Genomic DNA, 144,179 nt, shown 5'->3' with positions numbered 1-144,179 from the left:
GTATGAAGACTGCATGACTGATTGGGAGTGGTGGCTCATGCCTGTAATCCCAGCACTTTGGGAGGCCAACGTGGGCAGATCATGAGGTCAAGAGATCGAGACCATCCTGGCCAACATAGTGAAACCCCGTCTCTACTAAAAATACAAAAATTAGCTGGGCACGGTGGTGCATGGCTTTAGTTACTTGGGAGGCTGAGGCAAGAGAATCAATTGAACCTGGAAGGTAAAGGTTGCAGTGAGCTGAGATCACACCACTGCACTCCAGCCTGGTGACAGAGTGAGACTCTGTCTCAAAAAAAAAAAAAAAAAGACTCCATGATAAATGTGTATCTACAAAAGGGCACAAAGGAATGAGTAGCTAATCCCCAAAGCCATATGGAGCAGTCAGTATAAGCTTCAGGAAAAGAAACTGAAGTAAAAAACTAACCTGAATCTGAAAAAAATGAGTAGGTATTTTCCAAGCATGTTTCAGGGGAAAAGTTGCAGGATGCAGAAGTCCTCCCAAGTACAAAAAGAGAATGAACTCTGGACAACTGGCAATTTATGGCACACAGGAATCAGTAAATGTAGGGATGAGAGGCACACAGAAACGTGGGCAAAAACAGGAATTTTGACTTTATTCCATAAATCATGGAAAGCCACCAATGGGTTTTAAGTAATAAAATACTAAGACCGGGTTTGCATTTTAGAAAGATCAATTTGATTTCAGTGAGGAGGTCCAAAAATGAGAGCAGCAAGGCCAGATAGAAGGTCCTACTGCAACTAGCTATGGTTAGAGATGCAGACTAAAACTAAGGTGAAATCATTTAGAAGAAATAACGTGGATATAAGAGCCATTGGTTTGGCCTCTCCACATCATTTTTTTTAATTTTATTTTCATTTATTTATTTTTTTTTTTTTTGAGACAGAGTCTCGCTCTGTCACCAAGGCTGGAGTGCAGTGTCGTGATCTTGGCTCACCGCAAGTTCTGCCTCCTGGGTTCACACTATTCTCCTGCCTCAGCCTCCTGAGTAGCTGGGACTACAGGCACGCGCCACCACGACCAGCTAATTTTTTCTATTTTTTAGTAGAGATGGGGTTTCACCGTGTTAGCCAGGATGGTCTCGATCTCCTGACCTCGTGATCCACCCACCTCGGCCTCCCAATGTGCTGGGATTACAGTCTTGAGCCACCATGCCCAGCTGGCCTCTCCACATCTTTACTGTTATACTGATAACATGGGGATGAAAATAAATATTATTTGTATTTAAACTATTATTGTTATGTGAAAATTAAACAAATAACATACTATGATAACATCTGAGGTTCAAGAAATATTAAGTCCTGAAAATAGGAAAGATGAAAGGAAGGAAACAGGGAGTGGGGAGGAAAGTAGGAGAAAGGAGAGAATATAGGAATGAGAGAGGAGGAAAATAATAAGAAAGAAGTAGAAAGCTAGGTACAGTGGCTCATGACTGTAATCCCAGCGCTTTGGGAGGCCGAGTCAGGCAGATCACAAGGTCAGGAGTTCAAGACCAGCCTGGCCAATATGGTGAAACCTTGTCTCCACTAAAAATACAAAAATTAGCTGGGTGTGGTGGCAGGCACCTATAGTCCCAGCTACTCGGGAGGCTGAGGCAGGAGAATCACTTGACCCTGGGAGGCAGAGGTTGCAGTGAGCTGAGATCACACCACTGCACTCCAGCCTGGGTGACAGAGAAAGATGCTGTCTCAAGAAAAAAAAAAAAAAAGAAAAAGAAAGAAGTAGAAAAAGATATAGTATTTCTTAATCAGCAGAAGCTACTCTTATTTTTCAATACTCTACCTTTCTAATGTGTCACTGACAAGGAAAGGTCTTGAATAATTGACTGAAGTCAGAATAGGTAAGGCACTCTACCTGTGGATACGTGAGAGGCCTTAAAAAGTTCATGGAAAATGTATATTATGAAAAAAACTATGCAAAGGTTTCAATATTGGCAGCAAAATAAACTCATACTAATTTATTATAGCATGTTTGAACAGGATCTAGTTTGAGACAGTAAGAAGGAGTAGACATTAGTTTGAAAAGAGCCCCTAGCAGAGCAATGTAAATTCTGCTAAAATTGAAGCAAGAACAGACATTAGATTATGATGAAGCTTGAGTGAAAGAATGGTGAAATCACTGATGCTTTACAAGAAGCTTGAGGGGACAATGCACCAAAGAAATCAGTAGTTCACAAGCGGACAGCTTTTTTAAAGAAGAAACGAGATGATGTGGAAGATGAAGTCCACAGGGACAGATCATCCATATCAATTTTCAAGGAAAAAAATTAATCTTGTTTGTGCCCTAATTGAAGAGGACTGATAATCAACAGCACAAACAATAGCCAACATCGTAGACATCTTAATTGGTTCAGCTTACACAGTTCTGACTAAAAAATTAAAGTTGAACCAACTTTCCACTGCATGGGTGCCAAAAGTGTTGTGCTCAGATCAGCTGCAGACAAGAGGAGAGCTCTCAATGGAAATTTTAAAGAACTAGGGTCAAGATCCTGAAGGATTTCTTTGAAGAATTGTAACAGAAGATAAAACATGGCTTTCCCAGTATGATCCTGAGGGCAAAACACAATCAAAGCAATGGCTACCAAAGGTGGAAGTGGTCCAGTCAAAGCAAAAGGGGATCACTCAAGAGCAAAGGTCACGGCAACAGTTTTTTGGGGACATTCCAGGCATTTTGCTTGTTGACTTTGTGGAAGGTCAAAGAACAATAATATCTGCATATCATGAGAGTGTTTTGAATAAGTTAGCCAAAGTTTTAGGGCAAAATACCTGGGAAAGCTTTAGCAGACAGTCCTCTAACACCACAATGTTTCTGCTCATTCCTGTCATCGAGCAAAGGCAATTTTGTGAGAGTCTCAATGGGAAATTGTCAGGCATCCACCTTACAGCTCTGATTTGGCTCCTTCTGACTTCTTTTTGTTTCCCAATCTCAACAAATGTGGAAAGGGCACCCATTTTTCTTAAGTTAATAATGTATAAGAGACTGCATTGACATTGTTAAGTTCCCAGGACCATCAGTTCTTTAGGGATGAAAACCGAAGATCACATTTTCAATGTTTATCTTTTAACTTCATTTTTCCACAAACTTTTTGAAGTTTCTCCATACAAATGTCTCCATACAAATGAGCACTTGCAAAATAAGCAGAGAGTCTCATTCAATGGACAGAAAGTTCTGTGCCATCTAAAAATTATCTTAAGCAAGTTCAATGTGTAGCAACAGACTGTATTGATAAATATCAGTTAGGTTGACTTCTGCAATGACCATGATGGAGTAACAAGAACTAGACTTTCTCTCCCTCCTGAAACAACCAAAAAAATGGCCAAAATGTATGCCACAAAAGTTTGCAAGACCCTGTAAAGTCAGTCTCAAACAAGGTGAGCCTATCAACTGCCCTAATTTATGCCTGGAGAAAGTTTTCCAGCCCACTACTCCAGGAGAAGAGCCCAAGAGGAGCCCATTGTTCTCCCTGAGCTGAGGGGACAGAGCTGAGAGTCCACAGAAACCATGTTGACATGAGCTCTCAGGACAAGGTTTCCGAGAAGAAGGGGCTGCACAGAAAGAGAACTCCAGAGCTCTGCAAAGGGTCCCCCTAAAGTACATAGCTAAGTAATTGTTAGGACAGGCCTAGAGAAAAGTACCTATGGTTGGGGAAACAACACACAGATAAGATGAAAAGTAACAGTACACATGCTCACCAAGGTCCAGTAATAGTGCTTATTTTATCAGCCAACCCAGAAACACCTCAAGATTCCCAGGGATACCCAGAAGGATCTTGCCTCACTAGTTGGGAGTGATTAGCTCTAAAATGAGAACTGGTCTGATCCCACCTAATGAATTTTTAAAGCAAGACCAAAAAGAGTCAAACTCTTTCCAACTAAACTTAAATACATACCAATACAAAGATCAAGAATATTTATATATACTTCCAGCACTCAATAAGATAAAAGTCACCGTATCTGACATCCAGACACAGTTTAGCAGAGACGCAACAGTAACAACAAAAGACAGAAGAACGTGGCTCATAATAAGGAGAAAAATCACTGAGTCAGAACTGATCCAGAGTAAATCAAGGTGCCAGAGTTATCAGTTAAGAACATTAAAATGCTTATTGAAACAGTATTCTATATGTTCTAAAATAGAGACATGCAAGATACACTAAAGGAGGCTGGGCGCAGTGGCTCACGCCTGTAATCTCAGCATTTTGCGAGGCCGAGGCAGGTGGATCACGAAGTCAGGAGTTCAGGACCAGCCTGACCAATATGGTGAAATCCCATCTCTACTAAAAATACAAAAATTAGCGGGACATAGTAGCATGCGGCTGTAGTCCCAGCTACATGGTAGGCTGATAGCACATTAGTCATTAAAGAAGAAAAGATAGACACCTCTCAAAATAAAATATAGAGAGAAAATAAATTTTTAAAAAACATGAACAGAGCAATAGTAGACAGTACATTTCAAGTAACTGAATTTACGTGTAATCTCAGTTCCCAAAGGAGAGGAGAGGGAAGATGTGAAAACATTTGGGACTTTGAGTCAGGCAAAGCTTTCTTTGATATGACCCCACAGCATGATTTATATAATAATATATTGATAAGAAGAACTCATCAAATTTAAAAAAAAGAATCTGCTCTTCAAAAGAATCTATTAAGAGACTGAAAAGACAAGCTGCAGGCTGGGAGAAAATATTTGCAACTCATATATCTGATAAAAGACTTGCATCAAAAATATATTTTAAAAGCTCAAAATTTAATAATGAAAAACAAACAACCCCATTTAAAACTTGGGTGAAAGACTGGAACAGACATTTCAAAGTAGACATTTGTTTGGTAAATAAGCACATATGCTCAACATAATTAATGCTTAGGGCAATGCAAATTAAAACCAAAATGAGACGCCACTATCTATTTTTAAATAGCTAAGATTAGCATGACTGATAATAGCCAAGCACTGGCTTGGATGTGGAGAAGCTGAAACTCTCATACACTGCTGATGGGAATACAAAAAAGTGTAACCTTTGAAAAACAGTTCAAGAGTCCCTTAAAAAGTTAAACATACTTCTGCCGTAAGACTCAGCCATTGCACTCCTGGGTATTTACCCAAGAGAGATAAAAGTAGGTGTTCATATAATGATATCAACACAAATGTTCATAGCACATGTATTCATAATAGCCCAAACTAGAAACAGTCTAAATATCAATCAATACATTAATGAATTAACTTGCTTTATCCGAATTAATTATGGATACATACTATAACATGAATGAATCTCAAAATAATTATACTAAGTGAAACAAGGCAGACTCTAGAGGTAAAACATGCAGAGAAAAAAACATAAAATGTCAGACAAAAAAGTGCATAGTGTAAAATTGTATTTATATACATTTTTTGACTGTATAAATTACTGTCCAGTGACAGAAAGCAGTTTGGTGGTTTTTAAGGGCCAGGAATGAGGGGCCAGAGAAATGTATTATAAAGAGGCATCAGGAAACTGGAGGTGAAGTATATTTCCATCACCTCGATTGTGTGCTGATGGTTTCTAAACTTTCAATATTTTTAGTTTATTATATGTTATACAAAATAAAGCTTGTAATAAAAATCAAAAGATTGAGCCATCCTTATTTTCTCTATAAAAGAGCAGAATTCTCCTTTTAGAGATTTGGAAAGATTATTAAAAGATAAGTTACAAAATACAGTACCTGATACGTATAAAATATTAAATAAATATTAGCCATGCTTAATTATTTTGTTTTAAGTCTATATGAGTCAAGTTTTAGTAGAAATATGGGCTAGAAAAAAAAAAAAGAAAGCGGGACTCTGTGATCCGACTTGGGCTTATAGAACAGACTGTACTAGTTTGTTCTCATGCTGCTAATAAAGTCCTACCCAAGACCGGGTAATTTATAAAGGAAAGAGGTTTAATGAACTCACAATTCCACATGGCTGGGGAGGCCTCACAGTCACGGCAGAAGGCAAAAAAGAAGCAAAGGCACATCTTAAATGGTAGCAGAGAAGAAAGCTTGTGTAGGAAAACTCCCATTTTAAAAGCATCAGATCTCGTGAGACTTATTCGCTACCAGGAGAACAGTAGGGGGAACCCGCCCCTATGATTCAATTATCTCCACCTGACTCCATCCTTGACATGCGGGGATAATTACAATCAAGGTGAGATTCGGCCGGAGACACAGCCGAATCATATCAATGACTAATGAGAGTTATGTCCAGAACCTAATGAAAACCTGTCTGAGGCCACATTCCCTGTAAAGCAGATTTGAGATAGAGATTTGTGTAGAGAACATTTAACTGGGTAAAATCCTAGGAACCAACAACTGTGGCAAAAAAGCTGAATTGGATAAAGGGAGTTGAGATGTGAGGCAGTCACAACAAATACCTCAGCTAATCTCAAGGGGGAGCTGAGAAGCTGGGGTGACCCTTCAGAGTTGCCCTAAATTGAGGCAGGAGTATGGAGTTTTAATACCTTTCACTGGCCATTCTTCAGATACGAGTTGTCCCCAAGGATGGACATCAGCTTGACAAGTTATTAATTAGATCTCCTGAGAATAAATTCTGGAGAGAATCAGCTGAGAGGCATGAATTGCCAACACTCCCAATAGCTGGGCAAACTTCAGTTTTGAGGGAGGATTTGGGTCACACACAAAAGTCTCCACAAATAATTATTCATGGGAAATTCTATGTAGGCAGAGCTATTTCATGGCCAGTTAATCAAAACTACATAATCTATTTGGTTAAGCAAAAGAAATTAAAAAGATAAAATAAAATCTATATATTAACTCTCAAAAGTTTTTAATGCATTTGCCTTGCATTTCTTGTGTTTTGCCTTCCATTTCAAATGTTTTGCCTTGCATTTGTTTATTTGCTTTTAAGAACCTTTAGAGAACAATAATTACCAATATAATATGGAGTAGCACAGCATAGACGAGGGAAGCTAACTCTCTCCCTTTTCCCAGAACCTGGAACAGCTAAAGATCCTAAGCATTGTCAGCTTTGGTATCTGACATAGTTTGGATGTTAGTCCCCTTCAAATCTCACGTTAAAATGTGATCCCCAATGTTGGAGACAGATGCCTCCTGAATGGCTTGGTGCTGTCCTCTTGGTAATGAATGAGTTCTTACCCTGTGAGTTCATGCGATATCTGGATGTTTAAAAGAGACTGACACCTCCTCCCTGTCTCTCTTGCTTCCTCTCTCACCATGTGATATGCTGGTTTCCCTTCACCTTCCACCATGATTGGAAGGTTCCTGAGGCCCTCCCTGGAAGCAGGTGCCAGTACTATGCTTCATGTACAGCCTTCAGAACAAGGAGCCAAATAAACCTCATTTCTTTATAAATTACCCAGCCTCAGGTATTTCTTTATAACAATGCAAATGGGCTAACAGAGTATCATTCATGGACAGTGAGTGTATTAGTCAATTTTCATGCTGCTGATAAAGACATACCCAAGACTGGGTAATTTATAAAGAAAAAGAGGTTTAATGAATTCACATATCTGCACCGCTACCTGTATAAATATGGAAATATCTTCACCGCTACCTGTACAAACATGGAAATATCTACACTGCTACCTGTATAAACATGGAAATATCTACACCGCTATCTGTATAAACATGGAAATAACTACACCGCTATCTCTATAAATATAGAAATATCTACACCGCTGTCTCTATAAACATGGAAATATCTACCACGCTATCTGTAGAAACATGGAAATATCTACACCGCTATCTCTATAAACATGAAAATATCTACACCACTATCTGTATAAACATGGAAACATCCACACCGCTATCTGTATAGACATGAAAATATCTACACCGCTATCTGTATAAACATGGAAATATCTACACCGCTATCGGTATAAACATCCGTACTTGCTCTTAATTTATACCCAAGGCTGGGATGTTTCATATGATAAAAAGACCAAATACAGAATTAGTCTATATTTGGTCTGGCAATTGATCTCTGCAATAATCAAACCTCAAAGACAATCAAACCTGAAATCTAAGCTACATATTAAATAGCTTGGTTTTTAGGTTGCACGTTGCTGTGTATGCTGGCTTCATAGAAAATGCAAGTAGCAATGGCCATTTTTTAATAGTCATTAGCCTTGAAGCTCTCCTAGTTTTGAATCACATAGAAATAGAAATCAAATCTCACTAGATTTTTTTTTTTGAAACAGGGTCTGTCTTCTTTGCCCAGGCTGAAGAGCAGGGAATGATCTTGGCTCACACCTCTGCCTCTCGGACTCAAGTCATCCTCCCACCTCAGCCTTGGAGTAGCTGGGACCACAGGCATGTGCCACCATATCCAGCTAATATTTTTATTTTTGTACAAATGGGGTTTGTCATCTTTATTTTTGTACAAATGGGGTTTGTAGAACATGGAAATATCTACACCGCTCTCTGTATGAACATGGAAATATCTACACCGCTATCTGTATGAACATGGAAATATCTACACCACTATCTGTATAAACATGCAAATATCTACACCGGCATCTGGATGAACATGGAAATATCTACGCCGCTATCTCCATGAACATGGAAATATCTACACAGCTATCTGCATATACATGGAAATATCTACAGAGATTTCTCAATAAATATGGAAATAACTACAGCGCTATCTCTATAAACTTCGAAATATCTACACCGCCATCTGTATGAACATGGAAATATCTACACCGCCATCTGTACGAACATTGACATATCTACAACGCCATCTGTATTAAGATGGAAATATCTACACCGCTATATGTATAAACATGGAAATATCTGCACCACTATCAGTAAAAACATGGAATTATCCGCACCGCTATCTGTATAAACATGGAAATACCTACACCGCTATCTGCATAAACATGGAAATATCCACACCGCTATCTGTGTAAACATGGAAATGTCCACACCGCTGTCTGTGTAAACATGAATATATCTACACCGCCATCTGTGTAAACATGAAAATATCTACACCGCCATCTCTATAAACATGGAAATATCTACACCGCCATCTGTATGAACATGGAAATATCTACAACGCCATCTCTATAAACGTGGAAATATCTACACCGCTATCTGTATGAACTTGGAAATATCTACACTGCTATCTGTATAAAATTGGAATTATCTACACCACTGTCTCTATAAACATGGAAATATCTACACCGCTATCTGTATAAACATGGAAATATCTACACCGCTATCTATAGAAACATGGAAATATCTTCACCGCTATCTGTATAAACATGGAAATATCTACAATGCTGTCTCTATAAACTTGGAAATAACTACACCACTATCTCTATAAACATGGAAATATCTAGACCGCCATCTCTATAAACATGGAAATATCTACACCACCATCTGTATAAACATGGAATTATCTATACCGCTATCTGCATAAACATGGAAATATCTACACAGCCATCTCTATGAACATGCAAATATCTACACAGCTATCTGTTTATCAATGGAAATATCTGCAATGCTATCTCTATAAACATGGAAAAACAACACTGCTATCTGTATAAACATGGAAATATCTACACCGCCACCTGTATGAACATGGAAATATCTACACTGCCATCCGTACGAACATGGAAATATCTACACCGCCATCTGTATGAACATGTAAATATCTACAATGCCATCTGTATAAACATGGAAATATCTACACCGCTATCTGTATGAACATGGAAATATCTACACCGCTATCTGTATGAACATGGAAATATCCACACCGCTGTCTGTGTAAACATGGAAATGTCTACACCACTATCTGTGTAAACATGGAAATATCTACACCGCCATCTGTGTAAACATGAAAATATCTACACCGCTATCTGTATGAACTTGGAAATATCTACACTGCTATCTGTATAAAATTGGAATTATCTACATCACTATCTCTATAAACATGGAAATATCTACACCACTATCTGTATAAACATGGAAATATCTTCACCGCTATCTGTATAAACATGGAAATATCTACAACGCTGTCACTATAAACTTGGAAATAACTACACCACTATCTCCTTAAACATGGAAATACCTAGACCGCCATCTCTATAAAGATGGAAATACCTACTCCACCATCTGTATAAACATGGAAATATCTATACCGCTATCTGCATAAAGTTGTAAATATCTACACCGCCATCTCTATAAGCATGGAAATATCTACACCGCCATCTGTACGAACATGGAAATATCTGCACAGTCATCTGTATGAACATGTAAATATCTACACGGCCATCTGTATGAACATGGAAATATCTACACCGCTAACAGCATGAACATGGAAATATCTACACCGCTATCTGTATAAACATGGAAATACCTACACCGTTATCTATCTGAACATGGAAATATCTACACCGCTATCTGTACGAACATGGAAATATCAACACAGCTATCTGTATATCAATGGAAATATCTACACTGCTATCACTATAAACATGGAAATAACTACACTGCTATCTGTATAAATATGGAAATATCTACACCGCCATCTCTATGAACATGGAAATATCTACACCGCCATTTTTATGTACATGGAAATATCTACACCGCCATCTGTATGAACATGGAAATATCTACACCGCCATTTGTATGAACATGGAAATATCTACACCTCCATCTGTATGAACATGGAAATATCTTCACCCCCATCTGTATGAACATGTATATATCCACACCGGCATCTGGATGAACATGGAAATATCTACACCGCTATCTGCATGAACATGGAAATATCTACACAGCTATCTGCATATACATGGAAATATCTACACAGATTTCTCTATAAATATGGAAATAACTACAGCGCTATCACTATAAACTTCGGAATATCTACACCGCCATCTGTATGAACATGGAAATATCTACACCGCCATCTGTATGAACACGGACATATCTACACCGCCATCTGTAATAAGATGGAAATATCTACACCGCTATCTGTATAAACATGGAAATATGTGCACCACTATCTGTATAAACATGGAAATATCCGCACCACTATCTGTATAAACATGGAAATATCTACACCGCTATCTGCATAAACATGGAAATATCCACACCACTATCTGTGTAAACATGGAAATGTCTACACCGCTATCTGTGTAAACATGAAAATATCTACACCGCCATCTGTGTAGACATGAAAATATCTACACCGCCATCTCTCTAAACATGGAAATATCTACACCGCCATCTGTATGAACATGGAAATATTTACAGCGAGATCTCTATAAACGTGGAAATATCTACGCCGCTATCTGTATGAACTTGGAAATATCTACACTGCTATCTGTATAAAACTGGAATTATCTACACCTATATGTCTATAAACATGGAAATACCTACACCGCTATCTGTATAAACATGGAAATATCTACACCGCTATCTGTATATACATGGAAATATCTTCATCGCTATCTCTATAAACATGGAAATACCTACAACGCTGTCTCTATAAACTTGGAAATAACTACACCACTATCTCTATAAACATGGAAATATCTAGACCGCCATCTCTATAAACATGGAAATATCTACACCAATATCTGTATAAACATGGAAATATCTATACAGCTATCTGCATAAACATGGAAATATCAACACCGCCATCTCTATGAACATGGAAATATCTACACCGCCATCTGTACGAACATGGAAATATCTACACCGCCATCTGTATGAACATGTAAATTTCTACACTTCCATCTGTGTGAACACGGAAATATCTACACCGCTAACTGTACAAACATGGAAATATCTGCAACGCTATCTCTTCGAACATGGAAATATCTACACCGTTATCTGTATGAACATGGAAATATCTACACCGTTCTCTGTATGAACATGGAAATATCTACAACGCTATCTGTATGAACATGGAAATATCTACACCGATATCTGTATGAACATGCAAATCTCTTCAAAGCTATCTGTATATCAATGGAAATATCTACACTGCTATCTCTATAAACATGGAAATAACTAAACTGCTATCTGTATAAACAAGGAAATATCTACACCGCCATCTCTATGAACATGGAAATATCTACACCGCCATTTGTATGAACATGGAAATATCTACACCGCCATCTCTATGAACATCGAAATATCTTCACCGTCATTTGTATGAACATGGAAATATCTACACCGCCATCTGTATGAACATGGAAATATGTTCACCGCCATCTGTATGAACATGGATATATCTACACCGCCATCTGGATAAACATGGAAATATCTACACCGCTATCTGCATGAATATGGAAATATCTACACAGCTATCTGCATATACATGGAAATATCTACAGAGATTTCTCTATAAATATGGAAATAACTACAGCGCTATCTCTGTAAACTTCGAAAAATCTACACCGCCATCTGTATGAACATGGAAATATCTACACCGCCATCTGTACGAACATTGACATATCTACAACGCCATCTGTATTAAGATGGAAATACCTACACCGCTATCTGTATAAACATGGAAATATCTGCACCACTATCTGTAAAAACATGGAATTATCCGCACCGCTATCTGTATAAACATGGAAATACCTACACCGCTATCTGCATAAACATGGAAATATCCACACCGCTATCTGTGTAAACATGGAAATGTCCACACCGCTATCTGTGTAAACTTGAAAATATCTACACCGCCATCTGTGTAAACATGAAAATATCTACACCGCCATCTCTATAAACATGGAAATATCTACACCGCCATCTGTATGAACATGGAAATATCTACAACGCCATCTCTATAAACGTGGAAATATCTACACCGCTATCTGAATGAACTTGGAAATATCTACACTGCTATCTGTATAAAATTGGAATTATCTACACCACTATCTCTATAAACATGGAAATATCTACACCGCTATCTGTATAAACATGGAAATATCTACACCGCTATCTATATAAACATGGAAATATCTTCACCGCTATCTGTATAAACATGGAAATATCTACAACGCTGTCTCTATAAACTTGGAAATAACTACACCACTATCTCTATAAACATGGAAATATCTAGACCGCCATCTCTATAAACCTGGAAATATCTACACCACCATCTGTATAAACATGGAATTATCTATAACGCTATCTGCATAAACATGGAAATATATACACAGACATCTCTGTGAACATGCAAATATCTACACAGCTATCTGTTTATCAATGGAAATATCTGCAAAGCTATCTCTATAAACATGGAAAAACAACACTGCTATCTGTATAAACATGGAAATATCTACACCGCCACCTGTATGAACATGGAAATATCTACACTGCCATCCGTACAAACATGGAAATATCTACACCGCCATCTGTATGAACATGTAAATATCTACAATGCCATCTGTATGAACATGGAAATATCTACACCGCTGACTGTATGAGCATGGATATATCTACAACGCTATCTGTATGAACATGGAAATATCTACACCGCTATCTGTATGAAAATGGAAATATCTACACCGCTATCCGTATGAACATGCAAATATCTACACCGTCATCTGGATGCACATGGAAATATCTACACCGCTATCTGCATGATCATGGAAATATCTACACAGCTATCTGCATATACATGGAAATATCTACACAGATTTCTCTATAAATATGGAAATAACTACAACGCTATTTCTATAAACTTCGAAATGTCTACACCGCCATCTGTATGAACATGGAAATATCTACACCGCCAATTGTACGAACATGGACATATCTACACCGCCATCTGTATTAAGATGGAAATATCTACACCGCTATCATTATAAACATGGAAATATCTGCACCACTATCTGTATAAACATGGAAATACCCGCACCGCTATCTGTATAAACATGGAAATATCTACCCCGCTATCTGCATAAACATGGAAATATCCGCACCGCTATCTGTATAAACATGGAAATATCTACACCGCTATCTGCATAAACATGGAAATATCCACACCGCTATCTGTGTAAACATGGAAATGTCTACACCGCTATCTGTGTAAACATGGAAATATCTACACCGCCATCTGTGTAAACATGAAAATATCTGCACCGCCATCTCTATAAACTTTGAAATATCTACACCGCCATCTGCATGAACATGGAAATATCTTCACCGCCATCTCTATAAACGTGGAAATATCTGCACTGCTATCTGTATGAACTTGGAAATATCTACACTGCTATCTGTATAAAATTGAAATTATCTACAACACTATCTCTATAAACATGGAAATATCTACACTGCTATCTGTATAAACATGGAAATATCTACACCGCTATCTGTATAAACATGGAAATATCTTCACCGCTATCTGTATAAACATGGAAACATCTACAATGCTGTCTCTACAAACTTGGAAATAACTACACCACTATCTCTATAAACATGGAAATATCTAGACCGCCATCTCTATAAACATGGAAATATCTACACCACCATCTGTATAAACATGGAAATATCTATACCGCTATCTGCATAAGCATGGAAATATCTACACCGCCATATCTATGAACATGGAAAAATCTACACCGCCATCTTTACGAACATGTAAATATCTACACCGCCATCTGTATGAACATGTAAATATCTACACCGCCATTTGTAGGAACATGGAAATATCTACACCGCTAACTGTATGAACATGGGAATATCTACACCGCTATCTGTATGAACATGGAAATATCTACACCGTTATCTGTATGAAGATGGAAATATCTACACCGCTATCTGTATGAACATGGAAATATCTACACCGCTACCTCTACGAACATGGAATTATCTACACCGCTATCTGTATGAACATGCAAATATCTACCCAGCTATCTGTATATCAATGGAAATATCTACACTGCTATCTCTATAAACATGGAAATAACTACACTGCTATCTGTATAAACATGGAAATATCTACACCGCCACCTGTATGTCCATGGAAATAACTACACTGCCATCCGTACGAACATGGAAATATCTACACCTCCATCTGTATGAACATGTAAATATCTACACCGCCGTCTGTATGAACATGGAAATATCTACAACGCTAACTGTATGGACATGGAAATATCTACACCGCTGTTGGTATGAACATGGAAATATCTACACTGCTATCTGCATGAACATGGAAATATCTACACTGCTATCTGTATGAACATGGAAATATCTACACCACCATCACCATAAACGTGAAAATATCTACACAGCTATCGGTATGAACTTGGAAATATCTACACTACTATCTGTATAAAATTGAAATTATCTACACCACTATTTCTATAAACATGGAAATATCTACATTGTTATCTGTATAAACATGGAAATATCTACACCGCTATCTGTATAAACATGGAAATATCTTCACCGCTATCTGTATAAACATGGAAATATCTACAACGCTGTCTTTATAAACTTGGAAATAACTACACCGCTATCTCTATAAACATGGAAATATCTACACCGCTAACTGTATGAACATGGAAATATCTACACCGCTATCTGTATGAACATGGAAATATCTACACCGCTATCTGTATGAACATGGAAATATCTACACCGCTATCTGTATGAACATGGAAATATCTACACCGCTATCTGTATGAACATGGAAATATTTACACCGCTATCTGTATGAACATGGAAATATCTACACCGCCATCTCTATAAACGTGAAAATATCTACACCGCTATCGGTATGAACTTGGAAATATCTACACTGCTATCTGTATAAAATTGAAATTATCTACACCACTATCTCTATAAACATGGAAATATCTTCACCGTTATCTGTATAAACATGGAAATATGTACACCGCTATCTGTATAAACATGGAAATATTTTCACCGCTATCTGTATAAACATGGAAATATATACAACGCTGTCTCTATAAACTGGAACATAACTACACCACTATCTCTATAAACATGGAAATATCTACACCGCTAAGTTTATGAACATGGAAATATCTACACCGCTATCTGTATGAACATGGAAATATCTACACCGCTATCTGTATGAACATGGAAATATCTACACCGCTATCTGTATGAACATGGAAATATCTACACCGCTATCTGTATGAACATGGAAATATCTACACCGCTATCTGTATAAACATGGATATATCTACACAGCTATCTGTATATCAATGGAAATATCTACACTGCTATCTCTATAAACATGGAAATAACTACACTGCTATCTTTATAAACATGGAAATATCTACACCGCCATCTCTACGACCATGGAAATATCTACACCGCCATTTGTGTGTACATGAAATTATCTACACCGCCATCTCTATGAACATGGAAATAACTACACCGCCATTTGTAAAAACATGGAAATATCTTCACCGACATCAGTAAGAACATGGATATATCTACACCGGCATCTGGATGAACATGGAAATATCTACACCGCTATCTGCATGAACATGGAAATATCTACACAGCTATCTGTATATCAATGGAAATATCTACACTGCTATCTCTATAAACATAGAAATAACTACACTGCTATCTGTATAAACATGGAAATATCTACACCGCCACCTGTATGATCATGGAAATAACTACTCTGCCATCCGTATGAACATGGAAATACCTACACCGCCATCTGTATGAACATGTAAATATCTACACCGCCATCTGTATGAACATGGAAATATCTACAACGCTAACTGTATGGACATGGAAATATCTACACCGCTATTGGTATGAACATGGAAATATCTACACCGCTATCTGCATGAACATGGAAATATCTACACCGCTATCTGTATGAACATGGAAATATCTACAACACTATCTGTATGAACATGGAAATATCTACACCGCTATCTGTATGAACATGGAAATATCAACACCGCTATCTGTATGAACATGGAAATATCTACACCGCTATCTCTATGAACATGCAGATATCTACAACGCTATCTCTATGAACATGCAAATATCTACACAGCTATCTGTATATCAATGGAAATATCTACACTGCTATCTCTATAAACATGGAAATAACTACACTGCTATCTCTATAAATATGGAAAAATCTACACTGCCATCTCTATGAACATTCAAATATCTACACCGCCAGTTGTATGAACATGGAAATATCTACACCGCCATCTCTATGAACATGGAAATATCTACACCGCCATTTGTATGAACATGGAAATATCTACACCACCATCTGTATGAACATGGAAATATCTTCACCGCCATCTGTATGAACATGGATATATGTACACAGGCATCTGGATGAACATGGAAATATCTACACCGCTATCTGCATGAACATGGTAATATCTACACAGCTATCTGAATATACATGGAAATATCTACACAGATTTCTCTATAAATATGGAAATAACAACAGCGCTATCTCTATAAACTTCGAAATATCTACACCTCCATCTGTATGAACATGGAAATATCTACACTGCCATCTGTACAAACATGGACATATCTACACCGCCATCTGTATTAAGATGGAAATATCTAGACCGCTATCTGTATAAACATGGAAATATCTACCTATCTGTATAAACATGGAAATATCCGCACCACTATCTGTATAAACATGGAAATATCTACACTGCTATGTGCGTAAACATGGAAATATCCACACCGCTATCTGTGTAAACATGGAAATGTCTACACCGCTATCTATGTAAACATGGAAATATCTACAACGCCATCTGTGTAAACATGAAAATATCTACACCGCCATCCCTATAAACATGGAAATATCTACACTGTCCTCCGTATGAACATGGAAATATCTACACCACCATCTTTATAAACGTGGAAATATCTACACCACTATCTGTATGAACTTGGAAATATCTACATTGCTCTCTGTATGAAATTGAAATTATCTACAACACTATCTCTATGAACATGGAAATATCTACACTGCTATCTGTATAAACATGGAAATATCTACACCGCTATCTGTATAAACATGGAAATATCTTCACCGCTATCTGTATAAACATGGAAATATCTACAACGCTGTCTCTATAAACTTGGAAATAACTACACCACTATCTCTGTAAACATGGAAATATCTAGACCGCCATCTCTATAAACATGGAAGTATCTACACCACCATCTGTATAAACATGGAAGTATCTATACTGCTATCTGCATAAACATGGAAATATCTACACCGCCATCTCTATGAACATGGAAATATCAACACCGCCAACTGTACGAACATGGAAATATCTATACCGCCATCTGTATGAACATGTAAATATCTACACCGCCATCTGTATGAACATGGAAATATCTACACCGCTAACTGTATGAAGATGGAAATATCTACACTGCTATCTGTTTGAACATGGAAATATCTACACTGTTATGTGTATGAACATGGAAATATCTACACCGCTATCTGTTTGAACATGGATATATCTACACCGCTATCTGTACGAACATGGAAATATCTACACCGCTATCTGTATGAACATGCAAATATCTAGACAGCTATCTGTATATCAATGGAAATATCTACACAGCTGTCTCTATAAACATGGAAATAACTACACTGCTATCTGTATAAACATGGAAATATCTACACCGCCACCTGTATGAACAAGGAAATATCTACACTGCCATCCATACGAACATGGAAATATCTACACCGCCATCTGTATGAACATGTAAATATCTACACCGCCATCTGTATGAACATGGAAATATCTACACCGCTATCTGTATGAACATGCAAATATCTACACAGCTATCTGTATATCAATGGAAATATCTACACTGCCATCTCTATGAACAAGGAAATATCTACACTGCCTTCTGTATGAACATGTAAATATTTACACCGCCATCTGTATGAACATGGAAATATCTACACCGCTAACTGTATGAACATGGAAATATCTACACCGCTATCTGTATGAACATGGAAATATCTACACCGCCATCTCTATGAACATGGAAATATCTACACCGCCATCTGTAAGAACTTGGAAATATTTACACCGCCATCTGTATGAACATGTAAATATCTACACCGCCATCTGTTTGAACATGGAAATATCTACAACGCTAACTGTATTAACATGGAGATATCTACACCGCTAACTGTATGAACATGGAAATATATACACCGCTATCTGTATGAACATGGAAATATCTACACCGTTATCTGTATGAACATGGAAATATCAACACCGCTATCTATATGAACATGGAAATATCTACACCGCTATCTGTACGAACATGGAAATATCTACACCGCTATCTGTATGACCATGCCATTATCTACACAGCTATCTGTATATCAATGGAAATATCTACACTGCTATCTCTATAAACATGGAAATAACTACACGGTTATCTGTATAAATATGGATATATCTACACCGCCATCTCTATGAACATGGAAATATATTCACCGCCATCTGTATGAACATGGAAATATCTACACCACTAACTGTATGAACATGGAAATATCTACACCGCTATCTGTATGAACATGGAAATATCTTCGCCATCTGTATGAACATGGTAATATCTACACCGCTAAATATATGAACATGGAAATGTCTACACCGCTTTTGGTATGAACATGGAAATATCAACACCGCTATCTGTATAAACACGGAAATAACTACACCGCCATCTGTATGAACATGTAAATATCTACACCGCTATCTGTATGAACATGGAAATATCTACACCGCTATCTCTATGAACATGGAAATATCTACACAGCTATCTGTATATCAATGGAAGTATCTACACTACTATCTCTATAAACATGGAAATATCTACACAGCTATCTGTATAAACATGGAAATATCTAGACCGCCACCTATATGATCATGGAAGTATCTACACTGCCATCCGTACGAACATGGAAATATCTACACCGCCATTTGTATGAACATGGAAATATCTACATCGCCATCTCTATGAACATGGAAATATCTACACCGCCATTTGTCTGAACATGGAAATATCTACACCACCATCTATATGAACATGGAAATATCTTCACCGCCATCTATATGAACATGGTTATATGTACACCGGCATCTGGATGAACATGGAAATATCTACACCGCTATCTGCATGAACATGGATCTATCTACACAGCTATCTGAATATACATGGAAATATCTACACAGATTTCTCTATGAATATGGAAATAACTACAGCGCTATCTCTATAAACTTCGAAATATCTACACCGCCATCTGTATGAACATGGAAATATCTACACCGCCATCTGTACAAACATGGACATATCTACACCGCCATCTGTATTAAGATGGAAATATCTACACCGCTATCTGTATAAACATGGAAATATCTGCCCAACTATCTGTATAAACATGGAAATATCCGCACCGCTATCTGTATAAACATGGAAATATCTACACTGCTATCTGCATAAACATGGAAATATCCACACCGCTCTCTGTGTAAACATGGAAATGTCTACACCGCTATCTGTGTAAACATGTAAATATCTACACCGCCATCTGTGTAAACATGAAAATATCTACACCGCCATCCCTATAAACATGGAAATATCTACACCGTCCTCTGTATGAACATGGAAATATCTGCACCGCCATCTCTATAAACGTGGAAATATCTACACCTCTATCTGTACGAACTTGGAAATATCTACACTGCTCTCTGTATAAAATTGAAATTATCTACACCACTATCTCTATAAACATGGAAATATCTACACTGCTATCTGTATAAACATGGAAATATCTACACCGCTATCTGTATAAACATGGAAATATCTTCACCGCTATCTGTATAAACATGGAAATATCTACAACGCGGTCTCTATAAACTTGGAAATAACTACACCACTATCTCTGTAAACATGGAAATATCTAGGCCGCCATCTCTATAAACAAGGTAATATTTACACCACCATCTGTATAAACATGGAAATATATATTCCGCTATCTGCATAAACATGGAAATATCTACACCGCCACCTGTATGAACATGGAAATATCTACACTGCCGTCCGTACGAACATGGAAATATCTACACCGCCATCTGTATGAACATGGAAATATCTACACCGCTAACTGTATGAAAATGGAAATGTCTACACCGCTATCTGTATGAACATGGAAATCTCTACTCCGCTATGTGTATGAACATGGAAATATCTACACCGCCATCAGTATGAACATGTAAATATCTACACCGCCATCTGTATGAACATGGAAATATCTACACCGCTAACTGTATGAACATGGAAATATCTACACCGCTATCTGTATGAACATGGAAATATCTACACCGCTATCTGCATGAACATGGAAATATCTTCACCGCTATCTGTATGAACATGGAAATATCTACACCGCTATCTGTATGAACATGCAAATATCTACACAGCTATCTGTATATCAATGCAAATATCTACACCGCTATCTCTATTAACATGGAAATAACTACACTGCCATCCATACAAATATGGAAATATCTTCACCGCCATCTGTATGAACATGGAAATATGTACACCGCTAAATGTATGAACATGGAAATGCCTACACCGCTATTGGTATGAACATGGAAATATCTACACCGCTATCTGTATGAACATGGAAATATCTACACCGCCATCTCTATGAACATGGAAATATCTACACCGCCATCTCTATAAACGTGGAAATATCTACACCGCTATCTGTATGAACTTGTAAATATCTACACTGCTCTCTGTATGAAAATGAAATTATCTACAACACTATCTCTATAAACATGGAAATATCTACACTGCTATCTGTATAAACATGGAAATATCTACACTGCTATCTGTATAAACATGGAAATATCTTCACCGCTATCTGTATAAACATGGAAATATCTACAACACTGTCTCTATAAACTTGGAAATAACTACACCACTATCTCTGTAAACATGGAAATATCTACACCGCCATCTGTATAAACATGGAAATATCTTCACCACCATCTGTATAAACATGGAAATATCTATACCGCTATCTGCATAAACATGGAAATATCTACAACGCCATCTCTATGAACATGGAAATATCTACACCGCCATTGGTATGAACATGGAAATACCTACATAACCATCTGTATGAACATGGAAATATCTTCACCGCCATCTGTATGAACACGGAAATATCTACAACACTAACAGTATGAACATGGAAATGTCTACACCGCTATTGGTATGAACCTGGAAATATCTAGACTGCTATCTGTATGAAAATGGAAATATCTACACCGCTATCTGTATGAACATGGAAATCTCTACACCGCTATCTGTATGAACATAGAAATATCTACACCGCTATCTGTATGAACATAGAAATATCTACACCGCTAACTGTATGAACATGGAAATATCTTCACCGCTATCTATATGAACATGCAAATATCTACACCGCTATCTCTATGAACATGGAAATATCTACACCGCTATCTGTATGAACATGTAAATATCTACACAGCTATCTGTATATCAATGGAAATATCCACACTGGTATCTCTATAAACATGGAAATAACTACACTGCTATCTGTATAAACATGGAAATATCTACACGGCCATCTCTATGAACATGGAAATATCTACACCGCCATTTGTATGAACCTGGAAATATCTACACCGCCATCTCTATGAACATGGAAATATCTACACCGCCATTTGTATGAACATGGAAATACATACACCACCATCTGTATGAACATGGAAATATCTTCACCGCCATCTGTATGAACATGGATATATGTACACCGGCATCTGGATGAACATGGAATTATCTACACCGCTATCTGCATGAACATGGAAACATCTACACAGCTATCTGCATATACATGGAAATATCTACACAGATTTCTCTATAAATATGGAAATAACTACAGCGCTATCTCTATAAACTTTGAAATATCTACACCGCCATCTGTATGAACATGGAAATATCTACAACGCCATCTGCAGAAACATGGACATATCTACACCGCCATCTGCATTAAGATGGAAATATCTACACCGCTATCTATATGAACATGGAAATATCTACACTGCTATCTGTATGAACATGGAAATATCTACACCGCTATCTGTATGAACATGGAAATATCTACACCGCTATCTGTATGAACATGAAAATATCTACACCGCTATCTGTATGAACATGGAAATCTCTACACCGCCATCTGTATGAACATGGAAATATCTACACCGCCATCTGTATAAACATGGAAATATCTACACTGCTATCTGCATAAACATGGAAATATCTACACCGCTATCTGTGTAAACATGGAAATGTCTACACCGCTATCTGTGTAAATAGGGAAATATCTACACCGCCATCTGTGTAAACATGAAAATATCTACACCAAAATCCCTATAAACATGGAAATATCTACACCGCCATCTGTATGAACATGGAAATATCTTCACCGCCATCTCTATAAACGTGGAAATATCTACACCGCTATCTGTATGAACTTGGAAATATCTACACTGCTCTCTGTATGAAAATGAAATTATCTACAACACTATCTCTATAAACATGGAAATATCTACACTGCTATCTGTATAAACATGGAAATATCTACACCGCTATCTGTGTAAACATGGAAATATCTTCACCGCTATCTGTATAAACATGGAAATATCTACGACACTGTCTCTATAAACTTGGAAATAACTACACCACTATCTCTGTAAACATGGAAATATCTAGACCGCCATCTCTATAAACGTGGAAATATCTTCACCACCATCTGTTTAAACATGGAAATATCTCTACCGCTATCTGCATAAACATGGAAATATCTACAACGCCATCTCTATGAACATGGAAATATCTACACCGCCATTTGTATGAACTTGGAAATACCTACACCACCATCTCTATGAACATGGAAATATATTCACCGCCATCTGTATGAACATGGAAATATCTACAACGCTAACTGTATGAACATGGAAATGTCTACACTGCTATTGGTATGAACCTGGAAATATCTAGACTGCTATCTGTATGAACATGGAAATATCTAAACCGCCATCTGTATGAACATGGAAATATCTACACCGCTAACTGTATGAACATGGAAATATCTACACCGCTATCTATATGAACATGCAAATATCTACACCGCTATCTCTATGAACATGGAAATATCTACACCGATATCTGTATGAACATGTAAATATCTACACAGCTATCTGTATATCAATGGAAATATCCACACTGGTATCTCTATAAACATGGAAATAACTACACTGCTATCTGTATAAACATGGAAATATCTACACGGCCATCTCTATGAACATGGAAATATCTACACCGCCATTTGTATGAACATGGAAATACTGACAACACCATCTGTATGAACATGGAAATATCTTCACCGCCATCTGTATGAACATGGATATATGTACACCGGCATCTGGATGAACATGGAAATATCTACACCGCTATCTGCATGAACATGGAAATATCTACACAGCTATCTGCATATACATGGAAATATCTACACAGATTTCTCTATAAATATGGAAATAACTACAGCGCTATCTCTATAAACTTCCAAATATCTACACCGCCATCTGTATGAACATGGAAATATCTACACCGCCATCTGTAGAAACATGGACATATCTACACCGCCATCTGTATTAAGATGGAAATATCTACACCGCTATCTATACAAACATGGAAATATCTACACCGCTATCTGTATGAACATGGAAATATCTACAACGCTATCTGTATGAACATGGAAATATCTACACCGCTATCTTTATGAACATGGAAATATCTACACCGCTATCTGTATGAACATGGAAATCTCTACACCGCTATCTGTATGAAGATGGAAATATCTACATCGCCATCTGTATAAACATGGAAATATCTTCACTGCTATCTGCATAAACATGGAAATATCTACACCGCTATCTGTGTAAACATGGAAATGTCTACACCGCTATCTGTGTAAATAGGGAAATATCTACACCGCCATCTGTGTGAACATGAAAATATCTACACCGCCATCCCTATAAACATGGAAATATCTACACCGCCATCTGTATGAACATGGAAATATCTACACCGCCATCTCTATAAACGTGGAAATATCTACACCGCTATCTGTATGAACTTGGAAATATCTACACTGCTCTCTGTATAAAATTGAAAATATCTACACCATTATCTCTATAAACATGGAAATATCTACACTGCTATCTGTATAAACATGGAAATATCTACACCGCTATCTGTATAAACATTGAAATATCTTCACCGCTATCTGTATAAACATGGAAATATCTACAACGCTGTCTCTATAAACTTGGAAATAACTACGCCACTATCTCTGTAAACATGGAAATATCTAGACCGCCATCTCTATATACATGGAAATATCTACACCACCATCTGTATAAACATGGAAATATCTATACCGCTATCTGCATAAACATGGAAATATCTACACCGCCATCTCTATGAACATGGAAATATCTACACCGCCATCTGTAAGAACATGGAAATATCTATACCGCCATCTGTATGAACATGTAAATATCTACACCGTCATCTGTATGAACATGGAAATATCTACACCGCTAACTGTATGAACATGGAAATATGCACACCACTGTCTGTATGAACAGGGAAATATCTACACCATTATCTGTATGAACATAGAAATATCTACACCGCTATCTGTATGAACATGGAAATAGCTACACCGCTATCTGTAAGAACATGGAAATATCTACACCGCTATCTGTATGAACATGCAAATATCTACACAGCTATCTGTATATCAATGGAAATATCTACACAGCTATCTCTATTAACATAGAAATAACTACACTGCTATCTGTATAAACATGGAAATATCTACACTGCCACCTGTATGAACATGGAAATATCTACACTGCCTTCCGTACAAACATGGAAATATCTACACCGCCATCTGTATGAACATGTAAATATTTTCACCGCCATCTGTATGAACATGGAAATATCTACACTGCTAAATGTATGAACATGGAAATGTCTACACCGCTATTGGTATGAACATGGAAATACCTACAACGCTATCTGTATGAACATGGAAATATCTACACCGCTATCTGTATGAACATGGAAATATCTACACCGCTATCTGTACGAACATGGAAATATCTACACCGCCATCTGTATCAACATGTATATATCTACACCGCCATCTGTATGAACATGGAAATATCTACACCGCTAACTGTATGAACCTTTAAATATCTACCCCGCTATCTGTATGAACATGGAAATATCTACACCGCTATCTGTATTAACATGGAAATATCTACACCGCTATCTGTATGAACATGGAAATATCTACAGTGCTATCTGTATGAACATGGAAATATCTACACCGCTATCTGTATGAACATGCTAATACCTACACAGCTATCTGTATATCAATGGAAATATCCAGACTGGTATCTCTATAAACATGGAAATAACTACACTGCTATCTGTATAAACATGGAAATATCTACACCGCCATCTCTATGAACATGGAAATATCTACACTGCCATTTGTATGAACCTGGAAATATCTACACCGCCATCTGTAAGAACTTGGAAATATTTACACCGCCATCTGTATGAACATGGAAATATCTACACCGCCATCTGTTTGAACATGGAAATATCTACAACGCTAACTGTATGAACATGGAGATATCTACACCGCTAACTGTATGAACATGGAAATATATACACCGCTATCTGTATGAACATGGAAATATCTACACCGTTATCTGTATGAACATGGAAATATCAACACCGCTATCTATATGAACATGGAAATATCTACACCGCTATCTGTACGAACATGGAAATATCTACACCGCTATCTGTATGACCATGCCATTATCTACACAGCTATCTGTATATCAATGGAAATATCTACACTGCTATCTCTATAAACATGGAAATAACTACACGGCTATCTGTATAAATATGGATATATCTACACCGCAATCTCTATGAACATGGAAATATATTCACCGCCATCTGTATGAACATGGAAATATCTACACCACTAACTGTATGAACATGGAAATATCTACACCGCTATCTGTATGAACATGGAAATATCTTCGCCATCTGTATGAACATGGTAATATCTACACCGCTAAACATATGAACATGGAAATGTCTACACCGCTTTTGGTATGAACATGGAAATATCAACACCGCTATCTGTATAAACACGGAAATAACTACACCGCCATCTGTATGAACATGTAAATATCTACACCGCCATCTGTATGAACATGGAAATGCCTAAACCGCTAACTGTATGAACATGGAAATATCTACACCGCTATCTGTATGAACATGGAAATATCTACACCGCTATCTGTATGAACATGTAAATATCTACACCGCTATCTGTATGAACATGGAAATATCTACACCGCTATCTCTATGAACATGGAAACATCTACACAGCTATCTGTATATCAATGGAAGTATCTACACTACTATCTCTATAAACATGGAAATATCTACACAGCTATCTGTATAAACATGGAAATATCTAGACCGCCACCTATATGATCATGGAAGTATCTACACTGCCATCCGTACGAACATGGAAATATCTACACCGCCATTTGTATGAACATGGAAATATCTACATCGCCATCTCTATGAACATGGAAATATCTACACCGCCATTTGTCTGAACATGGAAATATCTACACCACCATCTATATGAACATGGAAATATCTTCACCGCCATCTATATGAACATGGTTATATGTACACCGGCATCTGGATGAACATGGAAATATCTACACCGCTATCTGCATGAACATGGATCTATCTACACAGCTATCTGAATATACATGGAAATATCTACACAGATTTCTCTATGAATATGGAAATAACTACAGCGCTATCTCTATAAACTTCGAAATATCTACACCGCCATCTGTATGAACATGGAAATATCTACACCGCCATCTGTACAAACATAGACATATCTACACCGCCATCTGTATTAAGATGGAAATATCTACACCGCTATCTGTATAAACATGGAAATATCTGCCCAACTATCTGTATAAACATGGAAATATCCGCACCGCTATCTGTATAAACATGGAAATATCTACACTGCTATCTGCATAAACATGGAAATATCCACACCGCTCTCTGTGTAAACATGGAAATGTCTACACCGCTATCTGTGTAAACATGTAAATATCTACACCGCCATCTGTGTAAACATGAAAATATCTACACCGCCATCCCTATAAACATGGAAATATCTACACCGCCTTCTGTATGAACATGGAAATATCTACACCGCCATCTCTATAAAAGTGGAAATATCTACACCGCTATCTGTATGAACTTGGAAATATCTACACTGCTATCTGTATAAAATTGGAATTATCTACCCCACTATGTCTATAAACATGGAAATATCTACCCCGCTATCTGTATAAACATGGAAATATCTACACCGCTATCTGTATAAACATGGAAATAACTTCACCGCTATCTGTATAAACATGGAAATATCTACAATGCTGTCTCTATAAGCTTTGAAATAACTACACCACTATCTCTATAAACATGAAAATATCCAGACCGCCATCTGTATAAACATGGAAATATCTACACCACCATCTGTATAAACATGGAAATATCTATACCGCTATCTGCATAAACATGGAAATATCTACACCGCCATCTCTATGAACATGGAAATATCTACACCGCCATCTGTAAGAACTTGGAAATATTTACACCGCCATCTGTATGAACATGTAAATATCTAAACCGCCATCTGTATGAACATGGAAATATCTACACCGCTATCTGTATGAATATGGAAATATCTACACGGCTATCTGTATGAACATGGAAATATCTACCCCGCCATCTGTATGAACACGTAAATATCTACACCGCCATCTGTATGAACATGGGAATATCTACACCGCTAACTGTATGAACATGGAAATATCTACACCGCTATCTGTATGAACATGGAAATATCTACACCGCTATCTGTATGAACATGGAAATATCTACACCGCTATCTGTATGAACATGGAAATATCTACACCGCTATCACTATGAACTTGCAAATATCAACACCGCTATCTCTATGAACATGCAAATATCTACACAGCTATCTGTATATCAATGGAAATATCTACACTGCTATCTCTATAAACATGGAAATAACTACACTGCTATCTCTATAAATATGGAAATATCTACACCGCCATCTCTATGAACATGGAAATATCTACACCGCCATTTGTATGAACATGGAAATATCTACACCACCATCTGTATGAACATGGAAATATCTTCACCGCCATCTCTATGAACATGGATATATGTACACAGGCATCTGCATGAACATGGAAATATCTACACCGCTATCTGCATGAATATAGAAATAACTACACAGCTATCTGAATATACATGGAAATATCTACACAGATTTCTCTATAAATATGGAAATAACTAAAGCGCTATCTCTATAAACTTCGAAATATCTACACCGTCATCTGTATGAACATGGAAATATCTACACCGCCATCTGTACAAACATGGACATACCTACACCGCCATCTGTAATAAGATGGAAATATCTACACCGCTATCTGTATAAACATGGAAATATCTCCACCACTATCTGTATAAACAAGGAAATATCCGCACCGCTTTCTGTATAAACATGGAAATATCTACACTGCTATCTGCATAAACATGGAAATATCCACACCGATATCTGTGTAAACATGGAAATGTCTACACCGCTATCTGTGTAAACAGGTAAATATCTACACCGCCATCTGTGTAAACATGATAGTATCTACACCGCCATCCCTATAAACATGGAAATATCTACACCGCCATCTGTATGAACATGGAAATATCTACACAGCCATCTCTATAAACGTGGAAATATCTACACCGCTATCTGTATGAACTTGGAAATATCTACACTGCTCTCTGTATAAAATTGAAATTATCTACACCATTATCTCTATAAACATGGAAATATCTATACCGCTATCTGCATAAACATGGAAATATCTACGCCATCTCTATGAACATGGAAATATCTACACCGCCATCTGTAAGAACATGGAAATATCTATACCGTCATCTGTATGAACATGTAAATATCTACACCGCCATCTGTATGAACATGGAAATACCTACACCGCTAAGTGTATGAACATGGAAATATCTACACCGCTGTCTGTATGAACATGGAAATATCTACACCATTATCTGTACGAACATGGAAATATCTACACCGCTATCTGTATGAACATGCAATTATCTACACAGCTATCTGTATATCAATGTAAATATCTACACCGCTATCTCTATTAACATGGAAATAACTACACTGCTATCTGTATAAACATGGAAATATCTACACCGCCACCTATATGAACATGGAAATATCTACACTGCCATCCCTACAAACATGGAAATATCTACACCGCCATCTGTATGAACATGGAAATATCTTCACCGCCATCTGTATGAAAATGGAAATATCTACACCGCTAAATGTAGGAACATGGAAATATCTACACCGCTATCTGTAGGAACATGGAAATATCTACACCGCTATCTGTATGAACATGGAAATATCTACACCGCTATCTGTATGAACATGGAAATATCTACACCGCCATCTGTATCAACATGTAAATAACTACACCGCCATCTGTATGAACATGGAAATATCTACACCGCTAACTGTATGAACATTTAAATATCTACACCGCTATCTGCATGAACATGTAAATATCTACACCGCTATCTGTATGAACATGGAAATATGTACACCGCTATCTGTATGAACATGGCAATATCTACACCGCTATCTGTATGAACATGGAAATATGTACACCGCTATGTGTATGAACATGCAAATATCTACACATCTGTCTGTATATCAATGGAAATATCCAGAATGGTATCTCTATAAACATGGAAATAACTACACTGCTATCTGTATAACCATGGAAATATCTACACCGCCATCTCTATGAACATGGAAATATCTTCACCGCCATTTGTATGAACCTGGAAATATCTATACCGCCATCTCTATGAACATGGAAATATCTACACCGCCATTTGTATGAACATGGAAATACCTACACCGCCATCTGTATGAGCATGGAAATACCTTCACCGCCATTTGAATGAACATGGATATATGTACACGGGCATCTGGATGAACATGGAAATATCGACACCGTAATCTGCATGAACATGGAAATATCTACACAGCTATCTGAATAAACATGGAAATATCTACACAGATTTCTCTATAAATATGGAAATAACTACATCGCTATCTCTAAAAACTTCGAAATATCTACACCGCCATCTGTATGAACATGGAAATATCTACACCGCCATCTCTATAAACGTGGAAATATCTACACCGCTATCTGTATGAACTTGGAAATATCTACACTGCTCTCTGTATGAAATTGAAATTATCTACTACACTATCTCTATAAACATGGAAATATCTACACTGCTATCTGTATAAACATGGAAATATCTACACCGCTATCTGCATAAACATGGAAATATCTTCACCGCTATCTGTATAAACATGGAAATATCTACAACGCTGTCTCTATAAACTTGGAAATAACTACACCACTATCTCTGTAAACATGGAAATATCTAGACCGCCATCTCTATAAACATGGAAATATCTACACCACCATCTGTACGAACATGGAAATATCTATACCGCCATCTGTATGAACATGTAAATATCCACACCGCCATCTGTATGAACATGGAAATATCTACACCGCTAACTGTATGAACATGGAAATATCTACACTGCTATCTGTATGAACATGGAAATATCTACACCGTTATCTGTATGAACATGGAAATATCTACACCGCTATCTGTATGAACATGGAAATATCTACATCGCTATCTGTACGAACATGGAAATATCTACACCGCTATCTGTATGAACATGCAAATATCTACACAGCTATCTGTATATCAATGGAAATATCTACACAGCTGTCTCTATAAACATGGAAATAACTACACTGCTATCTGTATAAACATGGAAATATCTACACCGCCACCTGTATGAACATGGAAATATCTACACTGACATCTGTATGACCATGCAATTATCTACACAGCTATCTGTATATCAATGGAAATATCTACACTGCTATCTCTATAAAGATGGAAATAACTACACTGCTATCTGTATAAATATGGAAATATCTACACCGCCATCTCTATGAACATGGAAATATCTACACCGCCATCTGTATGAACATGGATATATCTACACCGCTAACTGTATGAACATGGAAATATCTACACCGCTCTCTGTATGAACATGGAAATATCTTCGTCATCTGTATGAACATGGAAATATCTACACCGCTAAATATATGAACATGGAAATCTCTACACCGGTATTTGTATGAACATGGAAATATCTACACCGCTATCTGTATGAACATGGAAATATCTACACCGCTATCTGTATGAACATGCAAATATCTACACCGCTATCTGTATGAACATGGAAATAACTACACCGCCACCTGTATGAACATGTAAATATCTACACCGCCATCTGTATGAACATTGAAATATCTAAACCGCTAACTGTATGAACAATGAAATATCTACACCGCTATCTGTATGAACATGGAAATATCTACACCACCATCTGTATGAACATGGAAATATCTTCACCGCCATCTATAAGAACATGGATATATGTACACCGGCATCTTGATGAACATGGAAATATCTACACCGCTATCTGCATGAACATGGATCTATCTACACAGCTATCTGAATATACATGGAAATATCTACACAGATTTCTCTACAAATATGGAAATAACTACAGCGCTATCTCTATAAACTTCGAAATATCTACACCGCCATCTGTATGAACCTGGAAATATCTACTCCGCCATCTATACAAACATGGGCATATATAAACCGCCATCTGTATTAAGATGGAAATATCTACACCGCTATCTGTATAAACATGGAAATATCTGCCCAACTATCTGTATAAACATGGAAATATCCGCACCGCTGTCTGAATAAACATGGAAATATCCGCACCGCTATCTGTATAAACATGGAAATATCCACACCGCTATCTGTGTAAACATGGAAATGTCTACACCGCTATCTGTGTAAACATGGAAATATCTACACCGCCATCTGTGTAAACATGAAAATATCTACACCGCCATCCCTATAAACATGGAAATATCTACACCGTCCTCTGTATGAACATGGAAATATCTGCACCGCCATCTCTATAAACGTGGAAATATCTACACCGCTATCTGTATGAACTTGGAAATATCTACACTGCTCTCTGTAGAAAATTGAAATTATCTACACCACTATCTCTATAAACATGGAAATATCTACACTGCTATCTGTATAAACATGGAAATATCTACACCACTATCTGTATAAACATGGAAATATCTTCACCGCTATCTGTACAAACATGGAAATATCTACAACGCTGTCTCTATAAACTTGGAAATAACTACACCACTATCTCTGTAAACATGGAAATATCTAGACCGCCTTCTCTATAAACATGGAAATATCTACACCACCATCTGTGTGAACATGGAAATATCTATACCGCTATCTGCATAAACATGGAAATATCTACACCGCCATCTCTATGAACATGGAAATATCTACACCGCCATCTATACGAACGTGGAATTATCTATACCGCCATCTGTATGAACATGTAAATATCTACACCGCCATCTCTATGAACATGGAAATATCTACACCGCTAACTGTATGAACATGGAAATGTCTACAACGCTATTGGTATGAACCTGGAAATATCTAGACCGCTATCTGTATGAACATGGAAATATCTACACCGCCATCTGTATGAACATGGAAATCTCTACACCGCTATCTGTATGAACATGGAAATACCTACACCGCCATCTGTATGAACATGTAAATATCTACACCGCTATATGTATGAACATGGAAATATCTACACCGCTAACTGTATGAACATGGAAATATCTACACCACTATCTGTATGAACATGGAAATATCTACACGGCTATCTGTATGAACATGGAAATATCTACACCGCTATCTGTATGAACATGGAAATATCTACACCGCTATCTGTATGAACATGGAAATATCTACACCGCTATCTGTATGAACATGGAAATATCTACACAGCTATCTGTATATCAATGGAAATATCCTCCCTGGTATCTCTATAAACATGGAAATAACTACACTGCTATCTGTATAAACATGGAAATATCTACACGGCCATCTCTGTGAACATGGAAATATCTACACCGCCATTTGTATGAACATGGAAATACCTACACGACCATCTGTATGAACATGGAAATATCTTCCCCGCCATCTGTATGAACATGGATATATGTACACCGGCATCTGAATGAACATGGAAATATCTACACCGCTATCTGTATGAACATGGAAATATCTACACAGCTATCTGCATATACATGGAAATATCTACACAGATTTCTCTATAAATATGGAAATAACTACAGCGCTATCTCTATAAACTTCGAAATATCTACACCGCCATCTGTATGAACATGGAAATATCTAAACCGCCATCTGTACGAACATGGACTTATCTACACCTCCATCTGTTTTAAGATGGAAATATCTACAACGATATCTGTATAAACATGGAAATATCTGCACGACTATCTGTATAAACATGGAAATAACCGCACCGCTATCTGTATAAACATGGAAATATCTATACCGCTATCTGCATAAACATGGAAATATCCACACCGCTATCTGTGTAAACTTAGAAATATCTACACCGCTATCTGTGCAAACATGGAAATATCTACACTGCCATCTGTGTAAGCATGAAAATATCTACACCGCCATCTCTATAAATATGGAAATATCTACACCGCCATCTGTATCAACATGGAAATATCTACACCGCCATCTCTATAAACGTGGAAATATCTACACTGCTATCTCTATTAACTTGGAAATATCTACACTGCTACATGTATAAAATTGGAATTATCTACCCCACTATGTCTATAAACATGTAAATATCTACCCCGCTATCTGTATAAACATGCAAATATCTACACCGCTATCTGTATAAACACGGAAATAACCTAACCGCTATCTGTATAAACATGGAAATATCTACAATGCTGTCTCTATAAGCTTTGAAATAACTACACCACTATCTCTATAAACATGAAAATATCCAGACCGCCATCTGTATAAACATGGAAATATCTACACCACCATCTGTATAAACATGGAAATATCTATACCGCTACCTGCATAAACATGGAAATATCTACACCGCCATCTCTATGAACATGGAAATATCTACACCGCCATCTGTTAGAACTTGGAAATATTTACACCGCCATCTGTATGAACATGTAAATATCTAAACCGCCATCTGTATGAACATGGAAATATCTACACCGCTAACTGTATGAACATGGAAATATCTACACCGCTATCTGTATGAACATGGAAATATCTACACCGCTATCTGTATGAACATGGAAATATCTACACCGCTATCTGTATGAACATGGAAATATCTACACCGCTATCTGTATGAACATGGAAATATCTACACCGCTATCTGTATGAACATGAAAATATCTACACCGCAATCTGTATGTACATGGAAATATCTACACCGCTCTCTGTATGAACATGGAAATATCTACACCGCTATCTGTTTGAACATGGAAACATCTACACTGCCATCCGTACGAACATGGAAATATCTCCACCGCCATCTGTATGAACATGAAAATATCTACACAGCCATCTGTATGAACATGGAAATACCTACACCGCTAACTGTATCAACATGGAAATATCTACACCACTATCTGTATGAAAATGGAAATATCTACATAGCTATCTGTATGAACATGGAAATATCTACACAGCTATCTGTATGAACATGGAAATATCTACACCGCTCTCTGTATGAACATGGAAATATCTACACCGCTATCTGTATGAACATGGAAATATCTACACCGCTATCTGTATATCAATGGAAATATCTACACTGCTATCTCAATAAACATGGAAATAACTACACTGCTATCTGTATCAACATGGAAATATCTACACCGCCATCTCTATGAACATGGAAATATCTACACAGCCATCTGTATGAACATGGAAATATCTTCACCGCCATCTCTATGAACATGGATGTATCTACACCGTCATCTGGATGAACATGGAAATAACTACACCGCAATCTGCGTGAACATGGAAATATCTACACAGCTATCTGCATATACATGGAAATATCTACACAGATTTCTATATAAATATAGAAATAACTACAGCGCTATCTCTATAAACTTCGAAATATCTACACCGCCATCTGTATGAACATGGAAATATCTACACCACCATCTGTATAAACATGGAAATATCTATACCGCCATCTGCATAAACATGGAAATATCTACACCACCATCTGTATAAACATGGAAATATCTATACCGCTAACTGTATGAACATGGAAATATCTACACCACTATTGGTATGAACATGGAAATATCTACCCCGCTATCTGTATGAACATGGAAATATCCACACCGCCATCTGTATGAACATGTAAATATCTACACTGCCATCTGTAAGAACATGGAAATATCTACACCGCTATCTGTATAAACATGGAAATATCTACACCGCTATCTGTATGAACATGCAAATATCTACACAGCTATCTGTATACCAATGGAAATATCTACACTGCTATCTCTATAAACATGGAAATAACTACACTGCTATCTGTATAAACATGGAAATATCTACACCGCCATCTCTATGCACATGGAAATATCCACACCGCCATTTGTATGAACATGGAAATATCTACACCGCCATCTCTATGAACATGGATATACCTACACCGCCATTTGTATGAACATGGAAATATCTACACTTCCATCTGCATGAACATGGAAATATCTACACCGCCATCTCTATAAACGTGGAAATATCTACACCGCTATCTGTATGAACTTGGAAATATCTACACTGCTCTCGGTATAAATTGAAATTATCTACACCACTATCTCTATAAAAATGGAAATATCTACACTGCTATCTGTATAAAGATGGAAATATCTACACCGCTATCTGTATAAACATGGAAATATCTTCACCGCTATCTGTATAAACATGGAAATATCTACAACGCTGTCTCTATAAACTTGGAAATAACTACACCACTATCTCTGTAAACATGGAAATATCTAGACCGCCATCTCTATAAACATGGAAATATCTACACCACCATCTGTATAAACATGGAAATATGTATACCGCTATCTGCATAAACATGGAAATATCTACACCGCCATCTCTATGAACATGGAAATATCTACACCGCCATCTGTACGAACATGGAAATATCTACATCGCCATCTGTATGAACATGTAAATATCTACACCGCCATCTGTATGAACATGGAAATATCTACACCGCTAACTGTATGAACATGGAAATATCTACACCGCTATCTGTATGAACATGGAAATATCTACACCGTTATCTCCATGAACATGGAAATATCTACACCACTAACTGTATGAACATGGAAATATCTACACCGCTATCTGTATGAACATGGAAATATCTACACCGTTATCTGTATGAACATGGAAATATCTACACCGCTATCTGTATGAACATGGAAATATCTACACAGCTATCTGTACGAACATGGAAATATCTACACCGCTATCTGTATGAACATGCAAATACCTAAACAGCTATCTGTATATCAATGGAAATATCCACACTGCTATCTCTATAAACATGGAAATAACTACACTGCCATCTGTATAAACATGGAAATATCTACACCGCCACCTATATGAACATGGAAGTATCTACACTGCCATCCGTACGAACATGGAAATATCTACACCGCCATCTGTGTGAACATGTAAATATCTACACCGCCATCTGTATGAACATGGAAATATCTACACCGCTAACTGTATGAACATGGAAATATCTACACCGCTATTGGTATGAACATGGAAATAACTACACCGCTATCTGTATGAACATGGAAATATCTACACCGCCATCTGTATGAACATGGAAATATCTACACCGCTAACTGTATCAACATGGAAATATCTACACCACTATCTGTATGAAAATGGAAATATCTACATAGCTATCTGTATGAACATGGAAATATCTACACAGCTATCTGTATGAACATGGAAATATCTACACCGCTCTCTGTATGAACATGGAAATATCTACACCGCTATCTGTATGAACATGGAAATATCTACACCGCTATCTGTATATCAATGGAAATATCTACACTGCTATCTCAATAAACATGGAAATAACTACACTGCTATCTGTATCAACATGGAAATATCTACACCGCCATCTCTATGAACATGGAAATATCTACACAGCCATCTGTATGAACATGGAAATATCTTCACCGCCATCTCTATGAACATGGATGTATCTACACCGTCATCTGGATGAACATGGAAATAACTACACCGCAATCTGCGTGAACATGGAAATATCTACACAGCTATCTGCATATACATGGAAATATCTACACAGATTTCTATATAAATATAGAAATAACTACAGCGCTATCTCTATAAACTTCGAAATATCTACACCGCCATCTGTATGAACATGGAAATATCTACACCACCATCTGTATAAACATGGAAATATCTATACCGCCATCTGCATAAACATGGAAATATCTACACCACCATCTGTATAAACATGGAAATATCTATACCGCTAACTGTATGAACATGGAAATATCTACACCACTATTGGTATGAACATGGAAATATCTACCCCGCTATCTGTATGAACATGGAAATATCCACACCGCCATCTGTATGAACATGTAAATATCTACAATGCCATCTGTAAGAACATGGAAATATCTACACCGCTATCTGTATAAACATGGAAATATCTACACCGCTATCTGTATGAACATGCAAATATCTACACAGCTATCTGTATACCAATGGAAATATCTACACTGCTATCTCTATAAACATGGAAATAACTACACTGCTATCTGTATAAACATGGAAATATCTACACCGCCATCTCTATGCACATGGAAATATCCACACCGCCATTTGTATGAACATGGAAATATCTACACCGCCATCTCTATGAACATGGATATACCTACACCGCCATTTGTATGAACATGGAAATATCTACACTTCCATCTGCATGAACATGGAAATATCTACACCGCCATGTCTATAAACGTGGAAATATCTACACCGCTATCTGTATGAACTTGGAAATATCTACACTGCTCTCGGTATAAATTGAAATTATCTACACCACTATCTCTATAAACATGGAAATATCTACACTGCTATCTGTATAAAGATGGAAATATCTACACCGCTATCTGTATAAACATGGAAATATCTTCACCGCTATCTGTATAAACATGGAAATATCTACAACGCTGTCTCTATAAACTTGGAAATAACTACACCACTATCTCTGTAAACATGGAAATATCTAGACCGCCATCTCTATAAACATGGAAATATCTACACCACCATCTGTATAAACATGGAAACATGTATACCGCTATCTGCATAAACATGGAAATATCTACACCGCCATCTCTATGAACATGGAAATATCTACACCGCCATCTGTACGAACATGGAAATATCTACATCGCCATCTGTATGAACATGTAAATATCTACACCGCCATCTGTATGAACATGGAAATATCTACACCGCTAACTGTATGAACATGGAAATATCTACACCGCTATCTGTATGAACATGGAAATATCTACACCGTTATCTCCATGAACATGGAAATATCTACACCACTAACTGTATGAACATGGAAATATCTACACCGCTATCTGTATGAACATGGAAATATCTACACCGTTATCTGTATGAACATGGAAATATCTACACCGCTATCTGTATGAACATGGAAATATCTACCCAGCTATCTGTACGAACATGGAAATATCTACACCGCTATCTGTATGAACATGCAAATACCTAAACAGCTATCTGTATATCAATGGAAATATCCACACTGCTATCTCTATAAACATGGAAATAACTACACTGCCATCTGTATAAACATGGAAATATCTAAACCGCCACCTATATGAACATGGAAGTATCTACACTGCCATCCGTACGAACATGGAAATATCTACACCGCCATCTGTGTGAACATGTAAATATCTACACCGCCATCTGTATGAACATGGAAATATCTACACCGCTAACTGTATGAACATGGAAATATCTACACCGCTATTGGTATGAACATGGAAATAACTACACCGCTATCTGTATGAACATGGAAATATCTACACCGCCATCTGTATGAACATGGAAATATCTACACCGCCATCTGTATTAACATGTAAATATCTACACCGCCATCTGTATGAACATGGAAATATCTACACCGCTAACTGTATGAACATGGAAATATCTACACCGCTATCTGTATGAACATGGAAATATCCACACGGCTATCTGTATATCAATGGAAATATCTACACTGCTATCTTTATAAACATGGAAATAACTACACTGCTATCTGTATAAACATGGAAAGATCTACACCGCCATCTCTATGAACATGGAAATATCTACACCGCCATTTGTATGAACATGGAAATATCTACACCGCCATCTCTATGAACATGGAAATATCTACACCGCCATTTGTTTGAACATGGAAATATCTACACCGCCTTCTCTATGAACATGGAAATATCTACACCGCCATTTGTATGAACATGGAAATATCTACACCGCCATCAGTGTAAACATGGAAATATCTACACCGCCATCTCTATAAACTTGGAAATATCTACACCGCTATCTGTATGAACTTGGAAATATCTACACTGCTCTCGGTATAAAATTGAAATTATCTACACCACTATCTCTATAAACATGGAAATATCTACACTGCTATCTGTATAAACATGGAAATATCTACACCGCTATCTGTATAAACATGGAAATATCTTCACCGCTATCTGTATAAACATGGAAATATCTACAACGCTATCTCTATAAACTTGGAAATAACTACACCACTGTCTCTATAAAGATGGAAAAATCTAGACTGCCATCTCTATAAACATGGAAATATCTACAACACCATCTGTATAAACATGGAAATATCTATACCGCTATCTGCATAAACATGGAAATATCTACACCGCCATCTCTATGAACATGGAAATATCTACACTGCCATCTGCATGAACATGGAAATATTTACACCGCCATCTGTACGAACATGTAAATATCTACACCGCCAGCTGTATGAACATGGAAATATCTACACCGCTATCTGTACAAACATGGAAATATCTACACCGCTCTCTGTACAAACATGGAAATATCTACACCGCTATCTGTATGAACATGGAAATATCTACACAGCTATCTGTATATCAATGTAAATATCTACACTGCTATCTCTATAAACATGGAAATATCTACACTGCTATCTGTATAAACAGGGAAATATCTACACCGCCATCTCTATGAACATGGAAATATCTACACCGCCATCTCTATGAACATGGAAATATCTACACCGCCATTTGTATGAACATGGAAATATCTACACCGCTAACTGTGTGAACATGGAAATATCTACACCGCCATCTGTATGAACATGGAAATATCTACACTGCTATCTGTATGAACATGGAAATATCTACACCGCTCTCTGTACGAACATGGAAATAACTACACCGCTATCTGTATGAACATGGAAATATCTACACCGCTATGTGTATGAACATGCAAATATCTACACAGCTATCTGTATATCAATGGAAATATCTAAACGGCTATCTCTATAAACATGGAAATATCTACACTGCTATCTGTAAAAACATGGAAATATGTACACCGCCATTTGTATGAACATGGAAATATCTACACCGCTAACTGTATGAATATGGAAATATCTACACCGCTATCTGAATAAACATGGAAATATCTACACCGCTATCTGTATGAAAATGCAAATATCTACACAGCTATCTGTATATCAATGGAAATGTCTACACTGCTATCTCTATAAACATGGTAATATCTACACTGCTATCTGTATAAACATGGAAATATCTACACCGTCATCTCCATGAACATGGAAATATCTACACCGACATTTGTATGAACATGGAAATATCCACACCGTTATCTGTGTAAACATGGAAATGTCTACACCGCTATCTGTGTAAACATGGAAATATCTACACCGCCATCTGTGTAAACATGAAAATATCTACACCGCCATCCCTATAAACGTGGAAATATCTACACTGCCATCTGTATGAACATGGAAATATCTACACCGCCATCTCTATAAACTTGGAAATATCTACAACGCTATCTGTATGAACTTGGAAATATCTACACTGCTCTCGGTATAAAATTGAAATTATCTACACCACTATCTCTATAAACATGGAAATATCTACACTGCTATCTGTATAAACATGGAAATATCTACACCGCTATCTGTATAAACATGGAAATATCTTCACCGCTATCTGTTTAAACATGGAAATATCTACAACGCTATCTCTATAAACTTGGAAATAACTACACCACTGTCTCTATAAAGATGGAAAAATCTAGACTGCCATCTCTATAAACATGGAAATATCTACAACACCATCTGTATAAACATGGAAATATCTATACCGCTATCTGCATAAACATGGAAATATCTACACCGCCATCTCTATGAACATGGAAATATCTACACTGCCATCTGCATGAACATGGAAATATTTACACCGCCATCTGTACGAACATGTAAATATCTACACCGCCAGCTGTATGAATATGGAAATATCTACACCGCTATCTGTACGAACATGGAAATATCTACACCGCTCTCTGTACAAACATGGAAATATCTACACCGCTATCTGTATGAACATGGAAATATCTACACAGCTATCTGTATATCAATGGAAATATCTACACTGCTATCTCTATAAACATGGAAATATCTACACTGCTATCTGTATAAACAGGGAAATATCTACACCGCCATCTCTATGAACATGGAAATATCTACACCGCCATCTCTATGAACATGGAAATATCTACACCGCCATTTGTATGAACATGGAAATATCTACACCGCTAACTGTGTGAACATGGAAATATCTACACCGCCATCTGTATGAACATGGAAATATCTACACTGTTATCAGTATGAACATGGAAATATCTACACCGCTCTCTGTACGAACATGGAAATAACTACACCGCTATCTGTATGAACATGGAAATATCTACACCGCTATGTGTATGAACATGCAAATATCTACACAGCTATCTGTATATCAATGGAAATATCTAAACGGCTATCTCTATAAACATGGAAATATCTACACTGCTATCTGTAAAAACATGGAAATATGTACACCGCCATTTGTATGAACATGGAAATATCTACACCGCTATCTGTATGAAAATGCAAATATCTACACAGCTATCTGTATATCAAAGGAAATGTCTACACTGCTATCTCTATAAACATGGTAATATCTACACTGCTATCTGTATAAACATGGAAATATCTACACCGTCATCTCCATGAACATGGAAATATCTACACCGACATTTGTATGAACATGGAAATATCCACACCGTTATCTGTGTAAACATGGAAATGTCTACACCGCTATCTGTGTAAACATGGAAATATCTACACCGCCATCTGTGTAAACATGAAAATATCTACACCGCCATCCCTATAAACGTGGAAATATCTACACTGCCATCTGTATGAACATGGAAATATCTACACCGCCATCTCTATAAACGCGGAAATATCTACACCGCTATCTGTATGAACTTGGAAATATCTACACTGCTTTCTGTATAAAATTGAAATTATCTACACCACTATCTCTATAAACATGGAAATATCTACACTGCTATCTGTATAAACATGGAAATATCTACACCGCTATCTGTATAAACATGGAAATATCTTCTCCGCTATCTGTATAAACATGGAAATATCTACAACGCTGTCTCTATAAACTTGGAAATAACTACACCACTATCTCTGTAAACATGGAAACATCTAGACCGCCATCTCTATAAACATGGAAATATCTACACCACCATCTGTATAAACATGGAAATATCTTCAGCGCTATCTGTATAAACATGGATATAATTACACCACTATCTCTATAAACATGTAAATATCTACAACGATATCTGTGTAAACATGGAATGGCGTACACCGCTGTCTGTGTAAACATGGAAATATCTACACCGCTTTCTGTGTAAACATGGAAATATCTACACCAACTTCTCTATAAACATAGAAATAGCTACAGCGCCATCTGTGTAAACATGGAAATATCCAAACCGCCATCTCTATAAACATATTAATATCTACACCACAATCTGAATGAATGTAGAAATATCTACACCGCCATCTCTATAAAGGTGGAATTATCTACACTGCTATCTGTATAAACATGGAAATATCTACACAGCTATCTGCATGTACATGGAAATATCTACACAGCTTTATCTATAAACATGGAAATAACTACACCGCTGTCTCTATAAACTTGGAAATATCTACAGCGCCATCTGCATGAACATGGAAATATCTACACCGCCATCTGTAGGAACATGGAAGTATCTACACCGAAATATGTATTAAGATGGAATATCTACACCGCTATCTGTATAAACATTGAAATATCTACACCGCTATCTGTATAAACATGGAGATATCCACACCGCTATCTGTGTAAACATGGAAATATCTACACCGCTGTCTGTATAAACATGGAAATATCTACACTGCCATCTCTATAAACATTAAAATATCTGCACCACCATCTGTATAAACATGGAAATATCTACACCTCCATCTCTATAAACATGGAAATGTCTACAACGCCCTCCTTATGAACACGGAAATATGTACACCGCCATCTCTATAAACGTGGAAATATCTACACCGCTATCTGTATGGACATGGAAATATCTACACTTCTCTCTGTATAAAATTGGAAACATCTACACCGCTATCTCTATAAAATTGGAAATATCTACACCGCTATCTCTGTAAACATGGAAATATCTGCAATGCTCTCTGTATAAACAAGAAAATATCTAGACCGCCATCTCTATAAACATGTAAATATCTACACAGATATCTGTATAAACATGGTAATATCTACACCGCTATCCGTATAAACATGGAAATATCTACACCGCTATCTCTATAAACTTGGAAATAACTACAACACTATCTCTGAAAACATGGAAATATCGAGACTGCCATCTCTAAAAACATAGAAATATGTACACCGTCATCTGTATAAACATGGAAATATCTATAGTGCTATCTGTATAAACATGGAAATATCTACATCGCTATCTGTATAAACATGGAAATATCTACACCGCCATCTCTAAGAACATGGAATTATCTTCACCTCCACGTGTATGAACATGGAAATATCTACACCGTCATCTGTATGAACATGGAAATATCTTCACCGCCATCTGTATGAACATGGATATATCTACACGGCATCTGGATGAACATGGAAATATCTACACAGCTATCTGCATATACACGGAAATATCTACACAGCTTTCTCTATAAACATGGAAATAACTACACCGCTATCTCTATAAACTTCAAAATATTTACACCACCATCTGTATGAACATGGAAATATCTACACCGCCATCTGTAGGACCATGGAAATATCTACACCACCATCTGTATTAAGATGGAAATATCTACACCGCTATGTGTATAAACATGGAAATATCCACACTGCTATCTGTGTAAACATGGAAATACCTTCATCGCTATCTGTATAAACATGGAAATAACTACACCGCTACCTCTATAAACATGTAAATATCTACAACGATATCTGTGTAAACATGGAAAGGTCTACACCGCTGTCTGTGTAAACATGGAAATATCTACACCGCTTTCTGTATAAACATGGAAATATCTACACCGCCTAATCAATAAACATAGAAATATCTACACCGCCATCTGTATAAACATGGAAATATCCACACGGCCATCTCTATAAACATATTAATATCTACACCGCCATCTGAATGAACGTAGAAATATCAACACCGCCATCTCTATAAAGGTGGAATTATCTACACTGCTATCTGTATGAACATGGAAATATCTACACAGCTATCTGCATATACATGGAAATATCTACACAGCTTTATCCATAAACATGGAAATAAGTACGCCGCTATCTCTATAAACTTGGAAATATCTACACCGCCATCTGTATGAACATGGAAATATCTACACCGCCATCTGTATAAACATGGAGATATCCACACCGCTATCTGTGTAAACATGGAAATATGTACACCGCTCTCTGTATAAACATGGAAATATCTATACCGCTATCTGTATAAACTTGGAAATATCTACACCGCTGTCTCTATAAACTTGGAAATAACTACAACACTATCTCTGCAAACATGGAAATATCTAGACTGCCATCTCTATAAACATAGAAATATCTAAACCGCGATCAGTATAAACATGGAAATATCTATACCGCTATCTGTATAAACATGGAAATATCTACACCGCTATCTCTATAAACATGGAAATATCTACACCGCTATCTCTATAAGCTTGGAAATATCTACTCCGCTATCTCTATAAACTTGGAAATCTCTACACCGCTATGTGTATCAACATGAAAATATCTACACCGCTAAATCTGTAAACATGGAAATATCTAAACCGCCCTCTGTATAAACATGAAAATATCTACACCGCCACCTCTATAAAAATGGAAACATCTACACCGCCATCTGTATGAATATGGAAATATCTACAATGCCAACCGTATGAAAATGGAAATATCTACCCCGCCATCTCTATGAACACGGAAATATCTACACCAACATGTGTATGAACATGGAAATATCTACACCGCCATCTGAAGGAACATGGAAATATCATCACCGCCATCTGTATGAACATGGAAATATCTTCACCGCCATCTGGATGAACATGGAAATATCTACACTGCCATCAGTATAAACATGGAAATAACTACACCGCTATCTGTATAATCATGGAAATGTCCACACCGCTATCTATGTAAACATGGAAATATCTTCACCGCTATCTGTGTAAACATGGAAATAACTACACTACTATCTCTATAAACATGTAAATATCTACAACGCTATCAGTGTAAACACGGAAAAGTCTACACCACTATCTGTGTAAACATGGAAATATCTACACCGCTTTCTGTATAAACACGGAAATATCTACACCGCCATCTCTATAAACATGGGAATATCTAAACCGACATCTATATGAACATGGAAATATCTACAACGATATCTGTATGACCATGGATATATCTACACCGCTATCTGAATGAACATGGAAATATCTACACCGCTACCTGTATGAACATGGATATATCTACACCGCCATGTCTACTAAGATGTAAATATCTACACCGCTATGTGTATAAACATGGAAATATCAACACTGCTATCTGTGTAAACATGGAAACATCTACACCGCTATCTCTATAAACATGTAAATATCTACTACGATATCTGTGTAAACATGGAAAGATCTACACCGCTGTCTGTGAAAACATGGAAATATCTACACCGCTTTCTGTATATACATGGAAATAACTACACCGCCTTCTCTATAAACATAGAAATATCTACACCGCCATCTGTATAAACATGGAAATATCCACACCGCCATCTCTATAAACATGTTAATATCTACACCACCATCTGTATGAACATAGAAATATATACACCGCCATCTCTATAAACATAGAATTATCTACACTGCTATCTGTATGAACATGGAAATATCTACACAGGTATCTACATATACATGGAAATATCTACACAGCTTTATCTATAAACATGGAAATAACTACACCGCTATCTCTATGAACTTGGAAATATCTACACCGCCATCTGAATGAACATGGAAATATCTACACCGCCATCTGTAGGAACATGGAAATATCTACACCGCCATCTGTATTAAGATGGAAATATCTATTCCGCTTTCTGCATAAACATGGAAATATCTACACCGCTATCTGTATAAACATGGAGATATCCACAGCGTTATCTATGAAAACATGGAAATATCTACACCGCCATCTCTATAAACATGGAAATATCTGCACCGCCATCTGTATAAACATGGAAATATCTACACCTCCATCTATATAAACATGGAAATGTCTACAACGCCATCTGGATGAACATGGAAATATCTACACTGCCATCTCTATAAAAGTGGAAATATCTACACCGCTATCTTTGTGGACATGGAAATATCTACTCAGCTATCTGTACAAAATTGGAAATATCTTCACCGCTATCTCTATAAACTTGGAAATATCTACACCGCTATCTCTATAAACTTGGAAATATCTACACCGCTATGTGTATCAACAAGGAAACATCTACACCGCTATCTCTGTAAACATGGAAATATCTAAACCGCCCTCTGTATAAACATGAAAATATCTACACCACCACCTCTATAAACATGGAAATATCTACACCAAAATCTGTATGAACATGGAAATATCTTCAGCTCCCTCTGGATGAACATGGAAATATCTACACCGCTATCTGTATGAACATGGAAATATCTACACCGCTATCTGTATGAACATGGAAATATGCACACCGCTATCTGTATGAACATGGAAATATCTACACCGCTATCTGTATGAACATGGAAATATCTACACCGGCATTTGTATGAACATGGAAATATCTACAATGCCATCTGTAGGAACATGGAAATATCTGCACTGCCAACTGTAGGAACATGGAAATATCTACAACGCCATCTGTATTAAGGTGGAAATATCTACACCGCTATCTGTATAAACATGGAAATATCTACACCACTATCTGTATAAACAAGGAAATATCTACACCGCTATCAGTATAAACATGGAAATATCCACACCGCTATCTGAATAAACATGGAAATATCTGCACCACTATATGTATAAACATAGAAATATCTACACCGCTATCTGTATAATCATGGAAATGTCCACACCGCTATTTGTGTAAACATGGAAATATCTTCAGCGCTATCTGTATAAACTTGGAAATAACTACACCACTATCTCTATAAACATGTAAATATCTACAACGCTATCTGTGTAAACATGGAAAGGTCTACACCGCTATCTGTGTAAACATGGAAATCTCTACACCGCTTTCTGTATAAACATGGAAATAACTACACCGCCATCTCTATAAACATGGAAATATCTACAACGCCATCTGTATGAACATGGAAATATCTACCCCGCCATCCATATGAACATGGAAATATCTTCACCGCCATCTCAATTAACATGGAAATATCTACACCGCCATCTCTATGAGCATGGAAATATCTACACCGCCATCTGTATGAACACGGAAATGTCTACAACCCTATCTGTGTAAACATGGAAATATCTACACCGCCATCTGTGTAAACATGAAAATATCTACACAGCCATCCCCATAAACATGGAAATGTCTACACCACCATCTGTATTAACATGGAAATATCTATACCTCTATCTGCATAAACATGGAAATATCTACACCGCTAACTGTATGAACATGGAAATATCTACACCGCTATCCTTATGAACATGGAAATATCTACATCGCTATCTGTATGAACATGGAAATATCTGCACCGATATCTGTATAAACATGGAAATATCTGCACTGCTATCTGTATAAACATGGAAATATCTACACCGCTATCTGTATAAACATGGAAATATCCACACCGCTATCTGTGTCAACATGGAAATATCGTCACCGCTATCTGTATAAACATGGAAATAACTACACCGCTATATCTACAAACATGTAAATAACTACAACGCTATCTGGGTAAACATGGAAATGTCTACAATGCTATCTGCGTAAACATGGAAATATCTACGCCGATATCTGTTTAAACATGGAGATATCTACACTGCCATCACTATAAATATGGAAATATCTACACCGCCATCTGTATAAACATGGAAATATCTACACCGCTATCTGTATGAACATGGAAATAACCACACTGCTATCTGTATATAATTGGAATTATCTACACCGCTATCTCAATGAACCTGGAAATATCTACACCGCTATCTGTACAAACATGGAAATATCTATAATGCTATCTGTATAAACATGGAAATATCTACAACGATACCTCTATAAACATGGAAATATCTACTCCGCTATCTCTATAAACTTCGAAATATCTACATCGCTATATGTATCAACATGGAAATATCTACACCGCTATCTGTGGAAACATGGAAATATCCAAGCTGCCCTCTGTATAAACATGGAAATATCTACACTGCCATCTCTATAAACATGGAAATATCTACACAACCATCTTCATGAACGTGGAAATATCTACACCGCCATCCATATGAATTGCAAATATCTACACCGCCATCTCTATGAACATGGAAATATCTACACCGCCATCTCTATGAACATGGAAATATCTACAAGGCTATCTGTAAAAACATGGAAATATCTACACCGCTATCTCTATAAACCTGAAAATATCTAAACCGCTGTCTGTGTGAACATGGAAATATCTACACCGCTATCTTTATAAGCGTGGAAATATCTTCACAGCTATCTGTATAAACATGGAAATATCTTCACCGCTATCTCTATAAACATGGAAATACCTACAACGGTATCTGTGTAAACATGGAAATGTCTACACCGCTATCTGTGTAAACATGGAAATTTCTACACCGCCATCTGTTTGAACATGGAAATATCCACAGCGCCGTCACTATAAAGATGGAAATACCTACACCGCTATCTGCATAAACATGGAAATATCTACACCGCTATCTGTATAAACATGGAAATATCTACACCGCTAAGTGTATAAGCATGGAAATATCTTCACAGCTATCTGTATAAACATGGAAATATCTACACGGCTAATTGTATAAACATGGAAATATGTACACCACTATCTGTATAAACATGGAAATATCTACACCGCTATCTGAATAAACATGGAAATATCTACACCGCTATCTGCATAAACATGGAAATATCAACACTGCTATCTGTAAAACAGCTAAGTGTCTACACCGCTATCTCTATAAACATGGAGATATCTACACTACTATCTGTATGAACATTGAAATATCTACACCGCTATCTGTAGAAACATGGAAATATCTAGAATGCTATCTCTATTATCATGGAAATGTCTACACCGCTGTCTCTATAAACATGGAAATATTTACACCGCTATGTTCATAAACATGGAAATATCTACACCGTTATCTCTATAAACATGGAAATATCTGCACTGCCATCTGTATAAACATGGAAATATCTACACCACCATCTCTATAAACATGGAAATATCTACTCCGCCATCTGTATAAACTTGGAAATATCTACACCGCCATCTCTATAAACATGGAAATATCTAAACCGCTATCTGTAAGAACATGGAAATATCTACACCGCTGTCTGTATAAAATGGAAATATTTACACCGCCATCTGAATAAAAATGAGAATATCTACACGGCCATCTGTATAAACATGGAAATATCTTCACCGCAATCTCTATAAACATGGAAATATCTACACCACCATCTGTATGAACATGGAAATATCTACACCACCATCTGTATGAACTTGGAAATATCTACCGCAAAATCTGTATGAACATGGAAATATCTACACCACCATCTGTATTATCATGGAAATATGTACACATACATCTGTATGAACATGCAAATATCTTCACCGCCATCTGTATGAACATGGAAATACCTACACCGCCCACTGTAGGAACATGGAAATATCTACACCGCCATCTCTATAAACATGGAAATATCTACACTGCCATCTGTATAAACATGGAAATATCTACACCGCTATCTGTATATACATGGAAATATCTGCACCGCTATCTGTATAAAAATGGAAATATCTATACCGCTATCTCTATAAACATGGAAATATCTACACCAGTATCTGTATAAACATGGAAATGTCCACACCGCTATCTGTATAGACATGGAAATATCTACACCGCTAACTGTATAAACATTGAAATAGCTACACCGCTATCGGTATAAACATCTGTATTTGCTATTAATTTATACCCGAGGATGGGAGGTTTCATATGAAAAAAGACCAAGTACATAATTAGTCTATATTTGGTCTGGCAATTGATCTCTGCAATAATGAAACCTCAAAGATAATCAAATCTGAAATCTAAGCTACATATTAAATAGCTTGGTTTTTAGGTAGCACGTTGCTGTGTATGCTGGCTTCATAGAAAATGCAAGTAGCAATGGCCATTTTTTAATATTCATTAGCCTTGAAGTTCTCCTAATTTTGAATCACATAGAAATAGAAATCTAATCTCACTAGATTTTTTTTTTTGAAACAGTGTCTGGCTTCGTTGCCCAGGGTGAAGAGCAGGGCATGATCTTGGCTCACACCTCTGCCTCTCGGACTCAAGCCATCCACCCACCTCAGACTTGGGGTAGCTGGGACCACAGGCATGTGCCACCATATCCAGCTAATATTTTTATTTTTGTACAAATGGGGTTTGTCATCTTTCCCAGGCAGGCCTCAAACTCCAAGACTCAAGAAATCCACCTGCCTTGAATTCCCAAAGTACTGGGTTGACAGGTGACAGCCATTACGCCCAGCAACTAAACTTCTAAAAATCAATTTTACATAAAATTATCTAAGCGTGCAAGGAAAGATAAGAAGCCTAAGGAACCAGTGAGTTGAAGAATAAATGCAGTTTAAATCATACATGTAAACAACATGATGTGATGTGGTAGGAATCATCTAACATGCTTTAAAGCATGAGTAAAAGGTCTTTTCTTAGAAAACTGGATCTTAGTTTAGGATATCTTTAGATAAGAGTATGAAAAGTCACATCACATTGATAAGTGAAGTGCTTCCTTTGGCTAATTTTAGGGATAGGACATTTACTTTCATATAATTCATAGGAATCTTAGACTTAAAAATAAAATTTCCCTTCTCAAATCCTTACTTTCATACATTTTTTGCATTTCTTTCACTTTTGTGTTAATGGCCTATGTCTCAACATATTCTATTAAGCCTTCTGGAAACACATACTTTGTTCCCAGCCTCTTCAGAGAACCATCACTCCACTTCCTAGGCTTCTGAAGAAGCAGACCCAAGCTTATAGTTATTACATATTTCTAAATCTAGGTGACCAAGAAAAATTGATACTTTTCCCATCATACCTTTAAGTTAATAATCAGGTGAATGCTGAGAGGTAAAGACCCAAGAGTGTTGGTTGTCTAATTGTGCAGCTGTATAAACAAATCTTAATGCTTGAAAATATTCAAAGGTTATTCTCACGTTGATTGTTGGTAACTATGTGTAACAACATGAAAAGAAAAAAAATCAAAGAATTACGTCTGAGGATAATACACAATCTCTAAGGGTAAGAAGAGCAACAAAAATTCTGCTTCAATTACCACTGAAATAATATATTTATCCTGTAAAATCTATGGTGGCTGGTTGTAAAAATTAGGCATTAGCAAACTGATAAAGACTTTTTAATGAAAACATTATGAAACATAGTTTTTAAAAAGTTAAATACACCCACACCAGTTTTTCACATTCTTTGGGCTGCTTTAACGCTGCCATTAAATAATTGATTTAGTTGTGACATAGATCCTATGTTCCATTGAGTCTACCATTCATAAAGATGCAATGTAAGGTAACAAAAGTATAAATTGTGTGTGTGAGGGGGAGAAGTCAAGAGTATTTTTATGTGACAGAAGTTAAGTTGTTATCAGTGTAAAATAGTCTGTTACAAATACAGGACTCTGTATGTTAGTTTCACTTACCAGAAAGAAATAAATTACAGCAGATACACACACACACACCAAAAAAGGGAAAAGAAACAAAGCTTAGCACCACAGAAAACCACCAAACTAGAGAGATGAACAATAAGAAAGGAAGAACTGTTGATGGGGTTGTAAACTAGTACAACCATTAAGCAAAACTTTATGGAAATTCGCTAAAAAATAAAAAAAAAATAAAAAAAAAACAGAAAAACAATCATTCGATCACATAACCCAGCAATCCCACTACTGGGTATACATCCATAGGAAATGAAATCATTGTGTTTGAAAAATATCTGCACTCTTATGTTTACTGTAGCACTATTTCTAATAATCAGATATGGAATCAATCTATGTGTCTAAAAACAAACAAGTGAATTATATATATACAATATATATTATGTATATTATATATAATATATATTATGTATATTATATATAATATATATTATGTATATTATATATAATATATATTATGTATATTATATATAATATATATTATGTATATTATATATAATATATATTATGTATATTATATATAATATATATTATGTATATTATATATAATATATATTATGTATATTATATATAATATATATATTATACATAATATATATTATGTATATTATATATAATATATATATTATACATAATATATATTATATATATAATATATACTATATATTATATATAATATATATTGTGTATATTATATAATATATATGATATATATTATGTATAGTATATATAATATATATTATGTATATTACATATAATATATATTATGTATATTATATATAATATATAACGTATAATATATATACATACATATATCATACATATATACATATATAATATACATAACGTATATTATGTATAATATACATAACGTATATTATGTATAATATACATAACGTATATTTTGTATATTATATATATACGTATAATATATATTATTATATGTATAATTACATATAATTATAATTATAATTATATATAATTTATGTGTAATTATAATATACATAAAATTAATTATATATATATATATGTATATGGACTCACACACAATGAACTACTATTCAGCCATAAAAAAAGAATGAAATTCTGCCAGTTGCAACAACATGGATGACCCTGCAGGATACAATGTTAAGTGAAATAAGCCAGACACGGAAAGCAAATACCGCATGATCTCTCTCATATGTGAAATCTTAAAAAAAAAAAGTTAATAGAGAAGTAGAGTAGAATAGTGGTTACCAAACAGTGAGGAAGAAGTGGGGAGGGCAAAATGGAGATAGATTGGTTAACAGTTATGAAATCACAATTATATAGGAAGAATAAGTTGAAGTGTTCTTTGCAAAGCAGGGTGACTATAGTTAAAAGTAAAGTATTGTATATTACAAAGTATCTAGAAGAAAGGATTTTGAAATTTCTTATTAAAAAGACATGATGAATGCATGAGGTAATTAATACACTAAGTATCCTTATTGGATCATTAGACAACATACATATTCATTGAAACATCAAATTGTATCCTATAAATCTATATAATTACAATGTGAAAATTTTTAAAAAATAAATTAATGAATTAAATAACAATTTTAAAATGTTCTCAATCACCAACACAAAGTTTAGGAGCTTTGTTCTTGACTCAGCCTTAAGAATGAAAACTAATGTGTTAGAAATATTTGTAGATCCTCTCAATTTTGAAAGAATCCTAGCTAAACTACTGAAATATAAAATATATTCTATGTAATATGCTCTTAGGTATATTCTTAGGTGAACTCTGCTTTTAGATGAAGCTTATAAAAAGGAAAAACGTTTCTGAAATAAAATTTTAAAGCATTTGGAAAATTACAGCTTAATCTATTAAAGACAAATTTTCTATACAGTAACCTTTTTATATGCTTTTGAAATGGGATATACAATTATTTTCCCTGATGTGAAACAAAATATAGAAAGTTGGCATTTTATCTAAGAAGTTAACTTAGGAAGAAAGAGTGAGAGGCAGTGGAATGAGGGAAGAAAGGAAGGCTGATGATGGGATACCTTATCAAGTTGCCTAATGCTGTATTGGAACCTAATAGGCCTTCTAAGGAGTTTTATTACATAATGCAAGACTCCTCAATCTGGGAGGAGGAAAGGGCTTTATTTTTGAGTGGTCACAGGTTGCCCCATGGGCATAAACTCTACCAAGCTTCTAGGTTACACCTACATGAGCATCCCACCTGCTTAAGTGAGAGCAGCCACAAACTGTGGGCCATTCCAGGTAAGTGTCATATCACACCTGCACCAACTAGTCAAAGCCTGGGTCAAAGCCTGTGCAGAACTGATTGCTACAGCAGAGGCTAAAATAAGAAATGGGGCTAAGAGAATGAAAAGCAGTGCCCATTGGTATCCAAAAACAGGTTGAAAATATCTTTAGGAAGGAACAGATAATTTTTTTTATTCATACAATAACAGATGCATATGAACTCCTCGAGTAGTCACCCATTCCTGTCAGCCCTTGGGCTTCATAACTAAATCATTCTTCCTTTGTAATCCAGTCCCACATTTTCAGCTATCTCTCTATGTTTATTATCTTAAATATTTCTTTGCTCTATACTCTTCCCCTAGTCTTCAACCAATTTCTTTCTTTATTGTCCCAACCCACAGACTGTTATTTCCACTTCGATGTCCCATAGAAGCTTCAAGGGTTTGAAATACCTAAAAAAAACTCATCTTTCTCCCTAAAACTCCCTCTCCTTCTCCCACTTCAAAATTTCAACTAATGGCTCCCCCTGTTATTCCCACCAGGATCCTGAATGATCCGTTTCTCCTCATTCACTCCATACATGTAAATCTCATTAACGTTACTTTCTAGATATTTCATGAATCCTTTCCATTCATTCTGTACTAGAAAGTGTTCCCAGTTTAGACCCTGGTGGTTGTTGGCCTGTTACCGAGGCGCTCTCTCTCTCTCTCTCTCTCTGTGGGTGTGGGTCTGGGTGTGTGTGTCCTGAGAATTTATTTACTTCTGGTTTTTGTTTGTTTTTTAGTATCCAGAATCTACAGGGAACTTAAATCAATTAGAAAAAAAAATAACCCAATTAAAAAATGGGCAAAGGACATGAACAAACACTTCTCAAAAGAACATATACAAATGGCCAACAAATACAAAAAAAAAAGGTTAGAATCACTAATCATCAGAAAATTGCAAATCAAAACACAATGAGATACCATTTCATACCGGTTGGAATGGCTATTATTAAAAAGTCAAAATACAACAGATGCCAGCAGGGCTGTAGACAAGAGGAAGTGTCTGTATATTTTTAGCTATAGCCCTACTTCAAACGTGTCCCCCTTACAGCCAAAAGAGCGGCCTATCTAAAGGACTGTTCTGATCAGCTCACTTACCTGACTGAAACCTTCAGTGACTCCCATGGCCTGCAGGTCAATGCACTAATTCATGACTATAACATGTGAGATATCCTTGATCTGGCTACTGGTCTAGCCCTTTCTGACTCATGCTTTATAAACCATGCATTCTGGAACTTTTTAGTTGTTTCCCACATCAGCATGCTACTTCCCATCCATGTAGATTTGCAGAGACCTCCTCATCTTTTTAATTCCCAGTTCCCACTCTCAACATGGGCCATCTCCTACCCACACTTCAAAACCTAAGCAAAACAACACCTTCCGTGACACCTCCATGCTGAGTCAGATGCCATCCCCTTTGTATTGTAGTTCTTTGCTTGTGTGCCTTTGTCTCACTTTGTTCTCTTTAAAATAAACTCCATGAGGACAATGATCACCTGCTATTTGTGTTAATATCTGCACCAAGTGGCATAGTGTCTGGAGTATAGTAGGATCTATTTTCAAGGAACAAAAGATTATATCTATACCAATAGACATGAATTAGCGCTTTTTTTTTAAAGATAAGCTCCCTTTGAACTAAGTCAATGTTTACAAGAAGAGTTATACTAAAAAGTTCACTTTTGCTGCTTACGTTTCATTTATTTCAGGCAATTAATTCATTGTTATTGGTAAATCGATACTTTTTATTGATACTGAAAAGAGAGAAATAAACTAATGACTATCTCTGTTAGAGTAGATTTGTTCATATCTATCAGTAAAATGTTAATTATCTGAAAGTCAATAATAAAACATAAACTGTGATCTTAAATATTTTTTAGGGGCTCAAAAATAATTAGAATTCATGTCAGCATATAAAAAAAGATCAGAGTATTTTTAAGATAGGATAAAATTTTATTTTAGTTTCTTAATAGGGATTTTTGTGACCTTACAGAGTTCAACTAATTACAATTTTAAAAATAGGATTGATAGAGTTTTAGAATTAGAAACAATTTATAGATTATTTTATTTTTCTTTTGAGGAATCAGGTCATCAGAAGATCAAGGAACACCTATAATGTCACTAGATCCTAATTTAATTTAAATTTTAGAATCCAGGTATTCTAACTCCTGTCTTGATACTATTTCTACTTTATTATGTTGCTTCCCAGGGCTTTAAAAAATAAAAGCTGGGAAATTACATTTGCTTTGCACATACAGCACCAATTATCAAATTCAGCATAAAAGCATAACATGTATACATCGAAAAGAAAACATAAAAACTTCATATTAAAAGCATCTCAAAACAATTGAATATAATAGGGAAACCTTATACAAATGCAACACTCCCCCATTAATAAAAAGAAACCAATTGGAGAAAAAAGAAATTCAATATAAACATGTTGGAATATAACCTAATTCATTTTAATCCAATGCTTCAAATTGAAAAAAATTAGCACTAGTGTTATTTTCCTTTATCATTACAATCTTGCTTTTCATTACATTATGCTATGTTTTGTATTAAACATAAAATCAATTTTTCACCTTAACACATGCTACAAATACAGAGTCACCATGCTGGAAATCAGTAGAAAGTGTCTTTGTTTCTACTTTTTTTTTTCTTTGAAAAAGCTTTGGGAAAAAATATCATTTACAATGTTTACTTTTAATAACTTAAAGAATGTAATTGATTTTTGTTTGTTTTTGACATGGAGTTTCACTCTTGTCACTCAGGCTGGAGTACAATGGCATGATCTCGGCTCACTGTAACCTCCACCTCCCAGGTTCAAATGATTCTCCTGTCTCAGCCTCCCGAGTAGCTGGGATGACAGGCACTCGCCACCACACCTGGCTAATTTTTGTATTTTTAGTAGAGATGGGGTTTCATCATGTTGGCCAGGCTGGTCTCAAACTCCTGACCTCAGGCGATCCGCCCACCTCGGCCTCCCAAAGAGCTGGGACTACAGGCGTGAGCCACCGCGCCCAGCCAATTGAATAGTTTTTAACTCAGAGGATAAATGCTTGAGGGGATGGAAAGCCCATTCCTCATGATGTGATTATTTCACACTGCATGCCTGTATTAAAACATCTCATGTACCCCACAAATATATAAACCTCCTTTGTACCCACAAACATTTTATAAAATAATGAAAATATTTTAAAACTAAAAAAATTGTTTTTTAATTAAGCAACCTTATTTAAATAAAATCATTCTTCCTCATCCTCAGTCCTGGGATCTACCAGAAAGAATTAGCAACATCTTAAAGATGACAAAGTGTTAAAGATAAGCTGCTATTAAGTAAAAGTGTGAAGTGTGGAGGGGACAAGCTGGATGCCTGAACCATTTTGTTCTATCTTTAGGACAGTGAAAGAGCAAGATGCAGGGTTGGGGTGGGGGACACTTATTCTGTTGAGCATTGTCACCACTATATTCACTGAAATTCATCTGCATGCTTGTATGTATACTGTTGATTCACCTGATACACTGAAAATTATATGAAATTGTTCTCTATTCTTTAGATAATTATAATCTAAGTGCTAATATGAAGCTTAGAATTTATATGAAATAATTATGCCCACAACAAGACATTTCAGCTAATTCCTAGATAATAATCTCACTTCACCCTGCACAAAACAGGCACATGATCATGTCACTCTGACCTGGTTTGAGTCCAAGGAGACTTTTGTTTTTAAAATAATTTAGGTTAGTAGTTAAAATATGAACTTTGGGCCAGGAGTGGTGGCTCATGCCTATAATCCCAGCACTTCGGGAGGCTGAGGCGGGCGGATGACTTGAAGTCAGGAGTTGGAGACTGGCCTGGCCAACATGCTGAAACCCCATCTCTACTAAAAAAAAAAAATACAAAAATTAGCTGGGTGTGGTGGCAGGGACCTATAATCCCAGCTACTTGGGAGACTGAGGCAGGAGAATTGCTTGAGCCTGGGAAGTGGAGGTTGCAGTGAGCAGAGATCTTACCACTACACTCCAAAACAAACAACAAACAAAAAAATTCTAGAGTCACACTGAAAATCTTAACAACCTGCTTCTACTTCTCATTTTTTTTTATTTTGACCTGATTTTAGACTGATGGTAAAATGCACAAATAACACAAAGTGCCCCCTATGTCCCTCACCCTGCTTCCCCTACTACTAACATTTTCAGAGCCATCCTTATTTTCTCTATAAAAAAGCAGAATTCTCCTTTTAGAGATTTGGAAAGATTATTAAAAGATAAGTTACAAAATACAGTACCTGACACGTATAAAATATTAAATAAATATTAGCCATGCTTAATTATTTTGTTTTGATCTTTATGAGTCAAGTTTTAGTAGAAATATGGGCTAGAAAAAAAAAAGAAACAGAAAGCGGGACTCTGTGATCCGACTTGGGCTTATAGAACAGACTGTACTAGTTTGTTCTCATGCTGCTAATAAAGTCCTACCCAAGACCGGGTAATTTATAAAGGAAAGAGGTTTAATGAACTCACAATTCCACATGGCTGGGGAGGCCTCACAGTCACGGCAGAAGGCAAAAAAGAAGCAAAGGCACATCTTAAATGGTAGCAGAGAAGAAAGCTTGTGTAGGGAAACTCCCATTTGAAAACCATCAGATCTCGTGAGACTTATTCGCTACCAGGAGAACAGTAGGGGGAACCCGCCCCTATGATTCAATTATCTCCACCTGACTCCATCCTTGACATGCGTGGATAATTACAATCAAGGTGAGATTCGGGCAGAGACACAGCCGAATCATATCAATGACTAATGAGAGTTATGTCCAGAACCTAATGAAAACCTGTCTGAGGTCACATTCCCTGTAAAGCAGATTTGAGATAGAGATTTGTGTAGAGAACATTTAACTGGGTAAAATCCTAGGAACCAACAACTGTGGCAAAAAAGCTGAATTGGATAAAGGGAGTTGAGATGTGAGGCAGTCGCAACAAATACCTCAGCTAATCTCAAGGGGGAGCTGAGAAGCTGGGGTGACCCTTCAGAGTTGCCCTAAATTGAGGCAGGAGTATGGAGTTTTAATACCTTTCACTGGCCATTCTTCAGATACGAGTTGTCCCCAAGGATGGACATCAGCTTGACAAGTTATTAATTAGATCTCCTGAGAATAAATTCTAGAGAGAATCAGCTGAGAGGCATGATTTGCCAACACTCCCAATAGCTGGGCAAACTTCAGTTTTGAGGGAGGATTTGGGTCACACACAAAAGTCTCCACAAATAATTATTCATGGGAAATTCTATGTAGGCAGAGCTATTTCATGGCCAGTTAATCAAAACTACATAATCTATTTGGTTAAGCAAAAGAAATTAAAAAGATAAAATAAAATCTATACATTAACACTCAAAAGTTTTTAATGCATTTGCCTTGCATTTCGTATGTTTTGCCTTGTATATCATATGTTTTGCCTTGCATTTGTTTATTTGCTTTTAAGAACCTTTAGAGAACAATAATTACTAATATAATATGCAGTAGCACAGCATAAACGAGGGAAGCTAACTCTCTCCCTTTTCCCAGGACCTGGAACAGCTAAAGATCCTAAGCATTGTCAGCTTTGGTATCTGACATAGTTTGGATGTTTGTCCCCTTCAAATCTCACGTTAAAATGTGATCCCCAATGTTGGAGACAGATGCCTCCTGAATGGCTTGGTGCTGTCCTCTTGGTAATGAATGAGTTCTTACCCTGTGAGTTCATGCGATATCTGGTTGTTTAAAAGAGACTGACACCTCCTCCCTGTCTCTCTTGCTTCCTCTCACACCATGTGATATTCTGGCTTCCCTTCACCTTCCACCATGCTTGGAAGGTTCCTGAGGCCCTCCCTGGAAGCAGGTGCCAGTACTATGCTTCATGTACAGCCTTCAGAACAAGGAGCCAAATAAACCTCATTTCTTTATAAACCACCCAGCCTCAGGTATTTCTTTATAACAATGCAAATGGGCTAACAGAGAATCATTCATGGACAGTGAGTGTATAGGTCAATTTTCATGCTGCTGATAAAGATATACCCAAGACTGGGTAATTTATAAAGAAGAAGAGGTTTAATGAATTCACATATCTGCACCGCTACCTGTATAAATATGGAAATGTCTTCACTGCTACCTGTACAAACATGGAAATATCTACACCGCCATCTCTATAAAAATGGAAATATCTACACCGCCACCTGTATAAACATGGAAATTTCTATACCGCCATCTGTATAAACATGGAAATATCTAAACCGCCATCTGAAGGAACATGGAAATATCTACACCGCTATCTCTATAAAGGTTGAAATATCAACACCGCCATCTGTATAAACATGGAAATATCTACACAGCTATCTGTATAAAGATGGAAATATCTACACCACCATCTCTATAAACGTGGGAATATCTACACCGCCATCCGTATGAACATGGAAATATCTACACCGCCGTCTGTATGAACATGGAAATATCTACACCGAAATATCTAGGAAAATGGAAATATCTACACCGCCATCTGTATGAACATGAAAATATCTACACTACTATATGTATGAACATGGAAATACCTACACCGCTATCTGTATAAACATGGAAATATCTACACCGCTATCACTATAAACATGGAAATATCTACACCGCTATCTGTATCAACACGGAAATATCTACACCGCCATCTCTATGAACATGGAAATATCTACAATGCAATCTGCATAAACATGGAAGTATCTACACCGCTATCTGTATATACATGGAAATATCTACACCGCTATCCATAGAAACATGGAAATATCTACACCGTTATCTGCATAAATGTGGAAATAACTACACCGCTCTGTCTACAAACACGGAAATATCTACACCGCTATCTGCAAAAACATGGAAATATCTACACCGCCATCTCTATGAACGTGGAAATATCTACATCGCCATCTGTAAGAACATGGAAATATCTACACCGCTATCTGTAGGAACATGGAAATATCTACACCGTTATGTGTATGAACATGAAAATATCTACACAGCTATCTGTATATCAATGGAAATATCAACACTGCTATCTCTATAAACATGGAAATAACTACATTGCTATCTGTATAAACATGGAAATATCTACACTGCCATCTCTATGAACATTAAAATATCTACACCGCCATTTGTATGAACACGGAAATATCTACACTGCTATCTGTATAAAATTGGAATTATCTACACCACTATCTCTATAAACATGGAAATATCTACACCGCTATCTGTATAAACATTGAAATATCTACACCACTATCTATATAAACATGGAAATATCTTCACCGCTATCTGTATAAACATGGAAATATCTACAACGCTGTCTCTATAAACTTGGTAATAACTACACCACTATCTCTATAAACATGGAAATATCTAGACCGCCATCTCTATAAACATGGAAATATCTACACCAACATCTGTATAAACATGGAATTATCTATACCGCTATCTGCATAAACATGGAAATATCTACACCGCCATCTGTATGAACTTGGAAATATCTACACCCCCACCTGTATGAACATGGAAATATCTACACTGCCATCCGTACGAACATGGTAATATCTACACCGCCATCTGTATGAACACGTAAATACCTACAATGCCATCTGTAAGAACATGGAAATATCTACACCTCCATCTCTATAAACATGGAAATATCTACACCACCATCTGTATAAACATGCAAATAGCTATACCGCTATCTGCATAAACATGGAAATATCCACACCGCCATCTCTATGAACATGGAAATACCTACACCGCCATCTGTACGAACAAGGAAATATCTATACCGCCATCTGTATGAACATGTAAATATCTACACCGCCATCTGTATGAACATGTAAATATCTACACCGCCAATTGAATGAACATGGAAATATCTACTCCGCTATCTGTATGAACATGGAAGTATCTACACCGCTATCTGTAGGAACATGGAAATATCTACACCGCTATCTGTACGAACATGGAAATATCTACACCGCTATCTGTATGACCATGCAAATATCTACACAGCTATCTGTATATCAATGGAAATATCAACACTGCTATCTCTATAAACATGGAAATAACTACACTGCTATCTGTATAAACATGGAAATATCTACACCGCCACCTGTATGAACATGGAAATATCTACACTGCCATCCTTACAAACATGGAAATATCTACTCCGCCATCTGTATGAACATGGAAATATCTACACCACCATCTGTGTGAACATGGAAATATCTACACCGCTAACTGTATGAACATGGAAATGTCTACACCGCTATTGGTATGAACCTGGAAATATCTAGACCGCTATCTGTATGAACATGGAAATATCTACACCGCTATCTGTATGAAGATGGAAATCTCTACACCGCTATCTGTATGAACATGGAAATATCTTCACCGCCATCTGTATGAACATGTAAATATCTACACCGCCAATAGTATGAACATGGAAATATCTACACCGCTAACTGTATGAACATGGAAATATCTACAACGCTATCTGTATGAACATGGAAATATCTACACCGCTATTGGTATGAACCTGGAAATATCTAGACCGCTATCTGTATAAACATGGAAATATCTGCACGACTATCTGTATAACCATGGAAATAACCGCACTGCTATCTGTATAAACATGGAAATATCTACAGCGCTATCTGCATAAACATGGAAATATCCACACCGCTATCTGTGTAAACATAGAAATGTCTACACCGCTATCTGTGTAAACATGGAAATATCTACACTGCCATCTGTGTAAGCATGAAAATATCTACACCGCCATGTCTATAAACATGGAAATATCTACACCGCCATCTGTATGAACATGGAAATATCTACACCGCCATCTCTATAAACGTGGAAATATCTACACTGCTATCTGTATGAACTTGGAAATATCTACAATGCTATCTGTATAAAATTGCAATTATCTACCCCACTATGTCTATAAACATGGAAATATCTACAATGCTGTCTCTATAAGGTTTGAAATAACTACACCACTATCTCTATAAACATGGAAATATCCAGACCGCCATCTGTATAAACATGGAAATATCTACACCACCATCGGTATAAACATGGAAATATCTATACCGCTATCTGCATAAACATGGAAATATCTGCACCGCCATCTCTATGAACATGGAAATATCTACACGGCCATCTATAAGAACTTGGAAATATTTACACCGCCATCTGTATGAACATGTAAATATCTAAACCGCCATCTGTATGATCATGGAAATATCTACACCGCTATGTGTATGAACATGGAAATAACTACACCGCTATCTGTATGAACATGGAAATATCTACACCGCTCTCTGTACGAACATGGAAATATCTACACCGCTATCTGTACGAACATGCAAATATCTACACAGCAATCTGTATATCAATGGAAATATCTACACTGCTATCTTTATAAACATGGAAAGATCTACACTGCTATCTGTATAAACATGGAAATATCTACACCGCCACCTGTATGAACATGGAAATATATACACTGCCATCCATACGAACATGGAAATATCTACACCGCCATCTGTATGAACATGTAAATATCTACACCGCCCTCTGTATGAACATGGAAATATCTACACCGATGACTGTATGTACATGGAAATATCTACACCACCATCTCTATGAACATGGAAATATCTACACCGCCATTTGTATGAACATGGAAATATCTACATCGCCATCTGTATGAACATGGAAATATCTTCACCCCCATCTGTATGAACATGGATATATCTACCCCGGCATCAGGATGAGCATGGAAATATCTACAACACTATCTGCATGAACATGGAAATATCTACACAGCTATCTACATATACATAGAAATATCTACACAGATTTCTCTATAAATATGGAAATAACTACAGCGCTATCACTATAAACTTCGGAATATCTACACCGCCATCTGTATGAACATTGAAATATGTACACCGCCATCTGTACGAACATGGACATATCTACACCGCCATCTGTAATAAGATGGAAATATCTACACCGCTATCTGTATAAACATGGAAATATGTGCACCAGTATCTGTATAAACATGGAAATATCCGCACCGCTATCTATATAAACATGGAAATATCTACACCGCTATCTGCATAGACATGAAAATATCCACACCGCTATCTGTGTAAACATGGAAATGTCCACACCGCTATCTGTGTAAACATGAAAATATCTACACCGCCATCTGTGTAAACATGAAAATATCTACACCGCCATCTCTATAAACATGGAAATATCTACACCGCCATCTGTATGAACATGGAAATATCTACAACGCCATCTCTATAAACGTGGAAATATCTACACCGCTATCTGTATGAACATGGAAATATCTACACCGCTATCTGTATGAACATGGAAATATCTACACCGTTATCTGTATGAACATGGAAATATCTACACCGCTATCTGTATGACCATGCAAATATCTACACAGATATCTGTAAATCAATGAAAATATCTACACTGCTATCTCTATAAACATGGAAATAACTACACTGCTATCTGTATAAACATGGAAATATCTACACCGCCACCTGTATGAACATGGAAATATCTACACTGCCATCCGTAAGAACATGGAAATATCTACACCTCTATCTGTATGAACATGGAAATATCTACACCGCCATCTGTGTGAACATGGAAATATCTACACCGCTAACTGTATGAACATGGAAATGTCTACACCCCTATTGGTATGAACCTGGAAATATCTAGACCGCTATCTGTATGAACATGGAAATATCTACACTGCTATCTGTATGAACATGGAAATCTCTACACCGCTATCTGTATGAACATGGAAATACCTACACCGCCATCTGTATGAACATGTAAATATCTACACCGCCAATTGTATGAACATGGAAATATCTACACCGCTAACTGTATGAACATGGAAATATCTACACCGCTATCGGTATGAACATGGAAATATCTACACCGCTATCTGTACGAACATGGAAATATCTACACCGCTATCTGTATGAACATGTAAATATCTACAAAGCTATCTGTATATCAATGGAAATATCCACACTGGTATCTCTATAAACATGGAAATAACTACACTGCTATCTGTATAAACATGGAAATATCTACACGGCCATCTCTATGAACATGGAAATATCTACACCGCCATTTGTATGAACCTGGAAATATCTGCACCGCCATCTCTATGATCTTGGAAATATCTACACCGCCATTTGTATGAACATGGAAATACTGACAACACCATCTGTATGAACATGGAAATAACTTCACCGCCATCTGTATGAACATGGATATATGTACACCGGCATCTGGATGAACATGGAAATATCTACACCGCTATCTGCATGAACATGGAAATATCTACAGAGCTATCTGAATATACACGGAAATATCTACACAGATTTCTCTATAAATATGGAAATAACTACAGCGCTATCTCTATAAACTTCGAAATATCTACACCGCCATCTGTATGAACATGGAAATATCTACACCGCCATCTGTACAAACATGGACATATCTATACCGCCATCTGTATTAAGATGGAAATATCTACACCGCTATCTGTATAAACATGGAAATATCTGCCCAACTATCTGTATAAACATGGAAATAGCCGCACCGCTATCTGTATAAACATGGAAATATCTACAATGCTATCTGCATAAACATGGAAATATCCACACCGCTATCTGTGTAAACATGGAAATGTGTACACTGCTATCTGTGTAAACATGGAAATATCTACACCGCCATCTGTGTAAACATGAAAAAATCTACACCGCCATACCTATAAACATGGAAATATTTACACCGCCATCTGTATGAACATGGAAATATCTACACTGCCATCTCTATATACATGGAAATATCTACACCACCATCTGTATAAACATGGAAATATCTATACCGCTATCTGCATAAACATGGAAATATCTACACCGCCATCTCTATGAACATGGAAATATCTACAATGCCATCTGTATAAACATGGAAATATCTATACCGCTATCTGCATAAACATGGAAATATCTACACCGCCATCTCTATGAACATGGAAATATCTACACCGCCATCGGTATGAACATGAAAATATCTACACCGCCATCTGTATGAACATGGAAATATCTACACCGCTATCTGTATGTACATGGAAATATCTACACCGTTATCTGTATGAACATGGAAATATCTACACCGCTATCTGTATGACCATGCAAATATCTACACAGATATCTGTAAATCAATGGAAATATCTACACTGTTATCTCTATAAACATTGAAATAACTACACTGCTATCTGTATAAACATGGAAATATCTACACCGCCACCTGTATGAACATGGAAATATCTACACTGCCATCCGTAGGAACATGGAAATATCTACACCTCTATCTGTATGAACATGGAAATATCTACACTGCCATCTGTGTGAACATGGAAATATCTACACCGCTAACTGTATGAACATGGAAATGTCTACACCGCTATTGGTATGAACCTGGAAATATCTAGACCGCTATCTGTATGAACATGGAAATATCTACACTGCTATCTGTATGAACATGGAAATCTCTACACCGCTATCTGTATGAACATGGAAATACCTACACCGCCATCTGAATGAACATGTAAATATCTACACCGCCAATTGTATGAACATGGAAATATCTACACCGCTAACTGTATGAACATGGAAATATTTACACCGCTATCTGTATGAACATGGAAATATTTACACCGCTATCTGTACGAACATGGAAATATCTACACCGCTATCTGTATGAACATGTAAATATCTACACAGCTATCTGTATATCAATGTAAATATCCACTCTGGTATCTCTATAAACATGGAAATAACTACACTGCTATCTGTATAAACATGGAAATATCTACACGGCCATCTCTATGAACATGGAAATATCTACACCGCCATTTGTATGAACCTGGAAATATCTGCACCGCCACCTCTATGATCATGGAAATATCTACACCGCCATTTGTATGAACATGGAAATACCGACAACACCATCTGTATGAACATGGAAATATCTTCACCGCCATCTGTATGAACATGGATATATGTACACCGGCATCTGGATGAACATGGAAATATCTACACCGCTATCTGCATGAACATGGAAATATCTACACAGCTATCTGCATACACATGGAAATATCTACACAGATTTCTCAATAAATATGGAAATAACTACAGCGCTAACTCTATAAACTTCGAAATATCTACACCGCCATCTGTATGAACATGGATATATCTACACTGCCATCTGTACGAACATGGACATTTCTACACCTCCATCTGTTTTAAGATGGAAATATCTACACCGCTATCTGTATAAACATGGAAATATCTGCCCAACTATCTGTATAAACATGGAAATAACCGCACCGCTATCTGTATAAACATGGAAATATCTACAGCGCTATCTGCATAAACATGGAAATATCCACACCGCTATCTGTGTAAACATAGAAATGTCTACACCGCTATCTGTGTAAACATGGAAATATCTACACTGCCATCTGTGTAAGCATGAAAATATCTACACCGCCATCTCTATAAACATGGAAATATCTACACCGCCATCTGTATGAACATGGAAATATCTACACCGCCATCTCTATAAACGTGGAAATATCTACACTGCTATCTGTATGAACTTGGAAATATCTACACTGCTATCTGTATAAAATTGGAATTATCTACCCCACTATGTCTATAAACATGGAAATATCTACCCCGCTACCTGTATAAACATGGAAATATCTACACCGCTATCTATAAACATGGAAATAACCTCACCGCTATCTGTATAAACATGGAAATATCTACAATGCTGTCTCTATAAGCTTTGTAATAACTACACCACTATCTCTATAAACATGGAAATATCCAGACCGCCATCTGTATAAACATGGAAATATCTACACCACCATCTGCATAAACATGGAAATATCTATACCGCTATCTGCATAAACATGGAAATACCTACACCGCCATCTCTATGAACATGGAAATATCTACACCGCCATCTGTAAGAACTTGGAAATATTTACACCGCCATCAGTATGAACATGTAAATATCTAAACCGCCATCTGTATGAACATGGAAATATCTACACTGCCATCCGTAGGAACATGGAAATATCTACACCTCTATCTGTATGAACATGGAAATATCTACACCGCCATCTGTGTGAACATGGAAATATCTACACCGCTAACTGCATGAACATGGAAATGTCTACACCGCTATTGGTATGAACCTGGAAATATCTAGAACGCTATCTGTATGAACATGGAAATATCTACACTGCTATCTGTATTAACATGGAAATCTCTACACCGCTATCTGTATGAACATGGAAATACCTACACCGCCATCTGAATGAACATGTAAATATCTACACCGCCAATTGTATGAACATGGAAATATCTACACCGCTACCTGTATGAACATGGAAATATCTACACCGCTATCTGTATGAACATGGAAATATCTACACCGTTATCTGTACGAACATGGAAATATCTACACCGCTCTCTGTATGAACATGTAAATATCTACACAGCTATCTGTATATCAATGGAAATATCCACTCTGGTATCTCTATAAACATGGAAATAACTACACTGCTATCTGTATAAACATGGAAATATCTACACGGCCATCTCTATGAACATGGAAATATCTACACCGCCATTTGTATGAACCTGGAAATATCTGCACCGCCACATCTATGATCATGGAAATATCTACACCGCCATTTGTATGAACATGGAAATACCGACAACACCATCTGTATGAACATGGAAATATCTTCACCGCCATCTGTATGAACATGGATATATGTACACCGGCATCTGGATGAACATGGAAATATCTACACCGCTATCTGCATGAACATGGAAATATCTACACAGCTATCTGCATACACATGGAAATATCTACACAGATTTCTCTATAAATATGGAAATAACTACAGCGCTATCTCTATAAACTTCGAAATATCTACACCGCCATCTGTATGAACATGGAAATATCTACACCGCCATCTGTACAAACATGGACATATCTACACCGCCATCTGTATTAAGATGGAAATATGTACACCGCTATCTGTATAAACATGGTAATATCTGCCCAACTATCTGAATAAACATGGAAATATCCGCACCGCTATCTGTATATACATGGAAATATCTACAATGCTATCTGCATAAACATGGAAATATCCACACCACTATCTGTGTAAACATGGAAATGTCTACACTGCTATCTGTGTAAACATGGAAATATCTACACCGCCATCTGTGTAAACATGAAAAAATCTACACCGCCATTCCTATAAACATGGAAATATTTACACCGCCATCTGTATGAACATGGAAATATCTACACTGCCATCTCTATATACATGGAAATATCTACACCACCTTCTGTATAAACATGGAAATATCTATACCGCTATCTGCATAAACATGGAAATATCTACACCGCCGTCTCTATGAACATGGAAATATCTACAATGCCATCTGTATAAACATGGAAATATCTATACCGCTATCTGCATAAACATGGAAATATCTACACCGCCATCTCTATGAACATGGAAATAGCTACACCGCCATCTGTATGAACAAGGAAATATCTATACCGCCATCGGTATGAACATGTAAATATCTACACCGCCATCTGTATGAACATGGAAATATCTACACCGCTAACTGTATGAACATGGACATATCTACACCGCTATCTGTATGAACATGGAAATATCTACACCGTTATCTGTATGAACATGGAAATATTTACACCGCTATCTGTATGACCATGCAAATATCTACACAGATATCTGTAAATCAATGGAAATATCTACAGTGCTATCTCTATAAACATGGAAATAACTACACTGCTATCTGTATAAACATGGAAATATCTACACCGCCACCTGTATGAACATGGAAATATCTACACTGCCATCCGAAGGAACATGGAAATATCTACACCTCTATCTGTATGAAGATGGAAATATCTACAACGCCATCTGTGTGAACATGGAAATATCTACACCGCTAACTGTATGAACATGGAAATGTCTACACCGCTATTGGTATGAAGCTGGAAATATCTAGACCGCTATCTGTATGAACATGGAAATATCTACACTGCTATCTGTATGAACATGGAAATCTCTACACCGCTATCTGTATGAACATGGAAATACCTACACGGCCATCTGTATGAACATGGAAATATCTACACCACCATCTGTATACACATGGAAATATCTATACCGCCATCTGCATAAACATGGAAATATCTACACCACCATCTGTATAAAAATGGAAATATCTATACTGCTATCTGCATAAACATGGAAATATCTACACCGCCATCTGTATTAAGATGGAAATATCTACACCGCTATCTGTATAAACATGGAAATATCTGCACCACTATCTGTATTAACATGGAAATATCCGCACCGCTTTCTGTATAAACATGGAAATATCAACACCGCTATCTGCATAAACATGGAAATATCCACACCGCTATCAGTGTAAACATGGAAATGTCTACACCGCTATCTGTGTAAACATGGAAATATCTACACCGCCATCTGTGTAAACATGAAAATATCTACACTGCCATCTCTATAAACATGGAAATATCTACACCGCCATCTGTATGAACATGGAAATATCTACCCCGCCATCTCTATAAACGTGGAAACATCTACACCGCTGTATGTATGAACTTGGAAATATCTTCACCGCAATCTCTATAAACATGGAAATATCTACAACGCTGTCTCTATAAACATGGAAATATCTGCAACGCTGTCTGTATAAACTTCGAAATAACTACACTACTATCTCTATAAACATGGAAATACCTAGACCGCCATCTCTATAAACATGGAAATATCTACACCACCGTCTGTATAAACATGGAAATATCTACACCGCCATCTGTATGAACATGGAAATATCTTCAACACCATCTGTACGAACATGGAAATATGTACACCGACATCTGTATGAACATGTAAATATCTACAGTGCCATCTGTATGAACATGGAAGTCCCTACACCGCTTACTGTATGAACATGGAAATTTCTGTACCGTTATCTGTATGAAGAAGTAAATATCTACACCGTTATCTCTATGGACATGGAAATATCTACACCGCTATCTGTATGAACATGGAAATATCTACACAGCTATCTGCATATACATGGAAATATCTACACAGATTTCTCTATAAATATGGAAATAACTACAGCGCTATCTCTATAAACTTCGAAATATCTACACCGCCATCTGTATGAACATGGAAATATCTACACCGCCATCTGTACGAACATGGACATATCTACACCGCCATCTGTAATAAGATGGAAATATCTACACCGCTATCTGTATAAACATGGAAATATCTGCACGACTATCTGTATAAACATGGAAATAACCGCACCGCTATATGTATAAACATGGAAATATCTGCACGACTATCTGTATAAAAATGGAAATAACCGCACCGCTATCTGTATAAACATGGAAATATCTACACCGCTATCTGCATAAACATGGAAATATCCACACCGCTATCTGTATAAACATGGAAATATCTGCACGACTATCTGTATAAACATGGAAATAACCGCACCGCTATCTGTATAAACATGGAAATATCTACACCGCTATCTGCATAAACATGGAAATATCCACACCGCTATCTGTGTAAACATGGAAATGTCTACACCGCTATCTGTGTAAACATGGAAATATCAACACCGCCATCTGTGTAAATATGAAAATATCTACACCGCCATCTCTATAAACATGGAAATATCTACACCGCCATTTGTATGAACCTGGAAATATCTACACCGCCATCTCTATGAACATGGAAATATCTACACCGCCTTTGTATGAACATGGAAATACCTACACCGCCATCTGTATGAACATGGAAATATCTACACCGCTATCTGTACGAACATGGAAATATCTACACCGCTATCTGAATGAACATGCAAATATCTACACAGCTATCTGTATATCAATGGAAATATCTACACAGCTATCTCCATTAACATGGAAATAACTACACTTCTATCTGTATAAACATGGAAATATCTACACCGACACCTGTATGAACATGGAAATATCTACACTGCCATCCGTACAAACATGGAAATGTCTACACCGCCATCTGTATGAACATATAAATATCTTCACCGCCATCTGTATGAACATGGAAATATCTACACCGCTAAATGTATGAAAATGGAAATGTCTACACCGCCATCTGTACGAACACGGACATATCTACACCGCCATCTGCACGAACATGTAAATATCTACTCCGCCATCTGTATGAATATGTAAATATCTACACTTCCATCTGTATGAACACGGAAATATCTACACCGCTAACTCTACATACATGGAAATATCTGCACCGCTATCTCTATGAACATGGAAATATCTACACCGTTATCTGTATGAACATGGAAATATCTACACCGCTCTCTGTATGAACATGGAAATATCTACACCGCTATGTGTATGAACATGGAAATATCTACACCGATATCTGTATGAACATGCAAATCTCTTCAAAGCTATCTGTATATCAATGGAAATATCTACACTGCTATCTCTATAAACATGGAAATAACTAAACTGCTATCTGTATAAACATGGAAATACCTACACCGCCATCTCTATGAACATGGAAATATCTACGCCGCCATTTGTATGAACATGGAAATATCTACACCGCTATCTGTATGAACATGGAAATATCTACACCGCTATCTCTATGAACATGCAAATATCTACACCGCTATCTCTATGAACATGCAAATATCTATACAGCTATCTGTATATCAATGGAAATATCTACACTGCTATCTCTATAAACATGGAAATAACTACACTGCTATCTCTATAAATGTGGAAATATCTAAACCGCCATCTCTATGAACATGGAAATATCTACACCGCCGTTTGTATGAACATGGAAATATCTACACCGCCATCTCTATGAACATGGAAATATCTACACCGCCATTTGTATGAACATGGAAATATCTACACCACCATCTGTATCAACATGGAAATATCTTCACCGCCATCTGTATGAACATGGATATTTGTACACAGGCATCTGGATGAACATGGAAATATCTACACCGCTATCTGCATGAACATGGAAATATCTACACAGCTATCTGAATATACATGGAAATATCTACACAGATTTCTCTATAAATATGGAAATCACTACAGTGCTATCTCTATAAACTTCGAAATATCTACACTGCCATCTGTATGAACATGGAAATATCTACACCGCCATCTGTACAAACATGGACATATCTACACCGCCATCTGTATTAAGGTGGAAATATCTACACCGCTATCTGTATAAACATGGAAATATCTAGCTATCTGTATAAACATGGAAATATCCGCACCACTATCTGTATAAACATGGAAATATCTACACTGCTATCTGCATGTACATGGAAATATCTACACAGATTTCTCTATAAATATGGAAATAACTACAGCGCTATCCCTATAAACTTCGAAATATCTACACCGCCATCTGTATGAACATGGAAATTGGTACAACGCCATCAGTACGAACATGGACATACCTACACTGCCATCTGTATTAAGATGGAAATATCTACACCGCTATCTGTATAAACATGGAAATATCTGCCCAACTATCTTTATAAACATGGAAATATCGGCAGCACTATCTGTATAAACATGGATATATCTACACCGCTATCTGTATGAACATGGAAATATCTACACCGCTATCTGTATGAACATGCAAATATCTACACAGCTATCTGTATATCAAAGGAAAAATCTACACTGCTATCTCTGTAAACATGGAAATAACTACACTGCTATCTGTATAAACATGGAAATATCTACACCGCCACCTGTATGAACATGGAAATATCTACACTGCCATTTCTATGAACATTGAAATATCTACACCGCCATCTGTATGAACATGGGAATATCTACACCGCTAACTGAAAGAACATGGAAATATATACACCGCTATCAGTATGAACATGGAAATATCTACACCGTTATCTGTATGAACATGGAAATATCTACACCGCTATCTGTATGCACATGGAAATATCTACACCGCTACCTCTACGAACATGGAAATATCTACACCGCTATCTGCATGAACTTGCAAATATCTACCCAGCTAGCTGTATATCAATGGAAATATCTACACTGCTATCTCTATAAACATGGAAATAACTACACTGCTATCTGTATAAACATGGAAATATCTACACCGCCACCTGTATGACCATGGAAATAACTACACTGCCATCCGTACGAACATGGAAATAAATACACCTCCATTTGTATGAACATGTAAATATCTACACCGCCATCTGTATGAACATGGAAATATCTACAACACTATTGGTATGAACATAGAAATATCTACACCGCTATCTGCATGAACATGGAAATATCTATACTGCTATCTGTATGAACATGGAAATATCTACAACGCCATCTCTATAAACGTGGAAATATCTACACTGCTATCTGCATGAACTTGGAAATATCTACACTGCTATCTGTATAAAATTGGAATTATCTACACCACTATCTCTATAAACATGGAAATATCTACACCGCTATCTGTATAAACATGGAAATATCTACACCGCTATCCGTATAAACATGGAAATATCTTCACCGCTATCTGTATAAACATGGAAATATCTACAACGCTGACTCTATAAACTTGGAAATAACTACACCACTATCTCTATAAACATGGAAATATCTAGACCGCCATCTCTATAAACATGGAAATATCTACACCACCATCTGTATAAACATGGAAATATCTATACCGCTATCTGCATAAACAGGGAAATATCTACACCGCCATCTCTATGAACATGTAAATATCTACACCGCCATCTGTATGAACATGGAAATATCTACACCGCTATCTGTATGAACATGGAAATATCTATACCGCTATCTGTAACAACATGCAAATATCTACACAGCTATCTGTTTATCAGTGGAAATATCTGCACTGCTATCTATATAAACACGGAAATAACTACACTGCTATCTGTATAAACATGCAAATATCTACACCGCCTCCTGTATGAACACGGAAATATCTACACTGCCATCCGTACGAACATGGAAATATCTACACCGCCATCTGTATGAACATGTAAATATCTACAATGCCATCTGTATGAACATGTAAATATCTACACTGCCCTCTGTATGAACATGGAAATATCTACACGGCTAACAGTATGAACATGGAAATATCTGCACCGCCATCTGTACGAACATCGAAATATCTACACCGCCATTTGTATGTACATGGAAATATCTACACCGCCATCTCTATGAACATGGAAATATATACACCGCCATTTGCATGAACATGGAAATATCTACACCGCCATCTGTATGAACATGGAAGTACCTTCACCCCAACCTGTATGAACATGGATATATCTACACCGGCATCTGGATGAACATGGAAATATCTACACCGCTATCTGCATGAAAATGGAAATATCTACACAGCTATCTGCATATACATGGAAATATCTACACAGATTTCTCAATAAATATGGAAATAACTACAGCGCTATCTCTATAAACTTCAAAATATCTACACCGCCATCTGTATGAACATGGAAATATGTACAACGACATCTGTACGAACATGGACATATCTACACCGCCATCTGTATTAAGATGGAAATATCTACATCGCTATCTGTATAAAAATGGAAATATCTGCCCAACTATCTGTATAAACATGGAAATATCCACACCACTATCTGTATAAACATGGAAATATCTACACCGCTAACTGTAAGAACATGGAAATACCTACACCGCTATCTGTATGAACATGGAAATATCTACACCGCTATCTGTATGATCATGGAAATACCTACACCGCTCTCTGTATGAACATGGAAATATCTACACCGCTATCTGTATGAACATGGAAATATCTACACCGCTATCTGTATGAACATGCAAATATCTACACCGGCATCTGGAGGAACATGGAAATATCTACACCGCTATCTGCATGAACATGGAAATATCTACACAGCTATCTGCATATACATGGAAATATCTACACAGATTTGTCTATAAATATGGAAATAACTACAGCGCTATCTCTATAAACTTCGAAATATCTACACCGCCATCTGTATGAACATGGACATATCTAAACCGCTATCTGTATTAAGATGGAAATATCTACACCGCTATCTTTATAAACATGGAAATATCTGCACCACTATCTGTATAAACATGGAAATACCCGCACCGCTATCTGTATAAACATGGAAATATCTGCACCGCCATCTGTATGAACATGGAAATATCTACACCGCTATCTGTATGATCATGGAAATATCTACACCGCTCTCTGTATGAACATGGAAATATCTACAGCGCTATCTGTATGAACATGCAAATATCTACACCGGCATCTGGAGGAACATGGAAATATCTACACCGCTATCTGCATGAACATGGAAATATCTACACAGCTATCTGCATATACATGGAAATATCTACACAGATTTGTCTATAAATATGGAAATAACTACAGCGCTATCTCTATAAACTTCGAAATATCTACACCGCCATCTGTATGAACATGGACATATCTACACCGCCATCTGTATTAAGATGGAAATATCTACACCGCTATCTTTATAAACATGGAAATATCTGCACCACTATCTGTATAAACATGGAAATACCCGCACCGCTATCTGTATAAACATGGAAATATCTGCACCGCCATCTGTATGAACATGGAAATATCTACACCGCCATCACTATAAACGTGAAAATATCTACACCGCTATCGGTATGAACTTGGAAATATCTACACTGCTATCTGTAAAAAATTGAAATTATCTACACCACTATTTCTATAAACATGGAAAAATCTACACTCTTATCTGTATAAACATGGAAATATCTACACCGCCATCTGTATGAACATGGAAATATCTTCACCGCCATCTGTATGAACATGGGTATATGTACACCGGCATCTGGATGAACATGGAAATATCTACACCGCTATCTGCATGAACATGGAAATATCTACACAGCTATCTGAATATACATGGAAATAACTACAGAGATTTCTCTATAAATATGGAAATAACTACAGCGCTATCTCTATAAACTTTGAAATATCTACACCGCCATCTGTATGAACATGGAAATATCTACACCGCCATCTGTAAAAACGTGGACATATCTACACCGCCATCTGTATTAAGATGGAAATATCTACACCGCTATCTGTATAAACATGGAAATATCTGCCCAACTATCTGTATAAACATGGAAATATCCGCACCGCTATCTGTATAAACATGGAAATATCTACACTGCTATCTGCATAAACATGGAAATATCCACACCGCTATCTGTGTAAACATGGAAATGTCTACACCGCTATCTGTGTAAACATGGAAATATCTACACTGCCATCTGTTTAAACATGAAAATATCTACACCGCCATCCCTATAAACATGGAAATATCTACACCGCCGTCTGTATGAACATGGAAATATCTACACCGCCATCTCTATAAACGTGGAAATATCTACACCGCTATCTGTATGAACTTGGAAATATGTACACTGCTCTCTGTATAAATTTGAAATTATCTACACCACTATCTCTATAAACATGGAAATATCTACACTGCTATCTGTATAAACATTTAAATATCTATACCGCTATCTGTATAAACATGGAAATACCTTCACCGCTATATGCATAAACATGGAAATATCTACAACGCTGTTTCTATAAACTTGGAAATAACTACACCACTATCTCTGTAAACATGGAAATATCTAGACCGCCATCTCTATAAACATGGAAATATCTACACCACCATCTGTATAAACATGGAAATAACTATACCGCCATCTGCATAAACATGGAAATATCTACACCGCCATCTCTATGAACATGGAAATATTTACACCGCCATCTGTACGAACATGGAGATATCTATACTGCCATCTGTATGAACATGTAAATATCTACACCGCCATCTGTATGAATATGGAAATATCTACACCGCTAACTGTATGAACATGGAAATATCTACACCGCTGTCTGTATGAACATTGAAATATCTACACCGTTATCTGAATGAACATGGAAATATCTACACCGCTATCTGTATGAACATGGAAATATCTACACCGCTATCTGTACGAACATGGAAATATCTACACCGCTATCTGTATGAACATGCAAATATCTACACAGCTATCTGTATAACAATGGAAATATCTACACAGATATCTCTATTAACATGGAAATAACTACACTGCTATCTGTATAAACATGAAAATATCTACACAGCCACCTGTATGAATATGGAAATATCTACACTGCCATCCGTACAAACATGGAAATGTCTACACCGCCATCTGTATGAACATATAAATATCTTTACCGCCATCTCTATGAACATGGAAATATCTACACCGCTAAATGTATGAACATGGAAATGTTTACAGCGCTATTGGTATGAACATGGAAATATCTACACCGCTATCTGAACATGGAAATATCTACACCGCTATCTGTATGAACATGGAAATATCTAAACCGCCATCTGTATGAAGATGGGAATATCTACACCGCTAACTGTATGAACATGGAAATATCTACAACGTTATCAGTATGAACATCGAAATATCTACACTGCTATCTGTATGAACATGGAAATATCTACACCGCTATCTGTATGAACATGGAAATATCTACACCGCTATCTCTATGAACCTGCAAATATCTACACCGCTATCTCTATGAACATGCAAATATCTATACAGCTATCTGTATATCAATGGAAATATCTACACTGCTATCTCTATAAACATGGAAATAACTACACTGCTATCTCTATAAATATGGAAATTTCTACACCGCCATCTCTATGAACATGGAAATATCTACACCGCCGTTTGTATGAACATAGAAATATCTACACCGCCATCTCTATGAACATGGAAATATCTACACCGCCATTTGTATGAACATGGAAATATCTACACCACCATCTGTATGAACATGGAAATATCTTCACCGCCATCTGTATGAACATGGATATATGTACACAGGCATCTGGATGAACATGGAAATATCTACACCGCTATCTGCATGAACATGGAAATATCTACACAGCTATCTGAATATACATGGAAATATCTACACAGATTTCTCAATAAATATGGAAATCACTACAGTGCTATCTCTGTAAACTTCGAAATATCTACACTGCCATCTGTATGAACATGGAAATATCTACACCGCCATCTGTACAAACATGGACATATCTACACCGCCATCTGTATTAAGGTGGAAATATCTACACCGCTATCTGAATAAACATGGAAATATCTAGCTATCTGTATAAACATGGAAATATCCGCACCACTATCTGTATAAACATGGAAATATCTACACTGCTATCTGCATAAGCATGGAAATATCCACACCGCTATCTGTGTAAACATGGAAATGTCTACACCGCTATCTGTGTAAACATGGAAAAATCAACACCGCCATCTGTGTAAACATGAAAATATCTACACCGCCATCCCTATAAACATGGAAATATCTACACCGTCCTCTGTATGAACATGGAAATATCTACACCGCCATCTCTATAAACGTGGAAATAATTACACCGCTATCTGTATGAACTTGGAAGTATCTACACTGCTCTCTGTATGAAATTGAAATTATCTAAAACACTATCTCTATAAACATGGAAATATCTACACTGCTATCTGTATAAACATGGAAATATCTACACCGCTGTCTGTATAAACATGGAAATATCTACAACGCTGTCTCTATAAACTTGGAAATAACTACACCACTATCTCTATAAACATGGAAATATCTAGACCGACATCTCTATAAACATGGAAATATCTACACCGCCATCTCTATGAACATGGAAATATCTACACCGCCATCTGTATGAACATGTAAATATCTACACCGCCATCTGTATGAACATGGAAATATCTACACCGCTAACTGTATGAACATGGAAATATCTGCCCAACTATCTGTATCAACATGGAAATATCCGAACAGCTATCTGTATGAACATGGAAATATCTATACGGCTATCTGCATAAACATGGAAATATCCACACTGCTATCTGTGTAAACATGGAAATGACTACACCGCTATCTCTATGAACATGGAAATATCTACACCGCTATCTGTATAAACATGGAAATATCTAAACCGCTATGTGTATAAACATGGAAATATCTTCACCGCTATCTGTATAAACATGGAAATATCTACAACGCTGTCTCTATAAACTTGGAAATAACTACACCACTATCTCTATAAACATGGAAATATCTACACCGCTAACTGTATGTACATGGAAATATCTACACCGCTATCTGTATGAACATGGAAATATCTACACCGCTATCTGTATGAACATGGAAATATCTACACCGCTATCTTTACGAACATGGAAATATCTACACCGCTATCTGTATGAACATGCAAATACCTACACAGCTATCTGTATATCAATGGAAATATCCACACTGATATCTCTATAAACATGGAAATAACTACACTGCTATCTGTGTAAACATGGAAATATCTACACCGCCAAATGTATGAACATGGAAATATCTACACTGCCATCCGTACGAACATGGAAATATCTACACCGCCATCTGTATGAACATGTAAATATCTACACCACCAACTGTATGAACATGGAAATATCTACACCGCTAACTGTATGAACATGGAAATATCTACACCGCTATTGGTATGAACATGGAAATAACTAAACCGCTATCTGTATAAACATGGAAATATCTGCCTATCTGTATAAACATGGAAATATCCGCACCGCAATCTGTATAAACATGGAAATATCTACACCGCTGTCTGCATAAACATGGAAATATCCACAAAGCTATCTGTGTAAACATGGAAATGTCTACACCGCTATCTGTGTAAACATGGAAATATCTACACCGCCATCTGTGTAAACATGAAAATATCTACACCGCCATCTCTATAAATATGGAAATATCTACACCGCCATCAGTATGAACATGGAAATATCTACACCGCCATCTCTATAAACGTGGAAATATCTACACCACTATCTGTATGAACTTGGAAATATCTACACTGCTCTCGGTATAAAATTGAAATTATCTACACCACTATCTCTATAAACATGGAAATATCTACACCGCTATCTGTATAAACATGGAAATATCTACGCCGCTATGTGTATAAACATGGAAATATCTTCACCGCTATCTGTATAAACATGGAAATATCTACAACGCTGTCTCTATAAACTTGGAAATAACTACACCACTATCTCTATAAACATGGAAATATCTACACCGCTATCTGTATAAACATGGAAATATCTACACCGCTATCTGTATGAACATGGAAATATCTACACCGCTATCTGTATGAACATTTAAATATCTACACCACTATCTGTATGAACATGCAAATATCTACACAGCTATCTCTATATCAATGGAAATATCTACACTTCTATCTCTATAAACATGGAAATAACTACACTGCTATCTGTATAAACATGGAAATATCTACAGTGCCATCTCTATGAACATGGAAATATCTACACCGCCATTTGTATGAACATGGAAATATCTACACCGCCATCTCTATGAACATGGAAATATTACACCGCCATTTGTATGAACATGGAAATATCTACACCGCCATCTGTAAGAACATGGAAATATCTTCACCGCTATCTGTATGAACATGGATATATCTACACCGGCATCTGGATGAACATGGAAATATCTACACCGCTATCTGCATGAACATGGAAATATCTACACAGCTGTCTGCATATGCATGGAAATATCAACACAGATTTCTCTATAAATATGGAAATAACTACAGCGCTGTCTCTATAAACTTCGAAATATCTACACTGCCATGTGTACGAACATGGAAATATCTACACCGCCATCTGTACGAACATGGACATATCTACACCGCCATCTGTATTAAGATGGAAATATCTACACCGCTATCTGTATAAACATGGAAATATCTGCCCAACTATCTGTATAAATATGGAAATATCCGCAACGCTATCTTTATAAACATGGAAATATCTACACCGCTATCTGCATAAACATGGAAATATCCACACCGCTATCTGTGTAAACATGGAAATGTCTACACCGCTATCTGTGTAAACATGGAAATATCTACACCACCATCTGTGTAAATATGAAAATATCTACACCGCCATCTCTATGAACATGGAAATATCTACACCGCCATCTCTATAAACGTGGAAATATCTACACCGCTATCTGTATGAACTTGGAAATATCTACACTGCTCTCGGTATAAAATTGAAATTATCTACACCACTATCTCTATAAACATTGAAATATCTACACTGCTATCTGTATAAACATGGAAATATCTACACCGCTATGTGTATAAACATGGAAATATCTTCACCGCTATCTGTATAAACATGGAAATATCTACAACGCTGTCTCTATAAACTTGGAAATAACTACACCACTATCTCTATAAATATGGAAATATCTACACCGCTAACTGTATGAACATGGAAATATCTACACCGCTATCTGCATGAACATGGAAATATCTACACCGCTATCTGTATGATCATGGAAATATCTATAACGATATCTGTACGAACATGGAAATATCTACACCACTATCTGTATGAACATGCAAATATCTACACAGCTATCTGTATATCAATGGGAATATCTACATTGCTATCTCTATAAACATGGAAATATCTACACTGCTATCTGTATAAACATGGAAATATCTTAACCGCCATCTGTATGAACATGGAAATATCTACACCGCCATCTGGATGAACATGGAAATATCTACACCGCCATCTCTATAAACGTGGAAATATCTACACCACTATCTATATGAACTTGGAAATATCTACACTGCTATCTGTATAAAATTGAAATTATTTACACCACTATCTCTATAAACATGGAAATATCTACACGGTTATCTGTATAAGCATGGAAATATCTACACCGCCATTTGTGTAAACATGAAAATATCTACACCGCCATCTCTATAAACATGGAAATATCTACACCGCCATCAGTATGAACATGGAAATATCTACACCGCCATCTCTATAAACGTGGAAATATCTACACCACTATCTGTATGAACTTGGAAATATCTACACTGCTCTCGGTATAAAATTGAAATTATCTACACCACTATCTCTATAAACATGGAAATATCTACACCGCTATCTGTATAAACATGGAAATATCTACGCCGCTACGTGTATAAACATGGAAATATCTTCACCGCTATCTGTATAAACATGGAAATATCTACAACGCTGTCTCTATAAACTTGGAAATAACTACACCACTATCTCTATAAACATGGAAATATCTACACCGCTAACTGTATGAACATGGAAATATCTACACCGCCACCTGTATGAACATGGAAATATCTACACTGCCATCCGAAGGAACATGGAAATATCTACACCTCTATCTGTATGAAGATGGAAATATCTACAACGCCATCTGTGTGAACATGGAAATATCTACACCGCTAACTGTATGAACATGGAAATGTCTACACCGCTATTGGTATGAAGCTGGAAATATCTAGACCGCTATCTGTATGAACATGGAAATATCTACACTGCTATCTGTATGAACATGGAAATCTCTACACCGCTATCTGTATGAACATGGAAATACCTACACCGCCATCTGTATGAACATGTAAATATCTACACCGCCAATTGTATGAACATGGAAATATCTACACCGCTAACTGTATGAACATGGAAATATCTACACCGCTATCTGTATGAACATGGAAATATCTACACCGCTATCTGTATCAACATGGAAATATCTACACCGCTATCTGTATGAACATGTAAATATCTACACAGCTATCTGTATATCAATGGAAATATCCACTCTGGTATCTCTATAAACATGGAAATAACTACACTGCTATCTGTATAAACATGGAAATATCTACACGGCCATCTCTATGAACATGGAAATATCTACACCGCCATTTGTATGAACCTGGAAATATCTGCACCGCCATCTCTATGATCATGGAAATATCTACACTGCCATTTGTATGAACATGGAAATACCGACAACACCATCTGTATGAACATGGAAATATCTTCACTGCCATCTGTATGAACATGGATATATGTACACCGGCATCTGGATGAATATGGAAATATCTACACCGCTATCTGCATGAACATGGAAATATCTACACAGCTATCTGCATATACATGGAAATATCTACACAGATTTGTCTATAAATATGGAAATAACTACAGCGCTATCTCTATAAACTTCGAAATATCTACACCGCCATCTGTATGAACATGGAAATATCTACACTGCCATCTGTACGAACATGGACATTTCTACACCTCCATCTCTTTTAAGATGGAAATATCTACACCGATATCTGTATAAACATGGAAATATCTGCACGACTATCTGTATAAACATGGAAATAACCGCACCGCTATCTGTATAAACATGGAAATATCTACAGCGCTATCTGCATAAACATGGAAATATCCACACCGCTATCTGTGTAAACAAAGAAATGTCTACACCGCTATCTGTGTAAACATGGAAATATCTACAATGCCATCTGTGTAAGCATGAAAATATCTACACCGCCATCTCTATAAACATGGAAATATCTACACCGCCATCTGTATGAACATGGAAATATCTACACCGCCATCTCTATAAACGTGGAAATATCTACACTGCTATCTGTATGAACTTGGAAATATCTACACTGCTATCTGTAGAAAATTGGAATTATCTACCCCACTATGTCTATAAACATGGAAATATCTACCCCGCTACCTGTATAAACATGGAAATATCTACACCGCTATCTGTATAAACATGGAAATAACCTCACCGCTATCTGTATAAACATGGAAATATCTACAATGCTGTCTCTATAAGCTTTGTAATAACTACACCACTATCTCTATAAACATGGAAATATCCAGACCGCCATCTGTATAAACATGGAAATATCTACACCACCATCTGTATAAACATGGAAACATCTATACCGCTATCTGCATAAACATGGAAATACCTACACCGCCATCTCTATGAACATGGAAATATCTACACCGCCATCTGTAAGAACTTGGAAATATTTACACCGACATCTGTATGAACATGTAAATATCTAAACCGCCATCTGTATGAACATGGAAATATCTACAGCGCTAACTGTATGATCATGGAAATACCTACACCGCTATCTGTATGAACATGGAAATATCTACACCGCTATCTGTATGAACATGGAAATATCTACACCGCTATCTGTACGAACATGGAAATATCTACACAGCTATCTGTATGAACATGGAAATATCTACACTGCTATCTGTATGAACATGCAAATATCAACACAGCTATCTGTATATCAATGGAAATATCTACACTGCTATCTCTGTAAACATGGAAATAACTAAACTGCTATCTGTATAAACATGGAAATATCTACACCGCCACCTGTATGAGCATGGAAATATCTACACTGCCATCCGTACGAACATGGAAATATCTACACCGCCATCTGTATGAACATGTAAATACCTACACCGCCATCTGTATGAACATGGAAATATCTAAACCGCCACCTGTATGAACATGGAAATACCTACACTGCCATCCGTACGAACATGGTAATATCTACACCGCCATCTGTATGAACACGTAAATATCTACAATGCCATCTGTATGAACATGGAAATATCTATACCGCCATCTGTATGAACATGTAAATATCTACACCGCCATCTGTATGAACATGGAAATATCTACACCGCTAACTGTATGAACATGGAAATATCTACACCGCTATCTGTATGAACATGGAAATATCTACACCTTTATTTGTATGAACATGGAAATATCTACACCGCTATCTGTATGAACATGGAAATATCTACACCGCTATCTGTATGAACATGGAAATATCTACACCGCTATCTGTATGACCATGCAAATATCTACGCAGCTATATGTATATCAATGGAAATATCTACACTGCTATCTCTATAAACATGGAAATAACTACACTGCTATCTGTATAAATATGGAAATATCTACACCGCCGTCTCTATGAACATGGAAATATCTACACCGCCATCTGTATGAACATGGAAATATCTACACCGCTAACTGTATGAGCATGGAAATATCTACACCGCTATCTGTATGAACATGGAAATATCTTCGCCATCTGTATGAACATGGAAATAACTACACCGCTATCTGTATGAACATGGAAATATCTACACCGCTATCTGTATATCAATGGAAATATCTACACTGCTATCTCTATAAACATGGAAATAACTACACTGCTATGTGTATCAACATGGAAATATCTACACCGCCATCTCTATGAACATGGAAATATCTACACAGCCTTCTGTATGAACATGGAAATATCTTCACCGCCATCTCTAAGAACATGGATGTATCTAAACCGGCATCTGGATGAACATGGAAATAACTACACCGCAATCTGCATGAACTTGGAAATATCTACACAGCTATCTGCATATACATGGAAATATCTACACAGATTTCAATATAAATATAGAAATAACTACAGCGCTATCTCTGTAAACTTCAAAATATCTACACCGCCATCTGTATGAACATGGAAATATCTATACCGCTAACTGTATGAACATGGAAATATCTACACCGCTATTGGTATGAACATGGAAATATCTACACCGCTATCTGTATGAACATGGAAATATCTACACCGCTATCTGCATAAACATGGAAATATCCACACCGCTATCTGTGTAAACTTGGAAATGTCTACACAGCTATCTGTGTAAACATGGAAATATCTACACTGCCATGTGTGCAAACCTGAAAATATCTACACCGCCATCTCTGTAAACATGGAGATATCTACACCGCCATCTGTATGAACATGGAAATATCTACACCGCTATCTGTATGAACATGGAAATATCTACACCGCTATCTGTATGAACATGCAAATATCTACACAGCTATCTGTATATCAATGGAAATATCTTCACTGCTATCTCAGTAAACATGGAAATAACTACACTGCTATCTGCATAAACATGGAAATATCTACACCGCCACCTGTATGAACATGTAAATATCTACACCGCCTTCTGTATGAACATGGAAATATCTACACTGCTAACTGTATGAACATGGAAATATCTACACCGCTATCTGAATGAAAATGGAAATATCTACACTGCTATCTGTATGAACATGGAAATATCTACACCGCTATCTGTATGAACATGGAAATATCTACACCGCTATCTGTATATCAATGGAAATATCTACACTGCTATCTCTATAAACATGGAAATAATTACACTGCTATCTGTATCAACAAGGAAATATATACACCGCCATCTCTATGAACATGGAAATATCTACACAGCCATCTGTATGAACATGGAAATATCTTCACCGCCATCTGTATGAACATGGATGTATCTACACCGGCATCTGGATGAACATGAAAATAACTACACCGCTATCTGCATGAACATGGAAATATCTACACAGCTATCTGCATATACATGGAAATATCTACACAGATTTCTATATAAATATAGAAATAACTACAGCGCTATCTCTATAAACTTTGAAATATCTACACCGCCATCTGTATGAACATGGAAATATCTACACCACCATCTGTATACACATGGAAATATCTATACCGCCATCTGCATAAACATGGAAATATCTACACCACCATCTGTATAAAAATGGAAATATCTATACTGCTATCTGCATAAACATGGAAATATCTACACCGCCATCTGTATTAAGATGGAAATATCTACACCGCTATCTGTATAAACATGGAAATATCTGCACCACTATCTGTATTAACATGGAAATATCCGCACCGCTTTCTCTATAAACATGGAAATATCAACACCGCTATCTGCATAAACATGGAAATATCCACACCGCTATCAGTGTAAACATGGAAATGTCTACACCGCTATCTGTGTAAACATGGAAATATCTACACCGCCATCTGTGTAAACATGAAAATATCTACACTGCCATCTCTATAAACATGGAAATATCTACACCGCCATCTGTATGAACATGGAAATATCTACCCCGCCATCTCTATAAACGTGGAAACATCTACACCGCTGTATGTATGAACTTGGAAATATCTTCACCGCAATCTCTATAAACATGGAAATATCTATAACGCTGTCTCTATAAACATGGAAATATCTGCAACGCTGTCTGTATAATCTTCGAAATAACTACACTACTATCTCTATAAACATGGAAATACCTAGACCGCCATCTCTATAAACATGGAAATATCTACACCACCGTCTGTATAAACATGGAAATATCTACACCGCCATCTGTATGAACATGGAAATATCTACAACACCATCTGTACGAACATGGAAATATGTACACCGACATCTGTATGAACATGTAAATATCTACAGTGCCATCTGTATGAACATGGAAGTCCCTACACCGCTTACTGTATGAACATGGAAATTTCTGTACCGTTATCTGTATGAAGAAGTAAATATCTACACCGTTATCTCTATGGACATGGAAATATCTACACCGCTATCTGTATGAACATGGAAATATCTACACAGCTATCTGCATATACATGGAAATATCTACACAGATTTCTCTATAAATATGGAAATAACTACAGCGCTATCTCTATAAACTTCGAAATATCTACACCGCTATCTGTATGAACATGGAAATATCTACACCGCTATCTGTATATCAATGGAAATATCTACACTGCTATCTCTATAAACATGGAAATAACTACACTGCTATGTGTATCAACATGGAAATATCTACACCGCCATCTCTATGAACATGGAAATATCTACACAGCCTTCTGTATGAACATGGAAATATCTTCACCGCCATCTCTAAGAACATGGATGTATCTAAACCGGCATCTGGATGAACATGGAAATAACTACACCGCTATCTGTATGAACATGGAAATATCTACACCGCTATCTGCATGAACACGGAAATATCTACACCGCTATCTGCATGAACATGCAAATGTCTACACAGCTATCTGTATGAACATGGAAATTGGTACAACGCCATCAGTACGAACATGGACATACCTACACTGCCATCTGTATTAAGATGGAAATATCTACACCGCTATCTGTATAAACATGGAAATATCTGCCCAACTATCTTTATAAACATGGAAATATCGGCAGCACTATCTGTAGAAACATGGATATATCTACACCGCTATCTGTATGAACATGGAAATATCTACACCGCTATCTGTATGAACATGCAAATATCTACACAGCTATCTGTATATCAAAGGAAAAATCTACACTGCTATCTCTGTAAACATGGAAATAACTACACTGCTATCTGTTTATACATGGAAATATCTACACCGCCACCTGTATGAACATGGAAATATCTACACTGCCATTTCTATGAACATTGAAATATCTACACCGCCATCTGTATGAACATGGGAATATCTACACCGCTAACTGAAAGAACATGGAAATATATACACCGCTATCTGTATGAACATGGAAATATCTACACCGTTATCTGTATGAACATGGAAATATCTACACCGCTATCTGTATGCACATGGAAATATCTACACCGCTACCTCTACGAACATGGAAATATCTACACCGCTATCTGCATGAACTTGCAAATATCTACCCAGCTAGCTGTATATCAATGGAAATATCTACACTGCTATCTCTATAAACATGGAAATAACTACACTGCTATCTGTATAAACATGGAAATATCTACACCGCCACCTGTATGACCATGGAAATAACTACACTGCCATCCGTACGAACATGGAAATAAATACACCTCCATTTGTATGAACATGTAAATATCTACACCGCCATCTGTATGAACATGGAAATATCTACAACGCTAACTGTACGGACATGGAAATATCTACACCGCTATTGGTATGAACATAGAAATATCTACACCGCTATCTGCATGAACATGGAAATATCTATACTGCTATCTGTATGAACATGGAAATATCTACAACGCCATCTCTATAAACGTGGAAATATCTACACCGCTATCTGCATGAACTTGGAAATATCTACACTGCTATCTGTATAAAATTGGAATTATCTACACCACTATCTCTATAAACATGGAAATATCTACACCGCTATCTGTATAAACATGGAAATATCTACACCGCTATCCGTATAAACATGGAAATATCTTCACCGCTATCTGTATAAACATGGAAATATCTACAACGCTGACTCTATAAACTTGGAAATAACTACACCACTATCTCTATAAACATGGAAATATCTAGACCGCCATCTCTATAAACATGGAAATATCTACACCACCATCTGTATAAACATGGAAATATCTATACCGCTATCTGCATAAACAGGGAAATATCTACACCGCCATCTCTATGAACATGTAAATATCTACACCGCCATCTGTATGAACATGGAAATATCTACACCGCTATCTGTATGAACATGGAAATATCTATACCGCTATCTGTAAGAACATGCAAATATCTACACAGCTATCTGTTTATCAGTGGAAATATCTGCACTGCTATCTATATAAACACGGAAATAACTACACTGCTATCTGTATAAACATGCAAATATCTACACCGCCACCTGTATGAACACGGAAATATCTACACTGCCATCCGTACGAACATGGAAATATCTACACCGCCATCTGTATGAACATGTAAATATCTACAATGCCATCTGTATGAACATGTAAATATCTACACTGCCCTCTGTATGAACATGGAAATATCTACACGGCTAACAGTATGAACATGGAAATATCTGCACCGCCATCTGTACGAACATCGAAATATCTACACCGCCATTTGTATGTACATGGAAATATCTACACCGCCATCTCTATGAACATGGAAATATATACACCGCCATTTGCATGAACATGGAAATATCTACACCGCCATCTGTATGAACGTGGAAGTACCTTCACCCCAACCTGTATGAACATGGATATATCTACACCGGCATCTGGATGAACATGGAAATATCTACACCGCTATCTGCATGAAAATGGAAATATCTACACAGCTATCTGCATATACATGGAAATATCTACACAGATTTCTCAATAAATATGGAAATAACTACAGCGCTATCTCTATAAACTTCAAAATATCTACACCGCCATCTGTATGAACATGGAATTATGTACAACGACATCTGTACGAACATGGACATATCTACACCGCCATCTGTATTAAGATGGAAATATCTACATCGCTATCTGTATAAACATGGAAATATCTGCCCAACTATCTGTATAAACATGGAAATATCCACACCACTATCTGTATAAACATGGAAATATCTACACCGCTAACTGTAAGAACATGGAAATACCTACACCGCTATCTGTATGAACATGGAAATATCTACACCGCTATCTGTATGATCATGGAAATATCTACACCGCTCTCTGTATGAACATGGAAATATCTACACCGCTATCTGTATGAACATGGAAATATCTACACCGCTATCTGTATGAACATGCAAATATCTACACCGGCATCTGGAGGAACATGGAAATATCTACACCGCTATCTGCATGAACATGGAAATATCTACACAGCTATCTGCATATACATGGAAATATCTACATAGATTTGTCTATAAATATGGAAATAACTACAGCGCTATCTCTATAAACTTCGAAATATCTACACCGCCATCTGTATGAACATGGACATATCTACACCGCTATCTGTATTAAGATGGAAATATCTACACCGCTATCTTTATAAACATGGAAATATCTGCACCACTATCTGTATAAACATGGAAATACCCGCACCGCTATCTGTATAAACATGGAAATATCTGCACCGCCATCTGTATGAACATGGAAATATCTACACCGCTATCTGTATGATCATGGAAATATCTACACCGCTCTCTGTATGAACATGGAAATATCTACACCGCTATCTGTATGAACATGGAAATATCTATACCGCTATCTGTATGAACATGCAAATATCTACACCGGCATCTGGAGGAACATGGAAATATCTACACCGCTATCTGCATGAACATGGAAATATCTACACAGCTATCTGCATATACATGGAAATATCTACACAGATTTGTCTATAAATATGGAAATAACTACAGCGCTATCTCTATAAACTTCGAAATATCTACACCGCCATCTGTATGAACATGGACATATCTACACCGCCATCTGTATTAAGATGGAAATATCTACACCGCTATCTTTATAAACATGGAAATATCTGCACCACTATCTGTATAAACATGGAAATACCCGCACCGCTATCTGTATAAACATGGAAATATCTGCACCGCCATCCGTATGAACATGGAAATATCTACACCGCCATCACTATAAACGTGAAAATATCTACACCGCTATCGGTATGAACTTGGAAATATCTACACTGCTATCTGTAAAAAATTGAAATTATCTACACCACTATTTCTATAAACATGGAAAAATCTACACTCTTATCTGTATAAACATGGAAATATCTACACCGCCATCTGTATGAACATGGAAATATCTTCACCGCCATCTGTATGAACATGGGTATATGTACACCGGCATCTGGATGAACATGGAAATATCTACACCGCTATCTGCATGAACATGGAAATATCTACACAGCTATCTGAATATACATGGAAATAACTACAGAGATTTCTCTATAAATATGGAAATAACTACAGCGCTATCTCTATAAACTTTGAAATATCTACACCGCCATCTGTATGAACATGGAAATATCTACACCGCCATCTGTAAAAACATGGACATATCTACACCGCCATCTGTATTAAGATGGAAATATCTACACCGCTATCTGTATAAACATGGAAATATCTGCCCAACTATCTGTATAAACATGGAAATATCCGCACCGCTATCTGTATAAACATGGAAATATCTACACTGCTATCTGCATAAACATGGAAATATCCACACCGCTATCTGTGTAAACATGGAAATGTCTACACCGCTATCTGTGTAAACATGGAAATATCTACACTGCCATGTGTTTAAACATGAAAATATCTACACCGCCATCCCTATAAACATGGAAATATCTACACCGCCGTCTGTATGAACATGGAAATATCTACACCGCCATCTCTATAAACGTGGAAATATCTAAACCGCTATCTGTATGAACTTGGAAATATGTACACTGCTCTCTGTATAAATTTGAAATTATCTACACCACTATCTCTATAAACATGGAAATATCTACACTGCTATCTGTATAAACATTTAAATATCTATACCGCTATCTGTATAAACATGGAAATACCTTCACCGCTATCTGTACAAACATGGAAATATCTACAACGCTGTTTCTATAAACTTGGAAATAACTACACCACTATCTCTGTAAACATGGAAATATCTAGACCGCCATCTCTATAAACATGGAAATATCTACACCACCATCTGTATAAACATGGAAATAACTATACCGCCATCTGCATAAACATGGAAATATCTACACCGCCATCTCTATGAACATGGAAATATTTACACCGCCATCTGTACGAACATGGAGATATCTATACTGCCATCTGTATGAACATGTAAATATCTACACCGCCATCTGTATGAATATGGAAATATCTACACCGCTAACTGTATGAACATGGAAATATCTACACCGCTGTCTGTATGAACATTGAAATATCTACACCGTTATCTGAATGAACATGGAAATATCTACACCGCTATCTGTATGAACATGGAAATATCTACACCGCTATCTGTACGAACATGGAAATATCTACACCGCTATCTGTATGAACATGCAAATATCTACACAGCTATCTGTATAACAATGGAAATATCTACACAGATATCTCTATTAACATGGAAATAACTACACTGCTATCTGTATAAACATGAAAATATCTACACAGCCACCTGTATGAATATGGAAATATCTACACTGCCATCCGTACAAACATGGAAATGTCTACACCGCCATCTGTATGAACATATAAATATCTTTACCGCCATCTGTATGAACATGGAAATATCTACACCGCTAAATGTATGAACATGGAAATGTTTACAGCGCTATTGGTATGAACATGGAAATATCTACACCGCTATCTGAACATGGAAATATCTACACCGCTATCTGTATGAACATGGAAATATCTAAACCGCCATCTGTATGAAGATGGGAATATCTACACCGCTAACTGTATGAACATGGAAATATCTACAACGTTATCAGTATGAACATCGAAATATCTACACTGCTATCTGTATGAACATGGAAATATCTACACCGCTATCTGTATGAACATGGAAATATCTACACCGCTATCTCTATGAACATGCAAATATCTACACCGCTATCTCTATGAACATGCAAATATCTATACAGCTATCTGTATATCAATGGAAATATCTACACTGCTATCTCTATAAACATGGAAATAACTACACTGCTATCTCTATAAATATGGAAATTTCTACACCGCCATCTCTATGAACATGGAAATATCTACACCGCCGTTTGTATGAACATAGAAATATCTACACCGCCATCTCTATGAACATGGAAATATCTACACCGCCATTTGTATGAACATGGAAATATCTACACCACCATCTGTATGAACATGGAAATATCTTCACCGCCATCTGTATGAACATGGATATATGTACACAGGCATCTGGATGAACATGGAAATATCTACACCGCTATCTGCATGAACATGGAAATATCTACACAGCTATCTGAATATACATGGAAATATCTACACAGATTTCTCAATAAATATGGAAATCACTACAGTGCTATCTCTGTAAACTTCGAAATATCTACACTGCCATCTGTATGAACATGGAAATATCTACACCGCCATCTGTACAAACATGGACATATCTACACCGCCATCTGTATTAAGGTGGAAATATCTACACCGCTATCTGAATAAACATGGAAATATCTAGCTATCTGTATAAACATGGAAATATCCGCACCACTATCTGTATAAACATGGAAATATCTACACTGCTATCTGCATAAGCATGGAAATATCCACACCGCTATCTGTGTAAACATGGAAATGTCTACACCGCTATCTGTGTAAACATGGAAAAATCAACACCGCCATCTGTGTAAACATGAAAATATCTACACCGCCATCCCTATAAACATGGAAATATCTACACCGTCCTCTGTATGAACATGGAAATATCTACACCGCCATCTCTATAAAGGTGGAAATAATTACACCGCTATCTGTATGAACTTGGAAGTATCTACACTGCTCTCTGTATGAAATTGAAATTATCTAAAACACTATCTCTATAAACATGGAAATATCTACACTGCTATCTGTATAAACATGGAAATATCTACACCGCTGTCTGTATAAACATGGAAATATCTACAACGCTGTCTCTATAAACTTGGAAATAACTACACCACTATCTCTATAAACATGGAAATATCTAGACCGACATCTCTATAAACATGGAAATATCTACACCGCCATCTCTATGAACATGGAAATATCTACACCGCCATCTGTATGAACATGTAAATATCTACACCGCCATCTGTATGAACATGGAAATATCTACACCGCTAACTGTATGAACATGGAAATATCTGCCCAACTATCTGTATCAACATGGAAATATCCGAACAGCTATCTGTATGAACATGGAAATATCTATACGGCTATCTGCATAAACATGGAAATATCCACACTGCTATCTGTGTAAACATGGAAATGACTACACCGCTATCTCTATGAACATGGAAGTATCTACACCGCTATCTGTATAAACATGGAAATATCTACACCGCTATGTGTATAAACATGGAAATATCTTCACCGCTATCTGTATAAACATGGAAATATCTACAACGCTGTCTCTATAAACTTGGAAATAACTACACCACTATCTCTATAAACATGGAAATATCTACACCGCTAACTGTATGTACATGGAAATATCTACACCGCTATCTGTATGAACATGGAAATATCTACACCGCTATCTGTATGAACATGGAAATATCTACACCGCTATCTTTACGAACATGGAAATATCTACACCGCTATCTGTATGAACATGCAAATACCTACACAGCTATCTGTATATCAATGGAAATATCCACACTGATATCTCTATAAACATGGAAATAACTACACTGCTATCTGTGTAAACATGGAAATATCTACACCGCCAAATGTATGAACATGGAAATATCTACACTGCCATCCGTACGAACATGGAAATATCTACACCGCCATCTGTATGAACATGTAAATATCTACACCACCAACTGTATGAACATGGAAATATCTACACCGCTAACTGTATGAACATGGAAATATCTACACCGCTATTGGTATGAACATGGAAATAACTAAACCGCTATCTGTATAAACATGGAAATATCTGCCTATCTGTATAAACATGGAAATATCCGCACCGCAATCTGTATAAACATGGAAATATCTACACCGCTGTCTGCATAAACATGGAAATATCCACAAAGCTATCTGTGTAAACATGGAAATGTCTACACCGCTATCTGTGTAAACATGGAAATATCTACACCGCCATCTGTGTAAACATGAAAATATCTACACCGCCATCTCTATAAATATGGAAATATCTACACCGCCATCAGTATGAACATGGAAATATCTACACCGCCATCTCTATAAACGTGGAAATATCTACACCACTATCTGTATGAACTTGGAAATATCTACACTGCTCTCGGTATAAAATTGAAATTATCTACACCACTATCTCTATAAACATGGAAATATCTACACCGCTATCTGTATAAACATGGAAATATCTACGCCGCTATGTGTATAAACATGGAAATATCTTCACCGCTATCTGTATAAACATGGAAATATCTACAACGCTGTCTCTATAAACTTGGAAATAACTACACCACTATCTCTATAAACATGGAAATATCTACACCGCTATCTGTATAAACATGGAAATATCTACACCGCTATCTGTATGAACATGGAAATATCTACACCGCTATCTGTATGAACATTTAAATATCTACACCACTATCTGTATGAACATGCAAATATCTACACAGCTATCTCTATATCAATGGAAATATCTACACTTCTATCTCTATAAACATGGAAATAACTACACTGCTATCTGTATAAACATGGAAATATCTACAGTGCCATCTCTATGAACATGGAAATATCTACACCGCCATTTGTATGAACATGGAAATATCTACACCGCCATCTCTATGAACATGGAAATATTACACCGCCATTTGTATGAACATGGAAATATCTACACCGCCATCTGTAAGAACATGGAAATATCTTCACCGCTATCTGTATGAACATGGATATATCTACACCGGCATCTGGATGAACATGGAAATATCTACACCGCTATCTGCATGAACATGGAAATATCTACACAGCTGTCTGCATATGCATGGAAATATCAACACAGATTTCTCTATAAACATGGAAATAACTACAGCGCTGTCTCTATAAACTTCGAAATATCTACACTGCCATGTGTACGAACATGGAAATATCTACACCGCCATCTGTACGAACATGGACATATCTACACCGCCATCTGTATTAAGATGGAAATATCTACACCGCTATCTGTATAAACATGGAAATATCTGCCCAACTATCTGTATAAATATGGAAATATCCGCAACGCTATCTTTATAAACATGGAAATATCTACACCGCTATCTGCATAAACATGGAAATATCCACACCGCTATCTGTGTAAACATGGAAATGTCTACACCGCTATCTGTGTAAACATGGAAATATCTACACCACCATCTGTGTAAATATGAAAATATCTACACCGCCATCTCTATGAACATGGAAATATCTACACCGCCATCTCTATAAACGTGGAAATATCTACACCGCTATCTGTATGAACTTGGAAATATCTACACTGCTCTCGGTATAAAATTGAAATTATCTACACCACTATCTCTATAAACATTGAAATATCTACACTGCTATCTGTATAAACATGGAAATATCTACACCGCTATGTGTATAAACATGGAAATATCTTCACCGCTATCTGTATAAACATGGAAATATCTACAACGCTGTCTCTATAAACTTGGAAATAACTACACCACTATCTCTATAAATATGGAAATATCCACACCGCTAACTGTATGAACATGGAAATATCTACACCGCTATCTGCATGAACATGGAAATATCTACACCGCTATCTGTATGATCATGGAAATATCTATAACGATATCTGTACGAACATGGAAATATCTACACCACTATCTGTATGAACATGCAAATATCTACACAGCTATCTGTATATCAATGGGAATATCTACATTGCTATCTCTATAAACATGGAAATATCTACACTGCTATCTGTATAAACATGGAAATATCTTAACCGCCATCTTTATGAACATGGAAATATCTACACCGCCATCTGGATGAACATGGAAATATCTACACCGCCATCTCTATAAACGTGGAAATATCTACACCACTATCTATATGAACTTGGAAATATCTACACTGCTATCTGTATAAAATTGAAATTATTTACACCACTATCTCTATAAACATGGAAATATCTACACGGTTATCTGTATAAGCATGGAAATATCTACACCGCCATCTGTGTAAACATGAAAATATCTACACCGCCATCTCTATAAACATGGAAATATCTACACCGCCATCAGTATGAACATGGAAATATCTACACCGCCATCTCTATAAACGTGGAAATATCTACACCACTATCTGTATGAACTTGGAAATATCTACACTGCTCTCCGTATAAAATTGAAATTATCTACACCACTATCTCTATAAACATGGAAATATCTACACCGCTATCTGTATAAACATGGAAATATCTACGCCGCTATGTGTATAAACATGGAAATATCTTCACCGCTATCTGTATAAACATGGAAATATCTACAACGCTGTCTCTATAAACTTGGAAATAACTACACCACTATCTCTATAAACATGGAAATATCTACACCGCTAACTGTATGAACATGGAAATATCTACACCGCTATCTGTATGAACATGGAAATATCTACACCGCTATCTGTATGAACATGGAAATATCTACACCGCTATCTGTATGGACATGGAAATATCCACACCGCTATCTTTACGAACATGGAAATATCTACACCGCTATCTGTATGAACATGCAAATACCTACACAGCTATCTGTATATCAATGGAAATATCCACACTGATATCTCTATAAACATGGAAATACCTACACTGCTATCTGTGTAAACATGGAAATATCTACACCTCCACCTGTATGAACATGGAAATATCTACACTGCCATCCGTACGAACATGGAAATATCTACACCTCCATCTGTATGAACATGTAAATATCTACACCACCAACTGTATGAACATGGAAACATCTACACCGCTAACTGTATGAACATGGAAATATCTACACCGCTATTGGTATGAACATGGAAATAACTAAACCGCTATCTGTATAAACATGGAAATATCTGCCTATCTGTATAAACATGGAAATATCCGCACCGCAATCTGTATAAACATGGAAATATCTACACCGCTGTCTGCATAAACATGGAAATATCCACAAAGCTATCTGTGTAAACATGGAAATGTCTACACCGCTATCTGTGTAAACATGGAAATATATGCACCGCCATCTGTGTAAACATGAAAATATCTACACCGCCATCCCCATCAACTTGGAAATATCAACACCACCATCTGTTTAAACATGGAAATATCTATATCGCTATCTGCATAAACATGGAAATATCTACACCGCCATCTCTATGAACATGGATATAACTACACCGCCATCTGTATGAACATGTAAATATCTACACCGCCATCTGTATGAATATGGAAATATCTACACCGCTAACTGTATGAACATGGAAATATCTACACCGCTGTCTGTATGAACATGGAAATATCTACACCGTTATCTGAATGAACATGGAAATATCTACACCGCTATCTGTATGAACATGGAAATATCTACACCGCTATCTGTACGAACATGGAAATATCTACACCGCTATCTGTATGAACATGCAAATATCTACACAGCTATCTGTATAACAATGGAAATATCTACACAGATATCTCTATTAACATGGAAATAACTACACTGCTATCTGTATAAACATGAAAATATCTACACCGCCACCTGTATGAATATGGAAATATCTACACTGCCATCCGTACAAACATGGAATTGTCTACACCGCCATCTGTATGAACATATAAATATCTTTACCGCCATCTGTATGAACATGGAAATATCTACACCGCTAAATGTATGAACATGGAAATGTTTACAGCGCTATTGGTATGAACATGGAAACATCTACACCGCTATCTGAACATGGAAATATCTACACCGCTATCTGTATGAACATGGAAATATCTACACCGCCATCTGTATGAAGATGGGAATATCTACACCGCTAACTGTATGAACATGGAAATATCTACAACGTTATCAGTATGAACATCGAAATATCTACACTGCTATCTGTATGAACATGGAAATATCTACACCGCTATCTGTATGAACATGGAAATATCTACACCGCTATCTCTATGAACATGCAAATATCTACACCGCTATCTCTATGAACATGCAAATATCTATACAGCTATCTGTATATCAATGGAAATATCTACACTGCTATCTCTATAAACATGGAAATAACTACACTGCTATCTCTATAAATATGGAAATATCTACACCGCCATCTCTATGAACATGGAAATATCTACACCGCCGTTTGTATGAACATGGAAATATCTACACCGCCATCTCTATGAACATGGAAATATCTACACCGCCATTTGTATGAACATGGAAATATCTACACCACCATCTGTATGAACATGGAAATATCTTCACCGCCATCTGTATGAACATGGATATATGTACACAGGCATCTGGATGAACATGGAAATATCTACACCGCTATCTGCATGAACATGGAAATATCTACACAGCTATCTGAATATACATGGAAATATCTACACAGATTTCTCAATAAATATGGAAATCAATACAGTGCTATCTCTGTAAACTTCGAAATATCTACACTGCCATCTGTATGAACATGGAAATATCTACACCGCCATCTGTACAAACATGGACATATCTACACCGCCATCTGTATTAAGGTGGAAATATCTACACCGCTATCTGAATAAACATGGAAATATCTAGCTATCTGTATAAACATGGAAATATCCGCACCACTATCTGTATAAACATGGAAATATCTACACTGCTATCTGCATAAGCATGGAAATATCCACACCGCTATCTGTGTAAACATGGAAATATCAACACCGCCATCTGTGTAAACATGAAAATATCTACACCGCCATCCCTATAAACATGGAAATATCTACACCGTCCTCTGTATGAACATGGAAATATCTACACCGCCATCTCTATAAACGTGGAAATAATTACACCGCTATCTGTATGAACTTGGAAGTATGTACACTGCTCTCTGTATGAAATTGAAATTATCTAAAACACTATCTCTATAAACATGGAAATATCTACACTGCTATCTGTATAAACATGGAAATATCTACACCGCTGTCTGTATAAACATGGAAATATCTACAACGCTGTCTCTATAAACTTGGAAATAACTACACCACTATCTCTGTAAACATGGAAATATCTAGACCGACATCTCTATAAACATGGAAATATCTACACCGCCATCTCTATGAACATGGAAATATCTACACCGCCATCTGTATGAACATGTAAATATCTACACCGCCATCTGTATGAACATGGAAATATCTACACCGCTAACTGTATGAACATGGAAATATCTGCCCAACTATCTGTATCAACATGGAAATATCCACACAGCTATCTGTATGAACATGGAAATATCTATACTGCTATCTGCATAAACATGGAAATATCCACACTGCTATCTGTGTAAACATGGAAATGACTACACCGCTATCTCTATGAACATGGAAATATCTACACCGCTATCTGTATAAACATGGAAATATCTACACCGCTATGTGTATAAACATGGAAATATCTTCACCGCTATCTGTATAAACATGGAAATATCTACAACGCTGTCTCTATAAACTTGGAAATAACTACACCACTATCTCTATAAACATGGAAATATCTACACCGCTAACTGTATGTACATGGAAATATCTACACCGCTATATGTATGAACATGGAAATATCTACACCGCTATCTGTATGAACATGTAAATATCTACACCGCTATCTTTACGAACATGGAAATATCTACACCGCTATCTGTATGAACATGCAAATACCTACACAGCTATCTGTATATAAATGGAAATATCCACACTGATATCTCTATAAACATGAAAATAACTACACTGCTATCTGTGTAAACATGGAAATATCTACACCGCCAAATGTATGAACATGGAAATATCTACACTGCCATCCGTATGAACATGGAAATATCTACACCGCCATCTGTATGAACATGGAAATATCTACACCACCAACTGTATGAACATGGAAATATCTACACTGCTAACTGTATGAACATGGAAATATCTACACCGCTATTGGTATGAACATGGACATAACTAAACCGCTATCTGTATAAACATGGAAATATCTGCCTATCTGTGTAAACATGGAAATATCTACACCGCTATCTGTATGAACATGGAAATATCTACACCACTATCTGTATGAACATGCAAATATCTACACAGCTATCTCTATATCATTGGAAATATCTACACTTCTTTCTCTATAAACATGGAAATAACTACACTGCTATCTGTATAAACATGGAAATATCTACAGTGCCATCTCTATGAACATGGAAATATCTACACCGCCATTTGTATGAACATGGAAATATCTACACCGCCATCTCTATGAACATGGAAATATTACACCGCCATTTGTATGAACATGGAAATATCTACACCGCCATCTGTAAGAACATGGAAATATCTTCACCGCTATCTGTATGAACATGGATATATCTACACCGGCATCTGGATGAACATGGAAATATCTACACCGCTATCTGCATGAACATGGAAATATCTACACAGCTGTCTGCATATGCATGGAAATATCAACACAGATTTCTCTATAAATATGGAAATAACTACAGCGCTGTCTCTATAAACTTCGAAATATCTACACTGCCATCTGTACGAACATGGAAATATCTACACCGCCATCTGTACGAACATGGACATATCTACACCGCCATCTGTATTAAGATGGAAATATCTACACCGCTATCTGTATAAACATGGAAATATCTGCCCAACTATCTGTATAAATATGGAAATATCCGCAACGCTATCTTTATAAACATGGAAATATCTACACCGCTATCTGCATAAACATGGAAATATCCACACCGCTATCTGTGTAAACATGGAAATGTCTACACCGCTATCTGTGTAAACATGGAAATATCTACACCGCCATCTGTGTAAATATGAAAATATCTACACCACCATCTCTATGAACATGGAAATATCTACACCGCCATCTCTATAAACGTGGAAATATCTACACCGCTATCTGTATGAACTTGGAAATATCTACACTGCTCTCGGTATAAAATTGAAATTATCTACACCACTATCTCTATAAACATTGAAATATCTACAGTGCTATCTGTATAAACATGGAAATATCTACACCGCTATGTGTATAAACATGGAAATATCTTCACCGCTATCTGTATAAACATGGAAATATCTACAACGCTGTCTCTATAAACTTGGAAATAACTACACCACTATCTCTATAAATATGGAAATATCTACACCGCTAACTGTATGAACATGGAAATATCTACACCGCTATCTGCATGAACATGGAAATATCTACACCGCTATCTGTATGATCATGGAAACATCTATAACGATATCTGTACGAACATGGAAATATCTACACCACTATCTGTATGAACATGCAAATATCTACACAGCTATCTGTATATCAATGGGAATATCTACATTGCTATCTCTATAAACATGGAAATATCTACACTGCTATCTGTATAAACATGGAAATATCTTAACCGCCATCTGTATGAACATGGAAATATCTACACCGCCATCTGGATGAACATGGAAATATCTACACCGCCATCTCTATAAACGTGGAAATATCTACACCACTATCTATATGAACTTGGAAATATCTACACTGCTATCTGTATAAAATTGAAATTATTTACACCACTATCTCTATAAACATGGAAATATCTACACGGTTATCTGTATAAGCATGGAAATATCTACACCGCCATCTGTGAAAACATGAAAATATCTACACCGCCATCTCTATAAACATGGAAATATCTACACCGCCATCAGTATGAACATGGAAATATCTACACCGCCATCTCTATAAACGTGGAAATATCTACACCACTATCTGTATGAACTTGGAAATATCTACACTGCTCTCGGTATAAAATTGAAATTATCTACACCACTATCTCTATAAACATGGAAATATCTACACCGCTATCTGTATAAACATGGAAATATCTACGCCGCTATTTGTATAAACATGGAAATATCTTCACCGCTATCTGTATAAACATGGAAATATCTACACCGCTAACTGTATGAACATGGAAATATCTACACCGCTATCTGTATGAACGTGGAAATATCTACACCGCTATCTGTATGAACATGGAAATATCTACACCGCTATCTGTATGAACATGGAAATATCTACACCACTATCTGTATGAACATGGAAATATCTACACCACTATCTGTATGAACATGCAAATATCTACACAGCTATCTCTATATCAATGGAAATATCTACACTTCTATCTCTATAAACAAGGAAATAACTACACTGCTATCTGTATAAACATGGAAATATCTACAGTGCCATCTCTATGAACATGGAAATATCTACACCGCCATTTGTATGAACATGGAAATATCTACACCGCCATCTCTATGAACATGGAAATATTACACCGCCATTTGTATGAACATGGAAATATCTACACCGCCATCTGTAAGAACATGGAAATATCTTCACCGCCATCTGTATGAACATGGATATATCTACACCGGCATCTGGATGAACATGGAAATATCTACACCGCTATCTGCATGAACATGGAAATATCTACACAGCTATCTGCATATACATGGAAAGATCTACACAGATTTCTCTATAAATATGGAAACAACTACAGCGCTATCTCTATAAACTTCGAAATATCTACACCGCCATCTGTATGAACATGGAAATATCTACACTGCCATCTGTACGAACATGGACATATGTACACCGCCATCTGTATTAAGATGGAAATATCTATACCGCTATCTGTATAAACATGGAAATATCTGCCCATCTGTATAAACATGGAAATATCTTCACCACTATCTGTATAAACATGGAAATATCTACACCGCCATTTTTATGAACATGGAAATATCTACACCGCCATCTGTATGAACATGGAAATATCTACACCGCTATCTGTATGAACATGGAAATATCTACACCGCTATCTGTTTGAACATGGAAATATCTTAACCGCTATCTGTATGAACATGGAAATATCTACACCGCTATCTGTATGAACATGGAAATATCTAGACTGCTATCTGTATGAACATGCAAATATCTAAACAGCTATCTGTTTATCAATGGAAATATCTACACTGCTATCTCTATAAACATGGAAATAAATACACTGCTATCAGTATAAACAGGGAAATATCTACACCGCCACCTGTATGAACATGGAAATATCTACACTGCCATCTGTATGAACATGGAAATAGCTACACCGCCTTCTGTATGAACATGGAAATATCTACACCGCAAACTGTAAGAACATGGAAATACCTACACCGCTATCTGTATGAACATGGAAATATCTACACCGCTATCTGTATGAGCATGGAAATATCTACACCGCTCTCTGTATGAACATGGAAATATCTACAACGCTATCTGTATGAACATGGAAATATCTACACCGCTATCTGCATGAGCATGGAAATATCTACACAGCTATCTGCATATACATGGAAATATCTACACAGATTTGTCTATAAATATGGAAATAACTACAGCGCTATCTCTATAAACTTCGAAATATCTACACCGCCATCTGTATGAACATGGACATATCTACACCGCCATCTGTATTAAGATGGAAATATCTACACCGCTATCTTTATAAACATGGAAATATCTGCACCACTATCTGTATAAACATGGAAATACCCGGACCGCTATCTGTATAAACATGGAAATATCTGCACTGCCATCTGTATGAACATGGAAATATCTACACCGCCATCACTATAAACGTGAAAATATCTACACCGCTATCGGTATGAACTTGGAAATATCTACACTGCTATCTGTAAAAAATTGAAATTATCTACACCACTATTTCTATAAACATGGAAAAATCTACACTCTTATCTGTATAAAAATGGAAATATCTACACCGCCATCTGTATGAACATGGAAATATCTTCACCGCCATCTGGATGAACATGGATATATGTACACCGGCATCTGGATGAACTTGGAAATATCTACACCGCTATCTGCATGAACATGGAAATATCTACACAGCTATCTGAATATACATGGAAATATCTACACCGTTATCTGTATGAACATGGAAATATCTACACCGCTATCTGTACGAACATGGAAATATCTACACCGCTATCTGTATGAACATGCAGATATCTACACAGCTATCTGTATATCAATGGAAATAACTACACTGCTATCTCTATAAACATGGAAATAACTACACTGCTATCTGTATAAACATGGAAATATCTACACCGCCACCTGTATGAACATGGAAATATCTACACTGCCATCCGTACGAACATGGAAATATATACACTGCCATCTGTATGAACATGTAAATATCTACACCGCCATCTGTATGAACATGGAAATATCTACACCGCTAACTGTATGAACATGGAAATATCTACACTGCTATCTGTATGAACATGGAAATATGTACCCTGCCACCTGTATGAACATGGAAATATCTACACTACTATCCGTACGAACATGGAAATATCTACACTGCCATCTGTATGAACATGTAAATATCTACACCGCCATCTGTATGAACATGGAAATATCTACACCGCTAACTGTATGAACACGGAAATACCTACACTGCTATCTGTATGAACATTGAAATATCTACACCGCTATCTGTATGAACATGGAAATATCAACACCGCTATATGTATGAACATGGAAATATCTACACCGCTAACTGTATGAAAATGGAAATACCTACATTGCTATCTGTATGAACATGGAAATATCTACACCGCTATCTGTATGAACATGGAAATATCAACACCGCTATCTGTATGAACATGGAAATATCTACAACGCTATCTGTATGAACATGCAAATATCTACACAGCTATCTGTATATCAATGGAAATATCTACACTGCTATCTCTATAAACATGGAAATAACTACACTGCTATCTGTATAAACATGGAAATATCTACACCGCCATTTGTATGAACATGGAAATATCTTCACCGCCATCTCTATGAACATGGGAATATCTACAGCGCCATCTTTATGAACATGGAACTATCTTCACCGCCATCTGTATGAACATGGATATATGTACACCGGCATCTGGATGAACATGGAAATATCTACACCGATATCTGCATGAACATGGAAATATCTACACAGCTATCTGAATATACATGGAAATATCTACACAGATTTCTCTATAAATATGGAAATAACTACAGCGCTATCTCTATAAACTTCGAAATATCTACACCGCCATCTGTATGAACATGGAAATATCTACACTGACAACTGTGCAAATATGGACATATCTACACCGCCATCTGTATTAAGATGGAATTATCTACACCGCTATCTGTATAAACATGGAAATATCTGCCCAACTATCTCTATAAACATGGAAATATCCGCACCGCTATCTGTATAAACATGGAAATATCTACACTGCTATCTGCATAAACATGGAAATATCCACACCGCTATCTGTGTAAACATGGAAATGTCTACACCACTATCTGTGTGAACATGGAAATATCTACACTGCCATCTGTGTAAACATGAAAATATCTACACCGCCATCCCCATAAACATGGAAATACCTACACCACCATCTGTATAAACATGGAAATATCTATACCGCTATCTACATAAACATGGAAATATCTACACCGCCATCTCTGTGAACATGGATACATCTACACCGCCATCTGTACGAACATGGAAATATGTACACCGCCATCTGTATGAACATGGAAATATCTACACCGCCATCTGTATGAACATGGAAATATCTACACCGCCATCTCTATAAACATGGAAATATCTACACCGCGATCTGTATGAACTTGGAAATATCTACACCGCCATCTGTATGAACATGGAAATATCTTCACCGCCATCTGTATGAGCATGGATATATCTACACCGGCATCTGGATGAACATGGAAATATCTACACCGCTATCTGCATGAACATGGAAATATCTACACAGCTATCTGCATATAGGTGGAAATAACTACACAGATTTCTCTATAAATATGGAAATAACTACAGCGCTATCTCTATAAACTTTGAAATATCTACACCTCCATCTGTATCAACATGGAAATATCTACACCGCCATCTGTACGAACATGGACATATCTACACCGTCATCTGTATTAAGATGGAAATATCTACACCACTATCTGTATAAACATGGAAATATCTGCCCAACTATCTGTATAAACATGGAAATATCCGCACCGCTATCGGTATAAACATGGAAATATCTACACCGCTATATGCATAAACATGGAGATATCCACACCGTTATCTTTGTAAACACGGAAATATCTACACCGCCATCTGTGTAAACATGAAAATATCAACACCGCCATCTCTATAAACATGGAAATATCTACACCGCCATCTGTAAGAACATGGAAATATCTACACCGCCATCTCTGTAAACGTGGAAATATCTCCACCGCTATCTGTATGAATTTGGAAATATCTACAATGCTATCTGTATAAAATTGGAATTATCTACACATCTATCTCTATAAACATGGAAATATCTACACTGCTATCTGTATAAACATGGAAATATCTACACCGCTATCTGTATAAACATGGAAATATCTTCACCGCTATCTGTATAAACATGGAAATATCTACAACGCTGTCTCTATAAACTTGGAAATAACTACACCACTATCTCTTTAAACATGGAAATATCCACACCGCCATCTCTATAAACATGGAAATATCTACACCACCATCTGTATAAACATGGAAATATCTGTACCGCTATCTGCATAAACATGGAAATATCTACACCGCCATTTCTATGAACATGGAAATATCTACACCGCCATCTGTACGAACATGGAAATATCTACACCGCCATCTGTATGAACATGGAAATATCTACACCACCATCTGTATGAACATGGAAATATCTATACCGCTATCTGCATAAACATGGAAATATCTACACCGCCATCTGTACGAACATAGAAGTATCTACACCGCCGTCTGTATGAACATGGATATATCTCCACCGCCATCTGTATGAACATGGAAATATCTACACCGCTAACTGTATGAACATGGAAATATCTACACCGCTATCTGTATGAACATGGAAATATCTACACCGTTATCTGTATGAACATGGACATATCTACACTGCCATCCATACGAACATGGAAATATCTACACCGCCATCTGTAAGAACAAATAAATATCTACACCGCCATCTGTATGAACATGGAAATATCTACACAACTAAGTATATGGACATGGAAATATCTACACCGTTATTGGTATGAACATAGAAATATCTACACCGCTATCTGCATGAACATGGAAACATCTACACCGCTATCTGTAGGAACATGGAAATATCTACATCGCTATCTGTATGAACATGGAAATATCTACACCGCTATCTGTATGAACATGCAAATATCTACACAGCTATCTGTATGAAATTGAAATTATCTACACCACTATCACTATAAACATGGAAATAACTACACTGCTATCTGTATAAACATGGAAATTTTTACACCGCCATCTCTATGAACATGGAAATATGCACACCGCCATTTGTATGAGCATGGAAATATCTACACCGCCATCTCTATGAACATGGAAATATCTACACCGCCATTTGTATGAACATGGAAATATCTACACCGCCATCTGTATGAACATGGATATATCTTCACCGCCATCTGTATGAACATGGATATACCTACACCGGCATCTGGATGAACATGGAAATATCTACACCGCTATCTGCATGAACATGGAAATATCTACACAGCTATCTGCATATACATGGAAAGATCTACACAGATTTCTCTATAAATATGGGAACAACTACAGCGCTATCTCTATAAACTTCGAAATATCTACACCGCCATCTGTATGAACATGGAAATATCTACACTGCCATCTGTACGAACATGGACATATGTACACCGCCATCTGTATTAAGATGGAAATATCTATACCGCTATCTGTATAAACATGGAAATATCTGCCCATCTGTATAAACATGGAAATATCTTCACCGCTATCTGCATAAACATGGAAATATCCACACCGCTATCTGTGTAAACATGGAAAGGTCTACACCGCTACCTGTGTAAACATGGAAATATCTACACCGCCATCTGTGTAAACATGAAAATATCTACACCGCCATCTCTATAAACATTGAAATATCTACAACGCCATCTGTATGAACATGGAAATATCTACACCGCCATCTCTATAAACGTGGAAATATCTACACCGCTATCTGTATGAACTGGGAAATATCTACACTGCTATCTGTATAAAATTGAAATTATCTACACCACTATCTCTATAAACATGGAAATATCTACACTGTTATCTGTATAAACATGGAAATATCTACACCGCTATCAATATAAACATGGAATTATCTTCACCGCTATCTGTATAAACATGGAAATATCTACAACGCTGTCTCTATAAACTTGGAAATAACTACACCTCTATCTCTATAAACATGGAAATATCTACACCACCGTCTGTATAAACATGGAAATATCTATACCGCTATCTGCATAAACATGGAAATATGTACACCGCCATCTCTATGAACATGGAAATATCTACACCGCCATCTGTACGAACATGGAAATATCTACACTGCCATCTGTATGAACACATGAATATCTACACCACCATCTGTATGAGCATGGAAATATCTACACCGCTAACTGTATGAACATGGAAATATCTACACCGCTATCTGTATTAACATGGAAATATCTACACCGTTATCTGTATGAACATGGAAATATCTACACCGCTATCTGTATGAACATGGAAATATCTACACCGCTATCTGTATGAACACGGAAATATCTACACCGCTACTGGTATGAACATAGGAATATCTACACCGCTATCTGCATGAATATGGAAACATCAACACCGCTATCTGTATGAACATGGAAATATCTACATCGCTATCTGTATGAACATGGAAATATCTACACCGCTATCTGTATGAGCATGAAAATATCTACACAGCTATCTGTATGAAATTTAAATTATCTACATCACTATCTCTATAAACATGGAAATAACTACACTGCTATCTGTATAAACATGGAAATATTTACACCGCCATCTCTATGAACATGGATATACCTACAATGCCATTTGTATGAACATGGAAATATCTACACCGCCATCTCTATGAACATGGAAATATCTACACCGCCATTTGTATGAACATGGAAATATCTACACCGCCATCTGTATGAACATGGAAATATCTACACCGCTATCTGTATGAACATGGAAATATCTACACCGCTATCTGTTTGAACATGGAAATATCTAAACCGCTATCTGTATGAACATGGAAATATCTACACCGCTATCTGTATGAACATGGAAATATCTAGACTGCTATCTGTATGAACATGCAAATATCTAAACAGCTATCTGTATATCAATGGAAATATCTACACTGCTATCTCTATAAACATGGAAATAAATACACTGCTATCAGTATAAACAGGGAAATATCTACACCGCCACCTGTATGAATATGGAAATATCTACACTGCCATCCGTACAAACATGGAAATGTCTACACCGCCATCTGTATGAACATATAAATATCTTCACCGCCATCTGTATGAACATGGAAATATCTACACCGCTAAATGTATGAACATGGAAATGTTTACAGGGCTATTGGTATGAACATGGAAATATCTACACGCTATCTGAACATGGAAATATCTACACTGCTATCTGTATGAACATGGAAATATCTACACCGCCATCTGTATGAACATGGAAATATCTTCACCGCCATCTGTATGAACATGTAAATATCTACACCGCCATCTGTATGAAGATGGGAATATCTACACCGCTAACTGTATGAACATGGAAATATCTACAACGTTATCTGTATGAACATCGAAATATCTACACTGCTATCTGTATGAACATGGAAATATCTACACCGCTATCTGTATGAACATGGAAATATCTACACCGCTATCTCTATGAACATGCAAATATCTACACCGCTATCTCTATGAACATGCAAATATCTATACAGCTATCTGTATATCAATGGAAATATCTACACTGCTATCTCTATAAACATGGAAATAACTACACTGCTATCTCTATAAATATGGAAATATCTACACCGCCATATCTATGAACATGGAAATATCTACACCGCCGTTTGTATGAACATGGAAATATCTACACCGCCATCTCTATGAACATGGAAATATCTACAACGCCATTTGTATGAACATGGAAATATCTACACCACCATCTGTATGAACATGGAAATATCTTCACCGCCATCTGTATGAACATGGATATATGTACACAGGCATCTGGATGAACATGGAAATATCTACACCGCTATCTGCATGAACATGGAAATATCTACACAGCTATCTGAATATACATGGAAATATCTACACAGATTTCTCAATAAATATGGAAATCACTACAGTGCTATCTCTGTAAACTTCGAAATATCTACACTGCCATCTGTATGAACATGGAAATACCTACACCGCCATCTGTACAAACATGGACATATCTACACCGCCATCTGTATTAAGGTGGAAATATCTACACCGCTATCTGAATAAACATGGAAATATCTAGCTATCTGTATAAACATGGAAATATCCGCACCACTATCTGTATAAACATGGAAATATCTACACTGCTATCTGCATAAGCATGGAAATATCCACACCGCTATCTGTGTAAACATGGAAATGTCTACACCGCTATCTGTGTAAACATGGAAATATCAAAACCGACATCTGTGTAAACATGAAAATATCTACACCGCCATCCCTATAAACATGGAAATATCTACACCGTCCTCTGTATGAACATGGAAATATCTACACCGCCATCTCTATAAACGTGGAAATAATTACACCGCTATCTGTATGAACTTGGAGGTATCTACACTGCTCTCTGTATGAAATTGAAATTATCTAAAACACTATCTCTATAAACATGGAAATATCTACACTGCTATCTGTATAAACATGGAAATATCTACACCGCTGTCTGTATAAACATGGAAATATCTACAACGCTGTCTCTATAAACTTGGAAATAACTACACCACTATCTCTGTAAACATGGAAATATCTAGACCGACATCTCTATAAACATGGAAATATCTACACCGCCATCTCTATGAACATGGAAATATCTACACCGCCATCTGTAGGAACATGTAAACATCTACACCGCCATCTGTATGAACATGGAAATATCTACACCGCTAACTGTATGAACATGGAAATATCTGCCCAACTATCTGTATCAACATGGAAATATCCGCACAACTATCTGTATGAACATGGAAATATCTATACTGCTATCTGCATAAACATGGAAATATCCACACTGCTATCTGTGTAAACATGGAAATGTCTACACCGCTATCTGTGTAAACATGGAAATATCTACACCGCCATCTGTGCAAACATGAAAATATCTACACCGCCATCCCTATAAACGTGGAAATATTTACACCGCCATCTGTATGAACATGGAAATATCTACACCGCCATCTCTATAAACATGGAAATATCTACACCACCATCTGTAAAAACATGTAAATATCTATACCGCTATCTGCATAAACATGGAAATAAGTACACCGCCATCTCTATGAACATGGAAATATCTACAACGCCATCTGTACGAACATGGAAATATCTATACCGCCATCTGTAAGAACATGTAAATATCTACACTGCCAGCTGTATGAACATGGAAATATCTACACCGCTAACTGTATGAGCATGGAAATATCTACACCGTCATCTGTATGAACATGGAAATATCTACACCGCTATCTGTATGAACTTGGAAATATCTACACTGCTATCTGTATGAACATGCAATTATCTACACAGCTATCTGTATATCAATGGAAATGTCTACACTGCTATCTCTATAAACATGGAAGTAACTACACTGCTGTCTGTATAAATATGGAAATATCTACACCGCCATCTCTATGAACATGGAAATACCTACACCGCCATTTCTATGAACATGGAAATATCTACACCGCTATCTGTATGAACATGGAAATATCTACACCGCTATCTGTACGAACATGGAAATATCTACACCGCTATCTGTATGAACATGCAAATATCTACACAGCTATCTGTATAACAATGGAAATATCTACACAGATATCTCTATTAACATGGAAATAACTACACTGCTATCTGTATAAACATGAAAATATCTACACCGCCACCTGTATGAATATGGAAATATCTACACTGCCATCCGTACAAACATGGAAATGTCTACACCGCCATCTGTATGAACATATAAATATCTTCACCGCCATCTGTAAGAACATGGAAATATCTACACCGCTAAATGTATGAACATGGAAATGTTTACAGCGCTATTGGTATGAACATGGAAATATCTACACGCTATCTGAACATGGAAATATCTACACCGCTATCTGTATGAACATGGAAATATCTACACCGCCATCTGTATGAACATGGAAATATCTACACCGCCATCTGTATGAACATGTAAATATCTACACCGCCATCTGTATGAAGATGGGAATATCTACACCGCTAACTGTATGAACATGGAAATATCTACAACGTTATCTGTATGAACATCGAAATATCTACACTACTATCTGTATGAACATGGAAATATCTACACCGCTATCTGTATGAACATGGAAATATCTACACCGCTATCTCTATGAACATGCAAATATCTACACCGCTATCTCTATGAACATGCAAATATCTATACAGCTATCTGTATATCAATGGAAATATCTACACTGCTATCTCTATAAACATGGAAATAACTACACTGCTATCTCTATAAATATGGAAATATCTACACCGCCATCTCTATGAACATGGAAATATCTACACCGCCATCTGTATGAACATGTAAATATCTACACCGCCATCTGTATGAACATGGAAATATCTACACCGCTAACTGTATGAACATGGAAATGTCTACACCGCTATCGGTATGAACCTGGAAATATCTACACCGCTATCTCTATGAACATGGAAATATCTACACTGCTATCTGCATGAACATGGAAATCTCTACACCGCTATCTGTATGAACATGGAAATATCTACACCGCCATCTGTATGAACATGCAAATATCTACACCGCCCTCTGTATGAACATGGAAATATCTACACCGCTAACTGTATGAACATGGAAATATCTACACCGCTATCTGTATGAACATGGAAATATCTACACCGCTATCTGTATGAACTTGGAAATATCTACACCGCTATCTGTATGAACATGGAAATATCTACACCGCTATCTGTATGAACATGGAAATATCTACACCGCTATCTGTATGAACATGTAAATATCTACACAGCTATCTGTGTATCAATGGAAATATCCACACTGGTATCTCTATAAACATGGAAATAACTACACTGCTATCTGTATAAACATGGAAATATCTACACAGATATCTACATATACATGGAAATATCTACACAGATTTCTCTATAAATATGGAAATAACTACAGCGCTATCTCTATGAACTTCGAAATATCTACATCGCCATCTGTATGAACATGGAAATATCTACAACGCCTTCTGTTCGAACATGGACATATCTACACCTCCATCTGTTTTAAGATGGAAATATCTACACCGATTTCTGTATAAACATGGAAATATCTGCACGACTATCTGTATAAACATGGAAATAACCGCACCGCTATCTGTATAAACATGGAAATATCTACACCGCTATATGCATAAACATGGAAATATCCACACCGCTATCTGTGTAAACATAGAAATGCCTACACCGCTATCTGTGTAAACATGTAAATATCTACACTGCCATCTGTGTAAGCATGAAAATATCTACACCGCCATCTCTATAAATTTGGAAATATCTACACCGCTATCTGTATGAACATGGAAATATCTACACCGCCATCTCTATAAACGTGGAAATATCTACACTGCTATCTGTATGAACTTGGAAATATCTACTATGCTATCTGTATAAAATTTGAATTATCTACCCCACTATATCTATAAACATGGAAATATCTACCCCGCTATCTGTATAAAAATGGAAATATCTACACCGCTATCTGTATAACATGGAAATAACTTCACCGCTAACTGTAAAAACATGGAAATATCTACAATGCTGTCTCTATAAGCTTTGAAATAGCTACACCACTATCTCTATAAACTTGGAAATATCCAGACCGCCATCTGTATAAACATGGAAATATCTACAACACCATCTGTATAAACATGGAAATATGTATACCGCTATCTGCATAAACATGGAAATATCTACACCGCCATCTCTATGAACATGGAAATATCTACACCGCCATCTGTAAGAACTTGGAAATATTTACACCGCCATGTGTATGAACATGCAAATAGCTAAACCGCCATCAGTATGAACATGGAAATATCTACACCGCTAACTGTATGAACATGGAAATACCTACACCGCTATCTGTTTGAACATGGAAATATCTACACCGCTATATGTATGAACATGGAAATATCTACACCGCTCTCTGTATGAACATGGAAATATCTACACCGCTATCTGTATGAACATGGACATATCTACACTGCTCTCTGTATGAACATGCAAATATCTACACAGCTATCTGTATATCAGTGGAAATATCTACACTGCTATCTCTGTAAACATGGAAATAACTAAACTACTATCTGTATAAACATGGAAATATCTACACTGCCACCTGTATTAACATGGAAATATCTACACTGCCATCCGTACGAACATGGAAATATCTTCACCGCCATCTCTATGAACATGGATGTATCTACACCGGCATCTGGATGAACATGGAAATAACGACACCGCAATCTGCATGAACATGGAAATATCTACACATCTATCTGCTTATACATGGAAATATCTACACAGATTTCTATATAAATATAAAAATAACTACAGCGCTATCTCTATAAACTTCGAAATATCTACACCGCCATCTGTATGAACATGGAAATATCTATAACGCCATCTGCATAAACATGGAAATATCTACACCACTAACTGTATGAACATGGAAATGTCTACACCGCCACCTGTATGAACATGGAAATATCTACACCGCCATTTGTTTGAACATGGAAATATCTACACCGCCTTCTCTATGAACATGGAAATATCTACACCGCCATGTGTATGAACATGGAAATATCTACACCGCCATCAGTATGAACATGGAAATATCTACACCGCCATCTTTATAAACGTGGAAATATCTACATCGCTATCTGTATGAACTTGGAAATATCTACACTGCTCTCGGTATAAAATTGAAATTATCTACACCACTATCTCTATAAACATGGAAATATCTACACTGCTATCTGTATAAACATGGAAATATCTACACCGCTATCTTTGTAAACATGGAAATACCTTCACCGCTATCTGTATAAACATGGAAATATCTACAACGCTGCCTCTATAAACTTGGAAATAACTACACCACTGTCTCTATAAAGATGGAAATATCTAGACAGCCATCTCTATAAACATGGAAATATCTACAACACCATCTGTATAAACATGGAAATATCTATACCGCTATCTGCATAAACATGGAAATATCTTAACCGCCATCTCTATGAACATGGAAATATCTACACTGCCATCTGTATGAACATGGAAATATTTACACCACCATCTGTACGAACATGTAAATATCTACACCGCCATCTGTATGAACATGGAAATATCTACACTGTTATCTGTATGAACATGCAAATATCTACACAGCTATCTGCATATCAATAGAAATACCTACACTGCTATCTCTATAAACATGGAAATAACTACACTGCTATCTGTATAAACATGGAAATATCTACACCGCCACATGTATGAACATGGAAATATCTACACTGCCACCCGCACGAACATGGAAATATCTACACTGCCATCTGTATGAACATGGAAATATGTACACCGCTAACTGTATGAACAGGGAAATACCTACACCGCTATCTGTATGAACATGGAAATATCTACACCGCTCTCTGTACGAACATGGAAATATCTACACCGCTATCTGTATGAACATGGAAATATCTAAACCGCTAACTGTATGAACATGCACATATCTACACAGCTATCTGTATATCAATGGAAATATCTACACCGCTATCTCTATAAACATGGAAATATCTACACCGTTATCTGTATGAACATGGAAATATCTACACCGCTATCTGTATGAACACGGAAATATCTACACCGCTACCTGTACGAACATGGGAATATCTACACCGCTATCTGTATGAACATGCAAATATCTACACAGCTATCTGTATAACAATGGAAATATCTACAATGCTATCTCTATAAACATGGAAATAACTACCCTGCTATCTGTATAAACATGGAAATATCTACACCGCCACCTGTATGAACATGGAAATATCTACACTGCCATCCGTACGAACATGGAAATATCTACACCGCCATCTGTATGAAGATGGGAATATCTACACCGCTAACTGTATGAACATGGAAATATCTACAACGTTATCTGTATGAACATCGAAATATCTACACTGCTATCTGTATGAACATGTAAATATCTACACCGCTATCTGTATGAACATGGAAATATCTACACCGCTATCTCTATGAACATGCAAATATCTACACCGCTATCTCTATGAACATGCAAATATCTATACAGCTATCTGTATATCAATGGAAATATCTACACTGCTATCTCTATAAACATGGAAATAACTACACTGCTATCTCTATAAATATGGAAATATCTACACCGCCATATCTATGAACATGGAAATATCTACACCGCCGTTTGTATGAACATGGAAATATCTACACCGCCATCTCTATGAACATGGAAATATCTACAACGCCATTTGTATGAACATGGAAATATCTACACCACCATCTGTATGAACATGGAAATATCTTCACCGCCATCTGTATGAACATGGATATATGTACACAGGCATCTGGATGAACATGGAAATATCTACACCGCTATCTGCATGAACATGGAAATATCTACACAGCTATCTGAATATACATGGAAATATCTACACAGATTTCTCAATAAATATGGAAATCACTACAGTGCTATCTCTGTAAACTTCGAAATATCTACACTGCCATCTGTATGAACATGGAAATACCTACACCGCCATCTGTACAAACATGGACATATCTACACCGCCATCTGTATTAAGGTGGAAATATCTACACCGCTATCTGAATAAACATGGAAATATCTAGCTATCTGTATAAACATGGAAATATCCGCACCACTATCTGTATAAACATGGAAATATCTACACTGCTATCTGCATAAGCATGGAAATATCCACACCGCTATCTGTGTAAACATGGAAATGTCTACACCGCTATCTGTGTAAACATGGAAATATCAAAACCGACATCTGTGTAAACATGAAAATATCTACACCGCCATCCCTATAAACATGGAAATATCTACACCGTCCTCTGTATGAACATGGAAATATCTACACCGCCATCTCTATAAACGTGGAAATAATTACACCGCTATCTGTATGAACTTGGAGGTATCTACACTGCTCTCTGTATGAAATTGAAATTATCTAAAACACTATCTCTATAAACATGGAAATATCTACACTGCTATCTGTATAAACATGGAAATATCTACACCGCTGTCTGTATAAACATGGAAATATCTACAACGCTGTCTCTATAAACTTGGAAATAACTACACCACTATCTCTGTAAACATGGAAATATCTAGACCGACATCTCTATAAACATGGAAATATCTACACCGCCATCTCTATGAACATGGAAATATCTACACCGCCATCTGTAGGAACATGTAAACATCTACACCGCCATCTGTATGAACATGGAAATATCTACACCGCTAACTGTATGAACATGGAAATATCTGCCCAACTATCTGTATCAACATGGAAATATCCGCACAACTATCTGTATGAACATGGAAATATCTATACTGCTATCTGCATAAACATGGAAATATCCACACTGCTATCTGTGTAAACATGGAAATGACTACACCGCTATCTGTGTAAACATGGAAATATCTACACCGCCATCTGTGCAAACATGAAAATATCTACACCGCCATCCCTATAAACGTGGAAATATTTACACCGCCATCTGTATGAACATGGAAATATCTACACCGCCATCTCTATAAACATGGAAATATCTACACCACCATCTGTAAAAACATGTAAATATCTATACCGCTATCTGCATAAACATGGAAATAAGTACACCGCCATCTCTATGAACATGGAAATATCTACAACGCCATCTGTACGAACATGGAAATATCTATACCGCCATCTGTAAGAACATGTAAATATCTACACTGCCAGCTGTATGAACATGGAAATATCTACACCGCTAACTGTATGAGCATGGAAATATCTACACCGTCATCTGTACGAACATGGAAATATCTACACCGCTATCTGTATGAACTTGGAAATATCTACACTGCTATCTGTATGAACATGCAATTATCTACACAGCTATCTGTATATCAATGGATATGTCTACACTGCTATCTCTATAAACATGGAAGTAACTACACTGCTGTCTGTATAAATATGGAAATATCTACACCGCCATCTCTATGAACATGGAAATACCTACACCGCCATTTCTATGAACATGGAAATATCTACACCGCTATCTGTATGAACATGGAAATATCTACACCGCTATCTGTACGAACATGGAAATATCTACACCGCTATCTGTATGAACATGCAAATATCTACACAGCTATCTGTATAACAATGGAAATATCTACACAGATATCTCTATTAACATGGAAATAACTACACTGCTATCTGTATAAACATGAAAATATCTACACCGCCACCTGTATGAATATGGAAATATCTACACTGCCATCCGTACAAACATGGAAATGTCTACACCGCCATCTGTATGAACATATAAATATCTTCACCGCCATCTGTAAGAACATGGAAATATCTACACCGCTAAATGTATGAACATGGAAATGTTTACAGCGCTATTGGTATGAACATGGAAATATCTACACGCTATCTGAACATGGAAATATCTACACCGCTATCTGTATGAACATGGAAATATCTACACCGCCATCTGTATGAACATGGAAATATCTACACCGCCATCTGTATGAACATGTAAATATCTACACCGCCATCTGTATGAAGATGGGAATATCTACACCGCTAACTGTATGAACATGGAAATATCTACAACGTTATCTGTATGAACATCGAAATATCTACACTACTATCTGTATGAACATGGAAATATCTACACCGCTATCTGTATGAACATGGAAATATCTACACCGCTATCTCTATGAACATGCAAATATCTACACCGCTATCTCTATGAACATGCAAATATCTATACAGCTATCTGTATATCAATGGAAATATCTACACTGCTATCTCTATAAACATGGAAATAACTACACTGCTATCTCTATAAATATGGAAATATCTACACCGCCATCTCTATGAACATGGAAATATCTACACCGCCATCTGTATGAACATGTAAATATCTACACCGCCATCTGTATGAACATGGAAATATCTACACCGCTAACTGTATGAACATGGAAATGTCTACACCGCTATCGGTATGAACCTGGAAATATCTACACCGCTATCTCTATGAACATGGAAATATCTACACTGCTATCTGCATGAACATGGAAATCTCTACACCGCTATCTGTATGAACATGGAAATATCTACACCGCCATCTGTATGAACATGCAAATATCTACACCGCCCTCTGTATGAACATGGAAATATCTACACCGCTAACTGTATGAACATGGAAATATCTACACCGCTATCTGTATGAACATGGAAATATCTACACCGCTATCTGTATGAACTTGGAAATATCTACACCGCTATCTGTATGAACATGGAAATATCTACACCGCTATCTGTATGAACATGGAAATATCTACACCGCTATCTGTATGAACATGTAAATATCTACACAGCTATCTGTGTATCAATGGAAATATCCACACTGGTATCTCTATAAACATGGAAATAACTACACTGCTATCTGTATAAACATGGAAATATCTACACAGATATCTACATATACATGGAAATATCTACACAGATTTCTCTATAAATATGGAAATAACTACAGCGCTATCTCTATGAACTTCGAAATATCTACATCGCCATCTGTATGAACATGGAAATATCTACAACGCCTTCTGTTCGAACATGGACATATCTACACCTCCATCTGTTTTAAGATGGAAATATCTACACCGATTTCTGTATAAACATGGAAATATCTGCACGACTATCTGTATAAACATGGAAATAACCGCACCGCTATCTGTATAAACATGGAAATATCTACACCGCTATATGCATAAACATGGAAATATCCACACCGCTATCTGTGTAAACATAGAAATGCCTACACCGCTATCTGTGTAAACATGTAAATATCTACACTGCCATCTGTGTAAGCATGAAAATATCTACACCGCCATCTCTATAAATTTGGAAATATCTACACCGCTATCTGTATGAACATGGAAATATCTACACCGCCATCTCTATAAACGTGGAAATATCTACACTGCTATCTGTATGAACTTGGAAATATCTACTATGCTATCTGTATAAAATTTGAATTATCTACCCCACTATATCTATAAACATGGAAATATCTACCCCGCTATCTGTATAAAAATGGAAATATCTACACCGCTATCTGTATAACATGGAAATAACTTCACCGCTAACTGTAAAAACATGGAAATATCTACAATGCTGTCTCTATAAGCTTTGAAATAGCTACACCACTATCTCTATAAACTTGGAAATATCCAGACCGCCATCTGTATAAACATGGAAATATCTACAACACCATCTGTATAAACATGGAAATATGTATACCGCTATCTGCATAAACATGGAAATATCTACACCGCCATCTCTATGAACATGGAAATATCTACACCGCCATCTGTAAGAACTTGGAAATATTTACACCGCCATGTGTATGAACATGCAAATAGCTAAACCGCCATCAGTATGAACATGGAAATATCTACACCGCTAACTGTATGAACATGGAAATACCTACACCGCTATCTGTTTGAACATGGAAATATCTACACCGCTATATGTATGAACATGGAAATATCTACACCGCTCTCTGTATGAACATGGAAATATCTACACCGCTATCTGTATGAACATGGACATATCTACACTGCTCTCTGTATGAACATGCAAATATCTACACAGCTATCTGTATATCAGTGGAAATATCTACACTGCTATCTCTGTAAACATGGAAATAACTAAACTACTATCTGTATAAACATGGAAATATCTACACTGCCACCTGTATTAACATGGAAATATCTACACTGCCATCCGTACGAACATGGAAATATCTTCACCGCCATCTCTATGAACATGGATGTATCTACACCGGCATCTGGATGAACATGGAAATAACGACACCGCAATCTGCATGAACATGGAAATATCTACACATCTATCTGCTTATACATGGAAATATCTACACAGATTTCTATATAAATATAAAAATAACTACAGCGCTATCTCTATAAACTTCGAAATATCTACACCGCCATCTGTATGAACATGGAAATATCTATAACGCCATCTGCATAAACATGGAAATATCTACACCACTAACTGTATGAACATGGAAATGTCTACACCGCCACCTGTATGAACATGGAAATATCTACACCGCCATTTGTTTGAACATGGAAATATCTACACCGCCTTCTCTATGAACATGGAAATATCTACACCGCCATGTGTATGAACATGGAAATATCTACACCGCCATCAGTATGAACATGGAAATATCTACACCGCCATCTTTATAAACGTGGAAATATCTACATCGCTATCTGTATGAACTTGGAAATATCTACACTGCTCTCGGTATAAAATTGAAATTATCTACACCACTATCTCTATAAACATGGAAATATCTACACTGCTATCTGTATAAACATGGAAATATCTACACCGCTATCTTTGTAAACATGGAAATACCTTCACCGCTATCTGTATAAACATGGAAATATCTACAACGCTGCCTCTATAAACTTGGAAATAACTACACCACTGTCTCTATAAAGATGGAAATATCTAGACAGCCATCTCTATAAACATGGAAATATCTACAACACCATCTGTATAAACATGGAAATATCTATACCGCTATCTGCATAAACATGGAAATATCTTAACCGCCATCTCTATGAACATGGAAATATCTACACTGCCATCTGTATGAACATGGAAATATTTACACCACCATCTGTACGAACATGTAAATATCTACACCGCCATCTGTATGAACATGGAAATATCTACACTGTTATCTGTATGAACATGCAAATATCTACACAGCTATCTGCATATCAATAGAAATACCTACACTGCTATCTCTATAAACATGGAAATAACTACACTGCTATCTGTATAAACATGGAAATATCTACACCGCCACATGTATGAACATGGAAATATCTACACTGCCACCCGCACGAACATGGAAATATCTACACTGCCATCTGTATGAACATGGAAATATGTACACCGCTAACTGTATGAACAGGGAAATACCTACACCGCTATCTGTATGAACATGGAAATATCTACACCGCTCTCTGTACGAACATGGAAATATCTACACCGCTATCTGTATGAACATGGAAATATCTAAACCGCTAACTGTATGAACATGCACATATCTACACAGCTATCTGTATATCAATGGAAATATCTACACCGCTATCTCTATAAACATGGAAATATCTACACCGTTATCTGTATGAACATGGAAATATCTACACCGCTATCTGTATGAACACGGAAATATCTACACCGCTACCTGTACGAACATGGGAATATCTACACCGCTATCTGTATGAACATGCAAATATCTACACAGCTATCTGTATAACAATGGAAATATCTACAATGCTATCTCTATAAACATGGAAATAACTACCCTGCTATCTGTATAAACATGGAAATATCTACACCGCCACCTGTATGAACATGGAAATATCTACACTGCCATCCGTACGAACATGGAAATATCTACACCGCCATCTGTATGAACATGTAAATATCTGCACCGCTATCTGTATGAACATGGAAATATCTACACCGCTAACTGTATGAACATGGAAATATCTACACCGCTATCTGTATGAACATGGAAATATCTACACCGCCATCTGTATGAACATGTAAATATCTACACTGCCATCTGTAAGAACATGGAAATATCTACACCGCTAACTGTATGAACATGGAAATATCTACACCGCTATCTGTATGAACATGGAAATATCTACACCGCTATCTGTATAAACATGGAAATATCTACACCGCCATTTGTATGAACATGGAAATATCTTCACCGCTAACTGTATGAATATGGAAATATCTACACCGCTATCTGAGTAAACATGGAAATAACTACACCGCTATCTGTATGAACATGCATATATGTACACAGCTATCAGTATATCAATGGAAATATCTACACTGCTATCTCTATAAACATGGTAATAACTACACTGCTATCTGTATAAACATGGAAATATCTACACCGTCATCTCTATGAACATGGAAATATCTACACCGACATTTGTATGAACATGGAAATATCCACACCGCTATCTGTGTAAACATGGAAATGTCTACACCGCTATCTGTGTAAACATGGAAATATCTACACCGCCATCTGTGTAAACATGAAAATATCTACACCGCCATCCCTATAAACGTGGAAATATCTACACTGCCATCTGTATGAACATGGAAATATCTACACCGCCATCTCTATAAACGTGGAAATATCTACACTGCTATCTGTATGAACTTGGAAATATCTACACTGCTCTCTGTACAAATTTGAAATTATCTACACCACTATCTCTATAAACATGGAAATATCTACACTGCTATCTGTATAAACATGGAAATACCTACACCGCTATCTGTATGAACATGGAAATATCTACACCGCTATCTGTATGAACATGGAAATATCTAAACAGCTATCTGTACGAACATGGAAATATCTACACCGCTATCTGTATGAACATGGAAATATCTACACCGCTATGCGTATGAACATGGAAATATCTACACAGCTATCTGTATATCAATGGAAATATCTACACTGCTATCTCTATAAACATGGAAATATCTACACCGCCACTTGTATGAACATGGAAATATCTACACCGCTAACTGTATGAATATGGAAATATCTACACCGCTATCTGAATAAACATGGAAATATCTACACCGCTATCTGTATGAACATGCAAATATCAACACAGCTATCTGTATATCAATGGAAATATCTACACTGCTATCTCTATAAACATGGTAATAACTACACTGCTATCTGTATAAACATGGAAATATCTACACCGTCATCTCTATGAACATGTAAATATCTACACCGACATTTGTATGAACATGGAAATATCCACACCGCTATCTGTGTAAACATGGAAATGTCTACACCGCTATCTGTGTAAACATGGAAATATCTACACCGCCATCTGTGTAAACATGAAAATATCTACACCGCCATCCCTATAAACGTGGAAATATCTACACTGCCATCTGTATGAACATGGAAATATCTACACCGCCATCTCTAGAAATGTGGAAATATCTACACCGTTATCTGTATGAACTTGGAAATATCTACACTGCTCTCTGTATAAATTTGAAATTATCTACACCACTATCTCTATAAACATGGAAATATCTACACCGCTATCTGTATAAACATGGAAATATCTTCACCGCTATCTGTATAAACATGGAAATATCAACAACGCTGTCTCTATAAACTTGGAAATAACTACACCACTATCTCTGTAAACATGGAAATATCTAGACCGCCATCTCTATAAACATGGAAATATCTACACCGCCATCTGTATGAACATGTAAATATCTACACCGCCATTTGTATGAACATGGAAATATCTACACCGCTAACTGTATGACCATGGAAATATCTACACCGCTATCTGTATGAACATGGAAATATCTACAACGTTATCTGTATGAACATGGAAATATCTACACCGCTCTCTGTATGAACATGGAAATATCTACACTGCTATGTATATGAACATGGAAATCTCTTCACAGCTATCTGTATATCAATGGAAATATCTACACAGCTATCTCTATAAACATGGAAATAACTACACTGTTATCTGTATAAACATGGAAATATCTACACACCCATCTGTATGAACATGGAAATATCTACACCGCCATTTGTATGAACTTCGAAATATCTACACCGCCATCTCTATGAACATGGAAATATCTTCACCGCCATTGGTATGAACATGGAATTATCTACACCGCCATCTGTATGAACATGGAAATATCTTCACCGCCATCTGTATGAACATGGATATAACTACACCGGCATCTGGATGAACATAGAAATAACTACACCGCTCTCTGCATGAACATGGAAATATCTACACAGCTATCTGCATGTACATGGAAATATCTACACAGCTATCTGAATATACATGGAAATATCTACACAGATTTATCAATAAATATGGAAATAACTACAGCGCTATCTCTATAAACTTCAAAATATCTACACCGCCATCTGTATGAACATGGAAACATGTACAAAGCCATCTGTACGAACATGGACATATCTACACCGCCTCTGTATTATGATGGAAATATCTACACCGCTATCTGTATAAACATGGAAATATCTGCCCAACTATCTGTATAAACATGGAAATATCCGCACCACTATCTGTATAAACATGGAAGTATCTACACCGCTATCTGTATGAACACGGAAGTATCTACACCGCTATCTGTATGAACATGCAAATACCTACTCAGCTATCTGTATATCAATGGAAATATCTACACTGCTATCTCTATAAACTTGGAAATAACTACACTGCTATCTGTATAAACATGGAAATATCTACACCGCCACCTGTATGAACATGGAAATATCTACACTGCCATCTGTATGAACATGGAAATATCTACACCGCCATCTATAAGAACATGGAAATATGTACACCGCTAACTGTAAGAACATGGAAATACATACAACGCTAACTGTAAGAACATGGAAATAAACACACCGCTATCTGTATGAACGTGGAAATATCTACACCGCTATCTGTATGAACATGGAAATATCTAGACCGCTCTCTGTATGAACATGGAAATATCTACACCGCTATCTGTATGAACATGGAAATATCTACACCGCTATCTGTATGAACATGCAAATATCTACACCGGCATCTGGATGAACATGGAAATATCAGTACCTCTATCTGCATGAACATGGAAATATCTACACAGCTATCCGCATATACATGGAAATATCTACACAGATTTCTCTATAAATATGGAAATAACTAAAGCGCTATCTCTATAAACTTTGAAATATCTACACCGCCATCTGTATGAACATGGAAATATCTACACCACCATCTGTACAAACATGGACATATCTACACCGCCATCTGTATTAAGATGGAAATATCTACACCGCTATCTTTATAAACATGGAAATATGTGCACCACTATCTGTATAAACATGGAAATACCCGCACCGCTATCTGTATAATGATGGAAATATCTACACGGCTATCTGCATAAACATGGAAATATCCGCACCGCTATCTGTATAAACATGGAAATAATTACACTGCTATCTGCATAAACATGGAAATATCCACACCGCTATCTGTTTAAACATGGAAATGTCCTCACCGCTATCTGTGTAAACATGGAAATGTCGACACCGTCATCTGTGTAAACATGAAAATATCTATACCGCCATCTCTATAAACCTGGAAATATCTACACCGCCATCAGTATGAACATGGAAATATCTACACCGCCATCTCTATAATCGTGGAAATACCTACATTGCTATCTGAATGAACTTGGAAATATCTACACTGCTATCTGTATAAAATTGAAATTATCTACACCACTATCTCTATTAACATGGAAATATCTACACTTCTCTCTGTATAAACATGGAAATATCTACACCGCTATCTGTATAAACATGGAAATATCTTCACCGCTATCTGTATAAACATGGAAACATCTACAACGCTGTCTCTATAAACTTGGAAATAACTACACCACTATCTCTATAAACATGGAAATATCGAGACCGCCATCTCTATAAACATGGAAATATCTACACCACCATCTGTATAAACATGGAAATATCTATGCCTCTATCTGCATAAACATGGAAATATCTACACCGCCATCTCTATGAACATGGAAATATCTACACCGCCATCTGTACGAACATGGAAATATCTACACCGCCATCTGCATGAACATGTAAATATCTACACCGCCATCTGTATGAACATGGAAATATCTACACCGGTATCTGTATGAACATGGAAATATCTACACCGTTATCTGTATGAACATGGAAATATCTACACCGCTATCTGTATGAACATGGAAATATCTACACCGCTATCTGTACGAACATGGAAATATATACACCGCTATCTGTATGAACATGCAAATATCTACACATCTATGTGTATATCAATGGAAATATCTACACTGCTATTCTATAAACCTGGAAATAACTACACTGCTATCTGTATAAACATGGAAATATCTAAACCGCCGCCCGTACGAACATGGAAATATCTACACTGCCATCTCTATGAACATGGAAATATCTACACCGCTATCTGTACGAACATGGAAATATCTACACCGCCCTATGTATGAACATGGAAATATCTACACCGCTATCTGTATGAACATGCAAATATCTACACAGCTATCTGTATATCAATGGAAATATCTACACTATTATCTCTATAAACATGGAAATAACTACACTACTATCTGTATAAACATGGAAATATCTACACCGCCATCTCTATGAACATTGAAATATCTACACCGCCTTTTGTATGAACATGGAAATATCTACACCGCCATCTCTATGAACATGGAAATATCTTCACTGCCATCTGTATGAGCATGGATATATCTACACAGGCATCTGGATGAACATGGAAATATCTACACCGCTATCTGCATGAACATGGAAATATCTACACAGCTATCTGCATATACATGGAAATAACTACACAGATTTCTCTATAAATATGGAAATAACTACAGCGCTATCAATATAAACTTCGAAATATCTACACCGCCATCTGTATGAACATGGAAATATCTACACTGCCATCTGTACGAACATGGACATATCTACACCGCCATCTGTATTAAGATGGAAATATCTACACCACCATCTGTATAAACATGGAAATATCTGCCCAACTATCTGTATAAACATGGAAATATCCGCACCGCTATCTGTATAAAAATGGAAATATCTACACCGCTATCTCTATAAACATGGAAATATCCACACCGCTATCTGTGTAAACATGGAAATGTCTACACCGCTATCTGTGCAAACAGGGAAATATCTACACCGCCATCTGTGTAAACATGGAAATATCTACACCGCCATCTCTATAAACATGGAAATATCTACACCGCCATCTGTATGAACATGGAAATATCTGCACCGCCATCTCTATAAACGTGGAAATATCTACACCGCTATCTGTATGGACTTGGAAATATCTACACTGCTATCTGTATAAAATTGAAATTTTCTACACTACTATCTCTATAAACATGGAAATATCTACACTGATATCTGTATAAACATGAAAATGTCTACACCGCTATCTGTATAAACATGTAAATAACTTCACCGCTATCTGTATAAACATGGAAATATCTACAACGCTGTCTCTATAAACTTGGAAATAACTACACCACTATCTCTATAAAAATGGAAATATCTAGACCGCCATCTCTATAAACATGGAAATATCCACACCGCCATCTGTATAAACATGGAAATATCTATACCGCTGTCTGCATAATCATGGAAATACCTACATCGCCATCTCTATGAACATGGAAATATCTACACGGCCATCTGTACGAACATGGAAATATCTACACCGCCATCTGTATGAACATGTAAATATCTACACCGCCATCTGTATGAACATGGAAATATCTACACCGGTATCTGTATGAACATGGAAATATCTACACCGTTATCTGTATGAACATGGAAATATCTACACCGCTATCTGTATGAACATGGAAATATCTACACCGCTATCTGTACGAACATGGAAATATCTACACCGCTATCTGTATGAACATGCAAATATCTACACATCTATGTGTATATCAATGGAAATATCTAAACTGCTATTCTATAAACCTGGAAATAACTACACTGCTATCTGTATAAACATGGAAATATCTAAACCGCCACCCGTACGAACATGGAAATATCTACACTGCCATCTCTATGAACATGGAAATATCGACACCGCTATCTGTACGAACATGGAAATATCTACACCGCCCTATGTATGAACATGGAAATATCTACACCGCTATCTGTATGAACATGCAAATATCTACACAGCTATCTGTATATCAATGGAAATATCTACACTATTATCTCTATAAACATGGAAATAACTACACTACTATCTGAATAAACATGGAAATATCTACACCGCCATCTCTATGAACATTGAAATATCTACACCGCCTTTTGTATGAACATTGAAATATCTACACCGCCATCTCTATGAACATGGAAATATCTTCACTGCCATCTGTATGAGCATGGATATATCTACACCGGCATCTGGATGAACATGGAAATATCTACACCGCTATCTGCATGAACATGGAAATATCTACACAGCTATCTGAATATACATGGAAATAACTACACAGATTTCTCTATAAATATGGAAATAACTACAGCGCTATCAATATAAACTTCGAAATATCTACACCGCCATCTGTATGAACATGGAAATATCTACACTGCCATCTGTACGAACATGGACATATCTACACCGCCATCTGTATTAAGATGGAAATATCTACACCACCATCTGTATAAACATGGAAATATCTGCCCAACTATCTGTATAAACATGGAAATATCCGCACCGCTATCTGTATAAAAATGGAAATATCTACACCGCTATCTCTATAAACATGGAAATATCCACACCGCTATCTGTGTAAACATGGAAATGTCTACACCGCTATCTGTGCAAACAGGGAAATATCTACACCGCCATCTGTGTAAACATGGAAATATCTACACCGCCATCTCTATAAACATGGAAATATCTACACCGCCATCTGTATGAACATGGAAATATCTGCACCGCCATCTCTATAAACGTGGAAATATCTACACCGCTATCTGTATGGACTTGGAAATATCTACACTGCTATCTGTATAAAATTGAAATTTTCTACACTACTATCTCTATAAACATGGAAATATCTACACTGATATCTGTATAAACATGAAAATGTCTACACCGCTATCTGTATAAACATGTAAATAACTTCACCGCTATCTGTATAAACATGGAAATATCTACAACGCTGTCTCTATAAACTTGGAAATAACTACACCACTATCTCTATAAAAATGGAAATATCTAGACCGCCATGTCTATAAACATGGAAATATCTACACCGCCATCTGTATAAACATGGAAATATCTATACCGCTGTCTGCATAATCATGGAAATACCTACATCGCCATCTCTATGAACATGGAAATATCTACACGGCCATCTGTACGAACATGGAAATATCTACACCGCCATCTGTATGAACATGTAAATATCTACACCGCCATCTGTATGAACATGGAAATATCTACACCGGTATCTGTATGAACATGGAAATATCTACACCGTTATCTGTATGAACATGGAAATATCTACACCGCTATCTGTACGAACATGGAAATATCTACACCGCTATCTGTACGAACATGGAAATATCTACACCGCTATCTGTATGAACATGCAAATATCTACACATCTATGTGTATATCAATGGAAATATCTAAACTGCTATTCTATAAACCTGGAAATAACTACACTGCTATCTGTATAAACATGGAAATATCTAAACCGCCACCCGTACGAACATGGAAATATCTACACTGCCATCTCTATGAACATGGAAATATCGACACCGCTATCTGTACGAACATGGAAATATCTACACCGCCCTATGTATGAACATGGAAATATCTACACCGCTATCTGTATGAACATGCAAATATCTACACAGCTATCTGTATATCAATGGAAATATCTACACTATTATCTCTATAAACATGGAAATAACTACACTACTATCTGAATAAACATGGAAATATCTACACCGCCATCTCTATGAACATTGAAATATCTACACCGCCTTTTGTATGAACATTGAAATATCTACACCGCCATCTCTATGAACATGGAAATATCTTCACTGCCATCTGTATGAGCATGGATATATCTACACCGGCATCTGGATGAACATGGAAATATCTACACCGCTATCTGCATGAACATGGAAATATCTACACAGCTATCTGAATATACATGGAAATAACTACACAGATTTCTCTATAAATATGGAAATAACTACAGCGCTATCAATATAAACTTCGAAATATCTACACCGCCATCTGTATGAACATGGAAATATCTACACTGCCATCTGTACGAACATGGACATATCTACACCGCCATCTGTATTAAGATGGAAATATCTACACCACCATCTGTATAAACATGGAAATATCTGCCCAACTATCTGTATAAACATGGAAATATCCGCACCGCTATCTGTATAAAAATGGAAATATCTACACCGCTATCTCTATAAACATGGAAATATCCACACCGCTATCTGTGTAAACATGGAAATGTCTACACCGCTATCTGTGCAAACAGGGAAATATCTACACCGCCATCTGTGTAAACATGGAAATATCTACACCGCCATCTCTATAAACATGGAAATATCTACACCGCCATCTGTATGAACATGGAAATATCTGCACCACCATCTCTATAAACGTGGAAATATCTACACCGCTATCTGTATGGACTTGGAAATATCTACACTGCTATCTGTATAAAATTGAAATTTTCTACACTACTATCTCTATAAACATGGAAATATCTACACTGATATCTGTATAAACATGAAAATGTCTACACCGCTATCTGTATAAACATGTAAATAACTTCACCGCTATCTGTATAAACATGGAAATATCTACAACGCTGTCTCTATAAACTTGGAAATAACTACACCACTATCTCTATAAAAATGGAAATATCTAGACCGCCATGTCTATAAACATGGAAATATCTACACCGCCATCTGTATAAACATGGAAATATCTATACCGCTGTCTGCATAATCATGGAAATACCTACATCGCCATCTCTATGAACATGGAAATATCTACACGGCCATCTGTACGAACATGGAAATATCTACACCGCCATCTGTATGAACATGTAAATATCTACACCGCCATCTGTATGAACATGGAAATATCTACACCGGTATCTGTATGAACATGGAAATATCTACACCGTTATCTGTATGAACATGGAAATATCTACACCGCTATCTGTATGAACATGGAAATATCTACACCGCTATCTGTACGAACATGGAAATATCTACACCGCTATCTGTATGAACATGCAAATATCTACACAGCTATGTGTATATCAGTGGAAATATCTACACTGCTATCTCTATAAACATGGAAATAACTACACTGCTATCTGTATAAACATGGAAATATCAACACCGCCATCTCTATGAACATGGAAATATCTACACCGCCATTTGTATGAACATGGAAATATCTACACCGCCATCAGTATGAACATGGAAATATCTACACCGCCATCTCTATAAACGTGGAAATATCTACATCACTATCTGTATGAACTTGGAAATATCTACACTGCTCTCGGTATGAAATTGAAATTATCTACACCTCTATCTCTATAAACATGGAAATATCTACAATTCTATCTGTATAAACATGGAAATATCTACACCGCTATCTGTATAAACATGGAAATATCTACACCGCCACCTGTATGATCATGGAAATAACTACACTGCCATCCGTACGAACATGGAAATATCTACACCGCCATCTGTATGAACATGTAAATATCTACACCACCATCTGTATGAACATGGAAATATCTACACAGCTATCTGAATATACATGGAAATATCTACACAGATTTCTCTATAAATATGGAAATAACTTAAGCGCTATGTCTATAAACTTCGAAATATCTGCAACGCCATCTGAATGAACATGGAAATATCTACACCGCCATCTGTACAAACATGGACATATCTACACCGCCATCTGTATTAAGATGGAAATATCTACACCGCTATCTGTATAAACATGGAAATATCTGCCCAACTATCTGTATAAACAGGGAAATATCCGCACCGCTATCTGTATAAACATGGAAATATCTACACTGCTATCTCTATAAACATGGAAATATCTACAACGCTATCTGTATAAACATGGAAATACCTTCATGGCTATCTGTATAAACATGGAAATATCTACAACGCTGTCTCTATAAACATGGAAATATCTACACTGCTATCTGCATAAACATGGAAATATCCACACCGCTATCTGTGTAAACATGGAAATGTCTACACCGCTATCTGTGTAAACATGGAAATATCTACACCGCCATCTGTGTAAACATGAAAATATCTACACCGCCATCCCAATAAACATAGAAATATCTACACCGTCCTCTGTATGAACATGGAAATATCTACACCGCTATCTCTATAAACGTGGAAATATCTACACCGATATCTGTATGAACTTGGAAATATCTACACTGCTCTCTGAATAAAATTGAAATTATCTACACCACTATCTCTATAAACATGGAAATATGTTCACTGCTATCTGTATAAACATGGAAATATCTACACGGCTATCTGTATAAACATGGAAATATCTTCACCGCTATCTGTATAAACATGGAAATATCTACAACGCTGTCTCTATAAATTTGGAAATAACTACACCACTATCTCTGTAAACATGGAAATATCTAGACCGCCATCTCTATAAACACGGAAATATCTACACCACCATCTGTATAAACATGGAAATATCTATACCGCTATCTGCATAAACATGGAAATATCTACAACGCCATTTCTAAGAACATGGAAATATCTACACCGTCATCTGTACGAACATGAAAATATCTATACCGCCAGCTGTATGAACATGTAAATATTTACACCACCATCTGTATGAACATGGAAATATCTACACCGCTAACTGTATGAACATGGAATTATCTACACTTCTATCTGTATGAACATGGAAATATCTACACCGTTATCTGTATGAACATAGAAATATCTACACCGCTATCTGTATGAACATGGAAATATCTACAACGGTATCTGTATGAACATGCAAATATCTACACAGCTATCTGTATATCAATGGAAATACCAACACTGCTATCTCTATAAAAATGGAAATAACTACAGTGCTATCTGTATAAAAAGGGAAATATCTACACTGCCACCTGTATGAACATGGAAATATCTACACTGCCATCCGTACGAACATGGAAATATCTACACCGCCATCTGCATGAACATGTAAATATCTACACCGCCATCTGTATGAACTTGGAAATATCTACAATGCTAACTGTATGAACATGGAAATATCTACACCGCTTTTGGTATGAACATGGAAATATCTACACCGCTATCTGTATGAACATGGAAATATCTACACCGCCATCTGTATGAACATGGAAATATCTACACCGCCATCTGTATGAACATGGAAATATCTTCACCGCTAACTGTATGAACATGGAAATATCTACACCGCCATCTGTATGAACATGGAAATATCTACACCGCTATCTGTATGAACATGGAAATATCTACACCGCTATCTGTATGAACATGGAAATATCTACACCGCTATCAGTATGAACATGGAAATATCTAGACGGCTATCTGTATGAACATGCAAATATCTACACAGCTATCTGTATATCAATGGAAATATCTACACTGCTATCTCTATAAACATGGAAATAACTACAGTGCTATCTGTATAAACATGGAAATATCTACACCGCCATCTCTATGAACATGGAAATATCTACACCGCCATTTGTATGAACATGGAAATATCTACACCGCCATTTCTATGAACATGGAAATATCTACACCGCCATTTGTATAAACATGGAAATATCTACACCGCCATCTGTATGAACACGGAAATATCTTCAACGCCATCTGTATGAACATGGATACATGTGCACCGGCATCTGGATGAACATGGAAATATCTACACCGCTATCTGCATGAACATGGAAATATCTACACAGCTAAATGAATATACATGGAAATATCTACACAGATTTCTCTATAAATATGGAGATAACTACAGCGCTATCTCTAAAAACTTCGAAATATCTACACCGCCATCTGTATGAACACGGAAATATCTACACCGCCATCTGTACAAACATGGACATATCTACACCGGCATCTGTATTAAGATGGAAATATCTACAACGCCGTCTGTATAAACATGGAAATATCTGCCCAACTATCTGTATAAACATGGAAATATCCGCACCGCTATCTGTATAAACATGGAAATATCTACACTGCTATCTCCAAAAATATGGAAATATCCACACCGCTATCTGTGTAAACTTGGAAATGTCTACACCGCTATCTGTGTAAAGATGGAAATATCTACACCGCCATCTGTGTAAACATGAAAATATCTACACCGCCATCCCCATAAACATGGAAATATTTACACCGCCATCTGTATGAACATGGAAATATCTACACCGCCATCTCTATAAACGTGGAAATATCCACACCGCTATCTGTATGAACTTGGAAATATCTACACTGCTCTCTGTATAAAATTGAAATTATCTACACCACTATCTCTATAAACATGGAAATATCTATACTGCTATCTGTATAAACATGGAAATACCTACACCGTTATCTGTATAAACATGGAAATATCTTCACCGCTATCTGTATAAACATGGAATTATCTACACCGCTATCTGTATAAACATGGAAATATCTTCACCGCTATCTGTATAAACATGGAAATATCTACAACGCTGTCTCTATAAACTTGGAAATAACTACAAGACTATCTCTTTAAACATGGAAATATCTAGACCGCCATCTCTATAAACGTGGAAATATCTACACCACCATCCGTATAAACATGGAAACATCTATACCGCTATCTGCATAAACATGGAAATATCTACACCACCATCTCTATGAACATGGAAATATCTACACCACCATCTGTTCGAACATGGAAATATCTATACCGCCATCTGTATGAACATGTAAATATCTACACCGCCGTCTGTAGGAACATGGAAATATCTACACTACTAACTGTATGAACATGGAAATATCTACACCGCCATCTGTATGAACATGTAAATATCTACACCGATATCTCTATGAAAAAGGAAATATCTACACCGCTATCTGTATGAACATGGAAATATCTACACCGCTATTAGTATGAACATGGAAATATCTAGACTTCTATCTGTATGAACATGCAAATATCTACACAGCTATCTGTATATCAATGGAAATATCTACACTGCTATCTCTATAAACATGGAAATAACTACAGTGCTCTCTGTATAAACATGGAAATATCTACACTGCCATCTCTATGAACATGGAAATATCTACACCGCTATTTGTATGAACATGGAAATATCTACACCGCCATCTGTATGAACATGTAAATAACTACACCGCCATCTGTATGAACATGGAAATATCTACACTACTAACTGTATGAACATGGAAATATCTACACCGCTATCTGTATGAACATGGAAATATCTACACCGCTATCTGTATGAACATGGAAATATCTACACCGCCATCTGTATGAACATGGAAATATCTACACCGATATCTCTATGAACAAGGAAATATCTACACCGCTATCTGTATGAACATGGAAATATCTAAACCGCTATCTGTATGAACATGGAAATATCTACACCGCTATCTGTATGAACATACAAATATCTACACAGCTCTCTGTATATCAATGGAAATATCTACACAGCTATCTCTATAAACATGGAAATAACTACACTGCTATCTGTATAAACATGGAAATATCTACACCGCCACCTGTATGAACATGGAAATATCTACACTGCCATCCGTACGAACATGGAAATATCTACACTGCCATGTGTATGAACATGTAAATAACTACACCGCCATCTGTATGAACATGGAAATATCTACACCGCCAACTGTATGAACATGGAAATATCTACACAGCCATCTGTATGAACATGGAAATATCTACACCGCCATCTGTATGAACATGGAAATATCTACACCGCCATCTGTATGAACATATAAATATCTACACCGCCATCTGCATGAACATGGAATTATCTACACCGCCATCTGTATGAACATGGAAATATCTACACCGCTATCTGTATGAACATGGAAATATCTACACCGCTATCTGTATGGACATGGAAATATCTACACCGCTATCTGAATGAACATGCAAATATCTACACAGCTATCTGTATATCAATGGAAATATCTACACTGCTATCTCTATAAACATGGAAATAACTACACTGCTATCTGTATAAATATGGAAATATCTACACTGCCATCTCTATGAACATGGAAATATCTACACCGACATTTGTATGAACATGGAAATATCTACACGCCATCTCTTTGAACATGGAAATATCTTCACCGCCATCTGTATGAACATGGATATATGTACACCGGCATCTGGATGAACATGGAAATATCTACACCGCTATCTGCATGAACATGGAAATATCTACACAGCTATCTGAATACACATGGAAATATCTACACAGATTTCTCTATAAATATGGAAATAACTACAGCGCTATCTCTATAAACTTCGAAATATCTACACCGCCATCTGTATGAACATGTAAATATCTACACCGCCATCTGTACAAACATGGAAATATCTACACCGCCATCTGTATTAAGAAGGAAATATCTACACTGCTATCTGTATAAACATGGAAATATCTGCCCAACTATCTGTATAAACATGGAAATATCCGCACCGCTATCTGTATAAACATGGAAATATCTA

The sequence above is a fragment of the Gorilla gorilla genome, chromosome 20 (assembly GCF_029281585.2).
Source record: "Gorilla gorilla gorilla isolate KB3781 chromosome 20, NHGRI_mGorGor1-v2.1_pri, whole genome shotgun sequence".
In the NCBI taxonomy this organism is placed as follows: Eukaryota; Metazoa; Chordata; class Mammalia; order Primates; family Hominidae; genus Gorilla; species Gorilla gorilla.
Note: the sequence above shows the minus strand (reverse complement) of the source record.